The sequence below is a fragment of the Ovis aries genome, chromosome 1 (assembly GCF_016772045.2).
Source record: "Ovis aries strain OAR_USU_Benz2616 breed Rambouillet chromosome 1, ARS-UI_Ramb_v3.0, whole genome shotgun sequence".
NCBI lineage: Eukaryota > Metazoa > Chordata > Mammalia > Artiodactyla > Bovidae > Ovis > Ovis aries.
The window spans coordinates 194,556,799-194,700,977 of NC_056054.1; the positions used below are offsets into that span (position 1 = coordinate 194,556,799).

The window sequence follows — 144,179 nt, forward strand, 5'->3', positions numbered from 1 at the left end:
ATTCTCCGGAGAGCCGCACAGCCTGATGCAATTACAGCCATTGGCAATCGCTGAAAAATGACCCTGGCTTCGTATTGACACCCAGGAAAGAAACATTCCTACCAATAGCACAGGGGAGTCCTGAAGGCCGATAATTGCCCTCTCTCCCCTACCCCTCACTGCCACTGGCTAAGCCGGACCCCAGGTTTCAGAGATGCGTGGTGATCTTTAGGCACACGCCACTCCCTGTGACTGTGGACAGCCTGGGTTTAAAAGGGGCTGGCTAGAAAGTGGGGCCCTTTGCAGAAATGCAGCTCCCAGAGGAAGTGAGGAAGGGGAAGGTGGGAGAGATTAATAGTTCTGGCTTGACACGTTGGCCTCTGGTGCTCAGAGACTGCCAAGGAGGAAAGTCCACTTGGCAACTGGATGGGTGGACCTGGAGCTTGGGACTTGTGCAAGAGGTCTGGGCTGGGGCCGTGAGGCCAGAGACACTCGCAGTCATCCGGAGAGGCTGTGTTGAGAGCAAAGCGCAGAGTCCCGGCTCAGGGCCCAGGATGTGGCCCAGCTAGGGATCAGTGCCCACTTGCAGTCCAATCCCCTCACATTGTTCTGCTGCCACTCTGTCTCCAGGACTCCTGCCTCCACACTTGCTGCACATCAAGTCTCCAGGGACCAAGTTCTACCACTTCGACCTTCTAAATTCCGTCCCGTCTCGTTCCACCCAACGGCCCGCCCTCTGGAGCAGGGCACCAGCACCTCTGCTTCAGAGTAGTTACTTTCCAGTCCATTTCTGTTCTTACGCCCTGTCCTCTGACCCAGTCTCTCCCATGCAATCAGGGTGATTTTAATTGCTGCTGCTGCTAAGTCACTTCAGTCGTGTCCGACCCTGTGAGACCCCATAGACGGCAGCCCACCAGGCTTCCCTGTCCCTGGGATTCTCCAGGCAAGAACACTGGGGTGGGCTGCCATTTCTTTCTCCAATGCGTAAAAGTGAAAAGTGAAAGTGAAGTCACTCAGTCGTGCCCGACTCTTCGCGACCAAATGGACTGCAGCCCACCAGGCTCCTCCGTCCATGGGATTGTCCAGGCAAGAGTACTGGAGTGGGTTGCCATTTCCTTCTCCAGTTTCTTAATTGTAAGTTGGCCTAAAACCTTTGGGAAGCTACTGAAGGATTTAAAGATAAAATCAAAATCCTTAACCAGCTGGCCAATCTGGCACGATATCAGGGCCTTGCTGCCTGTCCAGCTCCTCTGTCCAGCCTCTCTCCCCTCGCCCTCTGTGACCCAGCCACCCTACGCTTCACTTCTGCCACAAACCTACCTCTTGGATACCTTTTCCCCTCCCCACACCATGTTAGCTCCTACTGGACCTGTGAGTGTCACCTGGAACCTCTCTTTCAGGGTAACTCGCCTGGCCCCTCAAGCTGGGTTTGGAGACCTCCTGTGATTTCAGCCTTGTGCTTTCATGGCGCCCACCACTGTGTGGCCCCGTCTGGCTCCCTCTGTCTCCCTCCAAGCCCTGAGAAAGCAAGGCCCACACCCACTGTGCTGTTCGCTGGTGCACTTCCAGCAACTAAAATTGTTCCTGACATAGGTGCTCAATAAAATCTGTTGCATCAGTTAGTACAAAAATTCTTTGAATCAGAAGGCTTCTTGGAAGGCTTAGTGTATAAACAAGGAAACTGACCTCGGAGAAGGCCAATGGCGTACTGGGTCATGTGGCAAATTAGCGGCAGATCTAAAAGGGACTGAGGGTCTCCTGACCGCCCCAGGGGTCTCTCCAGCACTACCTTTCAATCCACATCTTCCACAGCTTTTCCTTTGGAAGGCTATTTAAATTCCTTGCAGAAGGCCCTTGACCTTGTGATCAACTTCAGCAGTTCCTCCAGCTGAGCAGCCTGTAAGTGGGAATGGCTGACATTTCCACGTAACATCAACGACCAGAAACATTTAAGGAACATTTCTGAAAGTTCATGCTAACCTCCTAGGATCTTCTGGAGGCAGTTCCACTGACAGGTAAGAGCGAGTGTTTTTGAGCCAGAAATTTAAACTTAGGTTTAAGTTCTGGCTCTGCCTTCATGAGCTGTGTAATTGGGGGCAATTTATTGGATCTTTCTGTGCCTTACCTTTTTGATCTATAAAATTGGGATATGGGAATTCCCTGACGGTCCAGTGTTAGGCCTCGGTGCTCTCACTGCTGTGGCCTGGGGTTCAATCCCTGGTTGAGGAATTAAAATCCTGCAAGTTGCATGGTAGAGCCGAAAACACAAACTAAAATGGGATAATAACATTAACCTAACAAATTATTGCTAATATCAAGTGAAATGCTAAGAATAATGGAAGACAGTGCTTCTTAAGGGCTAGATGCTATGCTAAGTGTTCTATGTGTCTTATCAATCTCTAGTATATTAGTGTCTTGTGTATCTTCTATCTCAACATCTATATAGAATGACATACTACTGTTATCCTCATTTCATAGATTAAAAAAAAAAAAAAACACAGCACAGAAAGACTCACATATTTGCCCAAGATCACAGAGTCAGAAAGTGGAAAAGCCAGGACCAATTCACTTCTAGCCACTGCCCCCAATTTCCTGTGAAGCCCAGTGCCTGACTCATGAGCTTTAACCGTGTTTCCTGCCATGAGTAGAGGCAACACCAGAAGGAACAGTTGAAATTGCATTTTGTCAAGGGTTTGGGTCATAGTAGGTGCTCAATAAATAGTAGCTTGTAGGATTGTTATTAGCCTGAAGAGTCTGTGTGTGGAGACGTGTTTCCTACTGTTTCTACCCTTTCTTTAAAAGGGACCTGGGAGCCCTTGTGAAGAAATCCCATTAGCAAAATAGGTCTCTGCAGAGCTATGGAAGTTATTCTCTACTTGAAAGGGCCAGTCCTCAAAGGGTCAGGAGTTCTGGCTTCCACTCAACTGCTAAGTCAAGATGTGCTAGGCTCTGATTTCATCTCCTTAAAGGTCTGAGGCTAAGTCTCAGGCACACAGACCTGATGGAGTGCCAGCTCAAAATGCCCAAGGTACAGCCAGTGGAGCCCCCACAGGACTGCAAATATCCATGGGTGTCAACTGCAGAGCACAGCCTGATGGCCCCCGTGCCCCTCCTGGGCCAGCCACACCACTAGGCAGACACTCCTGCATTCCTACTGTCTCCTCCATCCAGACGTAGCCCCTCACTCCTCAAAAATGTGCCCCTCTTGTTGGCCTTACAGCCTGGCTGAACAAGGAAAGGGACCAGCCTTGTGGCTGGTCACTCAGTCCTGTCCAACTCTTTGTGACCCCATGAATTGTAGCTCACCAGGCTCCTCTGTCCATGGAATTTTCCAGGCAAGAATACTAGAGTGGGTTGCCATTCCCTTTTCCAGGGGATCTTCCTGACCCAGGCATTGAACCTGGGTTGCTGCATTGCTGGCAGATTCTTTACTGGCTGAGCCACCAGGGAAGCTAGTTAGGTCCAATTTCACAGGAACATCCCTGGTGCCATTTTTGGCAAAGTGGGGAGTCACTGAACCCCAGAGATAGAAGGATGCTTGCACGGAGATCTTCTGTAAAGGTAAGTGTTATGGTATTAAGGTTGAGACCCCAGCCTCTGGAGGCATCCTGCCAAGGTTTGAGTCCAGGCTCTGCCATGCATCTGCTCTGTGACCTTAGGAATGTTTCCTCATTTCCCTGTGACTCCCTGTTCTCATCTGTACTGACAGGAATAATAACAATACCTATTTCCCAGAGTTCTGTGAGCACTATGTGCAAGAACCCACCAAAAGCACAGTTGATCCTTGAACAACTGCAGGTTTGAACTTCCCAGGTCCACTTATATTTTTGGATATTTTTCAATTAGTAAATACAAGAGTACTACACGGCCCATGGTTGGCTGAATCCGCAGATGCAGAGGAACTGTGGATGCAGAGGGTGCCTGTAAATGACACACAGATTAACACCCACAGTTGACTGTTCAAGGGTCCGTGGCATTTCAAACAGTGCTTAGAACATAGCAATTACTCAGTAAATGTCAAATTATTTCCGCCCCCCACCCAGTGTAGGAATCCTCACTATGACTAATGTGCTGATTATGTCCACTTAACCACTTCTAATGATAAGAAGCTCATTGCTTTCCAAGGTACTTCTACTCTTGCTGGACATCTCTGATTATTAGGTGGCCCTTCCTTCTCTATGCAACAATTAAAAAGTGCACATAGGAAACCTATATGAAGAAAGATATCCAAGATATGTGTATTTGACTTCCCTGATAGCTCAGTTGGTAAATAATCCACCTGCAATGCAGGGGACCCTGGTTCAATTCCTGGGTCAGGAAGATCCACTGGGGAAGGGATAGGCTACCCATTCCAGTATTCTTGGGCTTCCCCTGTGGCTCAGCTGGTAAAGAATCCTCCTGCAATGCAGGAGACCTGGGCTCAATCCTTGGGTTGGGAAGATCCCCTGAAGAAGGGAAATGCTACCCACTCCAGTATTCTGGCCTGGAGAATTCCATGAACTCTATAGTCCATGGGGTCACAAAGAGTTGGACATGACTGAGCAACTAACTGCTAATAATACTGTTATATACATTCAATGAGAAAGATCAAGTTGCAGAGCAATACATGTATTGGAATAAAACTAGGATTTGCCCTGCTCAGCCCTAAGACAGTTCACTGACTGATGAGAGACATTGGCCCCTCCCTCAGGGTGATTGCCCTGCCTCCCCTCATGGTTTTAGGCAGTAGGGCAGGCTGGTAGGTAATGAAGGAGAGTTTCTTTCAGGGAGGTTCTGCTGATTAAATCTCCTAGCTGACTGTGTCTCTTGCATTGGCAGGCGGACTCTTTACCACTGAGCCACCAGGAAAACCCCTTAATGCATTTACACCAGGACAACCCCAAGTCATCTTCTCTTTCAGGACACTCCAGGGGTCCCACTGAGAGCCTCCTCTTATCCTCAGGTGATGGCCAAGGCCCATCCACGGCACCTACTCCCTACCTAACCATGGAGGCATCAGATTTCCTCTGGGCAACCACTACACCTGTGAAGGCTTGAAATGGTTTTATGTAACCACTTCCCTGGGGCTTCCTTGGTGGCTCAGTGGGTAAAGAATCTGCCTCTGATGCAGAAGATGCAGGTTCGATCTCTGGGTCAGAAAGGTCCCCTGGAGGAGGGCACAGCAAACCACTGCAGTATTCTTGCCTGGGGAATCCCTTGGACAGAGAAGCTTGGCGGGCTACAGTCCATAGTGTCACAAAGAGTCGGACACAAATGAAGCAACTGAGCACAACCACTTCATTAGCAAGGAGAGAATGCTCATCTTGTCTACTAGTTGCACTTTGCAGGTCAATGGAAGTTTGCAGACCTGGGCCATGTGATTATGCAAACCTCCATCATATTCGTCATTCTATTCAGTTTTACAATAAACCCATATAGGAGGTCTACTTGATCCCCATTTTACAGATGAAGACACTGAGGCAGAGACAGGGAAGATTAACATAAGTGCATAGTGGGGCTTGCAACCAGGTCTCCCAGCTCCTCATTGCATGTTCTTTCTGGTCCCACAGGCCCCTTTGCAGCTTTATCCTTTCCTCCTATTTTTGTTCCTAAGCCAATTCCTCTGCCCTCTTCCATCTACCATCCTTGGCTATCATGGAGAAGAGAAGTCTTTTAGGAGAAAGGACATCAAAGGAAAGTAAGATAGAACAGAAAACTATCAGAAGCTCAGGACACAATAGCAGCAAATATAAACATGAGGCTTGTTCATCCTGTGACAGCACCAGATTGTCAAGGCCCATGCTCAGGGTCTGATGGAGAGTAGAGACAAGGTCCTCCTGATGCTATGAACTGGGCACTCTGCTCAAGGCTTAATAGAGGCTGGCTTTTCAGGAGGCTGCTGCCGCTGCCAAGTCGCTTCAGTCATGTGCGACTCTGTGCGACCCCAGAGACGGCAGCCTACCAGACTCCCCCACCCCTGGGATTCTCCAGGCAAGAACACTGGAGTGGGCTGCCATTTCACCACAATGCAATTGAAGCAGAGGTTGTGGAGATGGCCAGGCCTGCCCATGGCGCTTAGTGCTTACCCCGAGGCCACACAGGAGATTTAGAGCCTTTAAGCTGTACTTTGAAGGCTGGCAGGAAAGCCACCAGATAAAGGAGGCAAAGCCATGGACCACCACAGCAGCATCTCTCAGCAGAATCATTTATAATAGCGAGAGAGAGAATACCAGCCCCTAGGCAGTCCCTGTGCTTACACCTTCCTGCCCCTCTGCCCCTCTGCCCAACTCAGGTCCTCCGCATCTATAAGAAAGTGAGATGAGGCTGGTCTGAGCATCCCCTCATGGCTAGCTGGGACTGTACTCTGCAGTCTTCACCTTGGGATTGCCCTGGAGGGTGCCTGCAGCCCAAGGTAGACCAGATGACTTATAGGGATTGCCCTCAGCCAGCATAAATGGAGCTGGGTAGGGAGGTGCCCCAGAGAGTTCCATCTTACACTGTGGCTGATGGAGACTGCAAATGGGACCTGCATTTTCTCTGGAGCATTTAAGCAGCTGAAAGCCCTAGACTAGCCTGAGAATGGGAAAAGTACCTGTCCAGCAGGCTAAACTTCCCAACTTAAAATATCAGCACGCCAGACATCCTAAGGGTGTGAGGTGGGGCTGCAAGCTCCCCCAGGTAAACTCTTCCTGGTTGAGAAGGTGAAGGAGGAGAGGTTCCCAGCCCGTCTTCCTTTTCAGCAAGTTTGCTCTCAGGCTTTCATTTTCACATCTGCGGAATGAGGGACAGAAGGAACTTTCCAGTCTCTCCAGCTCTGCTCATCTATGACTGTAAACCCCACACCCGGACTTCCAAAATGTTGTGTCCGTCCCCAGACACAATAACCCCAGGTGAACACACACGAGATTTTATCCCAGGGAGAGGCCACTGGGTTCCCAGCATCAAAAATGAGAAAACACCCTGTTTTTCTGTGACAGCCAAGAATGTGTCCTTATGGCCCCCAATTCAACTGTACTCAGTTACTGTGTGATTTAATATAATAATTTAGGTTAGAGTTTTTACCTCTTTCCTTTAATTCTGTTAAAACTTTGCCTGGAGCACCGCATAGATTCTTCCAGATCTGAAAGCACCCATTTTAGGTTCTGGTGCCGGGTTTCTTCCTGTTTCCCAGATTCTAGCAGCTGAGTTATGTCTTTTTTTTTTTTTTTTTAAAGGATATTCATAAACTTTTTCCCCCTTTTTAAAACTTGAAATATACTTAATTTGCAGTATTGTGTTAGTTTCAAGTATATGTCAAAATGACTCAGTTATATATGTATAATTTAAATTACATATATAATTATATATATAATTTTTCAGATTCTTTTCCATTATAGTTTATTACAAAATATTGAGTATAGTTCCCTGTGCTATACACTAGGCTCTTGTTGGTTTTTTAAAAAATCTATTTTATATATAGTAGTACGTGTTTGTTAATTCCAAATTCCTAACTTATGAAGATAAATTAGAATCATCATTTTTTTGTTTTTGTTTTTTTTTTAATTTTAATTTTTACTTTATTTTTCTTTACAATACTGTATTGGTTTTGCCATACATTGACATAATTCAGCAACGGGTGTACATGAGTTCCCAATCCTGAACCCCCCTCCCACCTCCCACCCCATATCATCTCTCTGGATCATCCCTGTGCACCAGCCCCAAGCATCCTGTATCATCCTAAACTTTAAAAAATACATGGGACGATGCATATGTAAGCGGGTACACACAACCATACATATCTGTTCAGCTAATGTGCCCAGTACGCTCAGTGCAGGCCTGGCTCTGGGTGCCAAGCCGCAGCCTCAAGAGGGATGTGGACAAAACCTGCAAACAGAAACCAAAAAGCGACGTCAGGACACGCCCGGTGCCTTGATCCTTGGCGCATTTGGAATCACGTTTGAACCTGGAAGACATAATGCTGAAAGTGGAAAACTCATCTGCCGGTTCACAGGGCTGGGGGCAGGTCACATAACCCTCGCTGGCAACGGGCAGAGTCTCCCCTCCCACTGACCCGCCTGTCCCCTCACTCACTGCTCTGATCACGTGCGGCTCCCTGGGGACCCCATTGTCTGCATGGATACGCTGGGGTTCATTTGGGAAACCCGGCTCTGGGAATGGAAAGGGAGACTTCAACCGTGGCGTTGGACTTTTGTGCCAATACAACTGTGTTTTGTTTGGGAGTTTTGTCTTTTTTCAAATAACACTACACAGAGAACCCTAAGAAAGTCCCCAGGCCGCGACAGACAGACGCAGCATTTCCTTTTATCCCATCAGTCAGGGGGAAAAAGTGAGAAAGAGGAAAGAAAGGGAAGAAAGGAGAAAGAAGCCCCCGAGAGCCCCTTCCATGTCCTTCCCATCAGCCACGTGGGTTTGCACAATTAAATCTCAATAGCTCCTTCCAGGGCTTTGTCCCTTGACTCTCCATAAGAATGGTCACTCTGGCACTCAGTGACTCCCCACTGTACACTGCAGGTCTCTCCCCAGCTTCTCCTTCCGGCTGCACCCAGCAGACTGAATCTGCTGGAGGAGTGTGGGGCACTCCCCACCGCAGGGGAGCCCACACCAGGCACAGCAGCCCAGGTTCCAGCTGGGAGAAACTGCCAGTCCCTGGAGAATGCAGAAAGCAGGCCACTGGCGTCGCTGGCCTTTTATGTGGCTGCAAAGAGAGTTCATCCTGAGTGTAGGCTGGTTTATAGCAGAGGTAAGGAAATGGTTTGTTTGGGAATTTTTCCTATTAAGGACCCATCAGGAATCACGTACATTCACAATCATCTAGCATTTTCTGTTTTAAAAACATCCTAAACTTTCAATTTATCTGATAATAAAATTAAAGTCATGAAACTTAATACAAGATGTTTATTTTAAATCTGAAGCTATGGTTTCAAACAGGCCTTGGCCCTAGTTTGGAAAGAAAGAGAATTCAGAAGAAGGAGTGCAGAGAGTTAGAAGGAGGAGATCAAGAGCCTCCTCCGGAATGGATTCCCCACTTCCCCCTCCACTTCCATCCATCCTCTTCCTTTCCTTCGCCCCTTCTCTTCCTTCCTTGACTCTGTGGGTCTCTCAGGTTCTCGTGAGTTCCACCACCTGCACAGAGTATTCCGGGGTTCTGTCCCTACCCCGCCTAAAGCACCTTCAGCATCACCGCAGCCCTGGGTACGGTATCGCACTCCATATCCACTGATGCTGCATTATCCCTTCTCTTCTACCAGAGTGGATTTGCCTACATGGCTTAGCCATCGAGGACCAGAACTGCTTGCTTCCTGAAGGCAGGAGTGGGGTCTGAAGTGCCCCTAAGATGCCCCTATAACCAGTGGCCTGCTGTGTAATAGGTATCCGGTGTGTCTGAGCAGACCTGCAGGTCGAAGAATGTGATGCTGAGTCTCTAATAGCTTGGTTTGGCTGCTTGCCACCCCAGACTCCACAAGGATATTGGCTGAGCTGGCAGGAAGCTGCTTCTGCCAATTTGTTCAATAAACAGGTATTCATCGGTATTCATTACATAAATATCCCCAATGAAAAATAACTCATTTAACCTTAAAATTCACATGGGGAGGCAGGATGGACATGGAACCTAAGTTCACAGACCTTGAATTTGCTTTCAAACTGACCCGTGCCACTGCTGATACTATTTGCTCATCTGTAAAATGGAGCTAGTAATGGCATCACCCACCCTGCCTTCTTCTCTGTTTGTGAAGAGAATGTCTGTGAAGAGCACTTTGTAAAGAACATTTACCATCTAAATGACTGCAAAGCAAGGTTCCCTGTGCTGGGAAATGTCATTCTGTAAGCCATTGTTCTCAGTACTTAGAAACAGATTTGAGAATTAACAAAATTAAAGACTTGTTTTTAAAAAAGAATCTATATATGAAATTATGATCTCTCTGGTGCCAGAGGTGGAGTGGGAGGACATTAGGGAAGGGAACTGGGTAGATATGAGTGCGAAATGGTAACCAGTTTTCCTGGAGCCAAGATAATGAGCGGGGTAACTTTGGACATGAAAGCTGGGGCCGTAGGAGCCTTGTGTGCATCTTAATGGAGCCCTTGAGGATCTCTGAGCACAGAAGTGGGGTGCTGTGAGCTCTGGCTGGTCAGTGCGGCAGGACATGCTGGATGGGGAACAGAGACACTGGAGAGGGCTGACTCAGCCCCACACAGCAGGAAGGGGACTCTGATGGTCACTGCCTGGGCTGGGGAAGGCAGCCCCAGGACAGCAAGCCTGGGTCATCTGTCATCGCAGGGCACCCCCATCCATACGCGGCATTGAAGCTGCCATGGCTTGTCTGCCTCCCACACTGAGCCATACATTCCTTGGAATGAGTGTCAAGCAACATATGTGCCCAGCATCTGGCCAATGGAAGGTGCTAATAAATATATGTGTGGAATGAGAATGACTTATATTTAGTGAAATTAGTGAAGTTGGGGTTTCTGCTTTGTGAGGGAGCTATATTTTCAATAATGCGGTCCCCTGGACCTTGTTCCCCTCCTCACCCCAGGATGGATAAGGCTCTGAGAAGTTTCCAACTGCCTCCCTTCAGACATTGCTTTGGCCCTTCCCATCTGATATAGGTCCCCTGGGAACACTAGACCAGGCTGGACCACAGCCTGCTCTTCACTGAGAGCCATCAGGGCCAGATTTGTGGAGTGTCAGCTCTGTGCTAGACCCTGGGTGTATGACATACATCATCTCATTCAATTCCACTTGATCTTTATGGAAACCTTTTAAAAGGGTTCAGTTCAGTTCAGTTCAGTCGCTCAGTCATGTCCGACTCTTTGCAACCCCATGAATCGCAGCACGCCAGGCCTCCCTGTCCATCACCAACTCCCAGAGTTCACTCAGACTCACATCCATCAAGTCAGTGATGCCATCCAGCCATCACATCCTCGATCGTCCCCTTCTCCTACTGCCCCCAATCCCTCCCAGCATCAGAGTCTTTTCCAATGAGTCAACTCTTCACATGAGGTGGCCAAAGTACTGGAGTTTCAGCTTCAGCATCATTCCCTCCAAAGAAATCCCAGAGTTGATCTCCTTCAGAATGGACTGCTTGGATCTCCTTGCAGTCCAAGGGACTCTCAAGAGTCTTCTCCAACACCACAGTTCAAATGCATCAATTCTTCGGCGCTCAGCGTTCTTCACGGTTCAACTCTCACATCCATACATGACCACAGGAAAAACCATAGCCTTGACTAGATGGACCTTAGCCGGCAAAGTAATGTCCCTGCTTTTGAATATGCTATCTAGGTTGGTCATAACTTTTCTTCCAAGGAGTAAGTGTCTTTTAATTTCATGGCTGCAGTCACCATCTGCGGTGATTTTGGAGCCCCCCAAAATAAAGTCTGACACTGTTTCCACTGTTTCCCCATCTATTTCCCATGAAGTGATGGGACGAGATGCCATGATCTTCGTTTTCTGAATGTTGAGCTTTAAGCCAACTTTCTCACTCTTCTCTTTCACTTTCCATCAAGAGACTTTTTAGTTCCTCTTCACTTTCTGCCATAAGGGTGGTGTCATCTGCATATCTGAGGTTATTGATATTTTTCCCGGCAATCTTGATTCCAGCTTGTGTTTCTTCCAGTCCAGCATTCCTCATGATCTACACTGCATGTAAGTTAAATAAGCAGGGTGACAATATACAGCCTTGATGTACACCTTTTCCTATTTGGAACCAGTCTGTTGTTCCATGTCCAGTTCTAACTGTTGCTTCCTGACCTGCATACAGATTTCTCAAGAGGCAGGTTGAGACTCAAAAAGTTCAGTAACTTGCCCAAGACCATACAATAGACCAGCAGACCCAAATTATCATGCTGCGAACTCCTTAAGGTGGGATTGCCTTCTGTTCTGTCTCTGTCCCCTGCACCTTTGCCCATGCGATGCAAGTCTGAGTGTCTGTTGAATGAATGACTGAGACAGAGTTCTGACTCTGTAGCTCAAATGTGCTCTGAGCCTTCATTGCCTCACTGGGAAATAACATGAAATGGATGGACTTGGTATGAGGTTAAAATGAGTCCTGGCAATGTGTTTGGTAAACAGAGGGGGTATGGAAGCTACGTGCTTTCCAGAATTCCTCGGATCCCAGACTGCAGACAATGCTCACACATATCCTTTTGAAGAGGTTTGGCCTTTGGAGCTCAACTCACTTCCCGTTAGGGCATATTTGTGGGTCCAATCTGTTTCTCAAAACTGGCACCATCACCTGCCACCAGGCAAAACTTCCAGGAGAAGCTGAACAAACTCCCTTTATTTCCACAGCATCTGAAACCTGCTCACCAGTCCAGTCCACCACCCCACTCTGACCATACCTCCCAGCTCCCCCGTGGCCCTTTGTCAGGGAACTCGGAGGAAAGGTTAACCGAACGGGGACTGTCTTTGATGCCAGAACAGACTAGCAATGGCATTGCCATCTCCACCTCCCTGGCTGAAGTTTCAGCTGCTGCGGCCACACAGAGCAAGCCTTGTTCTTTTGTGAAAGTTCTAGTCCCTGTTTTGCGCCAGTGTTGTGGAGTCATCAGCGGGGTGTTTGTGAGCAAAGAATCCCGCTGGACAATAGGGACACTTCCTCCACAGAGCCTGCTCCACCCTGGAGGGAGAGTGAAGGCTCCCAGGCTGCCCAGCAACTGTGGATGCGGAAAGCCCCCTGAGGCCTGGGAGAAAAGGAGAGCTTGGCCTCCACAGTGTCAGGCCTTCTCTTAGGCCAAATCACAGCCCAGAGGTAAGGCTGCCTCCAGCCCTCACCAGCCGGGGCCAAAATCACCCGCATCCACGTGGGGACAGAACAGAAGACCTAGACTCAGCCAAACTGTTTCTTTAAGAAACTGGCTTTTCCTGCCTGCTGTAGCTGGGTCTCCTCTTGATCTAGAATCCCAAAAACATTCATGACCAAACAGAGAGTTCAACAGGGAAGGTAAGGGGAGAGAAATCATGAAACTTTATTGAGCATTTAATCAATGCCAGGTGCTATGGAAAGCACTTTTTTAAAAAAAAAAAGGAAAAGAAAGACAACTTCTTTGTGGTCCAGTGTTTGGGAATTCGCCTTTCTACAATGAAGAAAAAAAAGATGGTCAAGAATAGTTCTGCCATACAGTTTTATACACCAAGTCTTTTTTTCACCTTATTAAATTATTGACTCTATTAAAAAAAAAAAAAAAAAAGAATTCACCTTCCAATGCAGAGTATGCAGGTTCGATCCCTGGTAGGGGAACTAAGAGCCTGCATGACACGGTGCGACTAAGACCGTGTGCTGCAACAAAGAACTGTGTATGCTGCGATGAAGGCCCAGCGTGGCCGGAAATAGGTGAGGAGACACACCATGCCATTTATTGGAAGGTTGGAAGGCATAACACAGAAATGACGTCAGATGACCACACATTGATAGGTATAATGCATTTTCTATCAAGACATAATGATTAATATTTATTAAGTACTTACTACATCCCAGGTATTCTGTTAAGTAATATATCAGCATTATTTCATTCCATGTTTATCTTAAAAGGAAGGGACTATTATCATTCTTGTTTTGAAGGTAGAATTTGAGGTTCAGAGAGGCTAAGCAACTTGGGTTAGGTCTTGCAGCCTGTAAGCAGTGAGCTGGGATTTAAATTCATGTCTGTGCAACAGAAACACCTGTATTCTTTGTTTCTTTATTGAGGTATAACTGACATACAGTACACTGCACATGTTTAAAGTGTACAAGTGGTAAGTTTCTGCATTTGTGAAACCATAACCAAAATGAATACGGTGAACTTACTCATGAGTCCAAAAGTCCCCTTGTGCCCTTTACTTTCATCCTGTCCCCAACCACCCATTGATCTTCTTTATATTAGTTTGCAATTCCTAGAATGTGGGGTTCCTAGCAATATACAGTATGTCCTCGTTTAAAAAAAAAATCTGGCGTCTTTCACTTAGCATCATCATTCTGAGATTCACCCAGGTTGCGTGTATGCCCGTTCTTTCTACTCACTGAGCAGTATTCCATTGCGTGAATATACCAGAGTGTGCTTATCCATTTCTTGCTTGGTGGACATTTGGGTGATGTTCAGTTTCTGGCTGTTAGAAATAAAGCTGCAAAGAACATCTGTGTACAAATTTTTATTTAGACACAAGCTTTCATTTCTCTTGGGTAGATACCTAAGAATGGAATGGCTAAATCATATGGTAGGCTACGTATTTAACTTTCTAAGAAACTCCCAACTGTTTTCCAATGTAGGCTCAAGCAACTCTTCTCCCCTTATGGGACCCAGTTTTCCTACTTGTGAAACCAAGCAGTCCTTCAGGGCCTTCCCAGGGACAGATACCCCATGTCCCCTGCCTCCTGTTTGTTAGAAAGCTTTAGCCTCCTAAATCTGAGTTCCAAAGAATAAATTTAATCAGAAGTGAAAAAAATGCCAAAAACAAAGAACAGTCAATCAAGACAGAATAATACTAGTTTAGTCATAAAATAAAATCAAGGACCTTTAGTTTCACCTCAATGACAGTAGAGAATATCCTTAGCCAGATCCTTGGGGTTTTTTTGCAGATACTAAAACCCCCAGCATGTGGAAGAAGTGAACTGTATGCTGACCACAAACATGCAGACTCTAGACCAGTTGGAACCAGAAGGTTGATGATAGTGTTATTTTAATAACCTCTAAAACACCACACTGTTACCTCACCACCAACCAGTCAGAAGAAAGTCCATGAGCTGATCATGCACCCTACAACCCTTACCCCTAATGTTGCCTTTAAAAACCCTCCCTGAGAGCTATTAGGGAGATCAGGTATTTTGAGCATGAGCTGCCTGTTCTCATTGCTTGGTGTTTCGCAATAAACACTGTACTTGCCTTCACCACAACCCAGTGTCTATAGACTGGCTTTGCTGCACATTGGGCAGGCAGACCCAAGTTTGTTTCTTTACCTGAGAAGAAGCAGAACCACTAGCTCCGGCACACTTTCTGTGAGCCTTTTCCACTGCCTGCTACCCCAGCCCACCACCACCACTACATACACACACAGAGGAAGGCTTCAGGAATGTAAAAGGAGTGAGATATCTGTCACACAGCAGTGTATTTCCACTCCAGGACTCTTGCCTGGAAAATCCCATGGAGGGAGGAGCCTGGTAGGCTGCAGTCCATGGGGTCGCTGGGAGTCGGAAAACGACTGAGCGACTTCACTTTCACTTTTCACTTTCATGCATTGGAGAAGGAAATGGCAACCCACTCCAGTGTTCTTGCCTGGAGAATCCCAGGGACGGTGGAGCCTGATGGGCTGCCGTCCATGGGGTCGCATAGAGTCGGACATGACTGAAGCGGCTTAGCAGCAGCAGCAGCAGTTCCAGCCTTCCATCTCAGTCTCCCCGGTGCAGTTTTCAGATAGAAGAATGGATCAGGTTCAGGACCAGAACACATCAGGTATACTCACGTGGTGTAGAGGGAATCCTGAACTGACCTATCTCCTGCTGCTTCTGGTTGGTGGTATACAAGAAGGAAATGCGGAGAGACACTGGGCAGGGCAGCCACCTCTTTCTTAGAACATGTCTCCAACCTGTGCATGGATCCGGGGTCACAGACAGTTCTCCTGTGCACAGCACATCTGCCTCCTTAGTGGAGCCACAGACCACACACTGGCACTGGGAGGGCCCCAAGAAACCCAGACCAACTCTGTCCTTTAACAAGGCCAACCCAGATGCCAGAGTGCTGAGGGCCTTGCCCAAGCTAGGGTGGAGCTGAGATCTTTGCACGCTGCATTGTAACCACACCCTGCTGGACAAACACATAGTTCCTTGGCTTCAGATACCAAGGGAAAGTTTCAGAAGCATGAGGTTCAAAGCAGGTGAAAGTAATTTGTGTTAGATTAGGATAGGTCTTCCCAGCTGTCTCAGCAGTAAAGAATCCGCCTGCCAGTGCAGGAGCCACAGGAGAAGCGGGTTCAATCCCTGGGTTGGGAAGATCCCCTAGAGTTAGCAACCCCCTCCAGGATTCTTGCCTGGGAAATCCCATGAGCAGAGAAGCCTGGTGGGGTCTTCTGGGGTCACAAGAGTCAGACATGACTTAGCAACTGAGCAAGTGAGGATAGGACAGGTTAGGTTAGTGGTCACCCTTGCAGGAGGCGGTCCCAGGAGGGAGCCCAGGTAGGCTGTGGGATGCCAGAAACGTCCAGGCTCTTGACCTGGAGGATGTGGCAGTTCCCATCAAGCTGTACAGGTGACATGTGTCCACTACATTTCAATAAAAATGTACTTTTAACAAATGAATGAAAAGAGACAGGAAAGGCAGTATGTGGCCTGAACATTGTCGGGCTGCCCCATGGCACGGAGGGTAATGTGTTTGGCACCCCCAGCTGCGCCCCTGGGAAGGGGCTGGAGGGCTGGTCGCCTGCACTTGTTGGCAGAGCAAACACCCAGGCCTCTGAGTGCAGTCTCCTCTGTGTACACAGGGTGTTAGGCCAGCCTCCGCTGAGCTGCACTTCAGGGAGACAAAGACAACAATGCCACCAGCTCGTAACTGTCAACAGCATCACTGTGCTCAAGGCTTTGTTCCAATATTTGCGGAGCCAGAAGGGCCAGGTCACCTTTATGATATTGACTTAGATGCACCACTAACCAGCAAAAGAAGAGTGCCCGGGCCTGTGGGCTCATGGCTGGGGCCTTTGGGATGTGCGTGGCCTTAGGCAGATGGTGCAGGGTCCTGGAAACCCCACCAGTTGGCTGTTGTTACTATTGTTACTGTTACTATTATCTTCCCAGTGAAGCAGGGAGTCATGAGTTTCCAGACTGTTGTGAAGACGCCCTCAAATCCTTTGTAATCCAACCTGCCAGATTTGCAGGGAGAGCTGGAAAGATGAAGCATGACATTTACATCTGGAACTGAAGTTTTATGAAAATGGCAGTGGAAAGTTTTTCATAAGGAAGTTTTCTTTTTTTATAGGGAAAAGAATTTTTCTTTTTCTCCTTAACGGGATCACACTCTATAAATGCCAAGCTTGTTAGCCTCTAGTCGACTGTTTTACTGCTCCCAGTCATTTCTGAGTGAGACACTCTACCACTGACAAATACCGAGACCGCTTTACAGAAACTCATGTTGCCAGGGGAAGCCCCCGCTCCCCTTTGTGAGCCCCAGGCCTCAGGGCCGGCCGTGACCCGTGACCTCTGGCTCCCGGTCTCGCTGTCAGCGGGAGAAAGCGAGGGGCCAGCCTGCGTCAGCTGGTCAAGCCAGGGCCTGGACACATCGCCCTGGGGCTCTGCTCTCCACGAGGGGCTGACCCCTCCCTGCAGGTGCCCTGTCCCCGGGGCGGCCTTGCTGTTCCGTCGGGTGACCGGAGCCTCAGACCTCTCTGCTGTCTGAGAGGGTTTCTCTTCTTCCCATTTTGTCAGAAGAGCTCTCACTTCGTGCACTGCCCCTCCCTCTGCCTCCAGGCCCACACATTCAGTGAGGCCTTCAGTAACCATTAATTTAGCCAATTTCCTGGGCCCCACCGTTCCCCAGGGACCCCACTTTGGTGGGCAGCAGCGGAACAAGACACCCTGCTGTTTCCCCTTCCCTTTTAATTACACGGGGACAAGCTTCCTTGGGCGGACTTTGGGAGGCAAGCCCCGGGCCAGCCTGGCTGGCCTCCACGAAACAAAGCACACATGTTCCAGAGAATTCCCTCCTCGCCTAATCCTGGCTGGGAAGAAAAGGGCTTTTCTTCTTGTTGTCAAAGGGGGTCTTCGATGCTAAGATACCATTTTGTGTCTCAAGTCATGTCACGGGACTTCTGCCTGGGCCTTGCGTCTGCTCTTTAGAAATGAAAGACACAGTCCGTGCTTTACCTCAGGACAAGTACCACTCCCCCCAAGGCCCACCCCAAAATACAGGGGCTTGGGGGCCAATAGAAGCAGGGAAACCTCCCAACTCCCACTGTTCCTTTCTTATCCGAGCAATCTCAGCTTTCTGGACTGTTTGCCCAAAGGATGAGTAGGGAGGGCTGGGCCTCACCTGCTGATCTCAAGGGTCATGAATATTCTTATAATCCCCTGGAAAGAAGGACCCTTTCATTTAAGAAGCAGATTCCCCCTGGTGGTTTGGGGGCTTGCCACCCCTTCCTACCAGCAGCCTGCCTCCTCTCTGCTCCACGGCCTATGGGTCCCAGCTGGCTTCTTCAGCTTTTCCAGAGGCCTGGCTCTGCCGCTTTCCATCGTGAATCCATGTCCCTATTTTACAGGTGAATTAAAGAAAGTAACAGCAAAGATACTGCAGACATGCAACCTGATGCTTAGAAAGGAGTTGGGTTCAGGCCCAGAGAAAAAGAAACTTCCTGCATCGCTGATAGTTGCACATTCTTAAACATTTACACTTTACCTTGTTGGGCAAGAGGATTGAAGGTAGCTCTGGGAAATAGCCAAGAAAATTCAGGTGAAGAACTCAAAGATAAGTGCAGGGGAAGTAGCAAAATTAAATCAGGGCAGAATGAAGCCAGTTAAGACATGTAAATGCAAATTTCCATTCGTGAGCAAGGCTCAGCTGAGAATTTAGCTTCCGGCTTCCTAGCAGCCAAAGAAAAGGGAGGAAAATGGTTGACAGAAGGTCAGAGCACATCAGGCACTCAGGGGAAGCACAGGTCTTGAAACTGAGGCCTGACACATATACACTATGGACACTGTGTACCAAATAGATAACAAGAGAACACTCTGTATAGCACACCGAACTCTTCTAGACCCTCTCTGGTGACTGGATGGGAAGGAAATCCACAAGAGAGGGGATGCACATATGTGTCTGGCTGATTCATTCTGCTGGATAGTAGAAGCTAACACAAAATTGTAAAGCAACTACACTCAAGTGAAAAAGAATTCTAAATAAATAAAAACAATGTAATGTAAAAAAGAAAAACAAACAAAAAAAGAATCTAAGGCCTGAAACTGTTTGCTCCCTACCCCATCCCCTTGAATGGTGAGATGACGAGTCTTCAAACAAAATCACTATGTACTGGATTGAAAATGTCATCTCTGGTTGAAGTTTCCTTAAACTGCGCTTTAAAATGCTTGAATGTACAACTCACATAGCAATGATTACTTCACTCTCTAGACTGCCTTCTACTCTTGCCATTGTATTTAAAATATATCCTGCATTCAGGCCAAGAAACAAACAATTCTTACGGGATCAGCATTGCTGCAGATATTTTAAACAAAGGCTCTGATCCTATCGCTAAGCCTTATAGTACAAAGCAATCATTTTCAAAGTTTTAATCTTTTGAAAAGTACTGTGCATGCCAAAGTTTTTGCTGACATGGGTTTATGTCTGTTGATATTTAATATTTGATATTGATATGTTAGAAACTGAAACATAAAAAATTAAATATTTACTCTAATAAATTTTTTAAAATAAAACGATTCCATGTTTTAACATAAATTTCTTATGAAAAATAAAAGACTGTAGAGACAAGAGTAACCTTCTAAAAGTTCTTTGCAATCCTTTTAAATATCCAGCTTGATAGGAGATAAATGGATTCTTCTATCTGCTTCTAGAGTCAATCTGTTGCAGTATGTTGTTTTGGCTGAAGGTGGTGAAGAAAACTTGGCCTCACACAATAATGGATGAGAAAAAACGAAGAGAATGGAAATATCCTTTCCAGGTAATCGTGTAGCTTCTTTGATGCGACACCAACCCTCGACAAGTCAGTGAACTTATCCTCTGTGACATAAAATCCCTTGGTCCAGCCTCTGCTTAGAGAGGAGCTCCCCCCATGCCTGTTCTAGACCTGTCACACACTAGCTGATCAGAAAATACTGGTTTCCTTGGTGATGCAGATCTTCCAACTGACACATTTCTTTTGACAATAACCAAAAAATCACATTCCTGGATACCATCCTCCATCTCATCAGAAAAATACTGAGAAGCTGTCAAATTCGTACTGTTTTTCCAAATTCTCATTTTGGCTTAAATGTGTAAGTTTTACCATTGGTAACCAATACAGCGGAGGTTTTCCTTGAAGAGGCAGGTTCACTCTTCTTTTTGAGAAAATATCTGCTTTATGAGTCAGCTTGAATTACCACAGTGTATTAGTCATTCTTTTAAGCAAAATGATATTCCTTGAAGAAAATGACAGTTTCGGTCATAAGTCAAATAATTGCACAAGTACGTTTTATCAATATGACCATCATATTCTGGATTACAAACAGTTTTTTATGTGACACTCCTAATTTGTCACAGACTATTAAAAAAAATACTTAAGGGTTGAGATTTAATAAAGCTAAAAATCAATAAAATACATTGATAACATAGCAATACAAATTAATAAAATGAGTGATTTTTACTATTTCATCAAGCCACTTTTTAATTAAACTAGCTTGTTAATTTTTTTGTTTTAAACCGTGAGTGCATCCTAGTAAAGATGACACAGCACCCGTTGGGACAGGTCGTGCCACTGTCTTGGTTCATGCTAAGCGGTGTCACCCACACGGCTTTCACTGAGCCAGTGACTGTCGACACAGTGAAAAGAAGAACCAAAGCACCAGTGCTATTGTAACATCATGTTGACCGCGCGATCACTGAAAGGGTCTTAAGGACCCCTGGGGGTCAATAGACCGCTCTCCTCAGCTGCTGATGTAGAAGACTTGGCATCTAAGACAGCAGTTACTCTGGAAGAGATTCCAGACGCCAAAAAGGAAGAGGATTTCCCTCTGCAAATGGTTTGTATCTTGCGCATAGCTCTGATAGCTAAAGGAATTAGCAATGTATCCTGTGTTGCAGTGATAAATACTTCAGAAATTTAGTGCTAGAATCAAGTTATTTGATTAAGGTTGGACAAATGCTTACCATAAGCCAATAACTGAAATGTACTCATTTCATCACAATGACTACCTTATATTTTAAAGATGAAGTGAGATAATAACTCTGAAGGGTATATCCCAATTCAGGGCAGTTTTATTTAGAAAAGGCCGTTGTATATCAAAATAGTATCAAAGGTTTTTACAAATGTCAGCTTTAGAAGGACCTTTAATGAACAGCCAATCAAACTCTCATATTGTATCAATAAGGAAATTAATAAAGATGCAAAGGACATTCCAAATTATAGCAAATCCTGGTTTATGGGTGCATAAATTGTTTTTGCCTACTGAAGTGAAAAGTTAATTATTTATACCAGATAGGAAATAAAAAAACAGAACACATGGCATGTGCTCACAAACACATCAACTTGAGTAAACACACACATAGCAGTAAATGTTTCCATACCTTACATATAACTCAGTGTCTGCATAATACATGCTTTATAGATGTGTAAAGTTCACTCATTTAAATAGGTTTTTAAATGTCTGTCATGTTGTGCTAAACGCTAGGGACAAGGAGATCTGTAACACTCGGTGTCTGCCCTTAAATATCCTCCAGTCCCACGAAGAAGCATGTGGGTAAAGCAACAATCAATCCCAGTGCACAATGCTGTGTCAAGACAGACACGCGTGTGGGGTGCTAACGGGAAAGCAGCCGATTCAGGTGGGAGGCAGGGAGGAAGGGAGGGGCACAGAGGCCTCCCAGGGGAGGTGGTGCTGGAGCAGGGTCCCCAAGGATGGGATGAGAGTTATCAGAGCAAGGAGGACATTCCATCCTGAGCAGTGTGTGTGCAGGAAGGCGGGCTGATTGCAGGCAGGTCTGTGGTTCTCCATATGGATGTGGGCTGAGGAGGGTGACTGGAATTGCTGGAGAAATGGGCAGATCCCATCCTCTGAAGAGCTCTGTGCTAAAGATTTTGAACTTTATTTAAAAGTTATCTGGAGACAGATTTAATCAGAAATGGTCACGTTTGCATTTTAGATTCTTCTTTCTGGCAAGAGTGTAAAGGATGCCTAAGAGAAGTGAGAATGAAGGCATGTGGTGGGAATAGAGATGAGCCGTGGGGCCATCTGAGGTGTGCAGAGATGGGGGGAAAGATACTAAGGTCAAAACTATAGACATTGGTGACTAGGTCTGTTGTTTGTATCAGGGACAGGGGGAGTTCTGGGTGTCTGTCTTGGCAGCCGTCACAGTGCCTGTCACCAAAACAGTCAAATCTGGAGAAGGAACAGGTTTAACGAAGAAAGGGGTGCTTGCACTTTGGACAAGTTGAGTGTAAGACGTTAAGGGTACATGCAAGTAGGGAGTTCGAGCTGGTGTTTGGTGCGGAGAGAGAGGAACAGGATGGAACTGGAGAGTTTAGAGTCACAAGCAGTGTGGCTGGAAGTTGAGTAGGTGGGAGGATGGAGACAGAAAAAGAGAGTTCCACGGGAGCACTCTGAGAAAGGCCCACCCTTGGGGGGTGGGGGGACAGTACTGACAACCAGCAGCCATTCTGCTGTAAGATGGAGGACGAGGAGAAAGTGGGGTCACAAAAGGACAGAAGTCAAAGAAATAAGAGCTGACAGGGAGAGAGAGAGAACAGGTATCACAAAGTATTAACTGGCCTTAATGAGTTAAACAAAATAAGTATAGAAACGTTTGCGGGGATTAGCACGGAAGTCGCTGGCGGCCTCTGAGAAGCAGTGGTAGAGGCAGTGATGGCATGGAGGAGGGAGGCCCAGCTGGCAAAGAAAATGCCAGCTTGGAGTGAGTTAAAGAAGGAATATGGCGGTGATCTCTCTTTCAAGGAGCTTGGCTGAAAATGAAAGAAAAATAGTGCATAGTTTACAGATATATAGGGTTCAGGGGAGAGGATGATTTATTTCTAGATCCTGGGATTCAAGGACATTTTAAAAGTTAACTTGCTTTATTTCCGGATACTCTACCCAAAGTGTTCGGAAGACAGTAAGTTAAGGTGGTGGTATAAAATGGAGGATGAAGTGGAGACATAAAGTGGTGGTATCAAGCGGTGGACAATGAAGGAAAACGTGTTCAAATTATAAAAATGTAAAAATAGCTAACTCAAGCAGGCATACTGAATACGATGCCCCAAATCCAAGTTTCCTTACACTCTTGCGATAAAGCGTGGCCTGTTAGCAGGCCCAGTAGGCAATACTGAGCCAGTCCCTTTGAGCCCCCGGGAACATGAGGATTCATACAGCTCGCACTGTGCCCTCCCAGCCAGCCAATCCACAATCTTCAAAGACCTACTGGGTCCCACTTCCCTCCCATGTTCCAGTGCAAATTAAGCTCGTGCCCTTCCCTCTGGCAGGGAGATCTGGGCGTGAACTGTCTCCTTGGCAGTCAGGGGATCCCAAGACTGGGCGGCCCGGTTCCCAAGGTCTTGGGTGTGGTGAGGTGTGGCAATGAGTCCTAGAAATAGAAAAATGCAAACATTCCCGAGGGAGCTGGAACTTTCTTATCTACAACTCTCAAATGCCTGCCTTCTGAACTCACAGCCTCTCAAACTTCTCTGACGCCCTTTGCCAACAGCAGCTTCAGCCTCAGGCTTCCTGCTAGGCAATGTAGGCCATTTCTAGTGGAGAGGCAGTTTCCAGGGCAGCGGTTAAGTGTACAGACACAAAAAGCCAGATATCCCAGGTGGAAATCCCCACTTTGCCACTGACGAGGCCAAGCAAACTCTGACAACTTGAACAACTCAGAGACTCCATTTCTTTTCCTTCCCCTATCTATAAAAGGTGGGGGGGGTGGGGGGTGGGAAATACCAGAATCTAGCTCTCAGAGCTATGGAAACCAACAGTGTTCATGTAGGTTAAGTGTTTACAGTAGGACCTGACACATAATCAGCACTTAGTAAACGTTTCTATTATTATTTAGGAGGATTTAGGGAACACCTTGTACCCAGTCCATTCTGAAGATCAGCCCTGGGATTTCTTTGGAGGGAATGATGCTGTAGCTGAAACTCCAGTACTTTGGCCACTTCATGCGAAGAGTTGACTCATTGGAAAAGACTGATGCTGGGAGGGATTGGGGGCAGGAGGAAAAGGGGAAGACAGAGGATGAGATGGCTGAATGGCATCACTGACTCGATGGACGTGAGTCTGAGTGAACTCCAGAAGTTGGTGATGGACAGGGAGGCCTGGCGTGCTGTGATTCATGGGGTCGCAAAGAGTCGGACACAACTGAGCGACTGAACGAAACTGATGACGCTTTCCACTGAAAAGAGCATGTAATCTGGAAAATGTCCTGTCCTGACTTAGCTGGACTAGGAGACATTTTCCCTTGGGTTTGGGAAAACGTTTTTAGATGCCAAGTGTAATCAACGGCAGAAACTCATAGGCCATCTGGGCTGGAGGCCTTCGGGAGCATCCCAGAGGAGGAAGGGGCTCCGCTAAGGCCGCCCACCATGGGGGCACAGAGCAGGATGAGAAGCACAGCTCTCTGGCTGCATGGCCTGTGCTCTGCCTTTGCCCTCCTACATATAACACACAGGTTCCAGACCTGAATGTATGTGCCTGTCGGGGCCTTGCCCTTCTTAGTAGCTGCCTTCTTTCTGGTGGAATTGCTCCAAATAGAATTCTTTTTCTGGAACCAGTGATGAATTCTTGATTACAAATCCAGGAAACACACACACACACACACACATACAGTGTTCAATAGACTTTCCTTTATGACAAAGCATGCTTTAGTGAGTGAGGTGGTTTTATTCAACCTGTGCCACAAATAACCAATACAAAATAATTATTTAATACCAAGATTCTAGATTACCTCCTTGTGCTCAGTTGTGTCCGACTCTTTCTGACCCGCCAGGCTCCTCTGTCCATGGGATTCTACAGGCAAGAATACTGGAGTGGGTTGCCATTTCCTCCTCTAGGGCATCTTCCCAACCCAGGGATCGAATCTGGGTCTCCTGCATTGGCAGGCAGATTCTTTACCACTGGGCCACTGAGGAACCCTAGTACCTCCTCCTCAATAAACCTTAAAAATAACGTGCTCTGAATACTCAGAATTCACTGAAAATATGAGAAACTGGCATGACAAGTGCTGTTTTCCCTGACTGAGGTTCACCAGTGTGACTTTCAGAATTGAACAGTTTGATGTTTAGAACGAAACACTTTTATGTAAGTCTGTGCCTCTTGTTCAGCTGGGGTTTTCCCTGAGCACTGACTCGCCCAATCATGCTGGAAGTAGGGCATCCAGCTTTCCCTCTATGAATATACCTGCCTCTTTGCCAGGTTGCTTACAACATGAAAAGGAACTGCCATTTCAGAAGAGCTGAGGAGGGGAGGGAAAGGGCTGTTTAGCACGTGGCCAGCCCATCTAACACCTGCACTTTGTTCAAGGTTCTGTGCTCAAACCTACCTGGGATCCCAGAAAGACTTGGCCAACAAGCCGGTCTTGGGACTGCAGGTAGCCTCTCTGAGCCAGAGTTGAACTGCTGGTAACATGTTCCCTTTAGTCCAGCTGCATCATCAGAGAAGCTAGAGCTCTCTGTAGCTAAATGAAGTTAAAAACCTATGCATCTCTAAGAATGACCAGAAATCATATTATTTTCAGAAGCCCTAGTAATACTGTCACTTAAATCCATTGAGGCCAGAGGTGAGCACAAAGTTACAGTTTAAATCAGAGATTTCAAATGGTGACCTGGTAGTGTGGGTAGTGCCTTACAGGTGTCTCAGTCTGACTCACACACTAAGATTCTTAAAATCAGCTGCTAACATTTCAAAGGAAGTTTTTACAGGACTCTCAGGATCCCCAACTTCTACAAAATGACTGGCTTTGGAGGTATTACATCTGTGTCCCCTGACATAAACCTTCATGGAACAGACACAATACTTCCCTGGGGAGTCAGGAGGCAAGGTTTCAGCTAGACCACTAATTGAACAAATTGCTTCTTCTCTCTGGGCCTCTTTTTTTCTTCTACTTTTTTTTATTTTAAAACAAAACAAGCGCTATTGTTGTTCTAAAACTATAATTCATTTTCTAGATAAGCAAAGTAAATCAGAGAGTAGAAAAAAAAAGATACAATTCCTCTGGAAATCACACCATACTCTGTACAGTTACCCAGGCGGTAGGAGGTTTTAAAAATGTTTCAGAATATATATAACTGTTAACACAAAAGATTATCCAAACTATAGGCGCCGGTATATAAGTCATGGTAACTCAGAAAGAGGAAGCTATTTTTAAAGGACAAGGTGCTGGGTCTCATACGCTCGGGAAGATGGAAGCTGCACGCCACCAGATGCTGAGCATGCAGACTTGCTACATATCCATCTGCCATGGAAATTTCCCTGCTTCCAAATTCTCATCTTGTCGTTCTGAGGTTGAGCATGCCACGCCTTGGCCGTGGAGGCTTTCTGCTCCGGTGGCTTCAGACAAAGTTACCATTAACTCCCCAACCTGCAAGAAAATTATTTGACACAAAGGATTCCAAAATGTCCTCCTCTCCCCCTACAAGCCTGCAAACAAATGGTACAGGAATGAGGTCAGAAAGGAATCCCCCGCCTACCAGGGCCCTGAATTCATTTACCTACCTCAGAGCCCATTCAGGGGAAGGGGTGGGACTGGGAACAAGAGCCCCTTGGAGGCCAAGTGGAGTTTGGGGGTCGAGCGCTACATTACAAGATCTGACAGGCCTTTGCCAGCCTTCAGCTTCTTTGTGTCTCTCACATAATAGAGAAACACAAACTGAGCAGCACACGCTCTGTGGTTACACCCTTGGACAGAGCGCACTCTTTGCAAATGCTAATAGTATTGTAGCATCCTGTCACCCAGGAACACAAAAAAAGGATGTTGATTTTCACATGAACCAGAACACGCCCATTGTACACAAGTTGGTGACCAACTTGTAGTATCTGCACATCAAAAGCCCAGCCAATCACAGGGCACACAGCTGGCGAACTGCACCGATCAGGCCGCCTGGCCCAGAGAACGAGATCCAAATGCCCTGTTCCCCTGCTACAGCGACAAAACCCAGAACTTTTGAAGTGAATGGGCCCACAGTTTTAGGATCCTGATTCAGAGATGACCAGAGCAATTAGGATAATTAGCAAGAATGTCAGTGTCTCAGATATTTAAAAAGGGAAATCTGAATGTATGAAAATGGGAGTGGCCTCATGCTTCTGCTGAGTCTTCAATACAGCAGAAGCTCCAGAGGGCAGAGATGTCTAACTAGGCATTCACACTAGTGGGTACCAGAGGCATAGAGAAGCTCGTAAGAATGTTGGCAGGAAGTACTTAGTATTTCTATTCTAATAGCCCTGCTGCTGCTGCTGCTGCTGCTGCTAAGTCGCTTCAGTCGTGTCCAACTCTGTGCGACCCCACAGACAGCAGCCCACCAGGCTAGCCCGTCCCTGGGATTCTCCAGGCAAGAACACTGGAGTGGGTTGCCATTTCCTTCTCCAATGCATGAAAGTGAAAAGTGAAAGGGAAGTCGCTCAGTCATATCCGACCCTTAGCGACCCCATGGACTGCAGCCTACCAGGCTCCTCCATCCATGGGATTTTCCAGGCAAGAGTACTGGAATGGTTTGCCATTTCCTGGGAAACCAGAAACTCTCAGGGCAAGAAAATTAAAGAATATATAAGATATTCCTGAAAATAAACTTGTTAAAGATTGCAAAGGTTTCTGTTAATAGTTTTCTGAAAGTGTTTAAGGCAGTCAACATTTGGAAAAATAAAATATTCAATCAAGGTTTTGAAAACACGTAAAAATAATTCTGTATCTTAATAGTTGGGCTAACTCAAAAAGAGAGGATCTGTAGAGGTAAAATGGGAAAATTAACATGATTAAGATGTTGAGGGAAAACTGCAGAGTATTCATTTTCACTTCTACAACTTCAAGGTCTGAGATAGCCCTGAGATTAGAACCCCCCCGAATCTCAGTATCACCTTGCCTCCCAGGCCCTGTAAGGAACCACATCTCTCTGCCGGGCTTTCAATTCTCATGACGCAGCAGAAACCTTGTAGTTAGGGAAAGCCACCCTAGGGCACTTCTGTAAAGTTAGCTCAAATTGCACTTTCTAGGTATATCAGTGCCCTGATATACTCAGAATTTATAGTAAATTCATTTTCCTAAAAGTATTTTTGAGAGAGAGCGAGTATGCTTTGGACAGTGGCTTGTATGTAACCAGATCTGTTTTCTAGTTTAGACTCTATTCACATGAATGACATTGGTTACTTAAAACTTTTCCGAGCCTATTTTCTCATTTATAAAATGGAAATAACCCTGCCTGTGACAATGGATGCATAACACAAGACGTACTGGTTCCTTCGCTTTAAAGTTCTTTCTTCAAAATTTAAAAGGAAAGTCAAAGAAGTTTCATGGGATTAATCCTTGGAAAAGACAGACGAGTGGCCTAAAGGGCTTCAGGGGGTTTCTAAATAGATCCCCCAAAGCTCATGGCCAGTGACAGTCCACTTCCCTGCTATCCTATACATGGACACTAAAGAGTCCTTCTGGGAGTCCTCCTCAGGCTGTGTGGCCACCCCTGCAACGCTGTAGACTGAGGTGGCTGCACACCTTTCTTCCGAAACACATCAAGCACCACCTCCTCTCATTAGTGTTGCTGCTGGCAGGGGGAGGCACGTTCTCTGAGAACTGGTGTGTGCCTGTAGTCCCAGCTACTTGGGATGCTGAGGCGGGAGAATCATCTGAGCCCAGGAGTTCTGGGCTGTAGTGCACTATGCTGATTCTGTGTCTGCACAAAGTTTGGCATCAATATGGTGACCTCCTGGGAGTGGGGAACTACCAGGTTGCCTAAGGAGGGGTGAAATGGCGCAGGTCAGAACTCCTGTGCTGATTAGAAGTGTTGGCTGCATACCACCTGGAGCACCACTGACTGCAAGTGTGAGAACTTCTGACTTAAGCCCTCTAGACAAATACAGTTCTTAATGAAGAAGCAGTTAAGTATGGCATTTTTGTTAATGACCCATGATTACTTCTGTGTTAAGATGTATGGAAAAGAGAGATTAAAAATAAAAATGGAACACAAACTAAGGAAGCAGAGACATGAATAGGTTCATTCCTTAAGAGATATGTTCATTTCAATATTTCCTGGTAGCTGGGGCAAAAAAACAGGTGAAGTCTTGAGTTCTCTTTGACAGAAGGGAAGCACTGTATATGGGCATCCCTGGTGGCTCAGACAATAAAGAGTCTGCCTGCAATGCAGGAGACCCAAGTTTGACTCCTGGGTCAGGAAGATGCCCTGGAGAAGGAAACAGCTACCTACTCCAGTATTCTTGCCTGAAGAAGTGTGTGGACAGAGGAGCCTGGCAGGTGACAGACAGTCCATGGATTCAGAGTTGGACATGACTGAGTGATTCACTTTTAAGCACTACATGCTTTGGTCTGGAGTGAGAAACTTGGCTGGTCCTGAACTATCTAGTAATCCTTACTTTAAAGAACCTAAGTGTTAACTGAGACATGTCATTTTACTTTTGCAAAAGGTGCTGTGTATTTTCTTCAAACAGGTGCATCATAAAATATTTGTCTGTGAAAGCAAAGGGCATAATATTAGATAAATTAATAAGTGAGTAAAGGAAGTAGTTCAGGCAGTATTGCCTTCTGATTCGGCCTAATTCTCAGATAAACTTTAGCAAAACAAACAAGAAGATGGAGTTAACCTATTCCCTACATACTTTCTCACAAATGTTAGAAGTCTCACAAGCTTTTGGCAAGTGTTAGATGTACAGCATGTACACCATGACCATAATTTTTCACAAGTGGATAAAATTCTAATTCTTGTGTTGTTGCTATGATTTAGTTATTCCAAGAGACGGTTTCAAAATGGACATTCTTCTTCGAACTCTTAAGGAGTGAAACCTATATTCTAACTCAACCATAAGACAATGCCTCTCTGGAGGCTACTGGCAGTTTTCATTGGATCTTCAGTGGGGTCTCTGGCCTACAATTTTTTAAATGACTTTTTGCGATTTCTCAAATACTTGGACAGGAACCATGCTACACATAGGTTAATTAGTTAAAAACAAATAGACTTCTTTACCACACAGAATAAGGACCGGTTTACAAAAACATTTAAAAGCTGTAGTTACTCCGGTCAGTGACTTGACCCCAAATAAACCTGAACAGTGATCCTGTAGAATGTGAACAAAACCCACATGAAGGCTTCATAGGGTGATCATACACACATTCTCTGTCAAGCTGGTAACTCACCTCTCATCTCAAGATACACACTTAACCCACTGCCTTATGATGTACATCTTTTCTCATCTTATTTTATAGAAGTGTCTTTAGGCTAAGTATCACTCACACTTAAACTCTGGACACTACTCTGCTTTTTAATCTCTGACAACTTTTATAGTACCTGTCTTAACTCTTAAGTTTTCTACATCTATCAACTTAGTCTAATATGTGCAGAAATTATTTATGACTTAGCTATCACAAGTTGAATATTATTTAAATTTAAATAGTAACTGTTATTTTAAAACACACTTTGTAACATAATTAAATAATAGATCTCTATTATTTACAGGCACATGGTAGCTACTTCACTTTGACAAAGATGCTAATTCTTCAGCTGAAAGTATTGGTAGAAAACAGATAAATTACCCTATTAAATCTTCAGGAAGCAAACTCTTCAAACTTTCTTGACTTATGAAGATCTTGAAGGACACAAAGGATGAAATAATTTAAAATGCAACTACGTTTGGGGCCTCACACTAGGAGTGGTCTGTTAGCACTGATAAGTGAAATAATTGTTAATATGATTGAAATATGTCCTTCCCTATAAATTTTCTAAAGGAATTTAAAGACTGTCTTAACATCTATTCACCAGAAAATATGCCACACTCCAGCAACTGTGTACCACTTATGGATGCAATCGTGACTTTCCAGACTCTTCCCGGTTTTGGCTTTAGCTAACCATATGAATCAAGGAGAAGGCACACCCACACAGTCTTATTTTACATATCTAATGATCACCAAATCTTTAGCTCAGCTGGTAAAGAATCCACCTGCAAGGCAAGAGACCCTGTTTGATTCCCGAGTTGGGAAGTTTCCCTGGAGAAGGGATAGGCCACCCATTTCAGTATTCTTGTGCTTCCCTGGTGGCTCAGATGGTAAATAATCTGCCTGCAATTAAGGGAGACCTGAGTTCGATCCCTGGGTTGGGAAGATCTCCTGGAGAAGGGCATTGGCAACTCACTTCAGTATTCTTGCCTGGAGAATCCCCATGGGCAGAGGAACCTGCTGGGCTATAGCCCATATGGTCGCAAAGAGTTGGACACGACTGAGCAACTAAACACACACATGAGCAAAGTTCTGGGAAAAATTCTAAAATTAAAAAAAAAAGGGAGTTCGTAATTGGGTGGTGGGTGGAATGAAGTGATCTTTAAGGCTCCTTCTGGTTCTAAGACTTAATGATGCCTTCTTAGGCAGCCTCATAAATGACTGAACAGGTTAGCAGCATCAATGTCATAAATGACTGAACAGGTTAGCAGCATCAATGAAGATGATGGCCACGGTAGCAAAATGCAATTAAAAACATTTAAAAAATATGTTTTACCAGAGAAAATACCAGAGTGTTTGACAAATATCAAGACATGAAAAAGAGCATGGTTAGATCATGAATTACAACTATGCAATGTGAGGCATGTGAAAGTCAAGCATTCAGAGAAGAGCCACATGTTAAGAGGCTTATTAGACCATGAATTTGGTTACACTGTGGAGTCAATTATCATCCTGGGTGCATAAGTTTCTCTCTCTCTCCCCCTCATTATAACAGAGACAACTTAAAAGATGCTCTCCAATAACAGGATTTCAGTGTCTTTAATTACTCATCTACACCAATGATTTTAGATCAAGCACAGGCAAAATATAAATTGCAGTAACATCTACAGATGGTGTGAATGTTTTAAAAAATAATACAAAGTTCATTCATAGTGCACAAGTAAAAACAAGGCTAAATTTTAAATATTTAAACACAAAGCCATGATTATTCAAAAGGTAAGCATATTTATAAGCACATTTCTATACTGCTGAAGTTCCGGAAACTATAGCACATACCAGCTTAGAGAACCAAAACTGGAAAAAAAAAAACCCCACAAAACTTTGATCCCCTTTATTGGAAAACTAAAACATTATTTCTTTTAGCACATAAATACATCTAAAATAAATAAAAATAAAATTATTGACTGGTTAAGGGATTTACCTTTTAAACCTACACTCTGAATCTTAATATCATATGCAAAATTCCCAAATTATAAGGTCAGGAAATACCACTCTCTGCAATGTTCCCTTCTCATTATTACACTATTCATTTGTATCTGGAGGCTAAATAATTTGTGGGAAGGAGTGTGTCAGAGTAAAGCCTGGAAAGAGGGGATAATACAGAGAAAAGAGGACATAATTAAGCAGATAAGAAAGGCTGACTGCTCCACTTGTAACTACAGCTTAGCTGAACTATGGTTCAACCGTGAAGCTGCAGGAACCGCTCATTTCCTATCATTCACTGCCTACATAGCTTGATTTCTTAAATTGATACCTGGATCAAGTACATTTTAAATCTATTTATAGTCGTTCAGTCTTCAGTACAGAGCTTTGTTCATTCTATTCCTTGCAAATTCTGTGGTGAAAAACAAAACGATTCCTGGTCTCATTAGAATTTAACTTTTATATATTGAAGTTGTTTCTATTTGTTACATTTTAATACTTTTGCATAGTGATTTGTTTACATTTGAATGATTTGTGATTTTTGAACTACTGACACAACACAGTTTACTGTTTACTGTTGAGAATCTGAGGGTTTTTTTTTTTTTCTTTTAAAACATCCGATTTTAAGAAATGGCTAGCTTTTGGGTGGGGAAGGAAGCATGCTTAGTGTGAGATCAGCCATAAAGGAAAACAATACATAATCCATGAAAGAAGTCATATTACCAAGTAGGACAGGTAAATGTCTGGACTCTAAAATAGGATTTTTAATAACATTTTATTATTTACATATTTAAATCACAAATACTGATCTCAAAGAAATGGTGACATCTCCTTTAACCACCCCTTCTTAAATTTATAGAAAGAGTTGCAATAAAAGCACTGACTTAACATCAGCCTTTTGCTTGGGGGAAATCTGTAGAAACACAGCAGAGTGCATTTTTCCCTATCCATAGCTCATAGAAATAAACACAGTCCTTTTCCTTTTTTTAGAAATACATTTGTAGTTTTAAAGTTGCTGTGTTTTACAACTGCAAAAATATTAATTACTAACTGAATGATGTCTGCTTCAGTGAGGGTGTTTACCCACTGGCCAGCACTAGCTGGAGGGAGTTAACCAGTATGGTCACCTCTTAACCTCTGTACAGGGCATCAGGGCACTCTGTTCCCTCTCCATTCACCCAACCACTCATCACTGTCCCTAGGTCTGAAGGATACAGAAATGTTCTCGATGACTCAGCTCCCAAATAAAATACATTGCTACTCTCTGCTTAAGACTGCATCTACATCCTATCAAACAGTATACAGCAACTAATTCCTGAATTTTCACTCAAATATTTTGTGGTGTCCTTTACCCTTGCACATTGTGTCAGATCTTAATAGAGACCACAATAAAGAAGGTACTGATGTTAAACTTCAAAAAATGTGGGAACTGTTACCAAAATATAATTCCAAGAAAGTTAAAGATTAAGTAGACTGTAAAATAAAAACTGTCACAAAATGGACACTTTTATTAGAATACTAAAGGTGTAATGAAATGGTAGCAAGAAGCAGAGTTAAATGGCAAAGACACTGAGAGTCAAAAATGGCCTATTTCTTTGCTTTAAAGTCCTTTAGCCATTACAAAATATTTATTTAAAAAAAAACATGAAAATGATATGAGGATATTACCATAATTGAACTGCAATGAATTAAACTTTATATTTTTCTTTAAAAGGGAATGGTCAACATAATTCTAATTGTTGAAATAATTTCCATTTAAAACACAGTTTTATGAAAGAAGGCTTTTCCTGAGGCCTCAATGAAATGTTTGACACTAGTCTAAATGAATTAGTCAACTGATTATTCTTAATCTTCCCCATCAAAATCCAACAGCTCTGCCAACAGGTAAAAACACAAACAAAAAAACAGTCAACAAGAAAGCCTAGCTCAAGTATAAAACATCCAAAATGAATGAATTCAAATGGATAGACAGAGTATAAAAACATCAACTGAATCAAACAGGTAAGCTGCTACTGACTTAGCTTCTAAGGCAACTTCTAAGCTGTCAATGAAGGGTTGAAATCTTTCACTGAATGTACACAGAATTGTATAAATTAACCTATTTGAAGAATTTTTCTGTTAACTTACTTTCATTCAAGTAAATATAAACTGAACTATCCTGGTCGAATAGGTTCTGTACACAGACCATTGCAGATACAGACAACTCAGCAAGTTACCATCATTTTATATACAATTGATAGCCTTTAGAAAATTGCCATAAGTTTTATTTCAAAACACCTAACAGTCTTTCTCTGGAAAAGAAATTACATCAAGTAATGCTGGCTAAAGAGTTAGTTGAACTCGTGCCACTAGAAATGAAACAACAGGCAGGAGTGCAAGTTTCTTATCTTCAAGGACAGCCTAATGGCTACACCACTTAAATTATCCCAATTTGTCACTTAGATACAATATAACAGAAAGTTAATGGCATTTCCACTGTTCTTCCATTCAAAAGGCAGCTGACTGTTAAAGTGCCTCTAACACACATAAATTATTTTTATTCCATGACTTTATTTTATGTTTAGAAAGGGCAGAATAGCAGAAGAAAAAAAAGGCAAGACAAAAGACTTTTGAGCTTTCTTTCTTCAGGTGTATGCTGAGGTGATTATATGATGAGCAGGATTCTGTAAAAACAAACAGAATTTTCATTGGTAAATTTAGGTCTGGGGAGACAAATGTAAAGTTTCTAAGTAAACTTTACTATTGTATGATCTTAAAAAATATTGAAGCTTAACTGCCTAATTTGCTAGCTTTATTAAATTTGAAATATCCATCTGAACAATAAAACAGTTTTATCAAATATTATGTATGAATAAAAACATATTGGAATTCATCTTCAGCAAGTATCAGTTATTCAAAATGATCAGGCTGAGTAACTACATGCATCTCAAAACTCAGAGAGGAATACAAATTCCTTAAAATGCCTGGCAACTTTTATTAAATGGTCAAAATGAAGCAAGGCTACAGTTTTGCCAGATTTATTCTTTTACTTTTTTTTTCTAGCCTCGCCTGTGGCATCTGAGATCAGTTCCCCAACCAGGGAACCTACTGAACTAGGCTCCCTGCATTGAGAGTCCAGTCTTCACCACTGGACCACCAGGGAAGTCCCAGATTTACTCCTTTAAGTGGATTTGCAGGATAAAAAATAGATCATCTGTCCATCTCACAGATAAACATAACACTTCACAGAGCCATGAATCCCAAGGGGTGGAAAGTGCCCTAGAGAGCAGGGACAAGTAGGGAACAAAAAAAGCTGGGACTGTTTTCCAGTACACAACCTGCCTCGTAGGACTGTCTCGGCCTTCACCTGGGACAGACACTTTGGCAGAAAAAGGCATGTTCCTGGCGGCAACAATTACTCCAGATGTCACACTGACCAGCTGAGGTAGGTGACACTGACCTGGCTGGCTCTGGGCTTCCTTATTTCATTAAGAGATGGAAATGCACCTGATATTTTTAATTGGGTTTCTGTGAATTCCACCCCTCAAAAAAAACTATATTTGTAAACAAAAGTATCAAGCAAACTCTGATGCTTATGAAGAGAATCTCCAAATCCAGAAGATTCTCAAATGTTTCTAACATTAACTACTGACAGTAAGGAACTATGACAGTGAGGAAGACCTCATAACATTTCATGGTTTTAAAAGAAAATTTTCGTACACTGAAACTGTATAAAAACGTTTATGAGCATAGACACTTAAAAACACTATTATTTTCGGCCTTTGTGAAAGATGATTAATATTTAGTTTCTAGGCACATTTTTGTATACATCCATATACCTGTCTTAGCTTATGAAAGAGAAACAAACAAAGTTACAAAGCATTATTCTAAAGCTTTTTACTCCTTCCTCTCTCATTCACTGCTGGTGTACTGTTTTGTGTGATGCTGGTCTGAGCTGTGCTTCCTTTTTCTAGCTTGCTTTCTCAAATATATTGCCTCGACAGTACAACAAAGTAGGGAGTCTGATTTAAGGGCCTTTTCTGAACACAGTGCAGCTAGGGAGAAAAACTTTCACATTTCTACTCTGTTTATTTCTGTGTTGCAAGCTGTCTACAGAGCAAGGACTCACATATAAAATAATTAAATATTTTAAATAAGTGAAAAGGTCTTAATTATAGCATTTTCCCTTTCTCAACTTCTTCAATAAAAGACTTCCTAATTATATTTTTTCAGCAATAATTAGCAATTAACTTTGCTATTAAGGGAAGTCTTCAAAAATAATATTTTATTAGGCACTGCTTATAATGCCACACTACAGAATTAGACAAGAGCCCATACATTCAGTAGAGTCCTAAATTCTACAGCTGTCGAGTTATTTTAAATTGAAAAAGTTTATTTAAATATTTTTAAATACTGAAAATAAGATTAAGAACAATTATTAAAATTTTTAGTCAACCCAGTTTGCAAGTGAACATATATGTGATTATTCATTGAATATGAACAATGAGAAAATGAGTGCAACAGTTCAATTCTTTATAAACAGAAAATCTATGAGCCACTAGCATATCATGAAATGGTTTAGCTTTGTTCACCTTTTTCTGTTCAAAATGAGTTCTAGAGGATATTTTTAGTTCAACCACAAGGCGATTTTATTCAAAGGAACATCATACACAAAAGCTGTAGAATCTAGTTTTAGAAATTTCTGCTTCTTATTTAATTACATTAAGATTATTATTAAGGAGTAAGTAGGATATAGTTAAGTAGAATGATACACTATTAAAGTAAGTTTTAAATATAAATTTTGTGTTTAGTCAGTACCAATGCAATAAGAGGTTTTTTTTACTCACTTATTACAATTTATTTTTCCTGATGAAGAGCTTCAATAAATGCATCAAGTTTTTCTTGAATTTCTCTAACTTTTTCTGTAGATATAAAAAGATAACAAATTAATTAAAAACAAATTTATTTCTTGATGGCAATGGTTTGGGATACTTGAACTACTCAGGAAAAGGGGAAACATTACCTTCACATGACATACCATCTGATATCCAGATGAAGTTCAAACAGATTATAGCAGTACCCCTTCTAATAATTTTTTGGAAAGGGAAGGAGTGTAAGGGACAGATCCTTTTGAGAATCTAAATGTTGCAGATTCTTACACAGAAAAAGGGAAATATAGATATAGATACACATACAATTATGTGTAGAATTTTAAGGAGTTGTTAAGATTCTCTGGGGTCTAACCAAGGACTCACAGTTAGCATTATCTGGAACAGAGGAAAATATAACATAATGAAACCAATTTTTTAAAATTAGAAGAGAATACAGGTGAGTATATAACTGGCCTTCAACTAGGAAATGACTTTCTAGGTGTGAAGTAATAGGAAGAGTTACAAAGATTAACCAATAAGACCACATTAAAATGTATACTTTATATGTCAAAATGTCCTAACACTGAAAGACAAAAAAGAAACTACAGGAAGTACCTTCAACATAAATGAAAAAGGCAACAACACTTAAAAAAAAAATGTACTTTTCTTTCTGTGAATGAAGAAAGTTAAGTTTTAAAACACCAGAGCCAGTGAAGACAGATTTACATTATTTTATTTGATTTCAGGTTTTCACTTTAGGTGTTCAAATAAAATCTACAAATTCTCCCTGAAATATAAAAATTTCCTTCAAAATATATTCACATGAAAAAAAATGTATTCACATGGAATGCCAATCTCCTAATATTAAAAGCAGGAAGAGTCATGATTTATTCTACTTCACTACTAACTTAATCATGTAGCTCCTATTTTAAAACACAGGTTAGGCATGTTATTGAACTGTGGTGCTGCTAGAGAAGACTCTTGAGAGTCCCTTAAACAAGGAGATCAAACCAGTCAATCCTAAAGGAAATCAACCATGAATATTCATTAGAAGGACTGATGGCTGAAGCTGAAGCTCTAATACTTTGGCCACCTGATGTGATTCATTAGCAAAGACCCTGATGCTAGGAAAGATTGAGGACAAAAAGAGAAGGGGGCAACAAAGGATGAGGTGGTTGGATGGCATCACTGACTCAATGGATGTGAGTTTGAGCAAACTCCAGGAGATAGTTAAGGACAGGGAAGCTTGGCGTGCTGCAGTCCATGGGGTCACAAAGAGTCAGACATGACTTAGTGACTGAATAACAATAGTAAGCATGATAACAAGTACTTTTATCCTGTTAACGTAATACGTTAGTGAGAATTATCAATTAAAGTGAAATGACTGGTTCAAAGCTGGTGACCTAAAGGCAAAGCTGCAAAGCCTTCTACCTGCTATTCTTACTCTTAACGATGTTTATATTCTTTTTTTCAGCTTTCCTTTATTTTTTAAAAACTGAAATATACTTGATTTACAACATTTACATCTTTTACATTTAAAAATAATCTGCAGTCAAAGATATAAGTATCCTTTTTTTTTTTTTAAATCAATGAGATAGCATTTGTGATGAGTAGCCAATAAAAAGAACTGTTCTTTTGGTAAATTCTTATTAGCACTGCAGGGACTCAGCATAGCCCACCAGAGTTGTATATAAAGAATGCAATGTCTTCATTTTCTTCTTCCAGTAATTTAGAACTTCTAATTCTTGGTATTAGACTGAGATGAATACACACCAAAAAGAGCCAGGGCAGAGGGGTCCCCTATTCTTTTAAACAAATTATTTACTGAGCAGATATATTACAGTTGAATATAAGCAAGAATTCCTTGCTTCTATCTAAAAAAATTAGATTCTTGGAAATTTAGTTTGTACTTTTTGTAGTCTGTTTTTTTGCTGTGGTTTTTTGTTATCTAGTAGTCAAACCAGTAAACATCCTTCCTTTCACAAAATAAGGCCACATTTTTATTTTAAAAATTATTTCATATAGTTACTTAGGAACAGTTCACCTATCTTCTTCACTGAACATTTACAGAGTTTCAGATACTATAGCTCAGTTGACGACTTTCTTTAGAGGAGGCTGAGAAATAGGGGAAAAAAAGTTTTCTAAATTTACATCTCATAGAATTTTGGAAATGGATGAGGTCTTTAAAAAATCACCTTGCTTAAAGAACACAAAACATGGAAATCTCAAACAAGTGTTCAGAGCCTTAGCAGCTCTCTGAACACTGTACTGAGAACTACTTCTATGTGGGAAAACTGTATTGTATGAAGGAAGTAAATCACAATCTATCTGCTCCATCATCTGAGTAAAATCAGGCAGCTGAAGGGCCAGCTCTAGCCATCCTTTGCCCTGTCAATGACCTCTATGCTCAGCTGGACAGACTACTGTGAGTGTGTCACAAGACACTGTTCACAGCAAGATCTACTTGTATTGACAGAGACCAAGAGCCACTCTGATGCGTGTGTCTAACTGTGGAATCTGAATCAAATTCAAATTCTTCCAAAATTCAAGATAAGTGATATTTCTCATAAAGTTTTTTTTTAAACTATATATGAAAACCACAGAATAAAAAATTACCAATTTTCCCTTTAAAAAGTTGTTTTTACAAAATATTTTACCACTGGAACATCAAGACACTGTACCTCTATGCCCTAAAACCTCAAGAACACCACAAAGAACACTAGGAAGTAACTAGGAAGTAATGGGAGGAGATGAGAGAAGAGGAAGGAGGTAAAAGTAAAAAGAAAAAAGAGTAACTGTGATAAATGTTTCCTTTTAATACTAAATTGGAAAACTCATTCCTTCATTTGTTCCTTCACTTACATAATGTACTTACTGAAGTGACATGGGGGCATACGATACCCTGCCTTTACGAATTCCTTGCTTACCTTCTACCTCTAAGTCTGTGTCTATTATGTTTTGTGTGATTTCAGATCCCACATTTCATTTGGTCCTCATATAACCCCACACGTTTCACTGCCAAAGACGAGGCTATTAAGCCTGGAGAGTTAGCCTTGTCCACAGTTCTCCAATTCAGAGACACATACTAGATCTACTATCAAATGCAGACTCTAAATGGTAACAAAACAAATGCTATTATTGCCAGTGTATTTGTTGCAAGTTTTTCCTTCTGTGAAACAAGATATTTTGATAATAAAAATAGGGAATAAGATAGTTACTGAGCACCTCTTAAGTAATTCTGTGTCTAGGAATGTCTAAGAAATGTATATTATGTTATCATAATATGAATATTATGATGAGTATTATTACTTCTTCCTCTTGAGATTAGATCTATACACATTTGGAGAGACCCTTGGAGAACAATATTAGAGCAGGAAACTGGACCAAAAAAGCTCAGTGTCTTCAGTGTCTACAACAATGTCTGACTTACTATACATACTCAATAAATATTTGATAAATGAAGTTACCACAAGTATGGCATGGAGAATGATGGCTACAGGTTATCAAGCAGCGGGAAAGAAGCACTTATGCTTCCAAGATGTTATGCTACGATCACAAGAGCTAGAGCAAGTTTGGGAACAAGAGGTAGGGCACACGTTGACAATGAAGATCAAGGAAAGCTGGTGGGCTCCCAACAAGGAACAGAGAATACTCAGGTCTTAGAACACAACAGCAACTGGTGGGGGAGTGGAGGGAGGGCTTAATTATTACACCTTACTTAAGAAGGCTAAAATATGATGACTATATAAGCACGCACAAGCATGATTTCAAGCTTTGCAAGGAAGTTATATTACAAATAATAAGCAACATTATTTTCCATATTTGAATTCATTTTAAATTCTGATGTAAAGTTCCAACAATGTCTTGTATCTGGCTGCACAGAAAACTGAGTTATGCATAAAAATCAAGTTGGAATGTTAGCAACTAACACTTTCCACTTTCTGATCCTTCAAATTAATGTCTCACTATTACAGTGTTTTCAAATCCCCAAATCTTAACGGTATTTAATTTATCAACATTAGAACTTACTTTCCCATGGAAAAATGTGTATATATTAGCAAGGCTAATTATAGTGCAAACTCCTTTTTCTATTAAATATTTGCATTAAATATTTACATAGCTAGAGAATTCTTATAAATTTGTGATTTACTTGATAAACTAAACCAACTCAGGAAGAGATTAACAAACTGCTATTTCTGTACACTGAAACAGCCAATTCCACATGTAGTGAATACTGAGTCTACTTTCCATTTATCCAATGTTTACTTAAAAGATGAACAATTTCAAACATCAATTCATTGTGCTTCTTGATTGAGTCATGAATATTCCCATAATCCCCAACTCATAAACCATCAGTCTCTGAATGAAGTTCCTTCTCTTTTTTCTTTTCTTTAGATGACTTGACACCCATTCATGTTTAGGGTCTCTTTATCTCTACATGAAATGATACCACTACTCTCATTTTCTTTTTAAGTCTTCTGATACTTGCTCTAAAAGTCTCAAAAACACACTAATCTGTAATTAGGTTTTGAATACACTGTGAATCCAAAAGGCCAAACCCGGGAGAAGGTTCACTTCAGTGGTTAATAACAGTTTAGAACAGGAACAAAGAATCACACACAAAACACTACCACATGAACCGAAATAAACCTTTTACAACTTTTGATGTTTTTAGAGAAAGCACAGAGAAATGAGCTGCAAACTTATGGATGCAGTGTATTTTATACAAGCACACATCCAAAGATCCAAATGTTCCTTAAGAGAACTGTTTCATAACACGCTGCGTGCACATTTTCTACCAAGCTTGGGGACACCTTGTAGGTGAAATTTTGCTATAAAAAGCTATTCGCTAAGGGACTGAAAATTAAAGGAACACTTATTATGTTACATATGCTGTTCCTGAACAGGCTTGCTTTTTATTAGACAATTACACTGTAAGTGCTCTTTAGAAATTCTGTGTTTAAAGGAATCATTTAGGGAAACAAGGAAAGAACACCAACCAAAAACAAGTGAATCGAGACCAGATTCAAGATTCTCAAAACTACAGTCGAAATCTTAGACTTAGCACCAGAAAACGTGTACACCTTTGACAGCTGAAAGGAAGGGCCAAAGAGATACAGAGTCAAAGATACACTTTAAATCTAACACTTATCTTCTGAGTCCTGGCCCTCTAGTTTTTTTTTTCTCTTCCCTACAAATAGGTATGATTATTTTTAAACATACTCATTAATGAAGACAAACAGTAGACTTGTTTGTTACAGAAGAGGGAGGTGTCATCTCCTACAGCCTGGGGAAAGCTGTTTGAGACTGGGACAGTAATTTCAAAGCTGGGTGGGGTCCAGACTCCCAGGGGTCTGTGAGGTAGAAATAGAGTTCCCTGGGTTATTTCTATTGCTTCAAAAGTTCAAATGGAAATCTTTGTTTGGGCTAGAATTACATCTACTCTTGTAACAATTATTTGTTTGGCTTATTAAGAGATATAATTGCAATTCTATGTTTCCAATTAAAAATAAAAGCATATTATAGACAAATCTTATAAAACATGGACTTCACAAAATGAAGTATACAAGAATGAAACGAGTGTCTGACAAAAAACAATGTTAGGAATCCTTGGTCAAATGCTAATAATCAATAGGGTAGTTATTTCATATGATTTTTATAAAAATGAGACCATACTGTACTAACAGGCATATGATAATGTGATCAGGAGAACTAAGTTTCTAGTCCTGGCTTTACCTTTAACCTTACTATTGTGGACAAATCACATTCCTAGTTTCTTTATCTATAAAATGAGGGAATATGTCTTAAAAAATTCAAAGTCTATATTATTGTACTTTAAAACTTAGGACTGAAATGTACTATTCTGATGTTATTAATAATTGCACCTTTTAAAACTTATTAGTGGTCTTTTGTTCTTTAGTATCTTTTTATCTGATATTAAGCTACTAGCAAAAACTGCCACCACAAATGATAATATTTTTCTCATAGGACTGCAGAGTTCATTTTAGAAAGATTCATTTTACACTGTCTCCTCCCCGCCCGCACCCAGGAATAGGACTGCTTATATGAATTATCTACTTACAAAGAAGTCTGTCATGTAAAATCACTCAGCAAGTGCTACACTTGCTGTGTAATAGATGCCCATGAATATTCATTCATTGTTCACTCATTTATTGACAGGTGAGTGATCTGACTTAACCAATACTTAAACATTAAAGATTATTTTAGGGACTTTCCTGGTGATCCGGTGGCTAAGACTCCATGCTCCCAATGCAGGGGACCCAGGTTCGATCCCTGGTCAGGGAACTAGATCCCACATGCTGCAATTAAGAGTTCACATGCCACAACTAGGACCCAGTGCAGCCAAATAAATGATTTTTTTTTTAAAGATGATTTTAAAAGTTTAGAAGTTTATTTCAGACCCCAAAGCAATATGATTTAGAAAGAAAGCTGCCATAAGGAAAGTCAGTGAAATAAATTGTAATTTATGTTGTTTCACTGACTACACTGAAGCCTTTGACTGTGCAGACCACAACGAACTGTGGAAAATTCTTACAAGAGATGGGAAGTATCAGACCATCTCACCTGACTCCTGAGAAACCTGTATGCGGGTCAAGAAGCAACAGTTAGAATCAGACATGGAACAATTAACTAAGTGATTCAAAACTGGGAAAGGAGTAATGACAAGGGTGTATATTGTCACCCTGCTTTTTCAACTTATATGTAGAGTACATCATATGAAATGCTGAGCTGGATGAAGCTCAAGCTGGAATCAATATCGCTGGGAGAAATATCAACAACTCAGATATGTAGATGATACCACTCTAATGGCATAAAGTGAAGAGGAACTGAAGAGCCTCTTGATGAGGGTGAAAGAGAATAGAAAAAGCTGGCTTAAAACTCAACATTCAGAAAACTAAGATCATGGCATCTGGTCCCATCACTTCATGGCAAATAGATGGGGAAAAAGTGGAAACAGTGGCAGATTTTATTTTCTTGGGCTCCAAAATCATTGTGGATGATGGCTGCAGCCATGAAATGAAAAGATGCTTGCTCCTTGGAAGAAAAGCTATGACAGACCTAGGCAGCGTATTAAAAAGCAGAGACATCATTTTGCCAACAGGTCTGTTTAGTCAAAGCTATGGTTTTTCCAGTAGTCACATATAGATGTGAGAGATGATCCATAAAAATCGAGTAATGAAGAATTGATGCTTTTGAATTGTTACAGAAGACTCTTGAGAGTCTCCTGTACTGCCAGGAGATCAAACTGCCAATCCTAAATGAAATCAACCCTGAATATTCATTGGAAGGACTGATGCTGAAGCTCCAATACTCTGGCCACTTGATGTGAACAGCCAACTCACTGGGAAATATCCTGATGCCAGGAAAGACAGAAGGCAGGAGGCGAAGGTGGTGGCAGAGGAGGAGATGGTTAGAGAGCATCAATGACTCAATGAACATGAACCTCAGCAAACTTGAGGAGACAGTGGAGGACAGAGGAGCAGGCGAAGACAGAGGAGCCTGGCATACTACAGTCATGGGGGTTGCAAAGAGCTGGATATGACTTAGTGATAGAACAACAACAACATTCCTTCACCACAACCCAGAGTCAGTTGATTGGCTTTGCTGTACATAGGGCTAGGGGTTCAGCAACACCAGTAGGAAGCTCCAGACTAAATCAACAGCTTGTTTATAGCAAAGTATGCAGAACCCTCGAGAGCACCAATCCCATTCTAAGTTTCACATTATTGCATTGCCTGGATTTTCTCTTCCCTTCCACCCTTTTAATTTAAGTATTCTTACCTTTTTCACAGCGTAGATCTTCATAAGCTGCATCAAATTGTTTCGGGAATAAGGTAGGGAATTAGTAAACTAACAAGCTAGTTTGTAGAAGATACACCACAGGCAGCTGATTTATACAATATACTATAATACTCTAAAAATGATCTTTTTATACCAGCAGCACTTTTAAAATCAGTAATTTAAGAACATTTTTGGGAAACAATATTATCACATTTAACCTTCTATGAACAATCTCTACATGAGAGAAAAAATATTTTCATTTCTGCTCAATTCTCAGAAAACTCAAAGATACAAATATCTATAAAGTCATTATTTTCGGCAATAGAAGAAAATCATACATTTCTATATGATTCATGATCATTTTTTAAAAGTTAGATTCTACCATAAGATTATAATCATCTCCTATGAGTTATTTCATTCTCTATCTAGTACATAAAATATTCCATATTCATACAACTATCAACTCAAAATTATGATGAAAAAATATTTAGAAGTTATTTTATATGCTAACTCATTAACAATACATTGATTTTTTTCCCTCAAGAAAGCTTAATACAGTATTTCAAAGTAAATAATTTCTTTTTTTCCCCCACAAGAAAGCCTAAAAATCAATACAATTTAACAACTATGATATAGGTAATTAATTGGGAAAGCTAAAAAAGCACTAGCCTAATGACCAGTAAGATATTCAGTCCCAAATAATTAAGAAAGTATAAAAATAACTCATCATTTCTTTCTTTCCTATTTTCTTCTTATTCTTAAAAGTATATCTTACTCTGAATTTTGTTAGGAGAGACGTTGAAACATTTTAAGAAAAGGAAAACCACCCAGGCAGCTCTTAAAGAGACAGGACATCATTTATCACTTGCAAAGACAGATTTATAAGAAGAGGGCCCCTTCTGTTCCTTTAAGACTGCCAAACAGATGGGAAGTGAATGGACAGTCAATGGGACAAGAAAACACATGGGAGGTGCTGCTCTATGTATGTTCCCAGCATAAGAAAGAGGTCAAGATTGTAACTGCATGACTGGATCCTGGAAAGGGTCTTTCTTCAAGCTGTTACAAAGACAAACGCTGTTCCTCATCCTGCTGTCAAACTGTTATAAATATTGGTTTGTCAAAAGACCTTCAGTTCTGAAGGTTTAAAAGGGAGGAGTAACAGATGAATGAATCATGAGAATGATTCTTAAACAGTCAGCTCATTAATGTAATTTTAAAAGTAAAAGAAAAAAATACAAGCAGGGAGAATGCAATTCTGATTTATGAACCAAACTAAAGTTTGTAGAAAGTATGGAATTAAAAATTGTAGACTTTAATAAAATCAAGAATTAAGTGAGATGAAAAACAAAAATGAAATATAATTTTATCTCTTAAATAAAATGTTGCATTAGAACAAAGTATTATTAATTTTATCACAAGGAGAACTAACAGGCATTCATGTTTTTTTTTTTTTAGGCTGATTTCATAAGTTTTCAGTTATTTCTCACTATAACCCTATAAAGAGGTATCATTACTGACACTGGTTTCATAAGTCAGAATAAGGCTCAAAGACACAAAAATAACTTCAGAATTAATTTCATGCATTCACTAACTTAGAAAATCACCTTTAAATTATAATCATAATTTCTTCTACAGAAAGGAATAATCATAAAATTGAAAAAGCAATAAGCATGCATAGATTTATATGCCTGAGTTATCTTTTTTGAAGAATGAAATCATTACATGTCTTTAGGAGACAAACTTATTGTTCTATAGTTAGTGATTAGTTTAACTATAAGAGCAGGGTCTGAAACCAACACATTGAAAATAATATAAAAAAGAAAGCCAAACGATATGAACTTGGTTATATACAGTCACCCACTAGCACAATCCCAGACTAAAGATGAACAGAATCCCAAAACAAATCTAAAAAGATACTATCTCTAATACATGTTGTTAGTCCCAGCTTTGCCATAAATATTTTTGTGCTTGGCTAAACCATTTTCCTCAATGAACATCAATTTTCCCATTTGAACAATGGGGATAATAACTTATAAGCCTTATATGGCTTTACAAGGCAAACCTAAGAAACTGTAAAGTGTAAAGCTCTGTACACATTTAAGGGAAATATAGAGTTCCAAGCAGGATTTGACTGGGATTCCAAAGTACCTAACGATGCAGCTACTCAAGAATACTTTCTTGTCCTAAAGCTTGCCTGGCGCATTGCTTGCTTGATTGTCAGCAGTCTCAGTGAGAATAAAAGGTTACAAAGTTAAGAAGAGAGTGGATGGTTTAAAGCAGAGGTAGCAGCCGAACATTCAAATCTTTTCCTGTTTGAAAGAGAATCATGAATTGACCCCACAGTTTTAAGAAGCGAAGCTTCAAGCATCTCTGAAGGAAGGGGAGACACGGTGAAGGCACAAGCATGTACAGGGAGTGCCAGGGTCCTAAATACAGATGGAGACTGACTTTAAAACAGTAATTTTTAGTACATGTTTTGTTATAAGATAGCCTCTGGAATACCTCCTCTATTTAAAGTAATGAGCATCATAGTTTTTATTTTTACTAATGCTCCATATTCCTCTCAAAGAATCTTTTTGAAGTAAGTTTATATGAAGAAAAGAAAAAGAAATTTAGCCTACTCTGATAGATGAGAAACCAGAAATAGGAGCAATGACAACAAACTGAAGACTCAGGGTATAGGTGGAAGCTAATCCAAGATCTCTTCATGAAAAATGTGTTCCAGATATGTGACACAAATTATAGCCCTAAGATCATATTAAAAACTTTATTAGAATACAGAGCTACAGTGGTTATTTCTGGGCAGTGGCAATAGCTTAAAAAGTTCTGCCATCTATATTTTCTAATTCTACACAATGCATATGCACTAGTTCTGTGATTTTAAAAAAGAAAACAAAAACACCCCAAATTCTGACAGGTGTACTGGGTGAAAACAGGTACATATGACTCAGAACTGGCACCATGCAGTGGTGCCAATAGAGAGAGACTAAATAAGACTTGAATTCCTTGACCCAGAAAAAAAGATCTAACTTACAGCACTAAAACTAAAGGAACAGACTGGAAGAATTCTCTTAAGAGGAATTAAGAGAGACCATTTCCATACACCAGCTAACGAAGAAGCAGACAAAATCTGTTATCTTTAATAGGCTGCACAAGCTTAAAAACTTCACTAGTTCAACAGGAAAGGTTTCAGTTCATTCACAGATGACAGATCCATGAAGGAAATGAGAAGAATTCAACGTGAATTTCCCACCACAAAGGATGATACGTTAATGATCACTTATTATGCAGCCCCACGAAATGTCTCTTGGTGTCACAATCACCAAGAGGTTATTTGGGAAGGTATCAGTCACTCTTAAGATTTATCATATCACAAACCAGCTTTATCATTTCTATGAATATAACAGTTAAGAATATGAAATTTCTAAGGTAATTCTGAATTATGCTCATTTGGGCAAAGAGGCAGTTAAGGAATGTATAAAATGGTAAAGAAATTAAAATTCCTTTTGCCCTTAACGCACACACCCCCACACAACTATTCTGAGAACCCTGTTTCATAAAGATTACCAGTTCAGTATCCATCAATTTGTCCTTCAAGACAATTTTTGAAAAAGATTATTCATTTCTGCTTAATTTTATTTTTTAATATACTGTTACACATGTCGATGGACTGTTTCACAGTTCGATTTAGTTTTCAATGACTAGATTCCATTTTTCTCTCCGTCTCAGGATGGAGAGAATAGTACAAAAGACATAATTAAAAACTAAAACAAATCAAAGTTTAATCCCAAATATAAAGATATTATTTCATTCTAAACTCTCACTGAGGGAGTGCTAAGCATTAATAACAAGGGGGAAACAGCCTAATTTCTAGTTTTAAATATGAGGACTGGCTTTTTTATACATATTAATATACACATAAACACATAACACAGTAACACATAAATAAAATCCACTCTAAAATGATAACCAAAATTCAATTCATAAATTACTGAAGAGTCCTTTCTATCCTTATTCTGACTTTTATCAGTTAAAAATGTGGCTTTTAAGCAAAATGAACATACTTCCTAGTAAAGCATGGAGTACCAGTAGCCTGTTTAAGATTTTAGAGAAGTAAATATCCTTTTAATCTTGTACCAATTTATCAATATCCTTCAATGTTGTCTTTAAAAGATAGACTTAGTGCATGAAAAATGTGCTTGATTCTAAAAGCCCCATTTTGAGTCTAAATTTTCTCATCAATAACCTGGAAAGCACACAATTTGGACTCATCGTGTGGAATCATGCCTGTAAATAACTACTTCTCTTAACACAGAGGACTGTCCCTGAGGATTACTTTCTTCTTTGTGTCAACTCACACACTCTCTCTCTCTCCCTCTTTCTTGGGCTACAACACAAAGGCAGACTCTACTTCATCTCTGCAGACTCAAGGTAAAAATAACTCTTCACTTTCTTTCTTAGCTGCTTTGTCAATTTCATTTTACCAGGAAAAATATTTCACGAAGGCAGAATTTAGAAACTCAACCACTTTTACCCTGAGAAGATGCCTGAATGACCTCAAACACTGATAACACAGGAAGCAGTTATTTATTCTGCAGTGAAGAAAAAAATTCCAATCTTTCCATTTTTCAAATATATTCACATCTACTAACCATTCTAAAAAGTACTAAATATCAGAGAGAATAAAAATACTCCAATTGACTTAAGACTTCCTAATAAATACACACAAAAATGAAAACGCTTCAGTGAATTGGGCGGGCCAGTGATTAGGACATCACAGGTGACCTAGAAAGCAGGGGTTTTGTTAGGGATGAAAGCTAGATCACAAAATGTGAGCAAAGGAATGTGTGGATACAGAGCTGAACGCAGGAAATGCGAGCTGTTCCACAAGAGAAATGAGATGGCAGTTTCCTGGCAACACAGAGGAAAGCTTCCTTAGGATGAGAAAGCTTCCTTAGGATGAGAAAGCCTCCTTTTCTCTCTCTTTTAAGTTAAGAGAAGTGGGCTAATGAAGAATCTGTATTGAAGCAACATGATTCAACATTCAGCAAACATATACAATGTATGATTTACAAAGTAAGGCGAATTTAGGAAAGAAGCATATCACTTGGGCAGAAGAGATCATACATAACAGACATGAAAAACACTCTCTTAAATTGGTTATTTTGGTTGATTTACAGTTGTCTATAGTGGGAAGCCTGCCTTATGCTCAATTAAACAACACTGGCAGTACCTCAGTAATGTTTCTAACCGCTGAAGGAAGGTTAAAAAGCAGAGAGGAGGAAAACACTAGTTCAGGACCAAGAGATAATAATGACATAGAAGAAGGAACAGTGAGAGATATCAGAAAAAGAGAGACAAAGGGAAAAAGACTGCTTAGAAACATGCTGGAAGCCAGCAGAGATGAGACACCAGTATTGAGGTTCTATAATTGTTGGCCAAAACTTACAATAACAGTATTTATATATAAATGATGCCACAAGGATTGTCTAGGTACCTAGAATTCTACAACTCAATACTATCCTCTTATCCTTTAAATCAAATCCCTTCAAAATTAATTTTCTTTGGTTATGTTTACAGAAACAAAATGGACATGCTACTACAGATGATAGTTCAAATAACAAATTTTCAGTAGTCACATGATTTATCACACTCTACCAGAAGAAGATACATGATAATTCCACCCCAGTTACTAATTTGGCAGACTGTACTGCTGTAAACATGAAGAACTCTCTAGAGTACTGGTTTGAGGGCATGGCATGAATAGCTGTTGTGATGCATGGCAAGAACCACCTACGGAGACATGGCAAATTATCGCACACCAGAGCCCTGGCTCTGGGAAAGGTAGTTTAAACATGACTTCCCTTTTCTACAGTTTTAAGTTTCAGATTCTGAGTATAATCTTTCAAGGATAATTTTTAGTCTCACATTGCTTTGTGGCCGCTATTTTCATCCACGAAGGCCCTCAAAGATTCTGTAGGTACGGCAGAAGTTTAGGAATGTGGAGGAACCAATGAAAATTAAATTCAAGAGGTACCTATTTCTTTTTTCTAAATGAAGAACAACAAAATTATTCTTGCTGAAGCTTTTCTCATCTTGATATTTTCTGACTACTTTTTACCCAAGTTTTAACATGGTGTGAAGAAATTTAACTCTTATAAATTAGAATTATATTTTAGAGATAATGAAGGTACTTCTTAAACTGGAACAGCTAAGAAGCATTTCTCTTCCAATCTTAGCTTTTAAATGTAGCACTGGATCATTCCGCTGTTGCTCCCTTTTTATGTAATTTATAAAATTAAATTATAAAGCCACTAGTATACTAATCATGAAGAACAAAGTTTTCATTAAAAAAATAATTTGTTACTATCTGATAGCTCAGAGAAAAAAAGAAATTTCCATCTGTCATCTATATTTCTAAGTCTTTAGCATCAAAACTGAATCTCCTGCACACTAAGATACAAAACTTGTATCTTTACTCCATTCTAATTATCAAGAGAAAGCACAGAAAGGATAAGAGGAGACTGGGAAAGTGAGGAGATACAAAGACGAGCCCCACCAGCATTGTATACTCCCCAAGAGAAACAAACTTTAGGATTCAAGAAACAATTGCTGGCTGTCTGGGAGATGCTCAGGCATCGAACAATAAAGAACAGTCAACAGAGGCAAGAGGCCGAGCACGCTGCTGCGACTGCTACTCTAATCCCCAGAGCTCTAGTAAAAAGGCCAGCTGTTGCCACCTCGCGTAGGGAGTCAGCAGAGCAAATTAACTACAGGAGAGAAAAGCTGCGGATATTGGAAAATTCTAATTTACCAGTCTCTTTTATCTATGCTGTTTTTAACATTAAGGGCATCAAAATTATCATTAAAATAAGCCTGTGCAATGGTAGCCCAAGTAAAAAGTTTATGACTGTTTTCATATTTCATTAGTAAATGAGATATAAATATGAAATATTTATTTGGCTTTGACTGAAGCATATCTTCTCTTCATGTAAAATACAAGAAATATGAAGAAATATACTGAAGCTTATTATAAAACATCTCAACACTCCCAGACAAGCTCAACAAAAAAGTTCAACTAAGAATAACAGCCATTATGCTCAAGTAAAGATTCTGTATCTGTTACAGTCGGATCTTAAGACTCTAAGAAGTACAATCACACCGGACTGAAAAGCTGTGTCTAGATTTTGGGCAACTTAGATACTACTTACCTCTGGCGGAATCTGATCGAGTGCACTTAGAGACAGGTCTACAAGTCATATAAGGAAAACGAACTTCTTCAATGTTTACTGGTGCCGTGCACACTTTAGTGTTCTCCTACCCAGACTCCCTAATTCTCTAAAGGTTTCACACTGTTTGAAAGTTTAAGCTGCGATGCTTTTGTACTACAGGAAGTACACAGGATGGTAATGATCATGAGCATTAACTAGTATGTACATCTTTCTGACCCACTCCATGAGGGACACTGTAAACTATGGAAGTTTCCAAATATACAAGACTGTTTCATATAATTATACTGTCTAATGCCTTGGGTTTTTTTTTCTCCCCTCAAAAAAATAGTTCAGCATAGTAGTTAAACCTGAACTCAAATCCTGGCTTTACCACTATGTGGGTGTTTTTAGGACTCTATTTCTTTATTATATATAAATGAGAAAAAATTACTTATTGAGAATATGAAAATGTGTTTTAAACACATAACCTAGTATCTGGCATAGGAAATGTATTTAAATATTAATTCATTTTCACAAGCAGAATCAAGTTCTGATACAAAAATGAAAAGGAATTTATTGTAAAATAAGGAGAGGAAAATCTAAATGACTGCTAACACCCCTTTAATTATTGGGTATCAGTGATTCTTTGATTATGTACACAAAGAATGAAAAGTATAACTCAGACTTTAGTGAATAAGAGTTGGAAAAGAAACCTAAGCTCTAAACTCCTTGCAACTGATATCAAGGTCCAAAAACTCACAATAATCTAGTTAACTGTTGATACGATATTCATAGAGCAAATAACAAAAGAATCCCATGCTGTACTGATGAAACTCAGTTTAGCAACACTATCAGCAGCTGTTACCAGTGCCCAGACACTCAGTTTCTGGGCTGGAGTGGAGAATAAATTCTGAAAAAGTCTACAAGGTTTTAGCAATATTATTTTATATAGTGACAATCATAAAATAGATCTTATAAATCATAAACAGATTATAGAAAAATTCTGAATTGAGCTATATAACATGCTGATTTTTCCCTTTCCAAAGAAGGCGTTTTAAAATTGCAGTCTATTTCAATAAATAGATAGGACACATTATTAAAAATTATGCAGGGAATCCAAATGGATTTTATCTAAATTAATGCTGTACTTGAATATCTATAAAAAAGAAATCCTGAGAAAATATTCACTATAAAATCAAAAGAATTTCATCAATGTCACAGTGGATACCGGGCAGTTGTGAATATGAGTAGACATAGAAAAAAAGGGATTAAGGTGGAAAGATCAGTTATGTAGTTTATTAAATTGTCCATGAGGTGACCCAGTCTTTCAACATCTTCACAGATGATGTTTTCAAAAGCCTCATTTTCTCTAAATTATTTTCATATGACCCCTGATCCTGTATCAGGATATATCCTTTTTAATCCTTTTCTCAGACTTAGGAAACAGTTTTAAGAATACCACAAAGAGTATAATTTTCCTGAATCATTTTCTGTCATTATGCCTCACAAGCCCCAATTGTATTGTGTGTTAGCTACAAATAAGATTATTTCCCTAAATAATCTCAATCTAACAATCAAAGTTTTAAAATTGATAATATTGACATATGACTATCATGTAACCCTCAGATCCCCACCAACTGTCCCATTAACATCCTTCAGAGCAAAAAGATTCAGTTCAGGATCACATACACTGTATTTTGTTTTCCTGTTCTTGGTCTCCCTCAAGCTGGAACAGTTCCTCAGTTTTTCCTTGTCACTTGTGATCTTGATACACTTAGAGATTACAGGCCAGCTATTTTATAGACTGTACTTTAACTTGGGTTTTCCTGATGTACCTTCATGATTGAATTTAAGTTATACATCTTTGGTGAGAAAATCACAGAAGTGACACTGGGTTCTTCTCACTGAATTCTCTAAGGTATCACATAGTTCTGATCTGACCATTACTGATAATATTATTTTAACCGCTTGATTAAGGTGGTTATTACCAGTCTTTTCCACACATACAGTTACTCTTTTTTCCTTACACCGTGCTTCTTTACTTTGATGCCCAAACTGCCCTAGTGTTGGCTAGCAGGAATCTCTGCATGTTGGCTTCTGCATGTTATCTTGCTGACATGTCCCTATCATCCTTCAACTACTTCCTTACTTTCTACATCCTCAAGATGCCCCAGGGTCCTCCTGACCTTTCCCTGCTCCACCAATGGAATCCACTGTGCTTCTAGAGTCTGGGTTCCTTGTATGACTCCTCAACCGATGAGCCTCCTGAGACTAGAAGAGGCAAATTCTTCTTTCATCTTTCTAATTCTAGTTTTGTGGCTTCATTTCAATATTGAACATGGTATCTCTTCTTAAAATGAAAGAACATCACAGCACTTTTTATGTAATCATCTTAAAGTATAATCAGTTGCTAAACCTCCCAAGTAAAGTGGTGAAATGATTTGAAAATGGGCAAGCTTAAGACTGGCAAAATACATGATGCATCAGACTTCTACCAATTTCCATAATATTTCACCCTGTACCCATTTCAAATTGTAAAAAGCAAAACAAAACAGAAGCCCTATCTGCTTCCCTTTCTCTAAATTTCATTAACCAACTTAACATATTCTAATTGAATATGCTATACTAGGAACTTTGATCTGTGTAATACAGTAGTAACCATTAAATTCTGAAAGTTTTCTGGCTGAAAGATCCATGACCATATTCCCAAGTGTTAGACTGAAGATAAACAGTAAGGAAAAGGTACTCTCAAGATTCTTTTTCAACTAATGGACAAAGTCATGTCTCATCTTCTTTAGTGTGACTGATAAAGCTGAGTCACTGGTCAAACACTTGCTTCCAAGGACATTATTTGGTACAGAAACATGATGATAATTATATATTTATACACACACACAAAAGTGGTAAGTCATTTCAAGGGAGTCATGAGTACTTTTTCAGGAAAAACAGCAGGAAAACAAGAATTGGCTTGACAGTACACAAATTTGTGTTAGCAATACGCTTTCTTTAAATAATCAAATTGGGAGTGAAAAGGGATGGGGTTACACAAGACTCTATTAAAGGGACTTCCCTGGTGGTCTAGTGGCTAAGACTCCAAGTTCCCAATGCAGGGGGCCTAGGTTACACTGGTCAGGTAACTAGATCCCACATGCTCCAACTAAAAGTTTGCATGCCCCAACTAAAGAGCCCACGTGCTGCAGCTAAGACGCAGCACAGCCAAGTAAATAAAAATTTTTTAAAAAGAAGACTATTCTAAAACTTGAGAAAAGGCACATCATTCTAATCACTTAAAAAGGCATATTTCAGGTAAAACACATGGAAGTACTTCACTGATAACTATTTCTTGAGAGATACAAAAAAAATAGGTCTGTATACTTTGTGAAACTGATACATCTCTTCCTGAACAGTACTAATTCAGCATAAAATTATGAACCAGGAACTTACAAATGTTTTTTGAACCAATTTCCCTAACAATCCTATAAAAAAAAGAACTATTGTAGTACCACTCTTTCAAAGGAAGTTAAGGCTGTGGGAGATAGCCTGCCTAAGATGGGCGAGACAGAGGATGAGACGGTTCGATGGCATCACTGACTCAATGGACATGAGTTTGAGCAAACTCCAGGAGATAGTGAAGGACAGGGAAGCCTGGCTTGCTGCAGTCCATGGGGTTATAAAGAGTCAGAGTACATGGTAGTTCAGATTTAAGTACATGGTAGTTCAGATTTAAGTACAGACCTGTGAGTTAGCACAAACTTAACTATACTGCCAAAGTGGCGCGAAAATTGAAAGAAGAGCAACAGGAGATGGAAACAAAAGTTAAAGTGAGATATGTTTCAAAGAAAGATTACCTAAAGAAAAGAAGGAAAAGGCAAGGAGAAAGAAATAAGAAGCTGAGGTAAGCTGGGAGGAGAGAGGAGAGGACAAACAGCAGAGAGGAACACACGCTCCGGCACAGGGCGGAAGACAGGAAAACTCTGCCTGGTTTTTCTTGGATGTTCTGGGGATTGTGCTGTAGTGCTACATACCAGCTTAAAAACTGTTTTCAGATTTGAGTAACTGCTTTCTGTTGAGCATGTGCTATCTTTTGGACATCAGAAAAATAGATAGTAAAACTAAGTATACACTGAAAGGAAAAACTACTGTTTCATGAAGCTGAAATAAGGGAAACTTGCTACAAGGTTAACGCAAACAGTAGCACTGACCACTAGTATGTTTCTTTAATAATATAAATCTTTCACCAATTTCCTTGGATTCAGAAGTATCTAAGCAAATCTTAACATGAAATCCAAACAGCTTAAAGTGAGGGATTCCCTAGCACCCAGGAAAGACCCCCGACCCCTACAGCCTGAAAACAAAGTGACAAAGTGGCGAACAAGGCCCAGCGAGACTGGGGGCTGAGGGTAGGGAGCCATGTCGTCCTGGTCTATGGGCTAAAGCCAGACCAGGTTTAAGAGGCATTCACATGGGGGGGGTGGTGACCTGCCCAGCAGTGAGGAGAGGATCCATGGAGGAGGGTAGGCAGGCAGTGCAAAGTGCCAAAGCACAGACAGACAAAAACGGTGTTTCTACAAAAGGATGGTCGGGACTCAGGTGAGGAAGGTCCTTGTGTAGTCGGATAGGGAGGAGGAGAGACGCCTGGCAGTGTCAGAGCATGAGACCAGTTCGAAGGACTCCCTGAGGAAGGGCATCCTGGCACAGAATGTCACAACTGAGATGAGGGGGAAAGGATATTAACACAGGGGGAGGAACTGTGGTGGTGGCCTGGAGTCAGGTGAAGAGAACCTGAGCTGGGCGAGGACATTTGAGCAATGAAGGGGACAGTGACAAGTTTAGTGGCATGTAAGAGGACAGATCAGAATAAGTAAATATATTAAGGACACTAAGAGCCAGATTTCTCATCATCAGAAAAAGGAATTATAAATATGGAAAAGGGGAGATTTCTCTGGCTGGTCCAGTGGTTAAGAATCTGCCTTCCAAGGCAGGGCATGTAGGTCTGTTCCCCAGCTGGGGAACTAAGATCTCATGTGCTGTGGGGCAACTAAGCCTCCATGGCACAACTGCTGAGCCCGCAAGCCAGAGCAAAAGGTCTTGCATGCCCATGTGCCACAACTAAGACCTGATACAGCCAAATAAATAAACAAATATTTTTTTAATTACAGAAAAAGAGAAAATTAGAATAAGCTCAGTATTTGATTAGGAATACAGTTATAAATATGTGTATATATACACACACACAAATATGCACACATATGCATATTTGTTCCCTTGCTCCATTGAGCACTTCTGGCAATAGTGATATTTCAGTAACAATAAACATTATCTAGCTCCCAGCTCTTGATTTCTAAAGGCTGTGCTGTGCTTAGTTGCTCAGTTGTATCTGGCTCTTTGTGATTTCTAAATATCATTCTACAAAAAAGGGAAGCTGGGTCAGGGAAAACAAGAGATGCATATGGAGTACCTCGTGATACGGAAGGACACTGTAACGACAACAGGTGAAACCTGAATGGAGTCTAAAAATTAGATGTAGTAATTTATCCTTGTTATTAAAATCTTGATTTTGATGGCTGCTAGGAGAAAATCCTTGTTTCTAAAAAGTCCACATCAAAATACTTGGAACGGATGGAACTTTAGGACAGCAACTTTCAAACAGTTCAAGGGAAAAAAGCTTTTTGCATACACTCTTCTGTAAGTTTAAAATGAAATGGAGAAATAAATGGACGTGGGGAAGGTGAAAGGAAAAGGCAGTGAGATGGAGGGAAGGCAGGATTACTTACTGAGGTCTTCAGCCAGTTGAACTCGTTTGCCAGTAAGCAATTTTACCTTCTTCTCACTGTCTTCAGCAAAATCTTCCAATACCTCTTTAACATTTTTCTCTAATCGCCTGACTGTTTAAAGCAAATAAAGGAACACAAGCAGCACCATTTTTATGAACGTACAAGAATGACAAAGTTAACAATATATATGGAGAGCAAGTTCTTATTTTTCTCATCATAGTAAATCTATTGGTAAGTTCAGACTTCTCAGTTATAGGGAGAATCTCTACCTGATATACAGTACTTTATATATTCTCAGAGATAGTCTTATTCTCAAGCCCTATTACTTTCACGGAAGTACAGATTCCCCCAAATCCTAAGTGATGCTTAGCACCCCTTTCATAACAGAGTTTTTGGGTACTAAAGACTCCTGGTATGTTTATTTCCCATATTTCTCAATTATGATTTATTAATATTTTAAAGGCAAATTATTTTTGTTTTCTTTTTTAATAAATCTAATTTTCAGGAAGTATTTTGGCACCCTTTTTAAAATGAACATTAGTTTTTTGATGTCAGATTAGAAAGCGGTGCCTCTGTGGCTTACCTTCAGTGTTTGTAAGTTGCTGTCTTAAAGTATTTGCGGTGATAGCAAGCATACGCTGTATTCGCCAAAACAGGACAACATCATTGCATTCCAACTGAAATATGAGGTGGTTAAGATTACCAGATGCAATTTAAAAATGAAAACCACAATCATGAACCCATACAACTACTAAAGTCAGTACCTACAGCTTATGAGTCAATAAAAATATTCAGATTTACCTAATATACATACTCCTCTTATAGAGAGAACCCAGTGATTTTTTTCTGTATAGGATCTATGAGGTTCTGCATGATTTTGGGTTTTATCTGCTGCACAGCTACATAGTTTTGATTTCAATGATAAAGCAAAGTAAACTTGGGAGGTAGAGCATTTCATTATGTTCTATACAAGTAGAAGTCCACAAAATATATCCTTCATTAGCATTTTGTTTCAGCTAACAATCACATTATTTTAAATATGTCCTCAGGCTAACCTCTTTTCTTTGAATGTGCACTCAAGCCATTTTTGAAATTCACTTGCAAAGGAAAATAAATTAGTGATATTTTTAAAAAGAAGCTTATCCTCTGGGTGAGGAGTAAAAGAGGAATAGGGATTAAGAAGTACTGACAACTGTGTATAAATTAAATAAACTACAGAATATATTGTACAGCACAGGGAAACACTGCAGTATTTTATAACAACTTTAAACGGAACATAATCTGAGAAATATTGAACCCCTATCCTGTGTACCTGAAGCTAATATAATCTTGTAAAATCAACCATACTTCAAAAAAAAGCTAGCATGCTGCTTCTCAACAGAGGGAGACATAAAGCTTTTTCTATACAGAGAGGTCTTTCCAACAACTGTGTGTTAGCTGCATCTGTGCTTAGTTGCTCAGTGGTGTCTGACTCTTTGTGGCCCCATGGACTGTAGCCCGCCAAGCTCCTGTCCATGGATTTTCCAGGCAAGAATACTGGAGTGGGTTGTCATTTCCTCCTCTAGGGGATATTCCCAACGCAGGGATCGAACCCGTGTCTCCTGTGACTCTTGCATTGTAGGCAGATTCCGTACCACTGAGCCACTGGGGAAGCCACATTCCAACAATTAAAATGATGAAAAAAACTTGTCAATTTTTACACTGTCACATTTAAACAAAAATTTTCTTTTAAGCCGCTCAAAAGAAAAACATTTTATGGATCTCAAATAGGACTGCTGATTAACAGAGCTCTTTCAGTATACTCTGAAAAGCATTTCTGCTTGCATGAAAATGTTCAAATACATTAGTCTACTGCCACCTAGGGGCTTCCCTAGGTCCATGGAGTCACAGTCAGATAACTGAACAACACGCACACTGCCACCTAGGGGTTACTCAGTAAAATGCGACATTAAACTGTGCAATTGTCCATTTTAAGAACTTTATACAGTTCTTTAAAGAATTAAAGCAAAACTTTCATGATATAAAGAAAGAATTATAATATGGAGAAAAAGAATGATTAAAATGTATTACATTATTATTTCCACTATGAAATGGATGATTATGTTATAAATATACACACATACAACATGTATAGAAAGAACTGACTAAAATTACTTCTAAGTAGAAGGCAATGGCACCCCACTCCAGTACTCTTGCCTGGAAAATCCCATGGACGGAGGAGTCTGGTGGGCTACAGTCCATGGGGTCGCTAAGAGTCGGACACGACTGAGCGACTTCACTTTCACTTTTCACTTTCATGCACTGGAGAAGGAAATGGCAACCCACTCCAGTGTTCTTGCCTGGAGAATCCCAGGGGCGGCGGAGCCTGGTGGGCTGCCGTCTATGGGGTCACACAGAGTCGGACACGACTGAAGCGACTTAGCAGCAAGGGGATTATAGGCTTCCCTCATAGTTCAGTTGGTAAAGAAACTGCCTGCAGTGTAGGAGACCTGGGTTTGATCCCTGGGTTGGGAAGATCCCCTGGGGAAGGGAAAGGCTACCGACTCCAATACTCTGGCCTAGAGAATTCCATGGACAAAGAGTGGGATACAACTGAGCAACTTTCACTTTCAAGGGGATTATAAATTATTGTTTACTTTTGTATGTTTTACATTTACTTATTCCATTTACTTTCCAAAATGGAAAAGTATACCTTTCTAACATAAAGTTAACGGTTAAAAAAGTCTTTCAAAAGTAGCGTAGTGCCTATTATACACAAACAGTTTTATAAGCACTGGAATGATAGCATGTAAAATGCAATTACTACCAAAGTGGCAAATATCTTTGAAAAAATTATGAGTTAAGCTATTCTTTCTAAATAATGCATACTTTTTTTCTCAGAAGATCAAAAGACTTTAATGCTAAACCTCAAGAAAGGTTACTTTTAAGCACTTAAACAACTATCACTAAAAAACATTTCTCCTTGCTTTAGGAAACCTTACCTCAGAATCAACAAAATGCCTCTGGTAATAATAGAAGCCTCTTCGACAAAGGTTACAGTGGTTTAGAGCTGTTTTTAAGAAATGTCTTCTATAAACTTGGTGCCAAGTATCCTTAATCTAAAATAAAAACAAAGAAAACCAAGGCCAAAAAGTTACTGTATACCCTCCAGATTGATTAAACCCATTTTGAAAAGTCATATACAAAGTTTATTTATAAAAAATTAAAAATAGCAATGTTGTTATTCTGTCAACTGTTTATATCCATTAAAAAGTTTGTTTCAAGATAAAGATTAGATTACTACTAATCTGACTCCTTAACAGTCTATTTCAAAATTCTGTACTGTTTCTAACAAGCATTATTATTAATAATCCAGCAGAGTAGACAGGGTGGGGATTATCTTCCCCTAGTTAGAATTAAGGTGTCTGAGGCAAACGAGGTTGTGAGCCTTGACTGAGGTCAGGACTAGACTAGGAAGCTGGTCTTAGACCATGTCCATCAACCCAACGAGATTTCCTTTCTCATTATTAAATATCATTACCTGAGCAATATGACCCCCATCGTTTTATTACTATATAGTCTGTGAGAGTATTCAAGGTTCTCTCACACTACTGTCTTTTCTTGAGCACAACGATAATGTTAAGAAAGTAAACAAGCATCACCAACACCATCTGGTGGTTGCGAAGGAGGCTGAGAGAGTGTGTACCAATTGTTAGAGGCAGTATTACTAGCTAATGGAGTGGAAATGTACCAGAAGTCACATCTCTTGACATCTCGCCCATCTAGATTACAGTACTTTGTTCCGTGAACATAGTTTCTCTTGGGGAAAAAACTGCCATTTTCTTACTCACAGAAAGTAATTAAGATATATAGCCAATCCACATCCTAAGATATGGACAAAGTCCCTCCTACAGCTCAAAAGTATCTAACCAGACACAATTTATTGTTAGTGAGAGCTAGGACTAATGTGGATAAATTCCATTTATATTCAACGAATAACTGTGTGTAATCACTAGCTTTAACTTCGTTTTCAATTTATAAACAATGAGATATATGACAGCGTGATCTGTTTCTTTTCATCAGTTTTCTTTTCTTGTTCTGATCTCTGGTTAATTTTTTAACAAGTATACTCTTTTCTCAAGTACAGAAACATAAGCAAATACTTTCAAAAAGAATCTATGTGTGGCTCTGAAATTTCTTAAATGATTATTTCACTCCCTAGAAGTCCTTTTCTAGAGGGAATTCACTTGAGCTAGTATTAAAATGAAGTCGATCCTTTACACCCCAACTAGGGACATAGATCCAGAAACACAATTGCTTTTCAAAGACTTTCTCCATATAAGCATCATGAAAGTAAGCAAAAAAGTACTAAACTGTAATTATATAGCCTCATATTTATTTTAAAAAAGGAAAAAGAGATAGAACTCAAAGACATTATCTAATTTACTCATACACATTAAGTATGATTAAAACACATGTGACTGAAAAAACATACATATAAATGAACTATATTTAAGCAAAAATTTTACTTTGTAATCTGAGCCAGTGTAATGTGGTGTAGAGATCTGAATGTGTTTCATCCCCTTTTGCCAAAACTAACTGCTAAATTTGCCCAGATACTTCCCTTTTCTAGGTCTCAGGTTCCCCATTTACAAACTAAAGCATTACACTTAAAAAAATAATACTGAGAATAAAATTTCAAATTATTTCCACACTCTAAATCACTGAGTTCTTTTTGTCAGCAAAAGTACCCATGATCAAAATCAAATTAAGCACTTAAGTATCTAGGTAATATATCAGAAGTAATAACATTTTACTATAAGAAATCAAGACTTAGGAAGCAAACTCATGCTTTTCAGAAACGTTTATTACCAAGCTTGGGTCTACTTCCACTCCTCGTGATTCAAGGTTCTTTCGGACTGTAGTTATCTCATCACTCGCAAGGTAAGCTGGGTGCTCCTCATTACACTTCAGCATCTTCTCCAGTTCATTCTTGGTTTCATTGTGAACACACTTTGAAATGTTTAAAAGAGGTCTGTGTTTATTAGATAGTTCATGATTTGGCATAATTATAAAAACAGAGTCCCAATTTTAATATATATATATTACTTTGGCAAGACTGGTGACACACGCTCAATTGTAACAAACAAGGAAGACCAGAACGGCACGGCTTACGAATGCAAAACCACCTGGACATATGAAGGGCCACAGGGGTAAGGGGATTAACCCTATTTACAGTATTTTACTTTGGCTGAAGTGTTTCACTGTCCAAATTACAGAACCAGACACCTTACTATGCACTTCCTTTCTTGACCTTAGGGTATGAGTTTAATCTAGGAAAAAGTACCCTGTATACATGGGAAGAGATAATGTTCTATGAATGCCTTGTATCTAAGAACTGGATGACTATAAGGCCCTGTGCCTGTTGACATAGTCCTTTTCTGATAAATTAAATATGAAATTCATAGTTTTATTTTTTTAAAGTCTTTTCATTAAAAATCATTATTAGACTGCTTCTGTGAGGTATCTATCATTCTTAAATTCACTTCCAGTCTCTCCTAAACAATTATATTGCTTATAATCTCTTCACCAAATGAGGAAAACACACACACTAGTGATAACTCTGAAAGCAAAACTAGCATATGGTGTCAAAGTAACTTTATAATTTCAGTTTTCCACCCTTTCCAAGTTGCATGGTACAGAAAACTAGCTTCAAATTCACAAATTACACGAAACAAGTTACTACCATAGCATCTTGCCCGTAAGAATAACACTTAAACACAAAGAAATGGCTTGTAAATGAAACTACTAAATAGTATTCTCTGAAAACATGACACATTAAAAGACATTTAATAAAGAGAAATTTCACTGTTTTCTTAAACTTCTGCTATCTGGTCTGAGAGAGGAAGGAAATCTCTAATCATGACATCCTCCCACTCTTCCCGCCCTGTTTCACTTCCACTTGTCCCCATCACACTGGGTGCCCAGGAGACTACTACTCTCCTGTCTATCCTGATCAAGATAGTTTAGCTCAAAGTGAGCTCAAAGTGAGAATGCTTCAAAGGAATGGATTTCCGCGCCTCCCCCCCCCGCGCCCCCCGATTAAGTAAAAGTAACAATACAAAAGCAAAAAATAATTTTCAGAACATAGATTTCTCCTCTTCAACACAGGACAATCTTAAGTTTCTATAGATTTCTCCTCTTCAACACAGGACAATCTTAAGTTTCTTTTCCTAAGTCCTGCCAATTCAAAAAGAAATGAAACTGTTACACAGCTATCTAAATTTGCAGTATGAGACTTTAGGAATATTCTCAATCTCTTCTAGAATGTTTCTCACTAAAACCTCCAGGTATGAAGCCTAAACCAGTGGTTTTCAACTGGGAGTAGGAGGGTTAGAGAGACTAGAGGAGAACTGAATTTGGTGAGTCTGACAAGCTTTGTTTTGAAAGAGAAAACAAAACATTCATATACAAACACCTCCCCTGTGATTCTCCTGTCACTCCCCTCTCCAAAGTATGGCCTCCTTTCATCTACGGATCTTATGCACGCTGCCCTGAAACCCTGGAAGAAAGTTTCCTCTACAGATCCTTGCTTTGACCTTAAAACTACTGGGTTGGCAAAAAAGGTTTGTTCAGGTTTTTCCTGTTGTTGTTTTTTTATGGACAAACCTGAACGAACTTTTTGGTCAATCCAGTAATTCCCCTGTTTCTCGTTAAGGGATTCCCTTTAAGTTCAAGTTCCTGAGAAAGTAACATTTAACCAGGAACCATTCCTCTCTGAGAATGTTGGCTAAAGCATATTTACAACTAGTTGCTGAAGTAAGTTCTGCTATCATTGGTTGTTCTAGACCTAATTAAGCCTAACTAAGCCTTAAGGGTCAGACATCATTTTCCTTGGAGTTTATCTGCCTTACACCAGTTCTTTCTAATGAATGTCTCTTCTTGTCTCAAAGTCAGAAACCTCTGATGGATATCCTTGAAATTCTTTTTTGAAAGACTGCCTCCCCGCAGCTCATCTGGCGAGCAGAAGTAAGTAATGTACTCTGAACACAGGCAAGTGAGTGAGTGAGTGAAGCTGCTCAGTCGTGTCTGACTCTTTGCGACCCCATGGACTGTAGCCAGCCCGGCTCCTCCAGCCATGGGATATTCCAGGCAAGTATACTGGAGTGGGTTGCCATTTCCTTCTCCAGGGGAACACAGGCAAGACCCAAGAGTAATTCTGTCAACTTCATCAGCTTCTCTTCCTTCTCTTCACGACTCATTTTCCCAAAAAAATCAAATTAGAAAGAAAAAGAAAGGAGGAAGACTGTCCCCTCACTATTTTAAGACAACCGGGACTCAACATTGTCAGCTTATGAAACAAGAAATGCGTAAAACCAGAAAAAGTAATAGGGTGCTGATCATATAATTAATATACATAATTCTTTTTAAAATGAAAACAAAAAATAAAGAAAAAAAATGTGATATATTATTTGGTAACCTTTCATTCTCTTTATCTGCTCTTTCAGTATTTCCACATTTGATGGTCTCATTTTGCTAATTATATGGATTCAAAAGGAAGAAAGGAAATGAATTGTACACCACCTCTTTTTCTTATCCATTACTTTCTTCATTTATGTATTTTGATTCTATAATCTATTTACAATCTTAATTTTAGGAAAAGAAACCATAACAAGGAAGGAATAAAAATGGGTAGAGGGAAGATTTTAATGACTACACATTTTCCTTCTATTTATTCACTTATAAAGTTACTTATATTTGCCTTATCATTGTGTTAAAGTGCTCATTGTTTATAAAATGAATGAATTATGTAATTCTACTTTTTGTCTGAATTTTTATACTTATTTTGTGAACACAGGAGCAAAAATGCAGAAGAATAAAATAACTTGAATAGACAATAGAAAATTTCAGTGATAATAGAATAAAAAAGTTGTATCTTTTATTCTAATCACATTTATTCTATATCCTCTGAAATCTTTTATCATTTTTTTCTTCTGTTTAAACCTGACTCTTTATTTTACCTCAAACACTTCAAATGAACAAAATAATCAATCACTCTTTTTAATCACAGCTACCTCACTTTTCAAAAAACTTTCTTTTGTAGTTTATTGTTTATTCTAAAGATTTATTAGATTTTAGAAAGGCTGATATAAAATATTTGAAATTATTAAGTTTGGTCTAGAGGCATTGAGAGATTATGTTTTAATGCCTGAATTAAAATGCTAAAGATTTGTTTGTTTTTACCTGTTCTTGAGTTCGGTTCTTCCAGTATAACCACCTCTTTTTCCAATCTGGACCTACCATATTTTCAATTGCATTTTCAGCTAGAAAAATAGAAAAAAAAATTGATCACTTACCAGGCACATAAAATGTAATTATCTTGCTTCATTAACTACTTCAAAACACTGTGTCAATACAGTAGTTGGAATAAAGAAAAAAATGATATGACTGATATGGTGCATATAGAAGCCAAAGAATTTTATACGTTTAGAATCTATGAAAACTGTAATTGCTTAAGAAGTTTCCATAAGTATAGTAGCAAATACTAAAACAGTCTGAATTACAGCTTTTTAGAATATAACTACACATAAACATGTGTGCACTTTAACATTTTAGTAGTTACAAGCAGTTGACTGAAAAACTGCACAAATAATATTCAACTAGAGTAGTACTGACAAAGAACTTGAGATGTTAAAATTTTTTTAACCAATGTTCACTAAAGTTAGATGACTTTCCACTGAGAATACTAAGAATTTAATAATCCACATTCCTACTTACTATCCTTGAGACGAGCCTGAAGAGCCTCTTCCATAAAATAAATAGCTGCATCCCACTGCTGTTTATCCGATATGGATCGATCTTCTAAAGCATTGTGTTGAATAACCCTCTGAAATAACAAAGAAAAACAACTACTTTGATTTATGTCTTGTCAACTTAGTAATTTTTTTCTAACCAACAGCTCAGCAAATATCCAAACTAAGAGATGTATCTACAATAATATAAAAGTATGTCCCTCCCATGCAAATGCAGAGGGCCCCATTATCTGCCTGCGTCAGCGTCCTGTATACTTCAAGTTACACCCTAGAATCCTGGTGCTCAGGAGCTAATGGTTCAGATCATATCTACTGCTTCTTTTTGCCATATGTCCTATGTGTTAGCATTTTAGGAAAAGAAGAAAAAAAGCATAAACATTATCTCACTGTTACTAATAGTGGAAAATATAATGGAAGGAGGCTTAAAAGATCTACACAATCTTAAGTAAATGTGAGCTACTTATTATAAAAAATTGGTTTTCAAATCTTATACTTTTAAAATTAATGGATGAATGAAAATGGCACCATTCTCTCTCAGAAAACCAATTTTATTAAGATGCTTAACAAGAATAAATATGGCTTTCCAATATGAAGACAAACATTTCTTAAAAAAAACAAAACAAAACACACATTATAATTAGGATTGGCCCACAGTAAGATATGCATTTCCAGAAAACAGAGCAATCTTACCAACAGTTCCTCTCATAACTGAGCAGAAGTCAAACTAATGAAGGTTTGACTATGGTGATGAGAACATTTTACATAACAAAAGATCTATCAGGTGATGAAGGTCAGGAGCCAGGCCTTTCTTTGTAACTAAGACAGAGTGAGGGCATGTATCCCAGCTTTGCCAGTGACAATAATAGATACGCTTAAGAATGAAATAAAATAATGTTTACAAAATACACAGCCGAGCTTCTGGTACCATGTAAGCATCCAACACATTATGATTTTAGGAGTCTTAACATTTTGACTCAGTTCCACTCAAAAACCAATGCATCTAATTCCTTTTGTTATCACTGAGGGTAAAATGAGAAGCAGCTATCTATAGCTCAGGCCCATGCAAATTTTGTGGAAGTTTATAGAAACCTGTTTACTGCAAGGTTTGACATTTTTTTCCTGAAATGATAGCCAAGGAAGAAATAGCAGAGGGTGATTTTAGAAGGGCAGAGAAATGTCAAAAGGCCGATTGCATTCTATAAATCTATTTCTTCCCTTCATTGTTTTCAGTATTTTCAACTCAGAACCTAATTTAAACTCATATAAAAATAGTCTCCTATAAAAGAATATCAATTTGAGAAATCATACAAAAATATGAGGCTGGCACCCTAATATACAAATGACATACCAAGCTGTCCTCTGCAAAATCATTCCACTTATGACGTTTGATACTTTCTTCCTTAACAGCCTCTTTGAGTTTATCAAATATGTCATCATGTTCTTTTCCTTTTGGTTCTGTCATGAAGCGGGAAAATTCTTCTTGTAGGGTCTCCCAAGCTACCTAGAATGATTTAAAAGAAAAAAGCTGTATTTATATTCATACTTTCATTTAATGTGTAACAGGAAAAATAAACACATAAATATAAGCCAGGTAGCTGTGATAAATCAGTCTATCAGAAAATACATATGAAATCACATTTTTTAAAAAAGATAGCAAATATAAACTCTGCCCTAAAGACCTCATACTAGTGCTGGTGGGATAGATTTGGCCCACTGATATGTTTTGCTACAACACATATATGGCCTCCTCAATTTAAAAAAATTAGTACTAACATTTAAAAACAGAGACTTCATTTAAAATCTGTTCCCAGTCTCACTTGAACTGTCTAGCAACACTGGGCCCACGTTCTACACACCTCTGCCCGCTGGAGCAGAGAAAGCATTCAGCCCCCATTAGCCACCAGACTCAGTTCACTTACTTATTTACTTCACTCTCTACAACATCTGAGTTCGCCTGCCTCTTTCATACTGTAAAAAGTTTTAAATTTCTTAATGATTTAGTCTTTTTCACATCTTTTCCCTTATGCAAATGTATGAAGCAATGTGTCAACACTTTCAAACAAAGGTGAGTACTATTGAGTTTTGTACTGTTGCTAACTCCCAATGATCTGAACAGTGAAACGAGAGCACGGTGTCAAAAGCAATTAAGAACTAAACGTACTTAGTACTACGTGGGCTAGTTACTGTTGTACTTAATATTCGGCCCTCTTCATTTTAAACATGAAGAAAGTATGGCATAACTGTCCAAGAATACAGAGTGAGGTATTAAAATCTGTTTCCTGACCTTAAACAGGTTCACATCTTTCTACCACACCTAGGTGTGACGGGAGAAAGTAGCAAAAGAGAGTCACTTGCCATTTTTATGACTGCTTCCACTGCTTGAACCTTAGGATATGAAAATACGCTATCATGGGACATGGCCCATGTCAGGGCCAGTTGTGAGAAGAGGTGGCAGCAGCTCTCTAATTACTTTAGGGGGAAATGTGCTGAGACCAAGGGTCAGGAACACCTGAAGGTAGAATGGCTGCAAGAGTTCCTAGAAAAAGAGACCTGAGGAAATTGAGAGCAGAGATAAGGCAGCAAAGACTAGCAGGATAGGAAAGGGTAAAATACACTTGAATAAGTAGATACTGACAGTTTGTTTCTAGTAAGTACGAAAAAACAAAATTATTTTTTACGTGGATTCTAATTTTGTGAGCAACTTCACACAGAGGCAGAGGACACACTGACTGATCTACAACAATCACTCTTGAGAGTAACGTGCGTGGCAAGATCAAGTTGGATGATGGTGGTCATCACTGTAAAGCAGCTGGCATTTACTGAGGCATTACCATGGACCACACATTGTCTATGTATTCTACATATGTTAACTCTTGACTCCTTATAACAGTGTTTTATGTAGGCCACGTTTTCACCCTTATTTTAGGGATGAGAAAACAGAAACATTACTAAGCAAATAGCCCAAAGATTGCACAGTGGTAGAACCAAGGTACACAGATATCAGAAATGCATTCTCTGCAAGGAAAATGTAACTTTCTTATATTCCTCGTCTAACCTTTAGGCAGGTTCTTAACTAAGGACACTATTTAATTAAAATTGAACCCTGCAGAAAAAGTTAAACATTTTCCTTATGGCATATCTAACCAAAGAAGTTAAAAATATTTCACATTCAAGCAAATTTTGCTGGTTTTGTTAAATGCCACCTTTGGAAGGAGAAACAATACCCTCACACCAACACCATAGCAATTAGCAAAAATTTTTAATAGTGGTAACTGATAGCAGCATTAAGGTTAATCCCAACACAGAGATCAGGTATAAAGAATAAAAGGAGCTTAAGATGCAAAGGAACTATAGAGGCTGTGATGGGAATAAATCATAAAATTCACAGCTCCTACTCTCTTCAGATAATGCTTCTTACCCATTTAATTAAATTATATCCTAACCTCGACTGCTTTATTAGGAAGCTGCTTATCAGTCCACTGTTTAAGCTTGATATCTACTGTTGTGTTAAAAGTCCCAGAATTCATGGTCTGTGCAGCTGGAAGATAGATGTTTTCAATCACGTGAGTTGATACTCTTTCCCACAAAGACTGCTGAAGGATTTCCTCCCTGAAATTGAAAAAAAAAAAGTTCCAAGAACATCAAATTCAAACATAATATCAAGTTTTTATAAACAACTTCACTGAAGAATCATTAACGTTATCATTAACTTACAATAAGTTGCATATATTTAAAGTTCTGACAAACATACACGTCTGTGCATCACAGTAATCGAGATAATGAACATATTCATCATCTGCAAAAGTTGCAACCACTAGATTTACTTTCTGTCACTACAGATTGTATTTTCTACAGCTTAATGTAAATGCAATCATATACCATGTACTCTTATTTCATCTGTCTTCTTGCATCAGCATAATTATTTTGAGATTTATCTATAACATTGTATATATTAGTATTTCACTTCCTTTTTTGCTGGGTAATAGATGATTGGATGGCATCACCGACCATGGGTTTGGGTGGACTCTGGGAGGCCTGGCGTGCTGCGGTTCACGGGGTCGCAAAGAGTCAGACACGGCTGAGCAACTGAACTGAATATTCCATTACACGAGTCTGTTTACTTATTCACCTTCTGATGAACATTTGGGTTGTTAACAGTTGTTGGTTATCACAAATAAAGCTGCTATGACCATTCACGTATCAATACAAGTTTGTGTAAGACACAGGCTATTATTCCTCTTGGGCAAATAGCTAGGAGCAGAATGTCTGGATCATACAGTAATTATATATTTAACTCTAAAAGATACTGTCAAACCATTTTCCAAATTGACGGAACCACTTTACATTCCCAGCAGAGGAGTATGAAAGTTCTAGATACTCTACATCTTGCCAACATTTGGTATCATTAGTTATTGTAATAGGTGTACAGTGGTATCTCAGTATGGTTTTAATTTGCACTTTCCCAATGACTAGTAATTCTAAGTATCTTTTTATGTACTCATTTACCTAATATTAATACACATTTTATATGTGTTGACTGTGAAGCAGAGTCCAAGACTGTACACTTCTTGGTACAATTTTAATAATTTATCAGCACAGAGCACAGAGATGTTATGGTATATTGCTAGGTAAAATTGCTCAACATTTCATGATAATATAAAGGATGAATGATCAAGCTGAAAATTGTATCTTAAAAGACATCTAAATAGAAAAAAGAAAGTTATTTTAACCAAGAAAAAATTTGTAATCTCTAGAAAATATTTAGTCAAATTCTCCAAAATTAATCTCTACTGTAAATAGTCCAACAACATAAAAAAACACCCTGCTTATCAAGTGATCAGTTTTAAAAGTAATCTCACCTTTTAGGATACAGTTACAAAGCTCAGGGTAACAGAAACACCCTCTTCTGTCCAAAAGCCAAACTGTACTTTTCTTGGTTGAACACTCTCTACTGTGCAAGTTGACTCATATTCACTCAACATTTTGTGTAACATTAAGTCTATTGGGTCAATAAGCTTAGCTGCAGGTTTTCCTTTGCTAATTTTCAGGTCTTTTTTCCATTACCACCAGGAAACAAAAGTATGCAAGGGAAGACCAAACAGCTGAAGAAGATGAAAACGTATATACACATCCAGTTGTAAAATAAGTAAGTCACAGGGATATAATATACAGCATGAAGAATATGACCAATAATAAGGTAGCAACTTTGCATAGGGACAGATGGCTACTAGCCTTACAGTGATTGTTCCATTATGTACGCAAATGTCAAATCACTATGTGGTACACTGAAACTAACATAATGCTGTGCATCAACTACATTTCAATAAAAACAGAAGGGAGGGAGAAAGGAGACAGACAGAGTGTGAGGAGAGGATGTACACTGAGGGTCAGAAGGATAAAGTCCATTTAGTCATGGCGATAATGACAGATAACAGGAGAATTTTAAGAGCAAGATGGAAGAAAAGAAGCTTATCAGGGTCATCTATTCAGGCAACTTTAAACACGAACTCAAGACTTCTGAAAGATGAACAAAAAGTCAGGAGTCAGCCTCTGACCACGAAGGCCTTTCGCTGCTCCTGCTGCAGTCTGTAACAAGACTCCACAACCCATACACCTTTTCAAGGAGATCGTAACAAAATTCCAGACCATCAAATTCTGACAAAACTTAGGTAACTTCTTGCAAAGGACCCTCAATGATTATCTTCAAATTCTGCTGCTTGAAGCTCCTCATTAGCTGAACGTGTTTCAGTGTCAGGAAGAGGAAGCTATGTTCTCCCAATCCCACAACCTCTCTTCCAAATCATTAGTCCTCAGCTTACACTGGCCAATTCCCCAGTGAATGTTCTGGGTAACTGTAGGCTTCTTCTCTACTCTAAGTTTTGCAATCATCCAGGGATTTGATTCAGTTCAGTTCAGCCGCTCAGTTGTGTCTGACCCTTTGCGACCCCATGTACCACTAAAACACAAAATACAGTTACCATTATAGTTCTATTTATTACCCTCTTTATCTCCCAAACTTTACCTATATATTCTTTCTTGTAATTAAAAAATTCTTTCTTTCTTCTTTTAAAGCATAGGACTTACTCCATAAAATAATTTAAAATCAATACAGAAAAAGAAGTCCTTCATAATTTCTCTTTCACTGAAAGTAAAGGTGTTAGTCACTCAATCGTGTCTGCCTCTTCATGACCCCATGGACTGCAGCCCATCAGGGCCCACTGTCCATGGAATTCTCCAGGCAAGAATACTGGAGTGGGTTGCCATGCCCTCCTCCAGGGAATTTTCCCAACCCAGGGATCAAACCCTGGTCTCCTACACTGAAGGCGGATTCTTTACCATCTAAGCCACCAGATGATCACTATTCACAGCTTAATTTATCATTTAAAAAATTTAATGCCTACATTGCTATTTATGTGTTGATGCAGGTGATATTACACATACTGTTTAATTAATATAGTATAAAGCTGTATAGTACATGGGTTTCCATGTTAACATCCTATATTTTTCAATGGCTACAGAGCAATCCACTCTATGGATAAATCAAATATTATGTAATTCCAAATAAAAACCTAGTTTTCCATTTGTTTTACACTTACACTATCACTTCTATCCTCGAGGTAGCCCCTCAAATATCTCAAAAATGTAATCTCTTCTCCATCTGCACAACTACTATTCAAGTCACTATTCTCTTCTCATCTAGACTATCTCAATAGCCAACTGTCTCCTTGCTCAGTTTTCTCCACTTGTATTCCACTCCCCCTACGACAAAAATCTTTCTGAAATGCAAATCTGACCTAAACTCTTCACTGGCTCTCACTGCTTGTAGGATAAATTCCAACTTTCTGAACATGGTTTCTAAGGCCCTTAATCATCTATATTTTGTTTATACCTACATTTATTTCATCTTCTGCTTCTTGCTTTTTCTATGCTAAAACTATAAGTAACTGCCTTAAGTTACCCGTGTCACTTTTCTTGTTCTCATCTCTTGGCCTCTGAAATATTCTGGTCACTGGCTTACCTAGCACCTATATATTCTTTAAATCTCATTATAAGAACATGTTTTGATTATTTACACCTAAGCTAGGGTGCTTATCTATGCATTCCTATTTTCCTTTCATTGTTTTAACTTCAACAAAATAAGCTTAATACTTCTCACCAAAAAATGTATGCATACCATGATACCATTTTTTAAGTGTATTTCTATAAATCCAGCCAGCCATCCTTCTAAATAAGGATAATTATCTCCTGCTAGTGTACATAATCAACTCCTAATGATCAAGTGAAGTATACTATGTGAAAATGCTGAGAGTGTATTTCTCATTATAATGAATCATAAGTCAAATGTAAACTGCCAATAACTTTCTTAAAATATAACAAGTACAGTAGACAAAAAACTTCTCAGAGTGCTTCTGGATCACCAAATACAGATCAGTCTTCTGACTCAAATAATAATAATAAACATTATAAAGGTGTATCCTAAAATGTCACATAAGACATTGAGCAGCAAAAAGATACTACCTAATACAATATAAACTATGTCACAAAAATAAAACATTTTGGGTGCAATGCAGTTGATATCAATGTGCCATGAACAGCCAAGATTAGGACCTGCTATTTTGATCAATGTGTTAATCTTCAGAGTCTGGGGAAAAAGAGGGGTGGTGAAGAAAAGATCCAGCAACTCAAAGAATAAATCTCTAGCAACCAGATGTCCTACACTTCTCTCCTTGCTGGCTCAATAGGTAATCTGACAATACAGTTTTCTTGTGCCTCCACAATTCACTTTGCCACCCATGAGTTTATCTTCTAGGCTCACTTAAGTGTAGGTATACTTTGATTTCAAACTTCCTCTGTCCAAACAAAACTAACCATTCCATTTGATGATGCCAGAAATTTACAAAGGCACATTTTTCTCCATAAATAGTATTAGTTATTATAGTTTTACAAATCACTTCTTTTGTATATTATCCTCATACAATCTAGTAAGCTCAATAGTATTATTCATTCTGAATGTATATATGTATATGTTTACATACAGACACACACACATATCTATCTCTGGCAAACTTCAAAAGCTGGATGACCTACAGAAAAGCATTGCTGTTCAATTGCTAAGTCGTGTCTGACTCCTTTGCAACCCCGTGGACTATAGCCTTCCAGGCTCTTCTGTCCATGGGATTTCCCAGTTAAGAATACTGGAGTGGGTTGCCATTTCTTCTCTAGGGGATCTTCCCAACCCAAGGGTGGAACTCGTATCTCCAATAAAGACAACAAATTTGTTGTGTGTGTGTTGTGCACTTTCCTGATGGCTCAGATTAATCAACAAATATAGGTAAGATCAGAATTCTTTTTCAGACAAGGAGAAGAGATTAAAAATAGGCAAATTTTGATTACTTTGAGAAAAGAGATTTTACTTTAAAATAAAAATCAAATTTTGATTACTTTAAGAGATTACTGAGGAAGAAAGGGCACCAACATAGGGAAACTAGCACAGAATATAAACTTCAGGAATGGATACTACTGTCTACGTTCAATTTTGATAATCTCCAACTGAGCATATAAAAGTTACAGAAAACAAATTTATAATAAATGGCAGTAAAGACAGTTCTACTCTGAGGTTAATAAATTCTTAAAATACTACAGATTTTATTATGAAGGTAATTTTTATATGTTATTTATTAATTAAAATACAGATTATAAAAACTTAAAGGATATTTATACATAGTTTGCTTGAGATACATGGACCCTAGTTGTTTGGTTACAGTGCCATTCCAACATATTGACATAAAACATAAATTGAAGATGACAGTTGGCCTTAAAAGCAATATGCATGAGTATTTTTCAAGAGTACATTTATTTGCTATTTTAAAAACATCTCAAATAGGATTTATTTTCAAATGTGATTTCCACAAAACACATTAGACACATATTACAAAAGCACCAGTGTTCTTATGTATATATGAGAATTTTAAAATAATATACTCTTCTCCTTTTACAAATCAATTTTCTCTGTAGTTTTGTTCTTTATGTGTGATCAAACAAGAACAACTAGTTTTTGACAGTCTGATACTTGGCTAAAAACATGATATAACATAACTTTTACCTAAATGATTTTACAGAAATCAAAATTATGTATTTTTTAAGTATAAGGAAAAACCTAAGATGAATTAAGATTTCAAAAGAGCATGGAGAAAGCAATCTTTCAGAATCTCTCTTCTCAGAGGTACTTAATGAATACCTAATTCATTATACTTAAAATATTTAATTGGTTAGACTAAAATAGAGGTTTTATTTTATGGAGACATTTTTATGTTCTTGTCTGTTTACTAAGTGCTTGGGGGATGAGCCAAGGCTACAATAAATCGCTGGCTTATGAATCTAAAGTTTAGTACTCCATTATAATTCACATAGTAAAGTCTTTGAGAAAAGGTCAAATACTCACCAATGTTTTGGGGTAACCTGGCTCAGACTGATAACTTCATCGAGGATTTCATTTTTAGCTTTTTCAAATAGTTCATTCTAGGCAACATAGATAAAAGTAAGTAAGATTTTCATAAGACAGTCAATGTGCCCTGCCATGATTTTCAGAGATAACTAAAAGGAAAGCCTGTGACAGGCTACTGGTTGGGCTTAGGTTTGAAGCAGCCATGACCTGCAAGTAATGCTCTTCTCGTCTAGACTCTTTTTAGGAACGCCAATAACCAGATAAGGACACAAAAATTGACACAAATGCCTACCTTATTCACTCAATTCTTTTTTTTTTTTTTTTTTTAATATTCACTCAATTCTGAATGTAGCTTTTCATGTAACATTTGTTTAGGTAAGTTTTTCATTTAATATTATGTGATAGCTGTCAACACATATTAATTTAATATAGTAGTGACAGTATCTGATGTTGTTTTACAACTGATGGCATTTTAAAATAAAGGAAAACCAATACTTAAGTCCTATTAACTTAAGAGTATAAATAGTAAAAAGGTTAAAAAGCTGATGCACTATTTTTAAAAGTTTATGTTACATAAACATGTTAATTTATAAGACCTTGAAAGAATAGTCTTCAACTTCTCAGAAAAAATTTTTTAAATACTTGCTTGCATATGCTAGAATCCCTAATTGATTTTTAGTATTATGTAATAAATGATTTAAATTATTATAGAAGTGACAACTGTTCCTCCAAATGTATTCCTATAACTCTAAAATTGGTAATCATGGTTAAAAACAATTTAGCTTACCAGATTTTATTCATCAACTTAAATTCTGTTAAAGCACAATATTAAATTAGATACACACAAGATCCATAAGGCACACAAATATTACCCGGTCAAGTTCTCGCAGGCGAGGATAGTTATTCTTCCACTCAGTTTCAAGGTTAAAACGAGTTGCTGAGGAAAAAGGAAAGATGCTCAGGTTTGAGAAATCTCCTTCGTTCTACTCACAGTGCTTAAAGGCTATCTCGCATATCTGGTATATTAACTGAATTTCTGAATGTGCACTGATAGCTCCTGAGTACTCTGGGCTCTCAACATCTGCTGCTGCTGCTAAGCTGCTTCAGTCGTGTCCGACTCTGTGCGACCCCACAGATGGCAGCCCACGAGGCTCCTCCATCCCTGGGATTCTCCAGGCAAGAACACTGGAGTGGGCTGCCATTTCCCTCTCCAATGCATGCATGATGCTAAGTTGCTTCAGTCATGTCCGACTCTGTGCAACCCAATGGACAGCAGTCCACCAGGCTCCTCTGTCCACGGGATTCTCTAGGCAAGAATACTGGAGTGGTTTGCCATGTCCTTCTCCATCTCAGTATCTCAGAATCTGCATTATTCCAACAGTTTTCCAAAGTAATCCTTTTGACTTTAGTTTTTCCATTTTCAATCCACAGATCACACAGCTGACACAATTTAGTACAGCTGCTAAGAGCATGGGACTCTGAAGTCAAGTCACCAACTCAACTCTGATTTTGAACTCCATTCAAACCCCAGGTCTATTATCTGTTACTGTGTGATGCTGGGTGTGTTATTACTTAGGCAAGTTATTCTCTGTCTCAGTCTGCTTTGGTAAAATGAGAATAATACAAGATTGCTGAGGGACTAATGGGATAAATAGGCAGGATTTCCTAATGAGAAACCGGAAGGAGGGTATACTCTTGCCAAATGAAACTATGGAAGCAAGCCAAACCATGGAAAAGGAAGGCCTGGAGTTCAGGAACCAGTACAATATACCTGGAAGTACACTGGCTGCTCTGCCTCCCAACACATTTCCTCTCATTCCTCTAACAAGGCGGAATCTGAGTTCTCTATAGTTTTCTAGGCTCTTTCTCTCAAACATTACTGCAAACTTTCTGTTTAAACTTTGTAATGTGCTCCTAGCAATTGTTCCTCTGAAAGGAAAAATCCTGCTCTCATACAACTGAAGATTGGTATTTTTCCATTTCCCATATACTAGTATAGTAAATGAATGAAAAGCAACTGTTAAAGGAAGTCAAGAACCTGATGGATGCCTAAGTCTGTCAGGTAATAAAATACATAAATTTGAGAGCTTATTTTAAAAACCAACGTACCTTTGAAACTGTCAGCCTGTTGTTCAACTGACTCTCGTACCATTTTCCAAAAGCAGTCTGATACAGCAAGGCTTAGATTTCTTGTAGTCACCTGGTGTGCCTTTAGCATGCTTGTCCTACAAAACAATAACCAGAGTTCAAGTATATTAAAGTAGCAGAAAGGACAATACTATCACCAAGTTTGAGAATGTGCTTGTTATAACCTAATGAGAACAACTATTAATTGCTTTATACTAGGGCTGTCCAATGAACCTTCCACGATAAAGTAATCTATATCTGTGCTGTCCAATACAGCAGCTACTAGTCATATAGGTTACTGATGCCTTGAAATGTGTGACTAGTGTGACTGAGAAACTCCAGTGTTCCTTTAATGTTCATTAATCTGAATTCAAACAAGCACACAGGGTTAGTGACTACTGTAATCAATAGCTTAGTTATTGTTATTGTTTAGTCGCTAAGTAGTGTCCAACTCTTTGAGACTTCATGTACTGGAGCCCACCAGGTTCCTCTGTCCATTGAATTCTGCAGGCAAGAATACTAGAGTGGGTTGCCATTTCCCTCTCCAGGGAATCTTCCTGACCCAGGGATTGAACCCACATCCCTGCTTGGCATGCACAGTTCCTTACCACTGAGCCACCAGGCAAGCCCTAGCATAGTTCTATCCCCATCCCAGAAGATAATTCTCAAGATTATGGGTGAAAGGACTGCCTTGACTTACTATACTAATATAGAGGAAAACACACTCTTCCAGCTCAAGATTCTCTACATGTTACAATGTTTTAAAATTCAGCTTCTCTTTAGCATTTCCTTTTTGCTTTTCTGTTAGTATCTTATTTTCTGTTAACATCTGTTAGTATCTATTTAAGGACATCCCTTTGACACTGCTGCCTCTCACTCCCAACTTTCCCCAATACTCTAAAAGAAATCTGGACAGGTATTTAAAAATGAGTGTTGATTTTTTAAAAAACCACCTTGTAAGTAAAACAACTTAAGAGGTACTGGTGGTGTCTCCAGTGCCCATATGCCAAGGGGCAGTTGATTACAACACAATGTTTTGTACTATGTGATCAACTGCCCCCAACTTTGTCACAGTAGTCTGAGGACTTGCTTACTAGAGACAGATCACTATTTCAGAATTCATCTCTGGAAAGTCAACGTCAAACTGATAAATGTAAGAGAAACTTTAAATTGAAAACAGCTGAAGTTACTCCCTCACTATCAATTCTTTAAATATTTCACCAAGATACTTACTTTAAGAGTTTTGAATTCTGAAAAAATTCTTCTTCATAGTCTCTTATAGCTTCAATGCTTTCAGAGCTGTTTCCTAGTGAAAGATGGTGGTAAAGTTCTCACTAAGTTCATTTTTATTATTTGAAATAAACAAAAAACTGTAATGATCCATCTTTGCATACCTTTTCCTGTTACAACAGCAAAATAACCTAGAGCTTTCATTGGGAAGAGTTTTCCTTCAATTATCTGCTGAATCTATTTTTAAAAGTAGGAAAAAATAAACATGACATGTGAGTTTACATAGTTTCAAAGCATAATATGCTATTTAGAAAGCAAATTTAACAATGCTGCATATGTATATGTTTAGGTAAATGTATGTCTGTACAAGTGCTGAAATGTATTTCAAATGCTATTTGAAGAAAAATTAAACATTTAATTTTGTTATATTAAAAATGTATTATTAAAACATAAGCACCAAAATTAGAACTTGGAATGATATACAGTGGCTTAGGGTCAGGCCTTAGTTTGAATTTCTGCTCTGGCACTAACTAGGTATGTGGCCTTAAGTAAGTTCCTTAACTTTTCAAAATGGTAGTTGTAAAGAGTATATGATATTTAACACAGTGCCAGGCATGCAGACATAATCAGTAAACAGTAGCTACTATTATTATTTCCCCAATATCTTACATTCTAACAAAGTTGGATGGTTTTTTTTTAATTAACTCTGAAAAAAAAAATTTGGATCCATTGGTCCTTAACTCTTTTGGGTCAAATCTCTTTTTCTAAATGTAGTAAAAACTGCAGACTGTGTCCCCAGAAAAATAAACATTTGCACAGATTTATCATTCACACACAATATAAAAGAATTCCTACTTCCAGAAACTCATTCAGATAAATATTGAGGTAAGAATCCCTCCTCTAAGATAAGTAACATTCTTAAGCTAATGCTAAATCTTTAGTGTAAAAAGGAAAGACTGATATAAGCTTCAACTGTATTCAAAGGAATACAAGCTCATTACCCTAAAGAAGAGAAGAAAATGAAAGAAAAGATGGGAAATGGGAAGGAAGCACAGAAGTTTGCTTCTACTTCACTTTCCCACTTCTCCGTATCAGGACCAACACTGCCATGGCAGGCCTTCTCCTTGAAAACAGGGCAAAGCTAAGGTCATGGAGACTGCAGAAAAGAGTTAACACAGCAGGCTTGAGACTGCTGTCCTCAGAAAGGCCTGCTTGTCCTTGGCTGGCATCTGTGAACTTAACTGGTAAACAATCCCCTACATTGATACAGAACTTTCCCTAAGTAACAGTGGCTTATTGTGCAATCAATGTGGTTTATAAACATCTGCTTTCCTTTGGGCGTCTGGAATTTTGGTATTTGTGGGTGCCTATGTGACCAAGCCTCAATAAAAACCTTAGGTGCTGAGTCTCTAGTTAGTACCTCGTTGCTGGAGGCTTAAGCGTTTCCTGTGTGACTCTACTGGGAAAGGACTCCTGGAAAATTGAGCCTGGTTTCCTTCAGACATCATCTCTTGCATCTTCTTCTTAGGTATAAGTATGACTGTGTACTGAGTCCTGTGAGTCTTTCCAGACAATCAGTGAACCTAGGGGTGGTCTCTCTTGGGAATCCTTACCACAGAGGCATAGTCCCACAAATTTTCAGATTTGTGATAAAAAGAGAAGCTCTTAACAGAAGCACAAGGGATGGCTACTTATATTTTAAGCTCTTGTTCTATGGGGGATGAAGTTATAATAACAACAATGGATGATAGCCACAATTTACGTAACACTATCATGCTAAGCTCAACCACTTTACAACAAACATTTAACTCAATAAATCTTCATAAGCTATGAGATGTGCTTGTGCTTAGTTGCTCAGGTGTGTCAGACTCTCTATGACCCCACAGACTGCAGCCCGCCAGGCTCCTCTGTTCATGGGATTCTCCAGGAAAGAATATTAGAGTGGGTGGCCATTCCCTTCTCCAGGGGATCATCCCAACCCAGGGATGGAACTCAGGTCTCCTGTGCTGCAGAATTTTAGTACCACTAATATTTTCATTTCCAACAGGTGACAAAGCCTAAAGCACTGAAAAAGTGAAATAACTTACCCAATGTTACATAGGAACAGCAGAGCAGATGGGAAACTAAAGCAATCTGGCTTAGTTTGCGCACTTTCACCCACTTTTACATTATGCCTTCACAATTAAGAAGAGAGCATGCCCTAGTAAAACTTGCACACAATGGTACCTTGGAACAAAATTCTTTCCTTGTTAAGGGAGGAGAAAATGGACACGGAACACCATGCATAGATGTCACGTGTGTGTGTTTCCGTGTATGCTTAGGGGCTAAGTCTTCTGACTCTTTGTGACCTTATGGACTGTAGCCCACCAGGCTCCTCTTGTCCATGGAAGTTTTCAGGCAAGAATCCTTCTTCAGGGGATCTTCACAACCTAGGAATTGAACCCGTGTCTCCTGCGCATTGGCAGGCGGATTCTTTATCACTGAGCCAACTGGGAAGCTCATATAGAAGTCACAAGAATATCAGAAATGAAAATGACCCTAGAGATAAACTAGCCTAATAGACTAGATTGTGCACTTCCTAGATGCAGAACAAATTAACAAGATTTGCCCAAGGACATGTAGCCAGCTGTTGGTAGAGCATGGATAAGAATGCTGAGCCTGGACACCCCATCCAATGCCCTCTTTATTATGAAAATCTGCCACACGCTCTTTAATCAGTTAACAAAGGTAATGTTTATCTGAATAAAAAATTTAAAAATTTAAAACAAAGAATAACATAAGTAATGTCCAGAAGGAATCTAAACTATCACTAGTTTTACACTAATTTATGAATATTAACTAATGTTAAAAAATACTGCAATAAGGTTAATGACTACTTCAGCCTACAAAACTTAGAGTAAGCAACATTAGTTTTAAGAATTTGAATCAAACTAGTTATAACTGTAGAATTACACTTAAACCTCAATTCTGCACTTACATAATTTACTACAACTTTACAATACTTTGCTTTTTTAATGAAAACCAAGAAAAATCCCATTACTACTTTTATTTCACAAGGAAATCTTTTTCCCCCCAATCCTTTTCTGTCATAACTAAAGCTTGCATAAAGAATTTGCCCTCACCCTGCTTGGACTAGTCACATTTTTCTCTGCCAGGTCTACTTTGGTCAAAACAAATATTGTCCTTCTTCCATGAGGATCCATTTGACTGACCAAGTCTGTAACAATGCTGCGTTCAGCATCCACAGATCCATCTGAAAATAAATTGAAAAATGACACTGTAATGGCTACAAAGTGGGTTTTAAAAACTTCAAGAAGCTACCTCTTGTGTCTACACTATAGTAAAATCATTTCTTAATAGTTGTGAAAAGAAATTCTAGCCAATAAGAATTTCTATGATGCCTACACAGTGAAATTCATCAAAATATCACCAACTTCAATTCTACTTACTAATAAAATGAATATGAGGAGAAAATAAACATTTATTTTATATTTTTATGTAAAGTGAAGTTGCTCAGTCGTGTCCGACTCTTTGTGACCCCATGGACAGCAGCCTGCCAGGCTCCTCCGTCCATAGGATTTTCCAGGCAAGAGAACTGGAGTGGATTGCCATTTCCTTCTCCAGGGGATCTTCCTGACCCAGGGATCGAACCCAGGTCTTCCGTGTTGTAGGCAGACACTTTACCATCTGAGCCACCAGGGAAGCCCATGTTTATGCAACACATATGTAAAACAAACCTTCATTGCTAAATAAGGAAGAATACTAGTACAATTAAAATCTTTCAATAAGATTTACCTTGAATACATAGTATGATGGCATTAGGGTTCTGCATGTAAGCTTTGCTGATACTGAAAATAGTTTCCTTTGTGTCAGGAGCCATGCCTGATGTCACAGTCTTGAAGAAAAAGGTTTTAAAGGTCATTATAAATGTCTGCCACAACAGAATAAGATAAGATACGTGTTTTGTATACACTCACATTAATCACACCTGGTAGGTCAACAAGCACCATCCTCTGCAGTCCAGGACCTTTTACATTTAAGGATATGGTCTGTTCAGGGAAAAAAAAAATCCAAAAGCCAAAAAACCGAGAGGCAGCTTGTTAGGAATTTTTTTGTTGATACATATCCTGAAAATTCTTTATCTCATTCATTTAGATATGTGGTTCAGCAAAAAAGTTATACTTTTTCTGATCATGGGAGTAATTATTTCATAAAACTTTCCCACAAAATGAAACATTCTTTGGAATATTAAAAAAAAAAAAGACTATCTTTGAACTGCTTCAATCTAAACATCAACGCTAATATCATGATTCTAAATAATAAAACACTGGATTTTCATAAAACATGGTTGAAATGAATTACAGCCCTTACCTCAGGGCTAACAGTACAGCCTTCTTTCACATTTTTCCGCATTCGGAGTTCTATTTCATGTCTTAATGCTGCAAGCTATCAATGGAAAAACAACAAAATCCTAAAAAGATTGTCAGTTAAATATTCTATTTAGTTGTCTTTATAAGTTTACACAGATTATAAAAAATTACACATATAAACCTCATACAAAACCTACTTACATCTTCCTCTTTAGTAAGATCAAACTCCCGAGAACTATCTTTAAATAAGGCCACGTGATGAGGGCCTTCACTGAGAGTCACCTGAAATTAACAGAAAATTGAGAAGACTGTATTTACAATTTCTATTAATTCCCACAGTACTTACATGGTTCCATTTCCCAGTCAATGTCATACAGAGTACCAAGCACAAAACCATCAATCTCAAAACTTAAAAAACTAAAAAGAAATTTTGCATTTCACATTAACGGGTAAATTTAGGTAACAATTCATTTGTTTAACATCTATTTACTGAGAGTTAAATGTGTCAGAGGTTGTAGGTCTTCTCCATCTCCACTCACTCCCTAGGCGATCTCATCCATTAGGGAGCTAACTACCACTTTTAGATGCTTGATTATGACTCCTCCATTTCTATCTCTAGTCCAGATCGCCCTCCAAACTTGCATATCCAGCTGCTGCTTTGTTAACATCCCACAGGCAAGCCGCACACTCCTGATCTTTGTTCTTGTCTGAGGGGTGACTTCTACTAGTTTCTACACTAGGAATAATTCCAAACGCTACATATCAATTATTTCTTTTGTCAAAATTCTTCATTTCAACACAATGGACAAACTTCGTTAAAGTGATTACTTCCCTGAAGAACTTCGTTTGGCCTTTTTCTTTTAACCGAAGCATGGTTAACAAACAATATTGTGTTAGTTTTGGTGTACAAAATAGCGATTCACCATTTAAACACATTAGAAAATGATCACCACAATAAGTCTATTAACCCAGAGGGCCTATTTTCTTACCTTAACTGGAGAACGTGTCATCATCTCCCCAGATCCTCTAGGAAATATTCGTGCTTGAGCAATCATTTCCAACACACTAGTTTTTCCAGCACTTTGATCTCCAACCACAACAACCTTACCACAAAATAAATACCACATACTCATATTTTTTGATATGAACTTAAAATTTAATACATTTGTAATGCTGCTGAGAATTAGTCTTTAAAAACTGTCCAGTTAAATGATTTTAAAATATCCAAAAAAAAGATGATAGTTTATACATGGATGTGTACTGAAAATAAACAGTAAAACATTAATTGGATCCATTATTTATAGCCAAATTTTCATTACTAATGCTAAACTACTAGTTTTAAAACCAGATTAACATGACTATTGCGTAAATCTCTTCCATAGATAGTTTACTCTTTACAAAGACATTTTCAATTCTGTGAGGTTATATTTCTCCTATGTACCTAATTTTATCTACCAATCAGGAATTTTAATATCATGGACATCATGCATATAGAATGCCAAATATCTGAAAGCCCTCCTTCATTATGCATAAATATAAGTAAACTAATGGACCAAAATAGTCAAACAACATTCGATGCTTGAGACATCACCTAAAACACATGAATATTATAGAGAAAATTTTGTCTTTGTCTATGTATACACACACACACATAACTTTTTAAAAAACGAACGTGCTTTTCTGCTAATGGGCAACTTCCCTGTGTACCAACTTTTCACTTACCCTTGGCAGATGATCTTGTGTATTATAACTGGCATCATAATCAGACAGAACATCAAGAACTTCAGAATACATATCAATCAAAGATTTCTACAAAATTCAAAAAAATCAGTATTATAAAATACAGAAAACATTTTTAAAAACCCACAGATGGGTCAGGATAAAAAAGCTGATAAATTCTAAGAGTTCCCATAATTATATTCTGAGTAAATGTAAAACAGTACAGAATAAAATTCTTCTTATCCAATTTATTTCAAGAGACACTGAATTAACACAGTATGTTATTTCAGGATTTCCTAATCTTCCAATTAAACACTAAAAGAGGGAGGTTACTGTTTAATATTGAAGAGCTAGGGACTTCCCTGGTGGTCCAGTGGCTAAGACTCCCAGCTCCCAATGCTAGGTGCCCTGGTTCAATCCCAGAGCCGGGAACTAGGTCCCACATGCCCACAACTAAGAATTTGCACACCACAATGAAATATCCTTCATGCTGCAACTTAAGAGCAACTAAGGATCCCACATGCTAAAACTAAGGACCCGGGGCAGACAAATAAATGAGTACTAAAAAAAAAAAAAAAAAAAAAAATACTGAAGAGCTAATATTAAGTGCCCAACAAAGAAAGACCATGAACACTCAAAAGGTCCAATAAGCCAGGTACCAACTGAAAGGAATGTTTGGTGTATGCGTCAGAGAGGAAGAGAGAGACTGAAGAAAAAGTAGAGTAGAGAAAGAATCACCATGATTATTGTTAAATCGGTAAGAGCGAGTAGTGCATAGGGCAGACTAAGACGTGAGAGCGCCAGGAGCAGACATCCTGTGTTGTTCTCCCAGTAAAACCAGGGTCAAGCAAGTTTTCCGGAAAATAACAAACTTCAAGTATTTGAGGAATGACTGAACATGCAAACAGGCCTGGGAAAAAGGCTGCTACCAAGCATTTAATAATTAAAGGTAAGTTTTAATACCAAAGTAGCAACAAAATGAGGGCCTAAGTTCCTTTCATGTCCTAACACCTAAAAGTAATTAAAAGGAAAGCAACTATTATCCCTTCAACCTAAAGATAAACAACAAACTTTTCAAATCTTCATTACTATTTCACTTAAAGAGAGAAAATACAATTGCTCAGGTAAATTCTCTGTATTTATTAACACTTGGATGTGACTTTCCAGCTGCCATATATTGGCTTATAAATAAAGTCATGCTAGTATTATGCAGTTGCAATTTGGAGTCAGAACTACTAACACATGTTGGTTAAACCAGAACTGCATATCCTTGGATCTTGGTCACAAAATGTACATGTCATGATGTATTGCAGTTTTGCTTCATATACATTCTGTTTATTTAAATGACATTTAAGTTAAAAAAAGAATTACTTCAATTTAATGTAGCACATACAGGTTGGTTTAGTGGGGAATAATATTATTTAATTTACTGATAATGGTAATTTATCAACGTGCTGATAACAATACCAGCATTGTTTTTTCAAAAATTCTTTAAAATGCCAAAGGAACCTTCCAGAAGAAAATGTTAACTATTGTAAAACTGAAGAAAATGGGCTCTTCATGCAGTGGCACTACAAGTAAGGCAATAAAGATAGGACATATGTAATTTTCTATTAACTTACTGATTTTACAGCTGCAGAAATGAAGTAAGCCTAGAAGTAAAGTGTTAGTCACTCAGTCGTGTCCAGCTCTTTGCAACCCCATGGACTGTAGCCTGCTAGGCACCTCTCTCCATGGAGTTCTCCAGGCAAGAATATTGGAGTGGGTTGTCATTCCCTTCTCCAGGGGAGCTTCCCCACCCAGGGATTGAACCCAGGTATCCTGCATTGCAGACAGATTCTTTACCACCTAAGCCACTGGGGAAGTTTCAAATTTTCAGAAAAAAATAAACGGACTCATTGATTCACAAGCATGAAGAATTTATGGATCTAGTGAAAAACCAAATGTTTGGAGACTGTAATTTACGAAGTCTTTAACAGAAGAGGAGACCTCCCTTCCCCCCAAGGACATAAGATTAGAAAGAAAAGGATGATAGAACCCTTTGCAGTTCCTTAAAAACTGGTATTGATGAACACACAACGTGAAATGGCAGGGTTTTGAGAGCTAACAAGTTAAGACACACTTAAAATACCTTAAGCTTTCTATGATGGATGCCTTTGTCATCTTTCTGTAATACTAATTTCCTCAATTCTTTGTTCTCCTTTTCTAGCCGTTCCAAGATTCTCTGGTACTTTAACTGCAACACAGTAATACAAGTAACTTCATAAGAAACCAATCGGTTAAAAAATAACATTAAGTATAAATTAAAATCTTCCTTGATCCTGAAGCACTTAAAATGAATTATTTCATTTAAAATCATCTATGAGAATGTTGAACAAAATAATGATGAATATTATCTAAAACAATGAACTTTATAGTTTTCTGTTATAATCGGCATCTTATTGGAAAATTCTTTGCTGTTTATGTTGAAGAAATTAATAAAAATACTAACAATAAAAGGAGTTGAAAAGGCAAGCTGTTAAGTATACTCCATGAAGCACTATTTCTTGCATCAAAATTTTAAATCTTCAGTTTAGGCACATTTGACAAAAATTCAAATTTTTGTTATGCTCCTATATTATTAAAATGGAATAAAATAAAAATAGCTAACGGTACCTGACCATGCGTTACATGACAGGCCCTTTACTCAGTGTTTCACCTGTATTAACTCCTTTAACGCTTCACGTGAGACTAAGGTTATACAGGTTAGGAATCAGAGGTTAGAGATGCTTAGGAGCCTATCCAAGGTCACATGGTTTTGAATACAGGTCTGAGTTGAGGGCCCAAACTCTTTTCAGTTTTGGTAGGTTCCTATGGCCAGAGATTACACATTAATTTTTAAAATATTGACATAAGAACAATTTAAAAGACTAATACATTTATATAAGCTTTTTTGTCAAATTAGATGCTTGGCTACACACTGTTCTCCAATAAATGAGATCCTTTTCTAATTGGTCTTCTCTGTTTATACTCGATTCTATAAACATTAACCATGTTCAGAAAATCATTAAGAATTACGCTTTCTTACAACCAACTGGATTTTTAAAAAGTTTATTTTCAATTGGAGGACAATTACTTTACAATATTGGGCTGGTTTCTGCCATACATCAACATGATGATTGGTATACACATATCCCCTCCCTCCACAACCTTCCTCCCCATCCCACCAACTGGATGTTTTTGTCCAATTTTACAGTAATATGTCTTTTGTTAATGGAAAGAAAGAAATGGAAAATTTTCTTGGAAAATATGTTAGGCTGTTACAATCTTCCAAGCACAAAGTAAATAACAAGAGATCATGGCTTTATCCTCTGAGAATGTCCAACTAAAGATGAATTTAAGAAATTATACAGTATGAGACAGGTAGAACTATAGGCTAGTTTATATTATAAATATATTTTTACAGAACTTATTCATTTATATTCAGTAACAGTACACACAACAAACTTCTGGTAGTTATCTAAGAATTAGACCTATGCTGTCTAATACAGATGGTAGCCACTGGCCACACATGGATACTTAGCACTTGAAATGTGGCTAGTCTGCACTAAGGTGTGTGTTAAGAATAACATACATCAGATTTCTGTAATTCAGTAAAAATGCATAAATACCACATTAGTATTTTTATACTGACTAGCTCTATAACTGTTTTAGGTTTGCTGCTGCTGCTAAGTCGCTTCAGCTGTGTCTGACTCTGTGCGACCCCATAGACCGCAGCCCACCAGGCTCCCCCATCCCTGGGATTCTCCAGGCAAGAACACTGGAGTGGGCTGCCATTTCCTTCTCCAATGCATGAAAGTGAAAAGTCAGAGTGAAGTTGCTCATGTCCGACTCTTAGCGACCTCATGGACTACAGCCTACCAGGCTTCTCCATCCATGGGATTTTCCAGGCAAAAGTACTGGAGTAGGGTGCCACTGCCTTCTCACTTTGTTAAATATATTATTAACATTAAAATTCTACCTATTTATTTTTACCCTTATTTTAATGCAAAAATTTTAAAGTACACATGGCTTGCATTTTATTTCAACTGGACACTATTAATATAGGTAATGCCATTATTATATCATGAATTCTCCATAAAGTACTTTCATCAATGCCTAGCACCTTCCAACAAGTGGAAGAATTGATATCAATAGGTATATACGGTGGTAGGATTTCTACTGGTTCACTTGGTAAATACGGAATCAATTATGGGGTCTACATTTTCTGGGGCTGGAAACACTCTTTGGTATATGTCAGTCTGCAGGCTTCCTGCAGAGATGTGCTACTAGGCCATCCTGCAAAGTTCTAGGCCAGTAATTCTGAAGAACTCATCAACAACACTTCAGGGTTTTTAAGAACAAAGACTGCTAAGTTCCACATCCAGAGTTTCTGATTCAGTGGATTTGGGATGGGACCGATAATCTGCATTTCCAACAAGTTCCCAAAGAGTATTACTGATGCTAATGCTCCAGAGATCACATTCTGAGGCCAGTGAGTCTTAATCTCTGGCTGCAGACTATAATCACCCAGCTGTGAAGCCATAACAATGTTAGGGCTGCTCAGAGCACCCTTGATTCTAACATATAGTTGAGTATAAGAATCAATACATAGATATTAAGAAAACCTGAGACTCAATATACACTGGTTCCTAATTTCATTTAAATTGCTTTGTCATACTTTTCCCTAAAAAGCGACCCATTGAGTCTTTTTAATTTAAACTTAATTACCACATATCATTGCATCTACAGAGAATAATTAATGATAGAGTGGATAACGTGACAACTTTTCACGAGAATGTTCTCTACTCAATTACATTGCACAGAACAAGTCTTTAAAATAATAATTGTATCATCAACTATAAGAGAATAACTCTTTAAAGTAGTGTCAGAAATATTAATACCTTTGGAAAGATTATTATCTGATTGGCTTTGGACTTTAGAGAACTGTGATAGATTCCACCCCATTTAACTGTTACTCTAATTAGCCAGTCAATGTAAAAATGCAAGCACAGGTTTACACAGGGACAAGTCACTTTCCCCAGTCTTTTCTGCCATAGTCTTCCTCAAAAATTAACAGCATAAGATTCACTCATCAATAGATTTTACACATAAATGAGTTAATTAAACTTATCAAGTTCCTTCATTATTCCTTGTTTCTCAATTAGCTTTTGCACTTGTGGGGGCATCTATTGATAAGGTTCTATCATTAAATCACTACAAACTTTGCTCAGTTAAAAAGATAAATTTCCACATCACCAAATTTAGAGTACAAGACAAACTCTTTGGTTCTTTTTACCCGACTATGAATTACATTAGTATTACCTGAGTATGCAGAAGCTCTTCTTGAAGTTGGTCAATTTTCTCTTTGTCTGACACCTAAATATTTAAAATAAATTTTTTTTATTTGAGTAGAATTATGTTTATACAGAATATACAGTAAGTTAACTTTTAAAATAAACCATTTGAAGAGTAAAAACTATATACTTTATATGGATATTTAATCAAAGGAAATTTTAAATAAAATGCTTATTTAAGAAAGTAATCTTATTCATCAACAAAAACAGCTCATGAAAAGTTTATATAAATGAAAACCTTAAAAAGAAATCATCTTCCTATTGCCATTCTAGTAATTTCTTATGACTGGCTTGTTAGAAAAATAAGAGATCGACACATACATTTACTACGTCCTTGACAGGTTGTTTTGTACTCAAGCACAGGGACTTGGACGCTTGAGAAATAAGGCACTGAAATCCTTACAATAATGTTTTCAGAAGTCAGACGCATTATAATGTACAGCTACTGAAAAAATTCATTGGTCATAGTGTATCTTTTAAGCAAACACTTATCCATTTTCATTCCATAAGCAGGAAAGTGTTTAATATATGCAAAGAACAATTGTATTTTCAGAACTTTAAGTGGAGCCAGATACTTGTTTTTAAATTTAGTTCCACTGCAAGATCTTCTAACCCATAATAAAACGAATGCAGAGGCAGTGAAGTTGAGTAAAGCAAACAAAATTGATTTGAAAATAAAGTAGGATAAAATCCACAGGTATTGGGGAAACTACTCCTAATTATTACTAATGCTAATAGTTCTAAGATAAGATATTCAAACTAAAGAACTTTATTCTATGAAAAGTAATCACAACTCTAAATATAAAACACAATAATCAATTGCAATTAAAATGATGTCATTTATGACAAATCCATATAACTGCTTTGACTCCTTAGTGAGATGCCAAAGTCGCCATTCTCAATCTTAAAATAATTATCTAATTTCTGTACTCGAAATTTTTAAACACGATTTTATTCCACAGGAGACAAAAATCAAGTTAAAACGCAGGTAAATCTTTATTCATCCTGATTTCACTGGCTACTTAAGCAGCCAAGACTTTATGGTAGCAAACATATATGAAAATATTCTAAATGATTTGCTTATTGAAGTGGACATTAATAACTCTTATCCATGCAATAAAATGTTATTTTGAGATTTTAATTCCTATTTCCAAATGCTTTCTCAAAATTCCCCCCAACTTCTTTTAAATAAAAATGACAATACTTACTAGAAATGATAGGTACATAATCCATAATTGTTTTTTCCTAAAAAGCCTATGTCTAAAAATTTCAAATTTTATTTTGCAAACTAGAAAAATGCAACATAAAACAAACTTTGTATTACTGCTTCTCACTCCAGTACAGCAAGCAGCAACTTGTGGATAGAAGCATTTTTCATTTGACTATGTGTTTGTGTAAAATGGACAAGAATTATTAATCATCTCCTAAAATGTGAGAAAACAAGCATGTTGAGGAGCCCACAACCCAAAGAACAAAATCCTGAAGGCCAATGAAGAAATAAATTCCATATTTTGATCATATGGCATGACATCACACTGTAATAATGTGACTGCAAAAATTGTTATGCAGATTATAATCCCAATTCATCTGGAAAGTTACTCTGATTTACTGTTCCATTAAATATTCATCTAACTGAAGTTAAGTAGTATGAAATGTATAAACAGCATTAGTATAGGAAGTGAATACTTAATGATATCATGCAATATAATCTAAGTTACAGTAGAAAATCCAACGTATCTCTACAACTGGGGCAATAATTGAGAAAGCAATATAATTACACAAAACAGAATGTTTATACAAGCCAAGGACTATAAAGGACTAACCTTGACAATTTGGTAAAATAAAAAAGACATATAAAGAATTAAAATGATATAAGGTTATTAGAATATTACAAACACAATTTTTATGCTAATATTAGTATTTAGTAACAATGATTTAGATTTTTATAAATTTGTATTTTTAGGAGTATTTAAATTTATCATATGCCCTTCTGGCCTGACTGTTAGGAATAACTCATGCATAGTTTCACCAATACACTTCCTATCTGCTTAATGTTAAATTAAAAGGTTAATACTATATTACATAAAAGGTTGATGATGAGTCAAGAATTAGATCTAGGATTTTATAGGAAACAAGATTAAAACCTTCAGGTTCACAAAATAAATCTTAAAGATTAGTGATAAGATACTTTGACATATTTTAAGAGAATAATACATGCTACTGTTAGTCTATCACTTATTTGAAGTCTTAACTAGCAACCTGGGATATATTTTATTTCAATGCACTTTACTAGCAAAATTCAGCTACTTACAGTAAGTCCTTGTCTTATGGTTTAATGTATTTAGTTTTCATTATGAAATTAGTTCAAAACTCACCCTGACAGAAATGGGTATCAATAGTCTTGAAACCAGAGCTTTCCTACAATTCCAGGGCTGTGAAACTGATGGAGAAAGGGCGGAACCCTCTGCAGAAACAAGCTAAAGCTGAAAGAGAAAAACCTTTACTAGCTCCTAACAAAAGCAAGCCTGATTTTTAAATTTTAAGTATTTCTTCCTACTAAGCAATTGTAGCCATTCTGAAATATGGAAATGTATAAGACTCGCAAACATTTCTACGTATGCGTACATACATATTCACAGGAGGCAAATCTACCAAGGGCAGTTTTAATCTACCATCTCTGCATGAGCTCCTCTGCTTGGATGATACAGGGAAAATCTACTAGCTGCTACCAATAAGATATAAATAGGGACTTCCCTGGAGGTCCAGCGGTTAAGATCCTTGGAGAGGGTGCGGGTTTGATCCCTGGTCAGGGAGCTAAGATCTCACATGCTGTACAATAGTACCAAAGAAAAAGCAAGCATTAAAAAAAAAAAGAAGGCCTACTAATATTTTCAAAATGTAGTAGGAAAGAATCATCAAAAAATGACAAAAAGTAGCTGCGGTTTTATACCTCAAGTAAACCTCAAATGCCTGGAAAGATAAAGGTCTCATCAAATTAGCACTTTGGTCATTATGACAACGTAGGGCTGAAGTCACCAGTGTACTAACTATAAGGGGAACAGAGGGAAGATACAGTAAGGAAATCATCTTTAAGGACAGTAAAAGAATGATACTATTATAGAGGTGCACAAATTGTTTTTCGTCTCATTTACTTTCACACAAGGTAAGTGGGCAGGAACAAGCCCCGTTTTGTGCCCTTCTAAGTATATCTTAATAAACAAAATAGACAGAGGTACAGCCCTGTCAGTAGCTCTTTCACAAATATGGAGAGTGAGGAATAAAAGAGGGGTTATACATGGATAATCCAATAAATATTAGGATGAGGAAGGATAACTCTAGGTCTGAAAAAAGGCCCCAAATGAACATTAACCCTTGGCAGTGTATTTCACTGCCAATTCACTATTGCTTTCATTTAAACTGTCAGATTCAATAGGATATTAATAATCTTAAACTGTATTAGAATCTTAAAATAGCAGATCTATGGGGCTCACTGCAAATTATTTTACCATTAAGAAAAAAACAAGATCTACTGGTCTTGAAAACAAGAGCTATATTCATATTTCTAACTAACACACCAAAACATAACAGTTTCTTTCCCTCTTCTGTAATGAAGTTAAGGACAGAAGCTGAGCCTGAGCATTCCAGCTTGTTAGTATACTTAAGTGGTACTCTGAAGAGCATGAGGATCAGAGAATGCTAAAGCACCATTTACACTAAGTCCTCCTGTGATTTAACACATGTAGGAAAATAATTTGTTTCTATTTCCATCTATATTATTCATTTACTGAACGCTAAATGACATATAGCAGTTGATTTCACAGCCATGGAATTGAGAAAAGCCAGGAAGCTACACTGAAAGAATAAATTATGATTAGTACTGTACTAACCACCACCATATGTGACAGGGTTAGCCAGTAGGATCATTTCACTAATTATCTGTAATATTGGTTGATTTCACTATCAGAATGTACAGGAAACTAATTATATGACCAGATTATTTTCCTTAAGATTTGTACCTAACTGTAAAAACTTTTCTAATATATGTAACTAGCTGATGTCAAGATCTTATAATAAAATTTTTAAAATCATTTTAAACACTTCATTTGACTCTAGTCTCTCTAGGACATTAACCTGCGGATCTACATTATAGGATCATCTAAAGCCAAAGCATTGTTTTTAAGGATTTCTTGGTGACACCTATAAGCAAATATTTGTACAGTGTTACACTGAGTTTTATTAGAATCTGTCCTTTAGTGACCAGAATTATATCAAATTTCCAATGTTCAGTTCTTCAGTGGACAAGGTGAAAATCTGTGCTGACTTTGTTAATAAATGTCAAAAGTCTTATTAAAAGTTAATCAAAGTATTTAAGAATAACTGTCCAAAAGTTAGGTCAAAATAGTTTTCTTTTGTAGGAAACAAGAATTCTATGCTGAATCATTTTAACTAAAAACCATTTCATTCTTTAATTTAACATGGTCATTCACAGTAACCCTTTTCAATTTAGAAGTGAAAACTTAGAGAATAGACAAGTTGGCCACAGATTTAGGGTGACTCAATAACTGGGCCAAGTAAACCGCAATTCACAATTATCTAAGTACAAGTCCATGAACCCTCACAGATGATCTAATTTTCAGAAAATAAATTACTATGTTTAATATTTTGGGTTTGTTTGCATACTCCAGAAAGTTGCATATCTGTATTATCTTTCATATTTTTATCTTGTCAAAACTAATTTCTCAAAATTGTAGTCCATGAATGGATTAAGGTGACGTGATATTGGTAGAAATGGCTGATTAGTGTAAGCAAATCAGTAGCCCCTTAAACCATCCATCACCTTGCGCTTCTGTTGGGCATAGCTCGTGCTATATTGGCCAGCAGCTCTGCGTGCTTCCTCTTCATGCTCTTGAATTTGCTGTTGTAAGAGAATGAGCTCACCAAGCAGACCCTGCCATGAGTTTACAGCCAGGAGAAGAGGAAAATTGGGGAGGAGAACAATGTTAAACCAAAGGGTACAAGAAAGGAACAGGTGTAAGTTAGGGAGGAATGGATAGCTTGTAACAAAAATGGAAACTCAGTTATGTACCTTTAGAGCCACTATATAACTGGGCTCTGTACCACATTTCCACTTTTCCCCTCAGTAAAATTATGTCTCAAATATAAAACACCATAGTCTAAAAAGTGAAAAGGAAAATGCAGTAAGTGACTGTTTGCTGAATAAAATGAGCCAGATATAATATCAACATACAGTAAAACCTAGACTAACTGGAATGCTCAAGGAAGGCGGCACTACAGTTAACTAAATGAGTAACAAGAACACTGAGAAAACAAATACTTTCACCCTTAATTTTGAACTGCCAATATGAACTAGTGTATGTTCCTGACTTGATACATAGGGGGCAAAAAAAAACCCAAACTGATTTTTCATGTGTTGATATACAGGCCTGAATCTAATTCTCAACCGTTAAGTTTCTTAAGACTAAATGGAGAATACATAATAGCTTAATTACTTATTAAGTCATTATTTTTAAGTAAATATTTTTTCCTTAACATCTAATGTCTTCAACTAAAGATCCCTTAAGGGACTTCCCTGGTGGTCTAGTGGTTAAGACTCTGCCTGCTTCTATTGCAGGGGGCACGGGTTCAATCCCTGGTCTGGAAACTAAGATTCTGCATGCCATGTGGCATGGCCAAAAAATAAATAAATCAATAAATATCTCTGAAAACTTAGTTTTGAGCATCAAGTTAATCAAGGTTTTACATTAATTCATAATTTTACATGCCTACACACATAATCTTATTTGATTAAAATTTAAGAGTTTTTTAAATTAAAAAATGTTTGAGGTACTGTTTTAGTTTTATACAACAACAAATAAGAACTGTGACTGAATTTTCACTTTCTATGAGCTGTTCTGACATTAAGTAAAAACGGCCTCTGAGAATATAACCAAGGGTACATTAATTACTAAAGCACAAGTTCCATTAAAGAACATAATTAAAATATGGAGATAATACAGTTGTTACAGAAACAATAAAGAAAAAAAACTCAGTCTGGACCTATGTACAAAGTAACCATCATTTCTATGCTAAAATGTCATTCCATTTGTAATAATGAAATGTTCATCTAATGCACTGCATTCACTTGTGGAATGAAACTAAAATACATGCCATTTTCTATACAGCGTTTTTAACTGCTGGTCTACTAGATAACCAACCTCAAGAAATGTAGGAGAAGTAACAATTGGGAATTGACAATGCTACGAACCTTATATTTTCTCAATTAGAAACCCTAAAAAGGTAAAGTTGCAATGAAGTCACCCTTTAATCTTCATAAGAATAGTTTACCTGGGAGAACAATGGGCTCAATTTTTACCAAGTCATAAAAATTAAAAGTTAGGAAAATTAACACTCATTTAAATAATCTAAGGAGTTTCAAATAGCCTCAGAGCTTTATAAATAACTGCCAAAAATATTTTATTTTCTTTAATATAATCATAAAGCTTCTTAAAATGAAATACTGATTAATGTTACATTTACATTTTAACTAGCAGACCCACCCGGAAGCTTAATACGTTAGTTTATATAGTCCAAACATTTATATAAATAAAAAAGTTTAGCAGAAAAGAAATAAATACAAAAAGAAAAGCTGTATTATATAGTACAGCAATTTAAGGAAAATATTAACAAACAATTAAGGGAATTTTTACCTTGATTCTTAGGTTTAATACATTAAGCTGTACCAATATAATGAACCTGGTTGACTTACTATAAATCAAAGGATGAAACTAGTTGATATTTCTGCATGACAAGTAAGAGAACATCAAAATGGCAAGTAACATAACTGAAATTTCGACATCTGTTTCCAAATTCAGTAGTGCAAAATATACTTATAAAAAACTGCAGTTATCTTTTAGATATAATCTTTAAATACACATTTTTATGGTCATTGATAAATCTAAAAGAAATGCAATGTCAACTCACTAGCCTCATCATTCGCATAACTTTTTACGTCCTTTTCTTCCATTTCATGTATCCCTGCTTTTCGTCAGGCAAAAGAAATTACTCAGCTCATTTTTATTCAGTCATTTATCATAATAGTTTCTACTCATCCAAGTGTTTAGATTTCTCAAAATAGCTCTTTTAAAGAAGGCATCTCATGTTGGCTTACACATTAATGTGCCTATGCTTTAATTAACATAATCCTCAGTATTATAGTTTATAAAATGCCAAAGCAGTATGAAAATATTCCACACTTCTAAACTGTGCTGGTCTCTCACGCACAGGTTTCTTATTTATTGATAACTTAAACACCCCTCCCTAATCCATTGCTTACATGTATATACAAACTGTATGGTAAATACTCTAACATGTATTAAAGTATAAGAAAAACATCCTCTTTCTAGTAACACCTCACTTTCCTTCCAAGTCTGTTACTGAAGCACTGATATGTGAAGGTAGTTGAAATTAACTGTTACCTCCTGAAAAAAGTAGGAAGAAAACAAGAATTAGACACAGAAAAAAACTATTTACACTATACTATACAACTAAAAATGGTTACTTATATTTTAGGCATCACATCTCACTTATCTAAGCACTGCTAGGCTAGCTTTTAAAGCCAAGGCCATGTTGAATAAGGAGGAAGAAAAATGTGTGTGCCTCCTGTGTCAGATACATCCTTATATGAACAAAACACTTAATAAATATTTTCCCAAGGTCAGACATTTTTCTCTCAAGCAACAGCACATAATTTTAAATGACATATATTAAAAACGCAGTACTTGTGGCCTATAACAATAGTCACTGTAAACGACCCCAGGTGATACACTCTCAAAACATCTCTTGGTTACTGTCAGTTCGACACCGCTGCTCTCACGATCCCATACTGCATGTACAATGTTCTCGGGTTTTTAAAAAAAGCATAGCGTCAGACCAAGAAAACCAACTCCAAAAACCAAGACATAGCTGAAAGTGCTAAAAGACCTCTGAAAGTTGATGGTTGTTATCTTTTAAAACCTCGAAATTATGACTCATTTTTACGTGAAATACATTTAAAATACTACATTTTGGTAATTCCCTGGCTGCCCAGTAGTTAGGACTTGGAGCTGTCACTGCTAAGGCCCTAGGTTTGATCCTTGGTGGTCAGAGAGCTAAAATCCTGTAAGCCACAAGGCATGGCCAAAAAAATAAAAATACTGTATCTTTAACAGTATTCTAAACATCAATAGCAGAGGAGGGTCTACACCTTGTTTGTTTTTATACCTAGCACATAGAATAAGGTCTTGACACTTCAGGTGTGTTATGGCCAGCACCTAGGTTAGGGCTTGGCACATGTTTGGTGCAAAAATACACAAAGTTTATAGCATAAAATCCAAACTGGGTTGTCTAAAACTTGCTTACTCTGTAAATAAGCTAAACATCACTGGGTTGTCTAAAACTTGCTTACTCTGTAAATAAGCTAAATATCAAGCCTACAATCCATTTTTCCCACTTATCACAATTCCCAGAACATACTCAACAAGAAATAAGAAAAGAAGAAGAAATTCATCAAATAACATTAATATGCTGTTAACTCATGCAACAATTCAAAGTATAAGATAATATCATATTAATATTTATTGACTTTTATTATGTGCCAGATCTTGTGCTGAAGGGCTTTACGAAATGCCCACACTAACCATTATCAGGTAGCATGCCCCTAATTATTGAAGGGGAAACCAAAAACTTGGAGAAACTACGGAACTTATCCAAGGTCATACACCTCAGAAAACCAGAAGGGCAGGGTCTGAATACAGGCAGTGTGACTCCAACGTCTGCACCTGACAGCATCCTGTGAGCTCTACAGTCTCACTATTTTCAGTGTCTGACCCTTCAGGTTCAATCTACATGTAAATAAGGAAAATGGTAAAACTACAACACTTCAGAGGACAGGTGTAAATTACCCTTTAGAGAAGGAGCTGGCAAACTATAGTGGGCTGCCTGAGCCCATAGAGCTTGCAAACCTAAAATATTTTCAATCTGGACCTCTAAGAAAAAGCTTGCCAACTTCTGTTTTATTAGTTTGGGGTCCAGAAAACAACTTTGTGAAAGTAAAAACTTCTTCCCATTCCACTTAAAAAATATTTCTAGGCACTAATCTACTTTTCAAAGTTTGAATAATTCTGCTATTAGCTTTAAAGATCTATTTTCCTATTTTTCTCCTTCCTGCTGCTGCTAAATCGCTTCAGTTGTGTCCAACTCTGTGTGGGTCTGGCAGCCCACCGGGCTCCCCCGTCCCTGGGATTCTACAGTCAAGAACACTGGAGTGGGTTGCCATTTCCTTCTCCAGCGCATAAAAGGGAAAAAGTGAAAGTGAAGTCGCTTGTCCGACTCTTCGAGACCCCAGGGACTGCAGCCCACCAGGCTCCTCCACCCATGGGATTTTCCAGGCGAGAATACTGGAGTGGGGTGCCATCGCCTTCTCCTTTCTCCCTCCTAGTAATATATAATTCTTCTCAAGATATTCAGAGCCAATCAAAATATGTTTAATATTGGAGATCAGAAGAAAATAAGTCTTTCTACTTAAATTATTTAACTTGCCCCAATTCAGAAACACCATATCCTATTTTACTGTTTGGACAACTTCTACAAATGATAATTTTTAAAGATGGACAAATCAGTCTATTACCAACAGTTTTTATCAAAATTACAATTTCTACCAAATCCCCTTTGTTCCAAATTATTACACCTAAAGACAGTGTTATGTACACAGTATATATTAAATGTAAAAAAAACATAAAAATGCAATATGCTATCATTAAGGAATAAAATAAGTATCTAATCACGTACAGTTGCTAATTGTTAGCTGCTCAGCAAACTTAAGCATCCTGAATCCGTGGCTTCTTGATGGTGCTGGTTCTGAGAATTTCATTTTGCCACAGTTTACATCATTTGTTGCATGAGGATTTCCAGAAATGTAAATCCCACTTAAGCAATACTGCTTTGTTACAATTCAGAAATCCAAGGACATGTGCTCCTTCACATTCTTATTCTCCTCAATAGTTGTTCAAATATTGAAGCCCAAGAGAAATTTACAGGTAATCAGAGCAAAAAGACACATAAAAATCTGGGCCCACTCTTGTTAGCATTAGCCAAATTTACTTACTTTAAATTAGCCTTTTACTGAGTTAAATAAATTGACAAGATGTTTTAAGAGTTCAGCAATATCCTAGGTGCTTTGAGAACAGAGATTTTGTGACAGAAATAGTCCATTAAATACTAAGAATGGAACCCAGAGTAAATAGTGTTTCATCTGTCTAATGTCTTAAATGTTAAGAGTATAATTATTGGGACTAAAATGGTTACAGAAGGCTTCATGAAGCTGAACTTTGAGGATGAGGAAAAATTAGGCAGAGAAAAGGGAAGAGAAGTGGGTAAGTTTTACTTAAAAAATAAGTAAAGCCACACAAATAAGAATTACAGTAACATGTGGAAAGGAAGAACATTACTATTTAATGATTATTTTTAAAATGGTTACAACACTTTGATTTGGACTTCAAGTATTTTCTATAAATATAAATGTACTTATAACCTTCAAAATAATATTTACTACTTCTGTGAGATGTTTATCACCAATCAGAAACATGATAGAACAAAAGCACAGATAATGTCTCATTTAACAAATTTTCACTAGAACACATCAATGTTACTGAATCTAAAAAGAGGAGATACACTATGTGGTCCCGTTACTATACATATTATGACTGAATACAGAAATCTGGGGATTTACAAATCAGGTGAGTCCATTAATTCACTAAAGAAGGCTTGCCACTCCAATTCTGAATTTGCCTTCAAATATCCAGGTCTCAAAAACATTATTAAGTTCACACTAAGGGCTCTTTCCAGTATTTTTCTATAGTGGACACAAGTTTAAAATTTTCTGATTAAAAGCATTTACTAAAATGTAGTTTCAGTACTTTCCCACTTTTCATTTATCAAAAATACATAAAGAACTTTTGATCGACATAACTACTGTCCACCAACTGAATAGATATAAACCCAGGCAAAATCAAAGAAATCTGATTGATGTTTAGTTGACCTGTGCAGCATTATGTGGAAATACATGCTTTTTGACCTTCTGAAGACCTCAATTACAATTCTTCAGAACACCTCACGTCTAACAACTCCAGACTGGGGACAATAGGCACTCTGCCTATTTTGTCTTCATTCTGTTGACTCCGGTCAATGGACCTCTATGTTCCTGCAACTCCCTGTCACTTTCACTTAAGCTGACTTACAAAGGCGCCTAACTGTCCTTCTACTCACCAGTATTTTTCCAGATGTGCTCTCTTATTAAAAAGAACAAGTTTTTCTTCTTAGTTCCATTCATAGAAATGTTTTTTATTACATTTAAAAAAATCCAATTCACATTTACATTTCTAAGATAAGTCCAGCTAGAAACTTTGGTATAAACCAGTCGATCATTAAGCTAAGTCATGACCATTATTTTAAATCTTGAGGCTCCCAAACACCAGACTAAACCAACCAAAAAGGCACCACCTGAACTCTGGCTACCATCCTGCTGCTGCTGCTAAGTCGCTTCAGTCGTGTCCGACTCTGTGCGACCCCAAAGACGGCAGCCCACCAGGCTCCCCTGTCCCTGGGATTCTCCAGGCAAGAACACTGGAGTGGGTTGCCTGGCTACCATCCTACCACCTCTGATTATTGCCCAAATTTTCAAATTTGATGTTTTAGAGTAATTTCAAGGAGGCTTCTGCTAAGGTCTCCCTTTCCATGGTTACATTCAACCATCCATTTACAGACAAGTTTCTTACAATCCATGTATCTGCATCTTGTCTGCGTAGTTCATTATTTTCAAACATCACAGGTACACACTTAAGCCTTGAAAAAATGCTGCATATTAATAAAATTCAAAACCACCAGTTGAGGATGACAATACTTTCTCTATATAGTAAATATTTATACTACATTTAATACTATTTGATTTAACCTATGAAAATGGCTGAATTAGAACTCAATGTAACATTTATAACAAATAGTTGGAAATAACTGATGAGTTTTTAATGGAAAGATAATCACCATAAATTATGGAAAAATTTAAAAGAAATAGTCTACTGCAGTATTTATCTTCAAGCAAAGTTAATTATAAAATAAAGCAATAAATTTGCTCTCATGTCTTCTGTATAAAATAAAATCTATAAATATAAATAAATTTTCAGAGATTAGTTCTCTTGTTTCTTCTATACTGCGGAGCTTCTGACCATTTATCAATTACTACTACTCATCTATCACTTTAGCAGGATTATAAGGGGATTATCTGTCAGGTCCAAAACAGGCAGGATTCTCAGGAACCAAAACAATCATAGGCCATGTCAGAAAAGAACAGAGATGCAGGCCTCGCCTAACTGATCGAGGCAACAAGAAATCTTGGCACTTGAAAATCATACTACCAAAAAAAAAAAAAAAAAAAGAAAATCATACTACCATCTCTGTAACAGAGGTTCCTTCTCTTCAGATACATTCGTTTCTCTCTGTACATTAAATCTACCTGCATCAAGGGTCAAGCCTTTGGCTCAAAAAAAAGTTGATCATCATAGGCTAATTTCTATTCAGATTTTTCTTCCCAGTAGCATGCATAGTCAAGGGTGTCCCTGGTCAAAATAACACCAAGGGTAAAGGAAATGGAAAAGGATATAAAAAATGATCAAGTTTAAAAACTACACACACACACATATACACACATCCTGAAAAATGTTTTCTTCAAAAGATCAAGTTAAAATAGAAAACAAAAAATCTTTTGAAATATAATTGACATGTGGAATATCACATAAGAAGTTCAAAGCTGAAGGATAAGAAACCAGATGGAAATCTACACAAAGGAACTATTTTCTTCCTGCTTCCCCCAAAAGCCATGAAATTATTTACCTCAATGCATTAAAACCAAAATAACCTTCATTATTTGTTAAATTTTTAAACATTCATAGAGTATTTTCCAGATATCTATTTATCTAGGTATTACTTTGAAAAAAGCTTTCAAGGAATCACTTATATCACAATTTTGAAAAGATGAAAAAAGTGAAGATTAAGACAATATCAGGCTAACACGAATACAAATACACAACAATGCATGTTATTCTATATCAGCAAATCTCCTAAAACTTTATATGGATTTTAAAGCATGTATGGAAATGAGCATATCCTAAATAACTCCACACATAATTTTGTTGACTACCAATGTAATAGAAATCTATATCCCCCAGTAACAAACCTGGTATTTCCTTAAGATTTCCCCTAAGTATATAACATGAAACATTGGTATCTAGAAGATATTTCCCGGAAAAAAGGGTTTTGTTGGTAAATATATTTAGAAAACTGCATATTTTGATGAATCTCTTATAGCTTCACAGTGCACATGCATATATCAGGTCTGAGAAATCCCAGAGAAAAGAAGCCTGCTTGTTTTATTTACACCAGTTTTCCCCCACACATATTTAACAACAAAACCCTTTGTTGCAAAAACCCTGGAAACTAATAATTCTCAAATATATTTGAGGGAAACCGGATTATCCAATTATATTTCCAGAACTGTTGCATAAATGCCTTGCATTTTGTACCAAGAATAATAACAATACCTCCATTGGATAATTTTATGTTTGCTTCTCAGATGTTACCATTTTAAAATCTCCCAGGGTAGGTAAAAATTTAAAAAAATCTTTCAAGACTATCTATGTGAAGAGTGCGCCTTTATACTTACCTTTCTGTATCGCTTGTCACTTTCAGATCCGGGATCTGTTGCTCTAAAGGCCGTTTCTCCAGGTGAACCTTAAAGATAAATATTCAGTCTTATAAATTCTCCAGTGAAGCCAAGAGTCTAAACTAAATTCCATATCATATTTAGTCAGTTGAAAGCTAAGTGGATTTTTAGAGCAAAAATCATTTTGGAAAGCTATTCTTATTTTAAGAAACAAAGTGGTAACCTAAGAAAAAACTTTTCAAAACAATTACAGGACCTATTTAACTGATTTTTTAAAATGTCACTGTAAAGTACAACTAAAAAGTAAGAATCTTTGGTAAGATTATTTTACACAAGAATACTTACAGTTCGGCCATACACTACTGCCGTAAGAGACCACATACAGTAGAAAAAAAAAAAGTAAAAATGTCAACTGGGACCAGACAGATGAGACAAACTAAAATGGCTTTGTTTCAGTTATGAGAAACAACCAGATCTGGTTCAAGAAAATAGTTTCATTAAGTAAACTTTCTTTTTAACAGTTTTAATCTTATAATATAGATACATACTTAGGAATTTTAATTTTATCACAAAATAATTAATTTTATTATTTCCACCTAAATTTAGGATAATGAATTTGCCCAATATAATTCTGACATTTTAAAATTCAGCACAAGCAGCATTATAAATTTGGTCTGTAATTTTATTTGCAACTAGTTTATTAGAAGCATTTAAAAGACATGTTAAGATCAGCAAAAATATCTGTTTACACACCTAACAAGAGAAGTAGGTCAGAAGCTTCTATGACTTCACTAACCAATTTGTGACCTGTGAAAAATCAGCAAAAGGGGAAATAGAAATGTAAAATTTATCAGAAATGAGCAAACAAAGATGTCTGAGACCTCAGATTTATATTATGGTAGGGCAGAATTGGGCAAATACACCAGGATTGACCTTAGTAAATTCTACTTATAATGGTCCATTATGATTAAATGTTTTAAAATCGGCTCTAATCAATTATGAAAAGCAAACACACAGGAAGTCTCATCTGCTTGTCAAGAACAAGTGACTTACTTTCCCCTCACTGACTAAAGCCAAGATGTTTAAGTTCTTGAAAATCTTCATTTTGCTGGGCCAAACAAAAATTAAAACCATGGGAATCTTCCAGAGTGATAAGACTCTGGCTCCACTGTAGGGGGCGTGGGTTCAATCCCTGGTCAGGGAACTAAGATCCCACATGCTGTTCAATGTGGCCAAAAAATAAAAATAAATAAATTAAAAAAAATTAAAACTATGGAGCAGCAAAATTTTGTTTTATCTTTCTAATAAAAAAACGTGGCTTTTATTTGTAAATAAAAGCTACTAAATATTTTCATTTAAGAGATGGAAAATATGAATGTATCTTAAGTATCTTTCCTCTGTGTTTCCTGATATTTTAAATGAGATCAGACACAGGTCTTTCCTTACCTGTGGTGAAAAAGTCCTTCAGTAAGCTGAGGCTTTCAGCAATCTTGTCAAAGTCAGGTGCCAATTTTGCAAGATCCTCTGAATTAGGAAGGGCTTTTCTAATTTTCTCTGAGGAAAAGAAAAGGATAGTCTCCAAATTAATATGTGACTACTGAACCATTCATACAGTTTAAATAATCATATACAAACTTAAATAGTTTTTCCATTTTTCTCTCTATTCCAACTATAACTGCTACATGTATCTGAAACAATGTGTTATCCTAATAATATTCTATAAGCCATAAAAATTTTTAAAAGGACTCAAACATACAGCTTGGATATTTTTGATTCATAAGTTAAATGCCTTGAGACAGAAACAAGGTATAAATGTTAACACTGGATTGGAATCAGAAGTACTTTAAAAATCTTTTGTAGCACCTGGCCCAAATTCTAAAAAAGTAATGTCAGTTTAAACTCAAGAAAGGAATTTCATTCCTTCTCTTTCTCCTTTTATGTTACCATTACATTCGAAAAAACTGTGTATGAACCCAAGACAAGCCTTTATTTTTGCTAGCCTTATTCATAAAGTGACCAAGTATTTATTTTTGTTTACAAATACTCAACAATTCTGTCCCAGTTTGGTACAACTATATAGTATCTTCTGATTCAAGAAGGGCTTTTCTAACTTTCTCTGGAGAAGATAAAACACAAAGTTTCTCAAAATAAAAATATGTATTAGGTCTTATTCTAAATGCAATGAAAGCATTAACTTGTTCCATCTTCATGGAAATGCTACAAAACAGTTCTCATTAGCCCCATTTTACAGATAAGGAATGGAACACAGAGATGTAACAGGACCTGTGCACCCACCGAAGTGAGGCAGTCAGGTTTAAGCCTAGGTAGCCTAGCTTCAGAACCGAGGCCCGTGGCCATTACTGTGTATTACCGGTGAATCTATCAAGTTAAAAAGCTCTCCTCATAAATGTTAGAAAAATAATTTGAAGGCGTGCTTTTCCTGTATATATCTTCATCAGTGCAACAATCTTTAAGAAAGTGTTGTGAATAGTGCATGCAGAGATTAAATCCATCCCTGCATACACCTAAGCTAAAGTCTAAAAAAAGTCTACACAAAGTCTATAAAGAGAGACCCGAGGAAAATAATTTCATCAGACAATTTTTTTTTCCTAAAAATCACCATGACTTACTGGCAATCACAACTATCAAATATACCTGTTTCTCATCTACCTCTAGAAAAAGGGAACAGTGGCAGACTAACAGGAGAAATTACTTTGGCCACTAGCAGGCTTTTAAGGAACTTCGTAATAAAAAGTAGAGGTAACCAAGGTACTCAAAGAGAGTTAGTTAGGTGAAGCTGTTCTGAGTAACATACAACACTGAAAATGATGTTCAAGAAGGCTGCTTGGCAGCGTAGAAAATGCTGACGAATGTGTTAGCTAACAAAAGACAAGATAGCAAAGTGTTTGTTCACTATGACTATACAATTTTTAAAAAGGAAAGTAAAATATTAACCACATACACAAAGTAGGTACAATCAAAAGAAACTACACTGGCAGCTGTATTGAAGTGATGAACCAGTGGATTATTTTTTGTTTCTTACCAATTTTTCCTCTGCTAGTCTATTACTTTCATTATGAAAATAAAACTGTTGCAACCTTAGAGTTAAGGAGCTATCTCAGTACAACTATTTTTCTCTCCTAAAGAGACAACCAAGAAAAGTACTCTAATGTTGATACAAACCCAAATCGATATACTCATCAATCTCCCACACGATGTCAGGCACAATCCATTTATAGTCACTAAGGTCAGGTATCATGTCTTTCCATTGATCAAAAGTCTAAAAGATAAAGTATGCCAATCAAATGATCTGAATGCCATATAAAATATAAAGAAAAACTAGCTGAATTTATTTTGTTAAAACTTGCTAAGCTGCTAAGAGTAATGTATTATGTTCACAATTTTGAGAAACAAAGTGGCCTTTGCTCTTCTAAAAATAAATTAACAGACAAGTGTATAAAGCATGTAAATGTTTCTTTACTAAATACAGAAAATGGAAAAATTCAAAATACACTTTTATTTCAAACAGGTTTCATGATTTGACTTTAAACATGATTCGAAGAATAGAGGGAAGACAAACCAGGGATCAGGAGACCCTGCCTCTGGTCCCAGAGTTGCCACAAAGTGGTTGCAGGAGCATGCCACCTAACTTCCCTTCCTGGGCTACTAAATGGCAGAGCTGCAAATCAAACCAAGGTATTCTCACTCCCAGGTCAGCGCTCCTTCCATTAGGCCATTTTCACCTCTTATAATAACTAAGATTCTGAGAGCATTTTCCTATTAGCGCCATTAAGACAGTTTAGCACATGACAGAGACACACAATAAATGTTTAAACATCTAATTATATTCTATTGCATTGAAGAAAAACAACATATGCTCTGAAGCTTTAAAATATTCGCTGGAATAACTGGAAAAGCAGTAGCAAAGTGAAACTCACCTTTTTGGCTGTATAGCCACCCCCAACAGCAGATCCGAGTATGAGATACCGGAGTTTCAAGAGTCTTGCTGCTAATCTGGCTGGCCAAAAATTCCTGTGGGGCTGGTAGGCATATTTAACTGGAGAAAGTTTCAGTCTACGTAAAGGAAGGCTAGTTAGAGAGGAGAACTGCTGCAATGACGTCCTTAACTGGGGTCTTTGAAGCTTTAAGGTAGGATGATGTGTATGATAAATACTTCGTGAAACCAGATGTAGTTTCTGTAGTGGTAAACTTCCTTTTGTTCCAGGGCTGTGTTTCACTAAGGATTGGCAGACCTCGCTGAAAGAAAAGTAGGTGTGGGAGAAAGATCAGACAGGGAAACAATGTAAAGAAATGATACTGAAAAAGCAATATGCAAAAGGGAAAACACACAGGGCACACCTGACCAATTACACCATGTCTCACAATAGCGCACAGGCACTAACCATTTACTGTGTGCCAGACACTGCTGCAATGGGAGATAACTCAGTTAATCCTCCTGATAATCCTATGATAAAACTACCAGGATCGTCCCCATTTTATCAACAAGAAAAAGGCAGACCGATATAAGTAAGTTACTGAGGCTCCCAGAGGGACTCAAACCTAGACAGAGGGACTCCAGAGCCTGTCCTTTGATTTACTATATGTGGGTAATGCTCACGGCCCCAAAAATAAAAACTAAAGGAAAAAAGAGATTTATTTTATTAGCTATTGACAGCTACTTGCTGTCAATAAATTTGAAAACAAAATATCTTTATTTAGTGACATATCCAACCTAGACTTTACCACTGTGATCATTTTGAAATGGTATAGAAATAATAAATCACTATGCTGTGCAATAGGACCCAATGTAGTGTTGTAGGTCAATTATACTACAATCCAAACGTTTACACTTAGAAAAGAGATCAGATTTGTGGTTACTACAGGCATAGTGGTAGAAGGGGGAAATGGAGGAAAGCAGTCAAAAGGCACAAATTTACAGTTCTAAGGCAGAAAGTGAAGAAGAACTAAAGAGCCTCTTGATGAAAACGAAAGAGGAGAGTGAAAAAGTTGGCTTAAAGCTCAACATTCAGAAAACTAAGATCATGGCATCCGGTCCCATTACTCCATGGCAACTAGATGGGGAAACAGTGGAAACAGTGGCTGACTTTATTTTTCTGGGCTCCAAAATCACTGAAGATGGTGACTGCAGCCATGAAATTAAAAGACACTCCTTGGAAGGAAATTTATGACCAACCTAGACAGCATAATAAAAAGCAGAGACATTACTTTGCCAACAAAGGTCCGTCTAGTCAAGGCTATGGTCTTTCCAGTGGTCATGTATGGATATGAGATTTGGACTATGAAGAAAGCTGAGCGCAGAAGAATTGATGCTTTTGAACTGTGGTATTGAAGAAGACTCTTTGAGAGTTGCTTGGACTGCAAGGAGATCCAACCAGTCCATCCTAAAGGAGATCAGTCCTGGGTGTTCATTAGAAGGACTGATGCTAAAGCTGAAACTCCAATACTTTGGCCACCTGATGCGAAGAGCTAACTCATTTGAAAAGAACCTGATGCTGGCAAAGATTGAGGGCAGGAGGAGAAGGGGATGACAGAGGATAAGATCACTGGATGGCATCATTGACTTGATGGACATGGGTTTGGCTGGACTCCGGGAGTTGGTGATGGGTAGGGAGGCCTGGTGTACTGCTGTTCATGGTGTTGCAAAGAGTTGGACACGACTGAGCGACTGAACTGAAGATAAATACTAAGACTGTAGTGTACAACATGATAAATACAATCAGCACAGCTGTTGTGCTATATATGAAAGTTAAGACAGTAAATCCTAAGAATTGTCATCACAAAAATGTTTTTTCTATTTAATTTTGAATCTATATGAGACTACAGCTGTTCACTAAATTTACTGTCATAATCACTTCATGATGTATTTAAGTTAAATCACTATGCTGCTCACCTTAAACTTATACAGTGATGTATGCCAATTATATCTCAATAAAACTGGAAAAAAAGATGTGTTATAATAGCAAAAAATAATGTTACCACTTAAATATATAATATTAAGAGCAAAAATTTATCAACTATGGCATATAAACAAAAGAGGATACTGTATAGCCATTAACATGATAAGTATGAAGACCATGTAGATATACCAAAAGACTTCATGTAATGTTAGGTTAAAATAGGGATGAAAATAAATGTGGGCTTCCCTGGCGGCTCAGTGGTAAAGAACCCACCTGCATATACAGGAGACATGTGTTCGATCCCTGGTCTGAAAAGATCACACATATTGGGGGACAACTAAGTCCAGGGCTACAACTACTGAGCCCATGTGCCCTAGGGCCCTCACCCTAGAGAGTAGACCCCACTCACTGCAGCTACAGAAAGTCCTGTGCGGCAACAAAGACCCAGCATAGACATAAATAAAATGAATAAAAATTTTTTTAAAAAGAAAGAAAATAAACATGAATTATGGATGCACTTATACAAAAAGGGGCACATAAACTTTTACTTTTAATCACAAAAGTTCCAGTAGCTTACAATATCTATTCTTTGCCTTCTCATGTCTCACAATCCAGGGATGGTTCAGGGATGGAAATTAAGAAAAAATTAACACCTCAGGTACCAGGCTCCCCAGAAACAGAAAGAGAACAAAAAACACCCCAAAGAGAAAAGGATCTAAATGCACATGTTACTATCTGAGCTCTTCCCTCTTGTTCTTCCTGGCAGAGAATGACAGTCTCCTACCAACAAACATACACTTGATTATCTTATTCAACACACAGTCATAGTGCTCACTACGGGCCAGGGCCCGTTCTAAAGAAATAAAATATTTCATTACATGGGACTCTAATTTCTAAATATCTTAAGAAAAAGGAATCGAGAAACACTGAAATTATGTTGTGAAGAAAGACAGTGAGGGGAAAGGGGTACGTAACTGACAGGCATTATGTCAGATGTTTGCACAAATGCTACTGTTAACTCTCAGAAAAACCTGGTAAGGATCCTTATTTTCCCAATTTGCTTTTTTAAACTGTGTCTCACCTAAGGTAGAATGACTAGTGAATGGTGGAAAAGAATTTGAATATATACTTCTATATTTAGGCCAAACTAAAAATCAAATGTGATGCAAAACAAGGCTCCCCGATCCTCACTCCAGAAATCATCTATTCTCATTTATCTTCTTTTAACCTATGCACTGTATCCTAGCATGTAATTATTTTTTCAACAATTTTATGCAAATACTTATTGCACCTAAATAAATGTTGGTCATTATTCTTACATGTCTATGAGTATGTACTTAGATATACACATCAAAGAATGTTTGTTAAAGAGTAAGAATTTAAATGTACTCCTTCATAACGTTCACAGGAAATACATCAAAAGACAAACTGCAGAACATGGGGCATCTGACCTTCCTCATCTCTACTTGGGCAGGCAGCTAAACTGTGCAGTCAACATAAGATATCTTAAACCATGACTATGGAGTCAATAGTAACTTTAGAAACAATTTAGCTGACAGAATCCAACTGTATAAATAATTATCAGTTGACATCTAGTTTGTTTCTAAACTCAATTTTTAAAGCATTTCCTAAATAACTTAATCAATTCAACACAGTGCGCTATTTTCCGAAAAGTCTTTCCTCTTCTTATTTAAAGAAAACTAGATATATTTCCCTAGTAAATACTGAGAAGTAGAAATAAAAATGTTGTAAATAACTTAGTTTAGTACGAAGGGCTGTGGATATTCTCAGAAATTAAAATTCCGTGAGGTCAGAAGTAACTTATCCAAGCATTCTAATTGACTAAAACTACAACTATTGTATGCTTTTTTCAGTTCTAAATTTAGACTCCAGGTTAATCTATATAAAGCAAATGGATTCCATCACTTACAAACACTATAAATTACACCACTTAAAACAATCCTAAAAAAAATATTCAGGACAGGTGTTTAGAGACTGAGTTAATTCAGGAAATCCAGGTTTTTCCAACTTTGCTTGATACACGTTACTTCTTATCAAATGCCTGCAACAATGAGTTAAATCTGAAGGTATTTAAGAACATTAGAACACAACTACGTGTAAAAATTAGAGCCAAATTTAATTTCATTAAAATGCACATAGCAACCCATAGAAATGTCAATACTTCCATCATTTTCGGTTTAGGATTAAGTCAGACCAGGTCAACAGTAACACGGTGATTAGAAAAGTGGCGCTACGTTCACCGCCTCACATCCAAAAAGCAACTCTCCCTCCAAGAACACTGAAAAGAAAGCTATTATTAAGAGAATATCTCTAATCACCGTCTCTGACACTGTATGCTTCACTGCTCCAAATCTGACTCCGAATCATGTTCTTCAGCGGACTAAGGAAAGAGGCAGAGTCCTCTTTACTCGAACAGAACAGCTCGGGTACCTGCAAAGGCAATGTAAACCTAGCGTGGAGGTAGAAGAAAAAGACGCAGAAAAGGGACACATGGATAGCAAGCACCAAAGCCCGGAGAGAGAGGGGACAGACACCAGAAGCCACCAGAGAGAGATAACATCGAGGACAGAAGGGTGAATGGGGCAGGCACAAAAGGACATCAGACACAGGCCAAGACTGAAATGGGCCCAGAATCTTCCGAGAGGAACAGGGGCAGGGGCCACTACTGGGGCCAGCATCTCAGGTAAACCCAGTCAGGGCTCCTGCCACTCTGGGGCCTCAAAAATATCCCGGAACCATCTAACTGCCCTCCGCCTGGCCTGAGAGTTACCTGCACACTCTGGAGGTAGTGATGGGGCAGCCCCGTTTTCTGGACGCCCCAGAAATAACGGAGCCAGATCGGAGCCCGGACTTACCAGGCCACGGCAGCCCGGCGTACTCGCCACATCGCGCCGGCGAGGAGGTCACACAGGCGCCGAGGCGGCCAGCGGGGAGCCCGGGTTTAGCCCCAGTCCGGCTCCTGCTCCGGGAATGACCCAGGAAGAGGCCCGCAGCAACAAGGGCACAGAGCAGCCTCTGCGGCCCTCCCAATGGCGAATGGACTTCCGTAAGAGCCTGCTGGGCACCCGTACCCGGTCCGTTGGCCAAACCTCCACCCCGCTCTTCCAGGAGGGCAGCAAAAACGGTCCGGCGGAGGACTGGCGCATGCACTCAAAGCCTCTACAGGAACCCTCCCCTCTCCCCACTCCGCCCTCCGTTTCCGGGGCGGAACTGGGAACTTGTGCCTCTAGTTAAATTCTTGAGCGGAAGAGTGGAGGTACGGCAGGGACTGAAAGGCGTGAAATACAGGTGATAAATTCTCACTGGGTGGCTACCAATTTAAGAAAATTTAATATTGCTTGAGCATAGTGGAGGCTAGGGAATACAGAATGACTTAATACAGGGATAGAGCAATAAAACAGAGTAATGAAAACCCACTGCTGCCTGCTCCTTTGTATGACGTCTTTGTTTAGGAAGAACTTTCATAAGTTTAGAGCAATCTTGGCAGGCTGAGAGGAGTATTGGACAGGTTAAATGCTTTAGAATCTGAAGGAGAGCCAAGAGAAGCTCATGAATTCGGCGAGCTGAAGACTTGATACAAGCATGTGCAGTTTATAAAGGCATCAAAAATAATTTCATTCATTCACTCCTTAACTGGCAGTCATCTGGCTTTTAATCTCACTAATTGGTTGATATTGCTGTGGTCAAAAGTCACCAACAATGGGTGGTGGTACTGGACTGCTCCACGTTCAGCTCAGAATATTGGATACTCAGCACTCTCCCGGCTTTCAGGACCCACATTAACCTTTTCTCCAGGACCTGCTACTCCGCAGTCTCCTTTGTTGTTTCCTCCTCCCAGCATTTCAATGAACGGTTCCAGATCTCAAGAAATCCTGGACCCCATCTCTATCTTCATTATCTCTGCCAGTAGTTTGAGGCGGTTCTATAGCTTTAAATATCTTTTTCCCCCTTACAACTCTTGCCATTCTATGTATTATGTGGAAACGGGCCCATAGGAGGGACATGGCCTGTGAAAGGTAGTGATGTCAATTAGTGGTATAGCCAGAACCAAAATCAAAGGGCTGGGTTTAAAACTAAGAGCACCCTTAGTTTTAAGGACTCCACCCCCACACATGCTATACACAAAGAAAATTCCTTTGCCCTCAATTATCAGAACCCACAATGGCTGACTATTTTGGGGGGCTCCAAAATCACTGCAGATGGTGATTGCAGCCATGAAATTAAAAGACACTTACTGGTTGGAAGGAAATTTATGACCAACCTAGACAGCATATTAAAAAGCAGAGACATTACTTTGCCAACAAAGGTCCGTCTAGTCAAGGCTATGGTTTTTCCAGTAGTCATGTATGGATATGAGATCTGGACTATGAAGAAAGCTGAGCGCAGAAGAATTGATGCTTTTAAACTGTGGTGTTGGAGAAGACTCTTGAGAGTCCCTTGGACTGCAAGGAGATCCAACCAGTCCATCCTAAAGGAGATCAGTCCTGGGTGTTCGTTGGAAGGACTGATGCTGAAGCTGAAACTCCAATACTTTGGCCACCTGATGCAAAGAGCTGACTCATTTGAAAAGACCCTGATGCTGGGAAAGGTTGAGGGCAGGAAGAGAAAGCGACGACAGAGGATGAAATGGTTGGATTGCATCACTGACTCAATGGACATGAGTTTGGGTAGACTCTGGGAGTTGGTGATGGATAGGGAGTCCTGGCATGCTGGTTCATGGGGTTGCAAAGAGTTGGACATGACTGCGCCACTGAACTGAACTGATCTGAAATCAATATCCATTCCTTCAAACTGACACCAAGTATAGACCCAGCCTTTGGTAGTAAACTTCCCACATGAAGGACTCTGGGAATTTTCTTTATTATATTTAGTGTGGTGACTGTGTTAAAAGAGCAAATAGGAACTTACTATACTGATCTGTACAAACTATCTTTTTGTAGTACTGTTAAGTCCCAGTTGTTTTAATGGAGAAAAAAAATGGAAACCAAATAATGGCAACTCCTTTCCTGTATGGGTGATCTTTACATCTTACCAAACTCTTGGTTTGTGATTTTACTTCTAGGCATTTAGCCTGGTGAATCTGTTCCCGCAACAATTGGGTTCTCCTCTTGGTGAATGTCGAGCCAAAAGACACAGTCAAGCCAAAGCTGGGAAAAGGGGAGAATTTATTACTTGCAGCATGTGATGAGACACCTGGGAATCTTTTCCAAAGCAGTGCATCCTTTCTTAAAAAGCTGGGGAAGTTTTTAAGCTAAGGGTACATGCATATTCATGAAGGGGCTTGGCCAGTTAACAGAATCTAAGCTTTAGTTGATTGGAGTCACATGGGTCAGAAAAGGTCAACATCATCATCCCTTAGGTTCCAGTTGATCTGATGGTTGAGGCTTCAGGCTAACGTTTACCAGTGAACTAGAACTGGAAGTCTTTACACCTAATGCATTGTTGCTTCTCTCGCCTGATAACGGTTTTGTTTCTGCATTCTTTTGCATTGTTCCCTTTTGTCGTTATTGCTGTCTAGTCGCTAAGTCATATCCGACTCTTCAAGAGCCCATGGACTGCAGCATGCCAGACCTCCCTGTCCTTCATTTTCTCCCGGAGATTGTTCAGGTTTATGTCCATTGAATCAGTGATGCTATCTAACCATTTGCCTTCAGTCTTTCCCAGCATCAGGGTATTTTCCAGTGAGTTGGCTTTTCACATCAGGCAGCTAATTGGAGCTTCAGCTTCAGCATCAGCCCTTCCAATGAATACTCTGGATTGATTTCCTCTAGGATCGACTGGTTTGATCTCCTGGCAAGCCAGGGGATTCTAAAGAGTCTTCTCCAGCATCACAATTTGAAAGCATCATTTCTTTGGCACTCAGCCTTCTTTATGGTCCAGTTCTCTGTTCCCTTAAGATCATTAATTCTGAGACCTGAGGACAAGTTTTGTGGCCAGGCTTAGATCACAAAACAGCTTAGGCCAGAAATGACTTCTAATGCCAAGAAAGCCACACCTGATTTTCTGTTCAGACCTTCTGCCTTATCTGCTTACAAACTGTGCAAAGATGTATGCATGATGTTTCTTTCTGCACTGTATGAAATAGCAGAAGATTAGAATCAGCATCATTAAAAAATAAACTCTTTAAATATTTAATGACTCAGTTTATCTTTTAATCCCAGAGATCTTCAGAAAGTGAGATGTTAATGGAAACTGAAATGTTGCATTTATTTTTTTAAAGTTTTATATTAAAATTTTTATAATAGAAGTTTTTGTTAAGTTCTTCCTGCTGCTGCTGCCACTGCTAAGTCACTTCAGTCGTGTCCGACTCTGTGCGACCCCAGAGATGGCAGCTCACCAGGCTCCCCCGTTTCTGGGGTTCTTCCTGGAAGATGCCCAAATTCCCTGACACTGCACTCTTCACCTGCAGTTTCCTAGGGAGAGAAACTAGCTAAGTCATGCATAACTGCACCATTATGGTTATCAAACTATTCTGACCCTTCAGAAAAGGATGTCATAATCCTCATCAATAAACATTTATAAAATATTTTCTACAAATCCTCATTTGGGGATTTAAAGAAAAATGATATATATTTTTGAAAAAGAGTAAAACCCAAACCTGTTCTCAAGTGCCCATGGTCTGGCTACAGAGACCCATACCTAAAAAGGTAAACAATATAAACAGTGTTTACAAAGATTGAGTTGAGTAGACACTGAGGACCAAGTAAGGAATGGAAGTTCTGCTACAGGCAGAACTATAGCATAAGCAAGTGGGCTAAAGAAAGATAATTCTGGAGAAAACAGAAAAGGATGAATTTGTAAGGAGAGACTGAATTTTGGGAAGGCTAGATAAGAAGCTATGGAGAAATGTAAGTGTGAGAGGTCCAGGTACAACAATGGGGATAGAGGTGAAAGATTATCTAAAAAAATATTTCTGAGTATTTAAAGCAATGGAAAGCTGAATGTATAAATTCAGGACAGGAATCAAAAATGATTGGTATTTCAATCTGTACTAAATGAACAGTGCTAGTGATAGTCACAGATACTGGGAACTTATTTTGGAATAGAGACGATCATGTTGCTTTTGGATTGATGATTAACGCTGAGGCATTAATGAGTTATCTAGGTGGAAAAATTTATGAGGCTCTTAGAAATCAAAATCCTGGAATTCCAGAGGGAGGTAAAGCTTGCAATACAGGTTTGAGAATTGTCTTTAATAAACGTGAAACTGAATCACATTAACCTTTGTAAAACCGTGCAAGAACTTGAAATCGTTTATAAATTATTAAATCCACATTATTTTATAATGTTTATATTTTAGGACTAAAAGTATTACCTGCAGTGAAATAATGCAAGAAAAAGAAATACAAGGCATAACATTTTCAATTGATTGCTTACATTGTAAACCTTAAGAAAAAAAAATAAACCAGTAGAAATATTCAATGAGTTGAGTCCCAAAAAAGTATATATAAAAAACAATTGTGTTTTTATATACTTGCAAAGACACCTGTGTATATATCAGGTCCAGATTCTTGGAATTTGTAAATGTCACCTTAATTGGGGAAAGGGTCTTTACAGATGTTATAGTAAGGATCTTGATCTGAGGAGAGTATTTTAGATTATTCAGGTGGGCCCTAAATGCCATTACACGTATCCTGACAAGAGTAAGATTTCACACGTACAAACAGAGGAGGAGGCAATGTGAAGATGAACCAGAGATCGGAGGATCTAATCAACTAGAAAGAGACCATGCTGGAACCATGATCTTGGACTGTCTAGCCTGCAGAACTGTGAAAAATGTTTCTGTTCTTTTTAAGCTACCCAGTGTATGGCATTTTATTATAGCAGCCCCAATTGACTAAGTGAAGTGAAGTGAAGTCGCTCAGTCGTGTCCGATTCTTTGCGACCCCATGGACTGTAGCCTACCAGGCTCCTCAGTCCATGGAATTTTCCAGGCAAGAGTCCTGGAGTGGGTTGCCATTTCCTTCTCCAGGGGATCTTCCCGACCCAGGGATCGAACCCGGGTCTCCTGCATTGTAGGCAGATGCTTTACCATCTGAGCTACCAGGGAAGCCCAACTGACTAAGGCACAACCCAATTAAAAATGGGCAAAAATTCAAACAAACACTACATAAAGGAATATATATATATATGTGCATGTACATATATATGTGTATATATATGTATATATACACACAGCATGGTGGTGGTGGTTTAGCTGCTAAGTCATATCTGACTCTTGCAACCCCATGGACTATAGCCTGCCAGGCTCCTCTGTCCATGGGATTCTCTAGGCAGGAGTACTGGAGTGGGTTGCCATTTCTTTCTTCAATTATTACCCATATTTGATGTGAAATCAATGGCCATGGGTGTGGCCTTAGTGAATTTGCTCAAAGAGAGTGCCAACCCACAGCCCTGAAAGTATTTGAACCAAAGGATCAAACTGTATCTTATTCAAAGTATAAGATAAAGGAAGAAGTCATTAATCCAAAAATTACAGCACACAGCACAGAACACATAAACGAGTGCTCAGCATTATTAGTCATCACGCTCCATCACTTCACTGGTGCCCGACTCTGTGTGACCGTATGGACTGTAGCCCACCAGGCTCCTCTGTCCATGGAATTCTCTAGGCAAGGATGCTGGAGTGGGTGGCCATGCCCTCCTCCCATGGATCTTCCTGATCCAGGGGTCAAACCCGCATCTGTTGTGTCTCCTGTACTGGAGGTGGATTCTTTGCCACTGAGTCACCAGCTGCTGCTGCTGCTGCTGCTGCTAAGTCGCTTCAGTCGTGTCCGACTCTGTGCAACCCCATAGACGGCAGCCCACCAGGCTCCCCCGTCCCTGGGATTCTCCAAGCAAGAACACTGGAGTCACCAGGGAATCCCTATTAGTCATCAGGGTAATGCAAGTGAAAACCACAAGATACCGACTATTTTTCCACTAAGGCTGCTAAAACTAAAGACTTACAATGCTGCATTTGATGAAGACGTGCAGCAACCAGAACTCTCAGGCACTGCTGATGGGAATGTTAGGTGATATAGCTGAAATGGAGCAGTACCCTATGGTCTTTGCCCCCTCACCATGTCATCTGTCTGCCTTTTGTCTGTGGAAAACTTTAGTCAAAGAATAAGTTTAATCAGAGAAATGAGAAATGCAGAAACAAAGGAAAACAGTCAAAGGAAACAAAATAATAATAATAATGTAGTCATCAAGCATGGTCAAGGACCTTCAGTTCTTTCTCCAGGGCTGTAGATAATATTCCCAGCCACATCCTGTGAGCAGTCCTGTAGATACTGAAACACCAGTGGGGAAGTTAGCTACATGATGACTAGACTGTACCTAGGACACGAGCTGCACAGTTATGAGGATTGGCCTCAGAGAAATGGAACAAGTGGACCTTGGAACTGAAGATAACTGTACCTAAAATAATCAAGATGACTCTGGTCAGACCACCGATGACCAGTGTGATGATGACTGTCAGAGCTGACTGCTGTTTCTGCATGTAGCCCCCTCCTTCTGCCTATAAAAGCTCTTGCCCCACTGGTTGCCAGTGGGATGAGTTGGCCTTTGGACAGATGTCCTCCGCCCATCACCCTCAGTTGCCAGCATCTGAGGTAAAACAAACTTTCCTTTCCACCAACCTAGCCTGTTTATTGGCTTTTTGGATGGCGAGCAGACAGACCCCACACATTCTTTTGGTAACACTCTCTCTCTTCCACGTTTAGGGACCCTTGTGATTACATTGGTCCCACCCAGATAATCTACATTTATCTTCCTATTTTAAAATCGACTAATAACAACCTTAATTTCAACTGCATCCTTAATTCACCTTTCCATAGTCAGAAATCCCAGGAATTAGGATGGACTTTGTGGGAGGCATTCTCCTGCCTACAACACGGCTCCATTTAAATTTTTTGACTGATTTCTCTCTGATACTATAGGATATGTGTGTGTATGTGTGTGTGTGTGTGTCTGAAGTATCACATTCCACCCGTTCACCCAGCTACACCTGGGAATATCTGTAGTTTTAAATTTGTACTTCTAATCTTTGCTTACAAATTTATCATTTTCTTATTTTTAATGTTTGTATACATTTGCCATATTTTTTCCTGCAGTCTAAAAGGAAATCTCAAGTGTGCATTCCATGTCACAAAGGTCATTTTCTGCAACAGTACTGTTGCGTTTCCTGCCTTCTAAGTCATTTTTAATATTCTTTTACCTTGTAAATTTTGAGATATTGCCCTTACTTATCTTTATTGCTTCCTCTGCCTGTACCTTAGAGGTCAAGTTTTTTCATTATCTTAAAGATGCAAAATTATGTCTAATTTTTTTCCTTGTTCCTGTCGTAAATAATCTCATAGATAGTAAAATAATGGATATCATCTTCCTCTCCATCTATTATGACTGTTGTGATTACAGTCACCAGTGGATGCTCTTTGAATGTGCTGGGCACCAAGCTCCGTCTTTACAGATACATCCTTCCATTCTTTCGTACCTTTTTTTCACAGGCTTCACTTTTTCTTCCTTGCTTTTCTAGGCTAGCAGGTTTACTTTGCTTTCTGTTGCCAAGTATGTGTTATTCAACAGAGGCTTCCCTGGTGGTTTGGTGGTAAAGAGTCTGCCTGCCAATGCAGGAGACGCGGGTTCAATCCCTGGGTTGGGAAGAACCCCTGGAGAAGGAAATGGCAACCCATTTCCATATTCTTGCCTGGAAAATCCCATGGACAGAGGAGCCTGGTGGGCTAGAGACCATGGGGTCGCAAAAGAGTCAGACATGACTTAGCAACTAAACAACAAAAACAATGAAAAAACATGATTGGAAACAGCAGATCCATCAGGTTCAAAGGCACGATGAAGATTAGGAAATTGTAGGACTCCAGAAGTTATCTATGACCACTTAGTGTAAAAAAAAGTTATTTTCTACACATGTGGTTACTTATTATGTCTATTATTTATATCTGAGGGAAATACTATATAATAGTGTGCTACTGTGTATCTTTCCCCAACTCTTCTTTAAGTGACATCTTGCTGGGAGGTTGAAATTAGTTATTATAAATCAATCAAGACTTGATTTATTGTTTTGTTGACTGCTTAGTCTGAAGTAGGTGATAGAGAAATGGCAATACTGCAAGTTCGATTTAAAAGCGTGTTGTGTCTGTGGCTGTTCCATTGTGAATAGCACAGAACATTGAGGAAATATTCTCCCAGTATTTAAAATCTGTTATCTGATTCAGGAAAGAAATCTTACACAACATTGTGGATGATCTAAGTTCTGACATGCCTTTGTCATTTCACATTTCTCTTACTTGTTAACCATTTCTCTTACTTGTTAACGAATAGAGAATATCAACGTATATTCATGTCGAATCTGAACTCATAGGCCAGTGCTATAAGCAACTTCTTTAGTACATTTAGTAATTGATAGTATGTTATTCAGCATCAATAGTAATAAAGATAATAAAGCACTTGTTCCTAGTAAAGTTTATAATGACCTTATGCATATGGATGCATGCTTTTTTGGAAGAGCTATTGCTAAACATTTCCCAGGACAACACTGGCGTGCACATGTATGCCTGGGTAACAGGCACACCTTTCATCATCGAAAACTTGTGCCACTTATGGGACTTCCCCAGCTGTCTAATGGTTAAGACTTTGTGCTTCCTTTGAAGGCGGGGCACGGGTTCAATCCCTGGTTGGGGAACTAGTATCCCACATGGTATGTGGTGTGGCCAATCCCCTCCCCCCACCCCAAACAAATAAACAAAAAATTGTGCCATTTAGCTTTTTTTTTCCTTCGTTTTGAAGTTTCCTGTACCTCTGGCCACTTATACAGCTGTGTCCTCTTTGGGGCTAATGCCATGTCTAAAGCCTGCACAATATTCCTTTCTCCATTCCTAGGGTTCTGAGTTTTCTTCCTCCTGCTCAGAGATATTTTTTCTCTACACTTTGAAACAGTTCCTCCTTTCTTGTCTTTTAGATGAATAACATATCTCCCACCTCCCCCCGATTTCCAAGCTCAGCTATTCAAGAAATATACTAGCTGTTAAGTAACATTGCATGGTCACCCAGGGTTTCCAGCTTTCTGGTGTCCTTCTCAGCAGAAGTAGATTGAACTGTGTGCCTTGCAAAGGGATAAGCTCCCACCTGCTTGCTATTGTCGACGGCCTCCTAATTCTCTCATACTTCGGTTCGCCTTAACTTTCCTTCATGGCAGGAAGGGCCAAAATGGGTGGTTGAGGCAGCAGCCTGCTACAACAATGCTGATCCAGTTTGCAAACACCACCAGAAGAGAGAGATCCACCATCCCGTGGTCAGGAGACCATCTTAGCAGCAGTGGTGCTTGCATTTAAAGAAGGCAAACTGAATCTGTGTGCAGGTGGTTCAATTATCAGCTTGCACTGGTAGGAGAGATGATAGGAATGCATAGCCTCCAAGAAGTTCTCAATAAGCAGAATTAGATTTACCTGTTTGTATAAAATGAACAGAAATTAGAACACCTTCTTTTGTTTCCTTTGTCTTACCCAGCTTGCCATTTTGTTCTCTCCTAGGGGATGGGTGAGATTTAGACAAGCAGAAAGGATGAGGGGGAAGAAATACAATAAGGGTGTAGGTGGTGAGTCTGGGGGTCAACGACCACTTTAGGTTTGTACTTCTGCACCGTTCTGAAGTTCCAGTACTTTGGCCCCCTGATGCGAAGAGCTGACTCATTAGAAAAGACCTGGATGCTGGGAAAGACTGAAGGCAGGAGGAGAAGGGGATGACAGAGGATGGGATGGTTGGCATCAACCGACTCAATGGATTTGAGTTTGAGCAAGCTCTGGGAGATGGTGAAGGACAGGAAGGCCTGGTGTGCTACAGTCCATGGGGTCTCAAAGAGTCAGACATAACTGAGCAACTGAACAACAACAAATCAGTCTGTCACTCTGACATTACAGTGCATGCTGATGGATCTATCTGAGTACAAAATGAGTTAATGCATAGGAGGCATTTAAAGCAAAGCCTGGTACAGAGCAAGAACATAGTAATTGTAGGTTGAAATAGGTTGAGATGGGCTTCTCTAGAAGATAAACTTCCAAATCTCAAGGACTTAATCCCAATAGAGTTATTTCCTTCTTACATGATAGTCTGATGTGCCCTGGGCAGGGAGGGTCTCCTGAAGGCAGGTGACTTGGATGCCCAAGTTGCTTCCCACCTGACCCTATACCATCTGAAACAAGTGGCCTTCAAGGCCACTTTGGTGAGCATGGAGCATTGTCTGGTATTTTTAAGGGCTGGAAATGATTTCATGGTATGACCACTATGTGAGTGGTTAAGAGGGGCAAAGTTCACTTCTGCTCATATTCTGTTGGCCAGAACATAGTCCCTTGACCAACATGACCACTAGTAAAGCTCAAAACTACCAAGGAGAACACGGACAGTTGTTCTGAGTGCCTATCTTGTGGCTAATGCTTCTTGTTATAAACGTTAGCTACAATAACAATAATGTCATTCATTACTCGCCAAAAATGAGATATTTTTTTCTAAATATTGCTATCTATATTTCCATTGAACCTATAGTTTTAGGTTACTTTGTAACCCATGTCCTTCTGTTTCTAAAACCTACTTGTATTACTTTTATTTTCCATAAAGAGAGAATAACCTAATTTTATTTTTTATTTAAAAAAGTTTTTTGGTCACACTCTGCAGCATGTGGGACCTCAGTTCCCTGACCAGGGATCGAACCTGTGCCCCCAGAATTGAAAGGCAGAGTCTTAACCACTGACAACTGGGTAAGTCCCATAGCCTAGTTTTATTTTAGTTTCCGTAACAGGACCATCATATTGAAAGTGATTGAATTTCTCAGAAACCAAATACGTGAAGGCTCATAATTAAAATTCAGTTGATTTAAATAAACACAGTATTTATCACACACCTGAGTTTACAGTCTGTGATTTATACCTGCTCCATTAAATACACACTTTATGCAGAGAGATTGAAAGAGACTGAAGTATTTTCAACTTTCAGAATTGTTAATAAATCCTAGTTCTTTTAAGAGTCCTAACAGAAAGGTTTTTGTGGGATGTAGACATCTACATGCTGGGTTGCAACTTAGAGATCCATTTGATAAGAGGTTGGACTTGGAAATGAATCCCATTGCATCAGCTGAAAAGACACGAGAAAGACTGTGCTCTAACGTTCGCCTTCCTGTTACGTTGGACACTGGATTTAGGGCTACCAGTGAGACCGATAAGCAGTGTAGACCGCATGATTTCCACGTTCTAGTCTCCCAAGGAGCAGTGGAGACTATATGACTTCCATGTTCTATTTTTATGGGTTCAGAGAAACATGTTCATTTTCTCAAGCTCACACTTGAACTTTTTCAAGTTCAAGTATGGTATTAATATATTTACAGCTCCTTTTGCAAACCATTTGGCTAAAAGAGTAATGGAAGAGAAAACAGAAAATTAGGTTCAGAACAAAACACAAGAGTGTTTTGAAGATGTCAAATTATGTTTGGGTATTTTTCTTTTGGCAAAAGGAACATGTAATTTCTTTGTGGGGAAGCACCATGATCCATATGATGCTCTGTGGAGGTTAATCTGCCAGTGGCTGGTAGTATTGGTTAAAGGTGGGAGACAAAAGCAAAGAGCCCATTTAGGAGGATATTTTAATCATCCAACGTGTTCTGACTTGGATTAGGATTATGAGGTCAAAGGTGACAGTGAAGCTTTTAGCCTAAATGGCTGAGGAATTTTTTTTTAATGTTAAGGCTTAAAGATAGTTGTATGCTTTTTTCAAAGTTTTTTTTAATGATGTGGACCGTTTTATTTGTTGCAATACTACTTCTGTTTTATATTTGTTTTATTGATATGAGGCATGTGGGGTCTTAGCTCCCTAACCAAGCATCGAACCCACACCCCCTGCATTGGAAGGTGAAATCTTAACCATGGAAGTCCCAATATTTGTATGTTTTTGTAATAGACTCTTTTGACGTCATGTTCCTTTTTCCTTTTCTCTTTTGAAGCATGCATTCTATCACAATTGCTAGTACCTCCATACTTCCTCCCTTCATCCCAGCAGCGTCTGTGCTAGTGACTGGAGCACCACTGTCTCCATAGACCCGTTCTGCAGTACGCATTTATGACTGTTCTTTTCTGCATAGCCTGTAGGCCATATTCTCCACCTCTTCCAGAGACTCTATGAGCTACCCACAATTGCTTGATACATTCCTTTCCTGCTTAATTTTCCAAGAGTTTCAGTTTCAGTTACTTGCAAATTAGAACCATAACTAAATCAATTTTCTTATTTGATGTCATAACCCAGATGTTGGCTAGAATAACTCTCCCCTGATAATATAGATAAGATTGATTGCAATTCTACTCCGTGGATTGCAGAGTCTAACACCTTCTCCAACATTTCTGTTAATTCTGTAGGAGATTTGGGTTCTCACAGACACATCGGACTCAGAATTTTAGTGTCCTCTAAATCAAGATTTCTCAACCTTGGGACTATTGATGTTTTGGACTGCACAATTCTTTATTGTGCATGCCTGTCTAGTACATAGAAGGAATTTTTGGCAGCATCCCCAGTATCTACCCACTTAATGCCAGTTCGAATGTCATGACTGCCGTGTCCCCAGTCATGACAAAAGTGTACCCAGACAATACTAAACGTTCCCTGTAGTCCATGGGGTGGTGGTGCAAGTTCACTCCCTGTCGGGAACCACTATGCTAACTCAATACCGTGTAGGAACTGCCTGCCACCTGTTCTCACCAAGTCTGTATACATGTGGCAATCAGACATTTTTCTCTATTTCCACCAAAATTTTTTAATGTAAATTTTTAAAATCTTTTTTTAATCTTAAATTTCATTTCTAATGTAATACTAATACCAAATTTGATGGAAGTTCTGGAGAAATAGATTTTCATCACAAATATGTAAACAAATAAAATTTGTTAGATGCTCATGTTTTCAAAAAAATCTTTTGGTCATTTCTGCAACTTGTTTTCTAGCTTCTGACCACATTATTTGCCCCTTTTCCCATTTATCTTCCTTTATCACCGCATTCTTCTCTCTCTTTTTTTTTTCTCTTCCCTGTCCCCAAATTCCTGTCCATTTTCAATTCAAAGTGGTTTAGTTATATCTTTTTATTTCTCTGTACCAACTCATCCTCTTAGGGATTTATCTTGGCTTATCAAGGTAATTTCCTAAAAAGAAAAGCCCCCCCATAGAAATTCTGGAACCTATTGTGAAGATAATTCTCACCAAAGCTCCTCCTAGAGCTACTGTAGTATTTAGGCCCCTTTTATTGGAAGGAATCTTTTCTAATTATCCATCGCAGCATAGACGCTACCCAAAATTTAGTGACTTAAAACAACCACCCTTATCCTCAGTCAATCAGTTCAGTTGCTCTTTCTTGTCAGAATCTTTGCAACCACATGGATGCCAGGCTTCCCTGTCCGTCACCAACTACCAGAGCTTGCTCAAACTCATGTCCTTTGAATTGGTGATGTCATCCAACCATCTCATCCTCTGTCATCCCCTTCTCTTCTTGCTTCAATCTTCCCTACCTCTCTCCAAATGGCATATCACATGGTTAGCTTGGGCTCCTTGCAGCAGAATATTTATTCTCAGACTAGCTCACCTTTCATGTTGTGGCTCAGGACTCCTAGAGAAAAGATTCCTCCTGACAGAGGTAGAAGCTGCCAGTCTCTTAAAGTGTGACCCCTCGGTGTCACGTCTCGCACATTGGATAAAGTAGTCACAGAGCCTGTCCGGTTCAAGTAAGTGTGCAGTCATCTTTATTACCATAGTACAGCCTCTGGCCACAAATTTAGACAGTACTCCTTCAGGCAGATTGCCCTGTTTCCCTCCAAGAACCTGCAAGTGTCTCATTTTATTACAGCAACAGACTCAGAATTGAGGTGGATAAAAGAACTCGGAAAAGAGCTAAGAGACCTTGATGCTCTGAAAGCTGAGGAAAAGAGAGGATTCAGGAAGAGAGTGGTCAAAGACTGTGTAGCACAGAGACTGGAGAGAAGAGGCCTTTGGGTGAGGCCAACAGGTGGGTTGGGTACCATCCTTTTCCTCCTCCACTGCGGGTGGTGATGCTGGGAGTCAGAGACTTTGTTCACTGATTCATTTTTATATACCATTTTATATACTATTCTATATACCATTTTCTTTTTCTGATGAGTCGAAACCTATTCCTTCTAGGAATTTGGGAAATGTGGGGATAAATGTATAGGTAACCATCAAAACCTTTTGTTGAATTGATTTTCCTATTCTTTACGTAAATACGTATGTTTAAGCATCTATATATGTTTGTGTATGCGTACATATAGTCACTTCTTTTTCCTCCTATCCTTTCCCCAATTGCTTAATCACCAACCAGACTTTTCCACGGGCAGTCAGTGTAAGTTTACAATAGGAAAGCAAAGAGAAAGAAACGAGACAATCATCAGTACTTAAGTTTTTGAAATAGACTTGAAATTTCCGAAAGATACTTTACTTAGAGAGAAAGGATTTCTGAGTCATTTTTCCCCCTTTTTTAAGCAATGATTTTTTTTTTTCCTTTTTGTCCATGCTGCACAACATACGGAATCTTAGTTCCCTGCCCTGGGATCAAACCTGTGTCCCCTGCAGTGGAATCAACGAGTCTTAACCAGTGGACAACCAGGGAAGTCCTTCTGTGTCTTAGAGTCTGATTTTTTTGTACAAAAGCTAAATTTTACTTTATAAACAGTAGACTTTGGAAGAACGAATGATGTAAGATCCAGTTTTCGGGTCACAGATTTGACACACATGTCACAGCTGAGGAAGGAGAGGTTTGGGAAGTCTGAGTTTCGTGCTGGTGTCAGTGCCAGAGACACGCCTGTACCTTGTGGAATGACAGATGGCTCAGAGCAGTGGGGCTGGACACCTCAAGCAGAGAACTGGATCCTGAGCCCTGGGGAAGTCTGAGAGGACAGTGACATTGACAGAGAAATCCGGAGTTCACAGCTGAAGTGAAGAAGCTAATGAGGCAGAAAAAGCCTAGCAGGGGCCCACCCCCTACATTAACGGTGGTCCAGGAGGCTTGGGAAGTGCCCTAGTGTTTCATTTGGCCTAAAGGTGTGGAGCAGGGCTGAGAGAAGGCTGAGGTACAACCCACAGTGGAGCCACAGATGTCTCAAAAGATGCAAGCCTAGAAATGCAAATGACTGTGTATGCAAATAATGGCTCAACCTGTGCCAGTGAAGGATGGAGGACAGTGTCTTCCTTCCCCTCTCTGGGACACGAACATCTGGGGAATGGAATCTGATGGAAGGAAGCGGAAAGCGGGAAATCCTTAACTGACTGTTTAAACACAAAGTACTTGGGAGTATCCTGGGGTGACTTAGCTAACTCATAGTTGACTAGATTCATTTCCTGCCATCAGGCAAAATGAGGTAGTAAAAGAAAAAATCAAGTTGAGATATAAAAACGTAAAGTTACATTTCCTGCACACTGTGACCTAAGAAATACATATCATTGTTTATATATATATATATATATATGTATGTGTATGTTCGATCACCTATGCTAGTCCCTAAAGTTTTTATCACACTGTGTATAGAGTTTTACTGAACATTCTATCACAAGCAGTTTGAGCATGCCGTTAAATATTCCTGGGCATGTTTTTACTGACTGCGTAATAAAACTGTCATGTAGGTATAGTTTCCTTTCCCCTTCCTACTTCCCTTCCTGCCTTCCTCTCTCACCCCGTTTTTCACTTCCTTCCACACTTCCCTGATTGCTTGATATTTACTTTGTTTCTAATTTTTCACTGCTATATGAAGCATTTTAAAAAACAGCTTAAAGCTTTTACTATAACTTGTATTACTTTCTAAGGAACAATTTCCAAAAGTGAAAATTACTGGGTAAAGGTATATAAATAGTTTTGAAATTTTCTATTCACGTTGTCCAATGGTGTAAAGAAGGTAAAGAATCTGACTGCAATGCAGGAGACCTGGGTTCAGTCCCTGAATCTGGAAGATCCCCTGGAGAAGGGAATGACTACCCACTCCAATATCATTGCCTGGAGAATTACAAGGATAGAGGAGCCTGGCGGGCTATGGTGCATGGGATCACAAAGAGTTGAACACAACTAAGTGACTAACACAACTCTGGCCTGCTCATGCCATTTATGTTCCCATCAGCTGATTCCTTCATGTCCCTTTCTTCAGATACCACTCAAAGGGCAGAGATCTATGTATCTGAATGAAGTGGAGACATGCTCCAGGAGGTCAAGGGCTCTGACTCTTGTCTAGGCTTTGAAACATCAAAACTGGAGCTGAAGGCTGTCCTTTGACACAATTGTAGACATTATATTCAGCCACTAGAGGGCAGAGCTATCCCACTAAACTAAGGTACTATTTGTTTCTTAAACCAGTTTATACTATCACTTTAGATCTAAATCCTGACATTGCCACCAAGGTGGCTTCAATTATTTTAACAAGATGATAAAGGCTGGGTTGCTATATATTTAAAATAAGCAGTTTCCAGTGACTCAAACTTTTATTCATACTACTTTTTAAAGAATGAGCTTTTAATTTTAGAATAGTTTTATATTTACAGGAAAATTGTGAAAATTGTGTAGAGAGTTCCCATATGTTCCAAACCCAGTGTTCTCTACTGCTAACATCTGGCATTAGCATGGTACACTTATCACAATTAATGAACCAGTATTGACACATTATTACTAACCAAAGTCTAATTTATTGAAGTCTCCTTCAGTTCAGTTCAGTTCAGTCGCTCAGTCGTGTCCGACTCCTTGTTACCCCGTGTACCGCAGCACACCAGGCCTCCCTGTCCATCACCAGCTCCTGGAGTCCACCCAAACCCCTGTCCATTGAGTCGGTGATGCTCTGTATTTGTTCCAGGATGCCACATTTCACGTAATTGTCACGGCCCCTTAGGTTCCTCTTGGCTGTGACAGTTTCTTGAAATTTCTTTGATGATCTTGGAAGTTTTGAGGTATACTGGTCAAGTATTTTGTACATTGTCCCTCTATGGGCATTTGGCTAATTTTTTTTTTCTCATTATTAGGCTTTTATTATGAATTTGAGAGAAGAACATCACAGAGGTAAAGTATCGCTCTCATCTCATCTTATTAAGAGTACATACCGTGAATATGATTTAGGACTGTTGATGTTGACCTTGATCACCTCACTGGGCTAGTATTTGTCAAGCATCTCCACTGCTAAGTTACTCTTTGACTCCTTCCCTCACTTTGCAGTCACTGTGAAAGGTAGTCACGATGAGTTGCCCACACTTAAGGATCAGGGAGCTGTGTAACCCTCCTGAAGGAGGCAGTATCTACACACATTATATGGATTCTTTGGCTTCAGAGACTTGTCTCTTCTTCCCCATTTATTTATTTACTTTATCCTTTGTTTATACCAGTGTGGACTCATGGGTCTACATTATACTTTGGGTTATAATCCAAATCCAATTTAAAAATTTTGTTTCTCAGATTGTTTCTGCCCTTGAAAACTCTTTCCGTTTCTCCAGTGCCCTTTCAATGTTCTTGGCATGTTTCTTTTTGTCTTTGTTGTGTGTTTTTGTGTGAGCACTTCATAGCTTCCTGGCCATAAAAGAGGCTCCCAGCTCACCTTGTATATTTGCTGCCTTAGTTCTGGAAAAGAAAAATTATGTGCTCAGTCATGTCTGGCTCTTTGCAACCCCATGGACTGTAACCCGCTGGGTTCCTCTGCCCATGCAATGTTCCGGGCGAGAATACTGGAGTGGGTTGCCTTTTCCTACACCAGGAGGTCTTCCCAACCCAGGGATGGAACCCATGTCTCTTGCATCTCCTGCACTGGCAGACAGATTCTTTACCACCAGCAACATCTGGGAAATCCTAGTTTGGGAATCAGCCATTTTTCTTCCCATGAAGCCCTGGTCCTTGTTGTTGGAGAATGGTATTAGAAGCAAAACTTAGGGTGCTAGATTTATGTTCACTTAGCTATACATCTGCATAATTCTATTCTTCCAACTGTGGCTTCCCTGGTGGCTCAGCTATAAAGAATCCGCCTGCCAATGCAGGAGACATGAATTCGATCCCAGGGAATTCCAGGGAAGTTCCCCTGGAGAAGGATATGGGAACCCACTCTAGTATTCTTGCTTGGAAAATCCCATGGACAGAGGAGCCTGGCTGGCTACAGTCCACAGGGTTGCAAAAGAATCAGAATCGGACACAATTTAGTGACTAAACAACAACTTATAAAGTTATTAGTCTTATTTTAAAGATGAGCATTCTTCACAGCCATGCAAAAGCTCCCCCTGCTTTCTTTATAGCCTGGCCTCATGTCCAGATGTGAAGTGACTACAAATCCATATTCCTCTCAGTATGCCCAGAAATAATGGTTAAAGTGGAAGAGGAGTCTACATTATTCCCTGCAGTTGGATGAAAGATTTTCCCTTTAGTTGTTATCCCCCCAGAGAAAGAATTTGTCTTGCAGTTAGTTGTTCACTGAAGCTTTCTGGCAGTTAAAGAAAAGTGGTGTTTCTAGCACCCCCGATTTACTGAGGGCACCATCATGGACCCAGGACCTCAGTTAGGCTATGCTGACCTGGCTTACAAGATTAGAGGGAGATGGTCTCTCTGGAGCATGCTTGGTAGGCTTCGAACCACGACCTGGGCCCGTCTGATTTGGAGGGTCAGGGGATGGCAGGGAGGAAAGAAACAAAGAACATCACCAAGAGGAAAAACCGGAAGGAGGAAACATTCTTGCTGAAAAGAGAAAACCTAATGCGTGGTAGCTAAATTTCCATTTCTCTGGGCAGTGAAGGAGATTCAGTGGCTCCTTAATAAGGATAAATTCTCTGCCAGCCACAGAGTGAGGTACATAGGTTCTTTATTTGGATATTTTCTGTGTAATTGGAATAAATTTGCATTACCTTTCCAACTCCTTATCTTTGGTAATAATATTAACTTCTAGCAGATGGTCCCATCAAAGACGTTGACAATGCAAAGCTCTCAGTGAAGGCAAGTAAGAGGCTTGCTCTGCTCTAGTAGAAGTTAAGTAGGACTTGAAGAAATTGTGCTACAGCAAAAGATATTTTTAATAACATTTACTTTTTTCTGATTATGACTTTAAGGCATGTTTGTTGTGGAAATTTAGAAGAATTTCACTTTCCACTTTTTCCCAGAAGATGCAGACAAACAAAAATTCTCCCATTAGAGGTATTTGCTCTTAAAATTTTGCTGTGTTTCCTCTTCTTTTTTTTCTTCGTCTATGCATCTGTGGATAAAAACCATGAACATGTGGTTCATGTTGCATGTAAAAATTTACATCTTGCATTTTTTAAATAGAGTTTTTAATGGGGACCATTTTTAAAGTCTTTATTGAATTTGTACAATATTGCTCCTGCTTTGTGGTTTGGTTTTTTGGCTGCAAGGCATGTGGATCTTAGATCCCTGACCAGGGATTGATCCCACATCCTCTTCACTGGAAGGTGAAATCTTAACGACTGAACCACCAGGGAAATCCCCTACATCTTGTTTTTCACTTAATATTTGACTACCTTTTCATCTTATTAAATATTTGTGAAAAATTTGATATCTAATAAATGTATAATATTACATCATATTAGATATATTCACTTTTAAGTATGCTCTGGTAAATTTTTTGTATATATACATTTTTAATATGGCCAAGATTGTTACCTTAGGAAAAATTTCTAGAACTGGAATGAAGTGGTTATAACAAAAGCTATGGCTTTTCCAGTAGTCATGTACAGATGTGAGAACTGGACAATAAAAAAGGCTGAGTGCCAAAGAATTGATGCCTTCAAACTGTGGTGCCAGAGAAGACTCTTGAGAGTCCCTTGGACAGCAAGGAGATTGAACCAGTCCATCCTAAAGGAAATCAACCCTGAATATTCATTGGAAGGACTGATGATGAAGCTGGAGTTCCAATACTTTGACCACCTGATGCAAACAGCCAACTCATTGAAAAAGACCCTGATGCTGGGAAAGACTGAGGGCAGGAGGAGAAGAGGATGACAGAGGATGAAATGGTTGGATGGCATCACCGACTCAATGGACATGGGTTTGAGCAAGCTCCGGGAGATGGTGAAGGACAAGGAAGCCTGGTGTGCTGCAGTCCATGGGGTCACAAAGAGTTGTTCACAACAACAACAAAAAAAGTATGTGTTCCAGAGAGTTCATGCCAGGAAAATGAGATCAGAGAAATTAAGCCACTCACAACAGTGTTTGGTACATGGCAAACATTCAATGAGTGTTAGGTATAATTGTTGCAAGTATATTCCGTTTGGTCAATATTAAAAACTAACCTTCCAGAAGACCCCTTGTCATTCTTAACATAAGAATGTCATTAAATATTTTAATAGTAATTGAAAATACTGTGAACCAGAATGCTAAGATTTGTGAATGACATCTGGGGTAAGAAATGGGGTTTTGGCATAAGGGAATTGAAGAAATTAGCAATAGGCCTTCCTTGAGAAATACCATGGAACAGAATGGTGAGACAAATGTCCCCATTGCATCTTGATGGAAATGTGACCAGGGTTTATGCTGGAATGGTGTGTGTGTGTGTGTGTGTGTGTGTGTGTGTGTGTGTGTGTTACACTGTGGCACCTGAGGGAAAGAGATGCAAGGCTTTTGTGATACCTAACATCTTCCTGGGGCTGGGGGTCCCCAGCAGATCAGGTTTGGGGGCTGTGCACCCGGGAGCAGTCAGATTATTGCAGGCAGAAAATAAGCTGAATGGGGTCAGTTCTTTGAGGAAGGAGGCAGACCAGCTGTTGTCCAGATCGGAATGGAATATTCAGTTGTGGAGAAGGTATAAGCTGAGGACCATCTGTTCTAACATAGACGTTAAAAGATCACAGCAGGGAAAATCCAGAAGATCTTAAACTAAGGATGATTGTTGAGAAATTAAATTTCAGTAAAGGATACTGGGATTTAGGAAGGTATCAAAAAGAGTAGGTTAAGACAACAAGGGTGGGAGCATTGCCTCTAGGGACTCACAGTCTAAAATGCATCTGGCTTGGCGGACCGAGATTGTAAGGGTTGTATCGGGTATTTAGGGGTGGAGTGTATGGTCAGGCCATCCAAGATGGCTGTTCCTTTGTTCTCTGTGCCCCCCTTGCCCCACCAGGGCTTGCTTCACCTGCGCCCTACTCACATGACTGCCTTCCCTGCATACGTGACCCAGGCCCCAGCTAATGATGGCTTATCAATGCAGTGATGAGGGGCCTGGCCCTCTGCTGGTTTCCCTGGTAGCTAATGAGCCTATCTGAGTTCCGTTCCCCCTGTAACTGATAATCTCCCTTCTCCTCCACCCCATTCCCCCTGGGAACAAAGAGTGCCGCCATATCCTGCCTGCTGTGCCCCGCACATGGTGGGGTGTTGCTCCAGGACCTTGCTTTGGACGTGTAAACTGCCCCCATCCATTAAATAACTGTTGGCTCTGTTGCTGACTCTGGGCTCCTTCTTCAGTCTTGAAGCTGGGCAAGCACAGGCCTTGTAGGTTTGTGCAGCTCAAACCCAACACTACCACTACTTATAAACTAGATAACTAATAAGGACCTAATGCATAGCACAGGGAATTCTACTCAATGCTGTGTGATGGCCTCTATGGGATAAGAATCTAAAAAATAGTGGATATATGTATAACTGATTCGCTTTGCTATACGCATGAAACAAACACAACATTGTACTTCAACTGTACTCCAATAAAAATTGAAAAAAACAAAATAAAATGAGTCTGTGTTTCTTCCCCTGGAGGGGAAGAAAGTGCTTTGATTTGCCCCTTTCAACAGCCACACAGGTTTGTGACCTGAGGACTTGGACATTCCCTTCTGCGTGGATTTTACCTTTATTACTTCCCATGATGCCCATTCACTGTGGTCTTGTGATCTGCCCTTCATGGAGTACTTGATCCTATTCTGAGCAGTACTAAGTGCTTTACAAGATCACAAGGATGAAGCAGATTATAGCTTTCATCGAACAGACGAGGAAACTGAGGCTCACGGCAGTGAAGTGACTTGTTGAGATCACATAGCAAGAGAACAAGAGACAGGAAGTTAATGTGTTTCCCCCCTCCTGTCCCAAATACCTGACTGTTAGTAGGCACTTCGTATGTGAGCTCCTGGTTGCCAGATGCTAGAAGAGACTGACCAAGGAAGGTGCCCTGTGCCGATGCACCAGAAGTAGAGCGGAGGGGCAGGCTGGGACGCCTCATGTACAGAGTGGGACGTCTAGGTTGGAACTGGGCCAGCCAATCCCTAGAGTTCCTTCTAATGGAAAGATTATCTCACTCTGAATTCCTCTCATTTAAAAAGCTGAGGCTGCCCACCTTGGACAGTGATGCTAACAAAACTTGGCTGGGATTCTCCCACTTTACAGTGCTCTTTGATGGCCTTTCAAAAGTCTCTGGAAATCTACCACCCCAGATCTGGCCCCTGCTAGGCCTGGCAGGAGGCCTTCTATGAAGTTCGAAGGAAGCTTCTAGGCAAATGTTTGCCACATTGATTCTGCACTGAGCACTTCATATGCATTATCTCACCTATCTTCTTATCAAAATGCAAGAGATTTATTAGACGTTAAGGAATTTGTTTTAGATCACACTGAATTTAAGTGGCAAGGCAATAATTGGAGCCCAAGACACTGGGTTCATAAGCTCATATGCTTTTTTACTTTATTGACATAAATAGACTCCAATACACTGAGAATGTATAAAGTATAAAATATGTCAGTGTGTACCTATGAGATGATCACCACAATCAAGAGGTCTGAAGCCCTTTTTCATCAACACTGGAGAGCAGCTTCTCTCTATTAATCCTAATTCTTCTCTTGGCTTCACCAGTTCAATGTCAGTTCCATCCTACATGACAACCAGTCAGATGACCAACCTGTGCTTCCTAAATCTTCTGTTCTATTCCTCAAGTACCTGTGAGAGTTCTTGCAAATACGCTTCATGAGACTTACCTGAGTTTCTCTTATGAGCTCGTTAACCCTCCCAAACTGATTTTGCCCAGGTAATCGAATATTTGGATGATTCTTCAATCTGCAAAAAGCCACGCAACAATTGTCACAGGGCACGCAGGGTGCAACCAGGCCTGTAGGTGGCAGGCTGCGGTGCCCAGAGCAAGGCCTAGTGAGGCAGGCTCAGTGGCCAGGGCTGGGATGTCTTGGACTTAACTTGGCCTGCTCCAAATGATGACATCTTTCAACCAATTGGTGTGTGTGTGTGTGTTTATTTTAAAAGATTAATAAAACTGTTTTATCTTATTTATTTTTTAAAGTTTGGTTGATTTACAGTATTAATTTCAGCTATACAGCAGAGTGATTCAGTATTTTATAGATTATACTGCCCTTAAAGTTATTACAGAATAATGGCTGTATTTTCCTGTGCTGTGCAATGTATCCTTGTTGCTTGTCTATTTTATACATTGTAGTTTATATCTCCTGATCACATCCCCCTATCTTGCCTCTCCCTGCTAGAATAAAAAAGATTTGTCTTTTTTTTTTTTAGATTTGTCTTTTTCCCCCATTTTCTGTGTCTATATAGAATAAATATATAAATAGTATTTATGATATGCTTTGTATTTATATGTGCTTTGTATATGTATATATATTATACATATATATCTGTTTCATATAAAAATATTTTTAGGGAAGAAAAAATTCCCAGGTAGTTATCTTTAACTTCCACTAATTTTTCCTTTAGAAAATATTCTTATAATTTGTTTGACACTAGTCCGGGTATGTATACACTATCTTACTCATCCTTACAACCACCTCACGGAGTAGAACATGAGTATTATTCCATTTCACAAATGAAAAAGTAAACTAATGCCCTATAGGGTGAATGGGATATAAACAAACAAAGCGACAAAGCAGGCAGACAATGACAAGTGTCCTGGGACCAGAGGGAGACTAAAGGGGGAGTAAGCTCTCAGGCCCCAGTGCAAGGAGAGTACAGGGACATTCCTGTGACAGACAAGGGGAGAAAGCAGTGTTTCACGGAGCCTTGCAGAGGAGGGCAGTGGCAAGACAGAGAAGGCCCCCCAAAATCCTCTATTAGAACAGAGATTGAGCTGGAAGCCAGGGGACTTGTTTTGAAGTTGCGTTTGCATGACAAACTCAGTTTTTACTTAGATTATTAATCTAAGATGATCGAGTAGAGTTAGTGGAGGGCCTGGGCAAGCCGAAGACCTCAGCAAGCCCCTTTGATACCTCACAATGGAGGGGCAAGTCTGAGTACTAGAAGTGCTTCAGTTCCAATTTCCACTCAGTTTCCCATCAGGAAATAACACTTTCCTCACCCATTTGCTCAAGGCATTGGAAGACACCTGTAAGATGAACAAATACAAGCTCTCAGCTTTATGAGGCATTCACTGCAGTCTCTTCTCCCTTCCCAAATATCATTGGTTGATACACTCAAGAATCTCTTTCCTTCTGTGCAGTGTCACTTGCTGATGAGTGATGAAAACCTTAACTAGCAAAAGTCATCCTAAAGTGGACATAAGGGAGAATGGCAAACAGTAGCCACTCCCAGTAGCCACTCTCAGTTTTGCCTTTCTCTTTCCATCTCCATGGGGGAGAGTTCTGACAGAATGTGGTCCACTGAAGAAGGGAATGGCAAACCACTTCAGTATTCTTGCCTTGAGAACCCCATAAACAGTGTGAAAAGGCAAAAAGATAGGACACTGAAAGGTGAACTCCCCAGGATGGTAGGTGCCCAATATACTACTGGAGATCAGTGGAGAAATAACTCCAGAAAGAAAGAAGGGATGGAGCTAAAGCAAAAGCAACACCCAGCTGTGGATGTGACTGGTGATGGAAGCAAGGTCTGATGCTGTAAAGAGCAATATTGCATAGGAACCTGGAATGTTAGGTCCATGAATCAAGGCAAATTGGAAGTGGTCAAACAGGAGATGGCAAGAGTGAATGTCAACATTCTAGGAATCAGCAAACTAAGATAGACGGGAATGGGTGAATTTAACTCAGGTGACCATTATATCTACTACTGTGGGCAGGAATCCCTCAGAAGAAATAGAGTAGCCATCACAGTCAACAAAAGAGTTTGAAATACAGTACTTGGATATAATCTCAAAAATGACAGAATGATCTCTGTTCATTTCCAAGGAAAACTATTCAATATGATGGTAATCCAAGTCTATGCCCTGACCAGCAATGCTGAAGAAGCTGAAGTTGCATGATTCTATGAAGACCTTCTAGAACTAACAGCCCCCAAAGATGTTTTTTTCATTATAGGAGACTGGAATGCAAAAGTAGGAAGTCAAGAGACACCTGGAGTAACAGACGGAGTACAGAATGAAGCAGGGCAGAGGCTAACAAAGTTTTGCCAAGAGAATGCACTGGTCATAGCAAACACCCTCTTCCAACAACACAAGAGAAGACTCTACACATGGACATCACCAGATGGTCAACACCGAAATCAGATTGACTATATTATTTGTAGCCAAAGGTGGAGAAGCTCTATACAGTCAGCAAAAGCAAGACTGGGAGCCGACTGTGGCTCAGATCATGAACTCCTTATTGTCAAATTCAGACTTAAATTTAAGAAAGTAGGGAAAACCAACAGACCATTCAGGTATGACCTAAATCAAATCCCTTATGATTATACAGTGGAAGTGAGAAATAGATTTAAGGGACTAGATCTGATAGACAGAGTGCCTGATGAACTATGGACGGGGGTTTGTGACATTGTATAGGAGACAGGGAGCAAGACCATTACTGAGAAAAAGAAATGCTAAAAAAGAAAAATGGCTGTCTGAGGAGGCCTTTCAAATAGATGTGAAAAGAATAGAAGCAAAAAGCAAAGGAGAAAAGGAAAGGTATACCCATTTGAATGCAGAGTTCTAAAGAATAGCAAGGAGAGATAAAAAAAAAAAAAAGCCTTCCGCAGTGATCAGTGCAAAGAAATAGAGGAGAACAATAGAATGGGAAAGACAAGAGATCTCTTCAAGAAAATTAGAGATACCAAGGGAACATTTCATGCAATGATGGGCACAATAAAGGATAGAAATGGTATGGACCTAACAGAAGCAGAAGATATTAAGAAGAGGTGGCAAGAACACACAGAAGAATTATACAAAAAAGATCTTCATGACCCAGATAATAACAATGGTGTGATCACTCACCTAGAGCCAGATATTCCAGAATGTGAAGTCAAGTGGGCCTTAGGAAGCATCACTATGAACAAAGCTTGTGGAGGTGATGGAATTCCAGTTGAGCTATTTCAAATCCTGAAAGATGATGCTGTGAAAGTGCTGCCCTCAATATGCCAGCAAATTTGGAAAACTCAGCAGTGGTTACAGGACTGGAAAAGGTCAGTTTTCATTCCAATCCCAAAGAAAGACAATGCCAGAGATTGCTTAAACTACCACACAGTTGCACTCATCTCACATGCAAATAACACTCAAAATTCATCAAGCCAGGCTTCAACAATACATGAACCGTGAAATCCCAGATGTTTAAGCTGGTTTTAGAAAAGTCAGAGGAGCTGGAGATAAAATTGCCAACATTTGTTGGATCATTGAAAAAGCAAGAGAGTTTCAGAAAAATATCTATTTCTGTTATATTGACTATGCCAAATCCTTGGACTGTGTGGATCACCACAAACTGTGGAAAATTCTGAAAGAGATGGGAATACCAGACCACCTGACCTGCCTCCTGAGAAATCTGTATGCAGGTCAAGAAGCAACAGTTAGAATTGGACATGGAATAACAGACTGGTTCTGAATAGGAAAAGGAGTATGTCAAAGCTGTATATTGTCACCCTGCTTATTTAACTGATATGCAGAGTACATTATCAGAGAAGGCAATGGCAACCCACTCCAGTACTCTTGCCTGGAAAATCCCATGGACGGAGGAGCCTGGTAGGCTGCAGTCCATTGGGTCGCGAAGAGTTGGACATGACTGAAGCGAATTAGCAGCAGCAGAGGCAGCAGAGTACATCATAAGAAACACTGGCCTGGATGAAGCACAGGCTGGAATCAAGAATGCTAGGAGAAATATCAATAACCTCAGATATGCAGATGATACCACCCTTATGGCAGAAAGTAAAGAGGAACTAAATAGCCTCTTGATGAACGCAAAAGAGGAGAGTGAAAAAGTTGGCTTAAAGCACAACATCCAGAAAACTAAGATCATGGCATCCGGTCCCATCACTTCATGGCAAATAGAGGGGGAAACAGTGGCAGACTTTTATTTTCTTGGGCTCCAAAATCACTGCAGATGGTGACTGCAGCCATGAAATAAAAAGACGCTTACTCCTTGGAAAAAAAGTTATGACCAACCTAGACAGCGTATAAAAAGCAAAGACATTACTTTACCAACAATGGTCATATAGTTAAGGCTATGATTTTTCCAGTAGTCATGTATGGATGTGAGAGTTGGACTATAAATAAAGAAAGCTGAGCACATAAGAATTGATGCTTTTGAATTGTGGTGTTGGAGAAGACTCTTGAGAGTCCCTTGGACTGCAAAGAGATCTAGCCAGTCAATCTGAAAGGAAATCAATCCTGAATATTCACTGGAAGAACTGATGCTAAAGCTGAAGTTCCAATACTTTGTCCATCTGATGCAAAGAACTGACTCATTTGAAAAGACCTGATGCTGGGAAAGATTGTAGGCGGGAGGAGAAGGGGACGACAGAGGATGAGATGGTTGGATGGCATCACCAGCTCAACGGACTTGAGTTTGAGTAAACTCTGGGAGTTGGTGATGGACAGGAAGGCCTGGCAGCTGCAGTCCATAGGGTCACAAAGAGTCAGACACAACTGAGTGACTGAATTGAACTGAACTGAACTTCATCTCCAGCAGGGACCTGTTCTGTTTTCCCACCAGGAGGCTCAGCCCTGTTCCTGGGTCATCCCAAAGTGGGGCTACCAAACCCAGACCAGCCTCACTCTACACCAGGAGCTCCAAGTGACACTACCCATCAGTCTGACCAGAGGCAGTTCTCTTGATAGAGACAGAGTAGGAAGGTCAAATAGTTAGCTTAGAAACCCTATTAGGGAATTGTAGATAGAGAGGGAAATTTAGGGGACTGGGGAGACCACAGTAGGACTAGTGATCACTCAAGAAAGTAATGGAAAAATTCTGAAACAATGTGCTTGACTCATAAGGCAAAACAAGTCGCTTAGTATCACAGTCAGATAGGCTTGCTTAATGATAAAATCAAGCTAACTGGCTTAGAAAACAAAACCATGCAACAGAAGCATGAGACATGACCCAAAACAAAAAAATAAACTATGGTGACACGAGAGCTATATCCTCCTCAGTGAGCTCAGTGAGCTGGTAACACCCTAAACATGTCCTTTGGCCCTAAGACATGTTCTTTGCACCATGCAACCAAAACAATAAAACAAGAGTAGAAAAGAAGGACTATGACCTGCCCAGTGGTATCATCAAGTTAATGACTCCCAAAACAGGGTCTGTGTACACAAAAAAATAATCACTTATGGGAAGGCGACTTTTCAAAATGAAAGACCCTCATTGCACTGAGACTTGAAAGTATTGTTTCCAAAGTGCTATGACAAATCTGGCCTGACCATACAGGGAAGGACAAGCAAACTTTCCTTGCTCTACGTGGTGGAGGAACTGATGATGGAAATGTGATGTCTACTCAAGAGAGACAATGAAGACCTTTTCGTCCACCTCTCTCTTCCTCTGATTATAAAAATGTAACTCACTGAGTACCCAGGGCAACACAACACTTGCCTTCCCATTTGTGAACCTTATAAGCATCCTATTCTAATAAATCACTTCTTATCTATTACTTTGTCTCTTGCTGAGTTCTTTTCTGCACTGAGACATACAGGACTGTGGGGCCAGAGCTCTTTGGAGCCCTAGGAATGACATGTAACAGTTTCACTCTGATCCTGCTAATTGGGCTTCTGTCTCATCCCCAAACGTAAGAGCCCCTGTGGGTACCACTGTTCCCAAGTTCCTGTTTGGCAGCCTGCCTCAAGCCCCAGATCCTTCTTAGGAGTAAGAACCAGGCTTTCTCTTGCCAGGCTCCTACTCAGAATTGGAACACTCCCCCAGGTTCAAAGTCTCTGGCTGGGCTTGGCCACTAGAGAATAGACTCCTGGAGCCAGCTTCCTGTTTGGATTTCCAAGTATCACCTGCTCCATGCTCCTCGCGGCTGGACTTAGCTGCTTTTTGGAAACGTTTCCACTTCTGTCTTACGGCCTCCTTCCTATGGCCAACTGCTCTCCTGAGCTGTAGGCAAAGATTGCCATAGACAATTGGCTAGATTGAGCTTCCTTTGTTAGCACCTGCAAATTCATCAGTTTGCCATGTACAGATATCAAGTCCATTGGGTATGTTCACAATCCTTTCTATTCTGCCTAAATCAGTAATTGGATACATCCTACAATTCTGTGATATGGCCATGGCTTTACCTAGTTAGTAGATTCTGCAAATGTTCTATTTAAATTGGACTTTCCAAATGAAATCCTCTTTTAAATATACTAGAGAGACTGTTCAAAGAATCTTATTCTGATTCCTTCACCAAAAGTGGGTAGCAATATGGTGCAGTGTAAAGTACCTATGGGCTTCCCTAGTGGCTCAGTGGTAAAGAACCCATCTGCAGTGCAGGAGACACAGGTTAGGAGTGTCTTCTGGAGAAATGTCTTCTTGAGAAGATCTTCTGGAGAAGGAAATGACAACCCACTCCAGAATTCTTGCCTAGGAAATCCCACAGACACAGGAGCCTGGTGGGCTACAGTCCCTGGGGTCACAAAGAGTCAGACACGACGGAGTGACTGAACGATAATAACAATAACAAAGTACCTTATATAAGACTCAAGTTCTTTATTTGAGGCCCACCTCTCATAGATTGTGACCTCGGAAAATCATTACACAGTCTTCTTGAAACTTCTTCATCTGAGAAAAAAATGAAGGTAATTTAGTAATTTCTAAGGTCCAGTCTACTTGTAACAATCTGTGATTCTTCATAATTCTACCTTAGCATGCATGATTTTGCGTATTCAAAATTTCTGGTTAGAAGTTCTCAAAAGTAAGTACACTGGCATGAAGTTTCTGCCTGGGGATTTACTCTTTTGGCTTCCATTTTTATAGACTGTCCTTCATGACCCGGTATTGTTGTAATAGTTGCCAACTAAGATACACTTCACAGAAGAGAAGCTGCCTTACCTCCAGAGAGGAGTTTTTCATTTTTGAAAATAACAGAAAGCCAGGTGGTTGCTTCTGAAGGTGGACCAATGGGCCAAGTCACCCTAAGGAAGGTCAGAACCCGATGCCAAGCAGGGATATTTGAGAACGATACTTCTGAGAAGTAGAGACAGTGGTAACCTCCTCTTTTCTACTGTAATTAATGGGGAGTCCCTGTATCCCTGTATTAGACTCTTTCATCTTAGGGCTGCTAAATGTTTCATAAATGAAATTAATTCAATTAACCTTCACAGCACCACCCTGAGGTAGGTAATTCCTCTGTGGGACATCACATCTTTGCTTGCTACGATGTCATGTGCAGATTAGACAGTAGTGCAGATTAGGACAACTAATAATAAGATGAGTTTAGATAAAGTTCTAGAGTTAAAGGTCTCAAGTGCTTTGCAAATAAGCAGACTGGAGGAACGAAGACTGGAGATGAAGCTTGAGGCAGCTCATTGCCAAGGATGACAAGCAGAGACATCACGCTCATTTTGATTTCCACTTTACTTTGAGGACACATGACCTTGAACTGGTCTTTGTGACCCCTTTGTGACTCAGCTCCTACAGCTCTCAAGTGGGGGCAGTAATATTACTCATCTTCTTACTTCATAGAGATGTTGCAAGGAATAATGTTTGTAATCTTCTGTGGAGTTCTCAGATGAAAGGTGGAGGTTAATA

At 39.1% G+C, this 144,179-nt stretch overlaps 1 protein-coding gene and 1 long non-coding RNA gene across 10 annotated transcripts; both read right to left on the bottom strand.

The window, feature by feature from the left end:
* Positions 1-12,897: 12,897 nt before the first annotated feature.
* LOC114109036 (uncharacterized) lies at positions 12,898-15,609 on the bottom strand. Its single transcript, XR_006056351.2, has 2 exons — positions 13,152-15,609; positions 12,898-13,029 (listed from the first exon to the last, which is right to left on the bottom strand). It is a non-coding gene; the product is annotated as an uncharacterized LOC114109036 (long non-coding RNA).
* A 15,935-nt stretch (positions 15,610-31,544) lies between these two features.
* Positions 31,545-113,392, bottom strand: OPA1 (OPA1 mitochondrial dynamin like GTPase). 9 transcript variants are annotated; one of them, XM_027957232.2, is made up of 31 exons: positions 113,188-113,392; positions 108,332-108,650; positions 107,577-107,673; positions 105,840-105,947; positions 105,147-105,200; positions 104,394-104,461; positions 95,481-95,591; positions 90,612-90,665; positions 87,400-87,504; positions 85,272-85,358; positions 84,539-84,652; positions 83,751-83,831; positions 83,551-83,625; positions 83,157-83,228; positions 82,975-83,074; positions 82,302-82,432; positions 79,344-79,416; positions 79,183-79,255; positions 77,932-78,047; positions 76,695-76,759; positions 75,820-75,896; positions 69,821-69,986; positions 67,726-67,878; positions 66,343-66,451; positions 65,809-65,888; positions 62,437-62,577; positions 60,567-60,683; positions 58,169-58,262; positions 57,586-57,696; positions 36,774-36,848; positions 31,545-34,610 (listed from the first exon to the last, which is right to left on the bottom strand). In XM_027957232.2, exons 1-30 carry the CDS (start codon positions 113,217-113,219, stop codon positions 36,784-36,786), a joined length of 3,048 nt encoding a protein of 1,015 aa, XP_027813033.1. In that variant the 5' UTR covers positions 113,220-113,392; the 3' UTR covers positions 31,545-34,610; positions 36,774-36,783. The 9 variants fall into 9 exon arrangements, with proteins under 9 accessions (XP_027813033.1, XP_042089013.1, XP_027813036.1 ...); XM_042233079.2 differs by having other exon boundaries at positions 113,103-113,392; XM_027957235.2 differs by lacking the exon at positions 105,147-105,200.
* Between the last annotated feature and the right edge of the window lie 30,787 nt (positions 113,393-144,179).

Coding starts and splice junctions, on each gene's coding strand:
- OPA1 (XM_027957232.2), bottom strand. CDS start 113,219: ATGTGGCGAGTACGCCGGGCTGCCGTGGCCTG. Junction 85,359..87,399: donor TCCATCATAGAAAGCTTAAG/GTATTTTAAGTG, acceptor TGAATTTTGTAG/AAATCTTTGATTGATATGTA. Junction 65,889..66,342: donor TCAGGCTCGTCTCAAGGATA/GTAAGTAGGAAT, acceptor CTATTTTTCTAG/CTGAAAATGCAATTGAAAAT.